At 39.9% G+C, this 144,179-nt stretch overlaps 1 non-coding gene and 1 pseudogene across 1 annotated transcript; both read left to right on the top strand.

The window, feature by feature from the left end:
* Positions 1 to 27,185: 27,185 nt before the first annotated feature.
* On the top strand, positions 27,186 to 119,759 carry LOC127490925 (large ribosomal subunit protein eL43-like; annotated as a pseudogene).
* LOC127491279 (U6 spliceosomal RNA) lies at positions 66,898 to 67,004 on the top strand. The gene has a single exon (XR_007919850.1). It is a non-coding gene; the product is annotated as a U6 spliceosomal RNA (small nuclear RNA).
* Positions 119,760 to 144,179: the final 24,420 nt, after the last annotated feature.

Here is a 144,179-nt window from a genome sequence, read left to right as displayed (position 1 = left end):
CCACATCCCTCTATCCCCACAGCCACAAACTTCTGATGTCTCAGTTCTGCATATTTGCTACATCTCCCATTACATAGCACTTGACGTAAAACACTTCCCTGGTCTAGAATACTCTCTTATGCATCCCCTGTTCAAGGAGTTAACTGCTGCAAATCTCTCAGATCTTGGTTCAAATAACACTTTTTGTCCACACAGTAGACTCATAGAATGATAAAACCCTAAACAGCACCCTGACCTCAGAATCAAGCCCTAAGGCATTCCGATCTGACAGAAAATACCATGAGAGCATTTCAGGCATGGAAAGCCAAGACAAAGTGGCAAAAATGGTTCTGCATGAAAGATCTCTGTGAGTGAGACCCCAGTGGAAAGAAGGGGCCATCAAAGAAGGATGTACTTTTCTCTGAAGGGAGGAGAGAACTTCCACTTTGCATATGGCCCTGTCTAAAAACCGACGGAGTTTGTGGACTCAAATAGCTTCCATAGCTTTGGCAGCTCATGTCAAGAGCCTTGGGTGATCACTGACATCATAAATAAGAGTGTCAGTTGTTAAATCAACAGCAGGAGGGGCTGGTGCTGAGGCTCACTTGGTTAATACTCTGCCTGAGGCGCCTGCATCCCATATGGGCGCTGGTTCTAGTCCTGGCTCTCCTCTTCCAATCCAGCTCTCTGCTGTGGCCTGGGAAAGCAGTAGAAGATGACCCAAATGCTTGGGCCCCTGGACCCTCATGGGAGACCAGGAAGAAGCACCTGGCTTCTGATTTCAGATTGGTGCAGTGCCAGCCGTAGCGGCCATTTGGGGGAGTGAACCAATGGAAGGAAGATTTTTCTCTCTGTCTCTCTCTCTCACTGTCTATAACTCTACCTGTCAAATAAAAAAAAATCAACATCAGGAGTCACTGTGCACTTGCTCCCCAAGTTGGACCTCTGTCCTTAATGAGTTGTACTATGAAAATTAACAGTAAAACTTATCTTCAAACTGTACTTTATACTTTGTGTGTCTGTGTGGGTGCAAATAGTTGAAATCTCTACTTAGTATAGAGTTGGTCTTCTGTATATAAAGTCAATTAAAAATGAATCTTAATGGAAAATAGAATGGGATAGAGAGTGGGAGGTAGGATGGGAGTGGGAGTGGAAGGGAGGGAATGGGGGAAGAAACACTACATCCCTAAAAGCTGTACATATGAAATCTGTATTCATTAAATAAAAACTTTCAGAAAAAAAAAAAAAACAAATAGCAGTGCTTTAAGGAACTCTTCACTGTCTTCACTGATTTGGACAAAAAGCTCTTGCTTAGTCTATTTCCTCAATGCCCACTGATTTCTCCTCCACTTTATTTGTCACTGTTCCTATCTTGTATTTGTAAGCTCTGTGACAGAAAGAATTGTGCCTGGTTTCACTCATGACTTTACATACCAATGCTTTTAATAGATGTGTAATAATAGTCATATTGTCAAAGTAAATGAAAATAGCGAACAGAATATACACTAGTGGCCCCAGGTAAGATTGCCTGATGCCACTCTCTTACACTGGCAATAGGATTGCATGAGGAACCATATACTTGAAGTAAGAGATCTTTGTCCTTGTCCACAACACCCTGTCAATATCTGCATGGGCCTTGGAGCCAGGAGATCTGGATCAGAACTCATACCCCACCACTACATTATAGGGTGAGTTATTTAACCACTTTAATCTCAGTCTTCTCATTTGTACAATAGGAATAATATTGACACTCACAGAGCTACATAACTATGAGGACTGAATAGTACTAAGTCTTCAATAAATGTAAGCTATTATTAAGATTATTAGTTTGCCTCTTTTTTTTTTCTCATTACTCTAAATCTGACAAGTGGTTTCACAGTTGGTCCTTCTGTAGCTAATGTTAATATTTAAAGTCAGTTTCCCTAGTAGGTATTTTCCAGTCCCTCTTTGCCAGTCTCCACACATACCTGGGAGCAATAGGATGCTTTAGGTGACTGTGCATGACCGTGTTTCGACTTGTTACGTGTTGCTCTTAAAATTCTCCAATATCTAAATTCTTAGAAACTTACCTTGTGATAGACACTCAGAACTGACCACAAAGAAAAATGTAGTGATCTGTATTTGATTCTTGCCACAGGCATTTGCTTTGAAAATGCAATTATCCTGACAACAAATCTAAAGGCACCTAAAAAAATGAAACAAATTTGTGTGTACTTCCTTGATATTATTCCAAAAACACTTATTTAAAGAAAACTGAAATTATGGAAAGATTTAAGAATCTTCTGTCTGGTCCCTCCTTTTGAGTTATCATATTCATGGGGTAAATTTAAAATCTGGCCTATCATCCCGCGGTCAAGGGCACCATGTTCTGTTCCCTGTGTTTTCTCTTTCATTCTGTGAAACATGCCCTCCATTGCTGTTATCGTGAGCTCTTTGTTTGGCAACTCTGATAGCCTCTCCCCTCCTCTTCGAACAGCTTTAGACTTGGAACTATTGGTGTTTGTATTTATTTTCACTTCAAACTGAAGGTGCTCTCCTAAGGAAACATTTCACAAACCACGCAAGCCGCAGAGTGTCACCCTTCAAATCAAGTGTGCGCAGGGCTGCTGCTGATTCCGAGATAGATTTTCTGCGATCACTGCGTCGCGCTTGGCTTGTTCAGTGGCAGGAATTACTTACGGTGGGCCTGCTATGTGCAAGGCATAGGTCACGGTAATCAAATTCTCCTTCACCCAGGGGTCTGGGAGCAGAAGCCAGAACACCCTGGTGACTGACCCTGAATAAAACAAGCCTGCCTACATGCATATCTTGAAGAATCTTCCACATCTACACCAATAAAGCAGCTAGAAAATCAATGTACCTTCAACACACCACTATAAAACAGCAAGCAAAAAGCTAAAATCCCAGTAAAAAATACAGTGGCTTTGAAGACTCAGTAAGGAGCTGTCAGAAGCAAGAATTGTTGCTATTAAAAAATTATGAGTAAAGCAGAGACATTAATTTTGCATGTCTTACATTACTGTGTTTATAATCTGTTATGTTTTAGATAAAGGTCGAGCAGAGATTGCTTATATTGTGTGTGCCGCTTAGTTTCAGTGTATTCCTCCAGGGGTGAAGAATAAGGAAAATAAATAAATAAGTATGCTTGTGCACAAGGAAAAAAGTCATTTGGTTGCCAAAGGGAAAATTTATCAGGTTGAAAGTTACTCTCTAGAGGTAGGTTGTGTGAAATCAAGGTTTGCTTTTTTCTCCTTCAAGACTTCTTTGATCTTTCACTGTGTCATTTGAGGAGAAGCTCAATGCCATGAAAAGTATCAAAACATAGAATCATTAAAAGCTATGAATTCTGAAATAGAACATAAGTAAAACATCAGAAATCCAAGTCTTTAAAAATTACCTAAAGTATCCAAAACTGAAGCAGTCCATTATATCATTAAAATTAAGATAAAGATTGCAAAACCCTCTTTCTGTATTCCTTTAAAGCAGAAGGATTTCGTATCCCAACTCCAGGGAATCTGTGGATGGATGATGGAATTCAAGGGATCTCTGAGTATCATGAATTTGATATAAAATTTTGAATGTGGGCTTATTCGCTTTCCACGGAGAGGTGAGTCTGCAACTTCATCATATTCTCAAAGACCTCAGATGTCCAAAAATAAAGATCCACTGCAATGGTAATCTCATTTCAATTTTTTAAATAAAAATATACATTTCATAAATAAAGTCATAAGTAATTACAAGAAAATTGAAACATTTCCTTTATTTGAAATGAAAATAAAGTTTCTGGCTTAATTTCTTTAAGCAAGATAGGAACAGTAAGAGATGTAGATCAGTTCTTTTTGTGAACAGGAAGTTAACTACAACTTAGGAAATTAATAGGGATCCTAAAATCTTTGAGTTTTTCCAAAAGCATATTTCATTCAATGCCTCCTGGCTCAATGACAATGCCCACTACACCTGTAACTTCTTGAAAATCATCTTATTCTTCCTTCTCTTTAATTAAGATACCAGGCAGAAACTCTGTTCATGTGCCCATGAGAGTCAACTCCTCAGATGTCGAATCTAAAAATCATCAAAGCAGCAAGGAAGGGAGAGAACAAATCCAGATTCCCCCTGATGGCCCCTGGTTGGTTAAAGGCCTCATGAAGTTACACGAGCTAGGAATTGCTGCAGCCTTGTTTGACAGTTGAGTCCTGACAGCTTTAGTCATCTTCCACATATGTTCCCTCTTCTTTATATCTACCATCTCCATCATAGACCAGGCTTCCTGAGTGGAAGAGAAATCTTCCACCAGGAGATGCTCATATCTTACCATCTTCTTAAAGCTATCCTTTCTGTAACAACCAGACTTATTATTCAAAAACCACAAATTTTTTTTTTTACCATTTATAGGCTTAAAATAATTTATTGGCAACAAATAACTTGCTTATTTAACAGGAATGCAAAATCCAGCTTGTTCTCCGTATTACCTTTCGCTGTTGATCTCTGCAATTTGGCTTTCCTGGTTTCTAGGTTTCTCAGATGCGCTAAGTTCAATGCCAACTCAAGGACTTTGTACATGTCTGCTTTCCTTGAAATGTTCTTACAACTATGTTAGCTCCAACATTGCCTGTTTTGCACATCAACATAATAAAATCACCATTTAATTCCCAGTAAATATTAAATGTGAACATAATGAATAGTTCTGAGCTCTATCTTGAAATTAGAGAGTATAAGAGCAAGAGAAATACAACAAAGAGAGATGGTGCAGAAAAACCCTTTACAGGCTACCTCCTTTGAATTTCCTATAGTCATTTTTATCTGTCATCAAAGCAGAACTAAAATCTTCATTAAGCTAGAAATCTGCTTATTTTACCATTAACAAAAGATTTTTAAAAAGCCCTTTTTGAAAATTTTTTTGGGGATATTATGTCAGAGTTACAACAGAAAGTATCATTTATTTCCAATCAACAGACTCACTGAAAAACTTTGGTTGTAGTCTGAAGTATGAACAAATGAAAGGAATGAACAAGGTAGGTAGGGGGTAAGACCAGAGAGCAGCACCAGCAGGAAATAATGACTGCCTCAGGACAAGGGAAGAGGGGAGGAAATAGTGACCCAAGGCCTTAGTAGGGGAGGATTGAGGAATCAGCCCTTTGCAAGCCCTTGGTCAAGGCAGGAGGGGTGAAGAGAATACTCTATGCCCGGCCCTTTTCCACTCTGATCTCCTGTGCTTGTTTCCACTGGTTGAATCCAATGAGAACCAGCTGGTGAGCCAGCAGGGGATGTGCTGTCCGCGGGAGTCAGCCTCTTGCTCCAACAGTACTGAGGGCCAGGAGCAGAGAACTGATCTGCAGCAGAGGGTGGGCACAGGGCAAGCTTCCTGACTATACCATGGGGCAAAGTAGCTCCATGAAGGAATGGAGACCTTTTATTCTCACGCCAAGCAAGGGGTGTTAAAAATATTGACAGTTCTGGATTCCTAGAGAAATGTGGCTGATGATATCTGTGTACAAATCAAATCTGGGTCACAAAGATGAGTTAGCCACACAGGAAAATTGTAAGAAAAATTCAAGTTCTTTAAAAGTGAAAAATCTTTGCAAAAAAAAAAAAAAAGACTTTTATTTCAGCTAAGAGAGATTGAAGAACACATTTAATGAGTAATAGAAAGCTACAGAAAATACAGCAAAGGCAGAAATATAAAGTTGTAGAATGAATCTAAGCACTGATAATGCCTGGGAGCCCTGTGGCGCAGCTGGATTAATGCCTTGGCCTGAAGCGCCGGCATTCCATATGGGCGCCAACCCAAGACCCAGCTGCTCGTCTTCTAATCCAGCTCTCTGCTATGGCCTGGGAAAGCAGTAGAAGATGGCCCAAGTCCTTGGGCCCTGCACCCACATGGGAGACCCGGAAGAAGCTCCTGATTCCTGGCTTCGGATTGGCGCAGCTCTGGCCATTGCGACCAATTGGGGAGTGAACCAACGGATGGAAGACCTCTCTCTCTGTCTCTACCTCTCCTCTCTCTGTGTAACTCTGGCTTTCAAATAAATAAATAAATCTTAAAAAAAAAAAAAAACCACTGATAATGCCTATTTGAACTCTGTGAGGCTGTTTCTGTGAAGGGCAGAACAAAAATCGCCCTCCCTGAAAAAGATATCCAAGTCCTGGTCTCTGGAACCTCTGAATATCTTAGGCTGCATGGCAAAAAGAACTGAGATGGAATTAAATTTGCTAATCAGCTGACATTAAAATAGGGAAATGACCCTGGATTCCCGGAGTGGGCTCAATGTAACATAAGGGCCCTTCAAAGTGGAAGATGAAAGACAACAGAATGAGGCTAAAAGTCATGTTCAAAAACTTCCTAAGATCTGTATTATGAGAACACTATGCATTGAGTGCAAAAAAATTTGCACTAAAATAAACACTCTTAATTCCATTTTGTGCAAATCGTTTAAAATACCCTTACATGTGAGAAGGACTTCAAAGCTGTCCTTCCTAGTTTGAAGACTGTAGAAGAGACTCATGAGTCAAAGTATGTGGGCCGCTTGGAGGCTGCAAAAGCTAAGGAAATATATTCTCTTCTGGAGGCTGTGGAAGGGAACGCCAGCTTGTGGGTACCGAGCTGCAGCCCACGGAGACCTGATTCAGACTTCTGACCTACATAACCGGAGGATCAGAAATCTCTGTAGTTTTCAGCCACTAAGTTTGTGACAACTTTAAATAGCAAAACCAGAAAACTAATACAGTCTCTTTGTGTGTGAGACAGGGGCTAATAATCTTGCTATTGGCAAAAAAGACTTAAAATATGACCGAGCTCCCACAAGAAACAAATACTTTCTGGATGAAATTTGAGTCTTTTTAAATAGGCCACTGATTCTTAAAGATCCCTCTTGTATAGAGAACTTCTCTGAATTATAAAAAAGTTGGTTGAAAATACTTTTCCACTATTTGTGGAGCACAATTGCTGGAAATCAATCAGTCAGCTAGAGAAAATCCTACTTTTAAAATTAACTGGTAGATTTATCATGATTTTATTTATTGCGTGTGACAAGAGGAACAACTGTGTATGTGTATGAAATATAACGTAAATCTCTAATGTGCTCTCTTAGGTAGGATAGGGTGGGCTATGGAAAAAAGTATCTTTTAAAATCTGGTATAGTCCAGGGCAGCTGCTCACAAAGGCAGTTGAGTTGCCTTTGGGTCTGTCCACGTAGGTTCCCTGGGCTCCTATGCCTTATCATTCTCCGTATCACATCAGTGGGAGGGGAAAGACCTTGGAGTAGCAGGTTGGGAGGTCTGTGGGCAAGGGTTGTAAGATGCACATTTCCTAGACTGTGGATTAAAACTCAGTCACACAGATACACCCCTCAACAAGAATACTTAGAAATGTTGGCCAGATGCAAGTGAGTCCACAACAAATTTGATGAATAGTTGGAGGCCATCAACTTAGGCATAATATAATGAAAGCAAAAGACCAGAGTCTCTATATAAAAATTATATCTTATTGATTCAATGCTGAGACCTCTTCAGTAATTACTTTAGATTCTCATATAGTATTACAGTAGTCAAGCCATTGCTTAACAATCAATTGCAGGTATAGACTGGTCAGTTTCCAGCTTCATGCCAGGACTCATCCCATAGTTGCCTGAGGATTAGCAGTGGTTATATGTGTCATTAACAGAGCCTGGCATATGATAAGCCTTTAGTTAGTGTTAGCTACAGTTGATTATCAAAGTTTTAGCAACAGTTATGTTTGGCATTATTTAATTTGTGATAACAGAAAATAGAAAAAATTAAACTGAGATCAAAAGGAATCTTTAGAAATGACTGATTAATAAGGATAAAGAGAAACTGTGCTAATAGCATCTGATTCATAATCAGGTTCATAATCAGGTGGAAAATAAGAGGTTAATCCAGCCTGAACCAGAAAGTTGTCTCCCCCAAGATTTTCTAAGTAAATCTTATAGGAAAAGTTCCCTTTCTTCTCTGGCCATGAAACCTTAAGGAGACGACCCATAATTGCTCTAACCATGACATTTTATAAAGCCGGAATCAACATTGTCAACATCCAGAAAAACAAAAATGAAGAAATGCTACAGTAGTGTGTTCAGTGCTAGCCTCTAGTAGCCCGATTTGATTTCTTTTCATTCTGGGAGGTACTTTGGTACCAGAAAATCAGATTTGCACATAAATTAGCTAAAGTTCAGTTTTTCTATGTGCAACAAAGATTGAAACTAATATAATATACATGCAAGTTTTTTGAGGTGCTGAGAAAATGCTCAAAAGACAAATGAAGAAACCTTAAAAAGCCTGTAAACATGGCATTCAAAGATAAGTATTTGGGTGCAAAAAACATTAAAAATCCATGCATATAAGAAGTGCATGGAAAATATGTATTACGAAAAAACTATGTAAGGATTTCAATTTTTTTGCACCAAAATAAGTTTATCTTTTAATTCCATTTTCTATTAACTTTTTTGAAATATGCACTACTACTAAAAAAATCTTTGCTACATAAAAATGAAAACCTACGCTCCTGAAAGGGGAAAATCCAAGACAAGGAAATAATTGTTATCTACAGAGAAGAGAATTACTTCTAAGAAAGGACTCAGAAAATTGAAAATCTCTTCAGGACAATTGTAAGCTGCTGGGTTGCTTATGAGTGTTCGGATACCTCTTGATTGTTCATGTTAATGATGTGGAGGCATTGCTTAGAAAAAATCTTAACTTTAGTCATTGGTTTCAATTCTAACTTTATGGGAGCTCACAATAAGCAGCAGAATTGATTTCATTTTCCCCTACTTCCCAATAGATCTCTGAAAACATTAATCAGCTACTGAAATGGCAAAGGACACAAAGCAGAAAATTAAAAAAGAATGGATAATCTGCAAACTGGAAAATCCATCCCAGGCAACTGAGTGATGATACCTTATGAACAGTGAATTATTTAGATCTCATGAAGTAGGGCTGGAAAGAAAAAAAAGAAAAATAAAAGTTGAGGCTAGTATTTTGGGCATAATTAGATAGTGGAACATGTAATTAAAATAACAGTGAAGAATATTCTAGAACATTCTCAAATGTTCACATTGGTGGCCTTCATAAGTGAAAATGTCACCACATTTTAGAACATTATGCACCTCTAGAGACTACAAATATGCGAATTTGTTGGCAGCATAAGGCTTCCTGAAGTTGACTCTAGGATAAGACTTCTTGCATTACTATAAATGTGACTTCTATTTGGAATGCAGAGCTGCATATCCACAAACAGAGTCATACAGGTGAGTGAAATATTCAGATCATTAGCTCTGGGCCCCATGAAGCCCAGGTCCAGGCACTCAAATCAAATTAGGTACATCTGTTCACTTATCTTCTCCTGTGATAACATTTAGTTGTATAAATTACAGTGACTCCCATCTTGCTGTTAATATATCAGAAACATATTCCAGTGTTTATTTTAGTTTTGAGCTATTCAAGGGAAGGGGGTCAATTAGTATTTATAGCAAGTTATTAAATTCTGAAATAAATAGACTCTATATTAAATTCTGAGTTAAAATAACTAACTGAACATGACTTTCAGATGTTTTTAACTAAATCAAGATTAGAAAAAAATACATGATATTACATATTTTTATCATCTAGACTGACCCTTGAGGTAGACCACCCACTTAAATTTTGGGGAAAAATTTATCACTAGGGGCCTTTTATTGGTGAAACTGTGAAACTTTATCCCCCATATTATCTTGAAAAAGGGAAATTACTTGCATGCAGATGCTTCAGGCCTAAGAAGTTATTTGTTCTGTTTGTAAATATAATGTAAATATAAATAAAATATCATTTAGGACCTAGCTGCTGGCTATTGTAGATTTGGTTGTCTCTAGGAGAAAGTGCTAATTTTCTTTTCTTTTTTTAAAGATTTATTTATTTGAAAGAGTTACAGGGAAGGAGAGGGAGAAGGGGTTGGGGAAGAGGAAGGGGAAGAGAGGGAGAGAGAGGGAGAGAGTAGATCTTCTATCCACAGATCTACTCCCCAAATGTCCAGGCCAGGACAGGCCAAAGTCAGGAGTTTGTTCTCGGTCTTCCACATGGCTGCAGGGGCACAAGCACTGGATCATTTTCCGCTGCTTTCCCAGTACAATAGCAGGGAGTTGGATCGGAAGTGGAGCAGCTGGAATACCGGAGCTGCATGCAATGGGCTTAATTTGCTACACTGTAGTGCCGGCCCCTGAAATCATTTTTTAAAGTGGCCCAGTGCTATAGATTGTTGCTTATTCTCAGAGCGGTGGCTGTGATACTTAGGCAACCATCTAAAGGGAATCTAAAGCTGAGATCATCATGTGTGGTGGGAACACTGGAGCGCACAGACCTCACTAAGCAGAACCTGAGAGAGCAACCTGACGCTCTGTTTGTGATGTTATCTTCCGTGGAGTGGATTGACAGAAGGCACAGTGGGCTGTTTTGTTTCGCTGAGTCACAGGACTGTGCCCTTGTGGGTGGAGTGTGTCATATTTCCTGCATGATTTTTCCCGACTACCAGTCATCCAGAGAAAGGTTAGACTGGGGACAGGAAGCGAGGGTAAGCCTTGGGGTGAAATGGTGTCTGAGAACAGCTTTTCTCTCTGGGGCATGTTGGCAATCTGGTCTAGGTTCCCAAAGTTCACAAAGGGGCTATGGTACTTCAGAACAAAAGTTGTAGTCAAGAGAATCCTGATCGGCCACTTGGCAAACAAGCTGCAGAACAAAAGTGATACTCAAGCTACTCAAAAGTGATATGGAGGGGTCGGCGCTGTGGCGCAGTGGGTTAACACCCTGGCCTGAAGCGCCGGCATCCCATATAGGCGCTGGTTCGAGATCCGGCTGCTCCACTTCCAATCCAGCTCTGTGCTATGGCCTGGGAAGGCAGTAGAAGATGGCCCAAGTCCTTGGGCCCCTGCACCTGCGTGGGAAATCCAGAAGAGGCTCCTGGCTCCTGGCTTCCGATCGGTGCAGCTCCGGCCATTGCGGCCAATTAGGAAGTGAACCACTAGATGGAAGACCTCTCTCTCTCTGCCTCTCCTCTCTCTGTGTAACTCAGACTTGCAAATAAATAAATAAATAAAGCTTTAAAGAAAAAGTGATATGGAGAAAGTAGGCAGGGAGTTAGAAGTAGGTGAGTGAGAATTTTTGCAGGTCTTCATTGTCATTTTATCCCTTAGCCTACCAGCCTAATATGCCTACTTTCCCAGGGTGCACCTGTGTCTCATCTGGAACAAAAAGGAGACGCCTTGATGGATGCATGGAAGTTAAACTCCATATGAAGACACCATAAAAATCCCAGAAAACTTCATGCTAGTATCCCACCAATTTGTTTATTCAATGAAGGCAGCACTCATGCCTCATAAAAGAGACTGATATTGGCCGGCGCCGTAGCTCAACAGGCTACTCCGCCTTGCGGCGCTGGCACACCGGGTTCCAGTCCCGGTCGGGGCGCCGGATTCTGTCCCGGTTGCCCCTCTTCCAGGCCAGCTCTCTGCTGTGGCCTGTAAGTGCAGTGCAGTGGAGGATGGCCCAAGTGCTTGGGCCCTGCACCCCATGGGAGACCAGAAGAAGCACCTGGATCCTGCCTTCGGATCAGTGCAGTGTGCCGGCCGCAGCGTGCCGCCTGCGGCGGCCATTGGAGGGTGAACCAATGGCGAAAGGAAGACCTTTCTCTCTGTCTCTCTCTCTCTCACTGTCCACTCTGCCTGTCAAAAAAAAAAAAAAAAAAAAAAAAAAAAAGACATATTGAGAAGAGGTTCTCTTTGCCATTCTCAACTTCCTCTCCCTCCCTCTCTCTCTCTCTCTCTCTGCTCACAGGCATCTTTGTGGCCCACTCATGATGGGTATCTCCCTGAGTGGGGTGGCCCACACTTGTGCGTGAACGCATGTTTTCTCTCTCTTTTAAATAAATCCTGCTTCGCTGTACACAATCTATGGATGCCTCCGCTTTAAATCATCATCTCTGTGGTGGGTAAGAATCTGAAATAAAGATGAAAACACCAAGAACATACCAAAAATATAGTCTCTGAATTAGAGCTGCCCAAGAAGTATGTGCTATCACTCAGCAATGAAAAAAGTATAGAAATGTAGAGTTAGACACCTTTAGAGCAAGGGCTAGTGTGTGATATGGTGGGTAAAGCCACCATCTGTGACACTAGCATCCTGTATGGTTGCTGGTTCATGTCCCTGCTGCTCCACTTCCACTCCAGCTCCCTGCTAAATGCCTAGGAAAAGTAGCAGCATATGGCCCAAGTGTTTGGGTCCCTGCCACTCATGGGAGATCCAGGTGACTCCTGCTCCTGGCTTCAGCTTGGCCTAGTCCAGTCCATTGAGGCCATCTGCGGAGTGAGCCAGCAGATGGAAGACCTCTCTTTCTGCCAACTCTTTCAAATAAATAAATAACTAGCTTGCTGATCCACAACACCTACCACCTAGTTATTTACTTTTATTATAGTTTAGAAAGGTTTTGGCCAATAGTAGATTGGAAATAAAAATAAAATGTTATTTTTTACAGAGTTTGAGAACACTTACTTTAAACTATTCATTGAAGTTTCTTATCTGGAAAATATCACAGATTTATTATAAATAATAAATGAGATGGTGTTTAGAAAGTGACTAGTCCAATACCTAGAGCCTAGCAGCTATTCAATATAAAGGAGCTAATTTTAACAAATTCATAGAAATTGTTAGTATTGGGCAGAAGTTAGGGTGAAGGTTACTGAAAGGGACCAGGATATACAAAAACATGAATTTATGCAAGAGCACATCAACATGGCTGAAAACTTTATTCTGTGGGTCCAAGCCTAATAATTAAAATACAAATACGGCCATACAGTGTCCTAGGATTTGAAGCCCTTTACATTTCAATATGTATGACTCTTGTATATGTCCTAATTTTAGTTCTGAAAATACTACCACTCTACATGTTGTTGGTGTTTGACATTCCCCTATCGGTGAGATTTCGAATGATGAAATACAACATTGGAATCTTTTTTTTTTTTCTATGCTGCTAAATATATCCAAATGCAAAACCAAACTTGTTCAGGTTATACAGGAAAGATTGAATGCATTTAATATTAAATGTTTTTAAGTACTCTATAATACTTTTTACATCAGCTATAGTCTTAATTAGAAGCACTCCTATATTAAAGACCCTTGCATGACCTCTGCTCGGAAGAACTTGGTTATTCATTTCATTAAATGAGAGTGTGCCCTTGAAAGTAATAAATCTATGTCTCCATAGATATCCATTAATTACTTTTCATTAATGGAATCATTCAGAATTACCAAGGTGTAAATGCTGACGCTCTCCTGTTTTAGAAAGGGGCTCAGTCACCCTCATTTTTCATTACTTATGTGCCACAACACACTTATGATGTAATTTGCATCTCCCACTTTGTAATTCAGACTTTCATCTCTTCAATACACACTATTCTCATCTCATTTTGAAGAAAAATTAAATGAGACTCTTGTTAATGGTTTGTGGTTTTCAGCTTTAATGTTAAAAAAGTACATTTTCTTTAAAGAAAATTCTAAGGACAGCACAAAGGCTCGACTGGTAATTGTTCGAGGTACAATCTCCCTTCGACAACGCTGATAGTTATGTTGTTTTTGTAGAACTGGCATTGTTTTAATGACAAAATGCCTACTGCAGCCTATAGGTGCCAAATCTTGTTGAAATGGACAATTGTTAAGATGGACCTAATCCTGAAAAGTCCTCAGCCCATGCACTGAATTAGTTATATTATTTTATTGGGGAAAAATTGTGATTTAGGGCCCGAGTGACTTGAATGAGGAATCAGAAGCATCCCCTCACCTGTATATCACATTTGGTAGGGAGATTTTGCAGGACACAAATTGCAAATTGTCTTCTGAACTAAACTGTATGAAAATTAAAGTTGCCAGATACATGCAAATCATCGTCCTCCTCCGGACAGGCACTGACCGACTTAGTGGGTAAGTCATGCTTTGATGATTATGGCAGTAATTTCCTTCCTAATTCAAAATGGAATTCAAACAGACATCATAAACAATGGCTTGTGCAGTGAACCTGCCAGCTCCCTGCTGCCCCGTAGCATTCACTGTTCTGCTTGAAGTAGGCCTCTTCTGCTCGGAGTTTTACATGGCCTGCTCCTTGTCAGCATTCTAGTTTCAGCCCCTAGTTCTTTTCAAAAAGGACTCTGCACCTTATCCAAACTAGCATAACCTATATGCTTCTACTTTAGTTTTAATTCCTGCCAATAGGTGATGATTACCTCATTCAGAAATTGATTACTTGTCTTTCTTATGTTTCCTCTAGATAGAAGATATGAGGGCACTTTAAAAAGTTGATAGAAAATGGAGTTAAAGATAAGCTTATTTTGGTATGAAAAATTTTGAAATTGAATGCACTCAGGAATGTATGAGAGCAGGGACTCTATTTGGGTATTGAATATCTCTAATCCCGGGATCAGCAAGTGTGCAATAAGTCTATGTGAATAAATGAAAGTAAGGGAAAAAGAGATGTGTGTTATTCCCCCTTTAAGAAAAAAAAATCATCTGTTGTTTTAGTGATTTACAAGAAAAACCATTGATTATAATGCTTTTTTATAGACCTTGTAGGAGTTCCAAGGCCATACCCTTTTCCCCGCAATTTTTGGAATGCATGTATACAGAGTCTTCAAAAAGTTCATGGAAGGGGCCAGCTTTGTGATGTGGTGGGTGAAGTCATTGCCTGTGATGCCAGCATCCCACGTGAGCACCAGTGTGAGTCCTGGTTGATTCACTTTCTATCCAGATCCCTGCTAACACACCTGGGAAAGCAGCAGAAGACAGCCCAAGCACATGGGCTACTGCCCCACCCGGGACACCTGGATGAAGCTCCTGGCTTCTTCAAGGCTCCTGGCAAGATGAAGTCCTGCCTAGCCCCAGACACTGGGGCCCCTTGTGGAGTGAACCAGTGGATAGAAGAACTCTCTCTCTCACTCTCCCTTTCTCTCTGTAACTCTGCCATTCAGATAAATAAATCTATTTTTTAAAAAAAGTTCTTGAAAAATGTGTATTATGAAAACTATGCATGAATTTCAAAATTTAACACCAAAATAAACTTATTTTTAGATTCACTGTTCCCAATAAACTTTTGAAGGACTTTGTATTCCTTTTCAAAAATTAGGTTGAAAAGGATTATTGTCAGAAAAAAAAGAAAGCTTTCTGTAAATGGAAAACAACAGTAGCCCACTAACCATAATACACAATAATATGATTCTTTCATCTGTTGTAATCTTCTAGTTGGGATTTTAAGCATAATGGTAACATTAATGCCAAGATATGGGACAATTTGGGGTACCATTTTTATTTTATGCACCTCTCTATATGGCATTCCTCTTCTCAGTAGTTACCATTTGTTCTCAGTCAAATCCTAGTATTCATCTTATTTAGCCTGTACTTAAATTTTATTGATCTTAAAAAAAAATCAATCTTCTATTATGTTTGTCAAACAGGTAGAGTGCTATTGCAATGGGCTTGGCAAATAAAGCAATTGATAATTATTTACTAAGGTACTTAATTTAACATCTTAAAGGGAAACTACAAATAAGATAATAAATCACCACTTGATCTCTATTAGTACTTCTGTTTGTTCTGAACATCCCAAAATCTGGGAGTAGATTCACATGTAAAAACAATAAAGGTAATCTTTTTAGAGAGAAAGGAGATACCTTTTAAAATATTTACAATTTTTTAATATGTCTCCAGAGTCTATGAGTTGGAAAACAAAATGAGTATAGGCTTTAAAAGCTATTATATTAGCCTAAGGAAACTGGCAGACAAACTGAGGTTAGCTACTTTCCTCAACATTTAAATATAGCCCTCCCAAAGCTGCTCTATTTAGGGTCCTGTCATTCTTATGCTTTTGGCTTATTTAGACACGGAAGCTGATATGATTTTAATGTTTAAGGATTTATAGTGCTTATTACTCCTAAATTCTGCAGAACAATACAGTGCAGGAAAGGATCGGCTGCACAGTCCTCACATTCCATAACCAGATTTTATGTTTTCCAGCACAGCGAAAAACTGCCCTTCTCCACCGGGAAATTAGGCAGAGGACATTTGCATGCATTTATTTTATGCACCTGTTAAACATCCATTATGGGCAGATTACTGTAATAGTCACTTGAATGCAGAGAGTTATGAAAAACAGATCACTGCAGACAGAGCTTAAAGTCAAAGGGCATGATGACATGTCTGTGAACCCTTTGATGACATATGCAGTGATTAGGGGAAAGGCCCTAAACCTTTCTCAGTGGAGAGAGAACTTTATGAGAATGTGGAGTTTCCATAAGAAAGTGATCTATATGGGCATAAAAGTGTCTGGCAGGATTAAATAAGTAGAATGGGGCAAGAGAATGCACAGGGGACCCATTGAAAAGCAACAATGAACTTTGTATAATGATATGCTGCCTATTATTAAGACACAGGCAGCATTAAACACAATTACTTCTAAGATGTGGCTACAAGTAACAGAGGCTAGAGTTATCATTGTTGCCCTCAGCCTGTTAAGTAAGACAAACTGTGCCCTGTGTGTAACTTTACCCAGAGGAGCTGGGGGAAATAAAGGCAAAGAGAGTCAATAAAATTTGTACCCTGACATTTAAAATCAAGCGTCCTCAGAGGATGGGAGAAGGCACAAACCCCTGGTGTCAGTACTGGTCCCGCTGTGATGTGTACCCATGAGGCTGTCCTGGTCATCTCCTAACAGTGGTGCTGCTTCCTGCCAGAGGCATATTATGACCATAAATCAGGCTGGAAGAGGCAAAGAGAAAGGTCTTTCATCTTTAGGTCACCCCCGAACAATACATCACACTAGTACTCTCCATATTGGCCATCCAATGGAGTCACCTAGAGAATTAGTTGAAAATCTGGATGGCTGAGCTCCACTCCAGAGTTTCTGAATTTATTTCATTACTCTGAGGTGGGACCCAGGACACTGGCTGATGCAAGTAGGGTGGTTGATTGCTATTCTAAGCAAAGAAATGAGACTGATCCACTCAGGTGAAGGTGTTAGGCCATGCCTTGATCTTTACAAAAATAATTTCAACTGAAACTATCAGAAAAAAATAGAAGAAACACTTCAAGACATTAAAATACACAAAAATGTGTGTGTGTGTGTGTGTGTGTGACCAAAAACATAGGCAAGAAAAGCACAACTAGACAGATGGGATTACATCAAATTAAGACTCTTCTGCACAGCAAAGGGATCTATAGAGTTAAAAGACAACCTACAAAATGGGAGAAAAGATTTGCAACTATTCATCAAACAAATGGTTCATATCCAGATGAACAGGAAGCTCAAATAATCTAACAGCAAGAAACAAATATTCTAATTTAAAAATGGGCAAGTCTGAATAGATATTTCTCAAAAGAAGATATGCAAATAGCCATCAGGTATATGAAAAAAGCTCAATGTCACTAAATCATCAGGAAAATGCAAATTAAAACCACAATGAGATACCATTTCATTCTAGTTAGAAAGGCTATGATTAAAAAAAAGTAACCAACGCTGGCAAGGATGAAGGATGCAGGGGAAGAACTCTTACACACTGTTGGGAATGTAAATTAGTACAACCATGGTGGAAACCCATATGGAGGCTCCTCAAACAGCTGAAACCAGAACTACCATACGATCCAGCAATTGTACTGCTGGGTATTTATCCAAAGAAAAGGAAATCATTATCTTAAAGAGATAAATGTTTACTCATATATAATATAGTGCTATTCACAATGACCAGGATATGGAATCAAATGAGATATCTATTAACAAATAAATGCATAAAAAAAGAGGTAGATGTACACAATGGGATATTATTTGGCCAGAAAAAAAAAGCATAGGATCCTGTCATTTGCAGCAACATGAATGGAACTGGAGGACTTTGAGTTAAGTGAAATAAGACAGGCACCAAAGAAAAATACTGCGTATTCTTACTCATCTGTAGAAGTGAAAAAGATCCATCACATAGGAACAGAGTCTAGGAGCTGGTGCTGCGGTGCAGCAGTTTAAGGCACTGCCTACAACGCTGGCATGCACTGGTTTGAGTCCTGGCTGCTCCACTTCCAATCCAGCTCCCTGCCAATGCACCTGGGAAAGCAGCAGAGCATGACCCAAGTGTTTAGGCCCCGGCACCCACATGGGAGACCCAGCTTCAGCCTGGCCCAGGCCTGGGTGTTTTGGACAATTGAGTAGTGAACCAGATAATGGAAAACTTCTCTCTCTCTGTAACTCTGCCTTTCAAATAAATAAACTTAAAAAAAAAAAAAAAGAAATAGTCTAGAAGAGAGATCACTGGGAATAGGGAAAAAAGTGAAAAATGGATACCAAAGTGGAGAGGGGAGAGTAATATTGTATTAATATTATACAGTACAACAGCGTAACAATAATGGACAATTAATTATACTCTTGCATTTCAAAATAACCAGATTTTGAAGGTTATCAAAACATAGAAATGATAATATTTGAGAACATAGAAATGCTAATTATTCTGAATTGATCATTGCATGTTGTATACATGTATTTAGTTATAATACTGTAAGCCATAAGTAAGTACAAATTCAATATTCAGTTAAAAATGAAACATTTTCAAGCTTGCATTTTATAACTTGTCCCTCTCCAGTGCTATTCTTGACATTTATTTGAATCTGTTTTCCATAAGTAAGAGTTTAGAGCACTGGTGGAAGACAAACTGGAATGTGTTTGTCATTCATACTGGACTTCACAATTTCTCCCCAAGTGAGAAATTCATCTTTAATTAATTAATTAATTTTTAGCAGTTTTTTTCTCTGGATGTTTATTTTTTTGACTAATTTATTTGAAAGGCAGAGTTACAGAGAGATAGAAGCAGAGGCAGAGGCAGAGAGACCTCCCATCTGCTGGTTCACTCCCCAAATGGCTGTAATGGCTGGAGCTGGGCTGGTCTGAAGCTAGAAGGCTGCAGCTTCTTCTGGGTCTCTCACACAGGTGATGATGAAGATGATGAAGATGGCACTTGGGCCATCTTCCACTGCTTTCCCAGGCCACAGCAGAGAGCTGGATCGGAAGTGGAGCTGCCGGGACTTAAAACTGCGCCCATATGGAATGTTGGCACTGCTGGTGGTGGCTTTACCTGTTATACCACTGTGCCGGCTCTAAGAGAAATTAATTTTTAAAAAAGATTTATTTAATAATTTGAAAGTCAAAGTTATACAGAGAGAGAAAGAGACACAGAGAGATCTTCCATTTGCTGCTGGTTCGCTCTACAGATAGCCACAATGACCAGGGCTGGGCCAGGCCAAAGACAGGAGCCAGAGCTTCTTCTAGGTCTCCCACATGAGCGGCAGGGTCAAACACTTGAGCCATCTTTCTCTGCTTTTCCCAGGCCATCAGCAGGGAGCTAAATCAGAACTGGAGGAGCTGGAACCCAAATTGATACCTATATGGATGCTAGCATTGCAGTTGGTGGATTAACTCACTACAGCATGACACCGGCCCCAAGAAATTCACTTTTGATTAAAGTTCTAGACTTGGAACAAAACAGGCCATGAATTATTTAATGTCAGAAAGTGAAAGAGTGCTTGAAAATCAATGTACAAGTATTGCAGGGGTTGCAAATTTTATTTTTTTTCCTTGCAATAACCAGCAAAAATAAAATCTTGTTATGCACATTTATTTTTGCCTATCAGAGAAAAAGAATGTCTATATTATCAAAAAGGACTTGGTGTTAAGTGTCTCAGAGTCGGTGGGGCTATCTAGATACAAGAAGTCTTCAGAGAAATCACAAATGAGAACCATAACATGAGTGAGGACATTCCAAGCACATTTGTCTGTAATCTTGACTAAATCCTTGGAAGGGAAAAACTGCAGCTAGGTTTTCAAGATGCCTAGTTTTCTGGATCTGGAAAGGATTAGTAGACAGGGGAATGAACATGAGCAATTGTAGGTAGTATTCTGTTGGAAACACCCAGAGTGCACTCTTGCCTGGCTGTCCACCATGGTCAGCCCTGCAGCTGTGTGCTATGTTGTCTCTTATTGCATCCTTTACTTGCAAATGTGGATCATTTAGTGTCACACACCCAAAATTTTGAGAATCAGTAGAAAGTCCTGATGCTAAGTCCTTATGTTTGCCTTGCTCTAGAGCTAAAAATCCCCAGGAATGCACATAAGGAGCAATTTCCTTTGAAGACAACGGCTTTGATTCCAGGATCTGCTGCTAAATTCTAAGTATTAGTTTCCTCAGATAGAAGATAAGGTTAATGAAAAAAGCCTTTCCATGCCTACCTCTTGAGTTTACTATGAGAAAGAATGCAATTTGCTTTAGAGAAATTTAGCATGTAAATTCCAGAGTACTGTAAGATGGGTGATATCAACATTATTAAGGCACCAACTTCGCAAACTTTTCTTTGAAGAGTTACCATGACAATAGTAATTAAGTCAGCAGTTACCTACTGCTGCTTATCAATTATCCCAAAACTTTACTGTGCTTATGAAGTCTAAGGAGTAAGTACACAGTGACTCCTGTTGTTGACTTAACAATTTGACACTATTGTTTATGGCGTCAGTAATCTCCCTAGGCTCTAGTCATGAGTTGCCAAGGCTATGGAAGCCTTTTGAGTTCGCCAGCTTCGATCTTATTCAGACAGGGTCATAGTCAAAGTGGAAGTTCTCTCCTCCCTTCAGAGAAAGGTACCTTCTTCTTTGATGGCCCCATTCTTTCCACTGGGATCTCACTCACAGAGATCTTTCATTTAGGTCTTCTTTTTGTTTCTTCCAGAGTGTCTTGGCTTTCCATGCTCTCATGGGCTCTTCAGCCATATCTGAATGCCTTAAGAGCTGATTCTGAGGCCAGAGTGCTGTTTAGGACATCTGCCATTCTATGAGTCTGCTGTGTATCCTGCTTCCCATGTTGGATCATTCTCTCCCTTTTTGATTCTATCAGTTAGTATTAGCAGACACTAGTCTTGTTTGTGTGATCCCTTTGACTCTTAGACCTATCAGTGTGATCAATTGTGAACTGAAATTGATCACTTGGACTAGTGAGATGGCATTGGTACATGCCACTTTGATGGGATTGTATTGGAATCCCCTGTCACGATTCTAACTCCACCATTTGGGGCAAGTCCGATTGAGCATGTCCCAAATTGTACATCTCCTCCCTCTCTTATTCCCACTCTTATATTTAACAGGGATCACTTTTCCGTTAAAATTTAAACACCTAAGAACAATTTTGTGTTAACTACAGAATAAAACCAATAGTACTAGAACAAAAAAAATACTAAAATGGATAAAGTATTACATTGTACATCAACAGTCAGGACAAGAGCTGATCAAGTCACTGTTTCTCATAGTGTCCATTTCACTTCAATAGGTTTCCTTTTTGGTGCTCAGTTAGTTGTCGCCGATCAGGGAGAACATATGATATTTGTCCCTTTGGGACTGGCTTAATTCACTCAGCATGTTTTCCAGATTCCTCCATTTTGTTGCAAATGACCAGATTTCATTGTTTTTTTACTGCTGTATAGTATTCTGTAGAGTACATGTCCCAAAATTTTTTTATCCAGTCTATTGTTGATGGGCATTTGGGTTGGTTCCAGGTCTTGGCTATTGTGAATTGAGCTGCAATAAACATTAAGGTGCAGACAGCTTTTTTACTTGCCAATTTAATTTCCTTTGGGTAAATTCCAAGGAGTGGGATGGCTGGATTGTATGGGAGGGTTATATTCAGGTTTCTGAGGAATCTCCAGACTGACTTCCATAGTGGCTTAATCAGTTTGCATTCCCACCAACAGTGGGTTAGTGTCCCTTTTTCCCCACATCCTCTCCAGCATCTCTTGTTGGTAGATTTCTGAATGTGAGCCATTCTCACCGGGGTGAGGTGAAACCTCATTGTGGTCTTGATTTGCATCTCCCTTATTGCTAGTGATCTTGAACATTTTTTCATGTGTCTATTGGCCATTTGGATTTCCTCTTTTGAAAAATGTCTATTGAGGTCCTTGGCCCATCTCTTAAGTGGGTTGTTTGTTTTGTTTTTGTGGAGTTTCTTGATCTCTTTGTAGATTCTGGTTATCAACCCTTTATCTGTTGCATAGTTTGCAAATATTTTTTCCCATTCTGTCGGTTGCCTCTTCACTCTCCTGACTGTTTCTTTTGCAGTACAGAAACTTCTCAATTTGATGCAATCCCAATAGCTGATTTTGGCTTTGACTGCCTGCGCCTCCAGGGCCTTTTCTAGGAAGTTTTTGCCGGTACCTATATCTTTCAGGGTTTCTCCAATGCTCTCTAATAATTTGATGGTGTCGGGTCCTAGATTTAGATCTTTAATCCATATTGAGTGGATTTTTCTGTGAAGTGTAAGGTAGGGGTCTTGCTTCATGCTTCTGCATGTGGAAATCCAATTTTCCCAGCACCATTTATTGAATAGACTGTCTTTACCCCAGGAATTGGTTTTGGATCCTTGATCAAATATAAGTTGGTTGTAGATGTTTGGATTGATTTCTGGTGTTTCTATTCGGTTCCATTGATCTATCCATCTGTTTCTGTACCAGTACCATGCTGTTTTGATAATAACTGCCCTGTAGTATGTCCTGAAATCTGGTACTGTGATGCCTCCGGCTTTGTTTTTGTTGTACAAGATTGCTTTAGCTATTTGAGGTCTCCTGTGTCTCCATATGAATTTCAGCATCATTTTTTCCAGATCTGAGAAGAAGGCCTTCGGTATTTTGATTGGTATTGCATTGAATTTATAAATTGCTTTTGGGAGAATGGACATTTTGATGATATTGATTCTTCCAATCCATGAGCATGGAAGATTTTTCCATTTTTTGGTATCCTCTTCTATTTCTTTAAGGTTTTGTAATTTTCATCGTAGAGATCTTTAATGTCCTTGGTTAAGTTTATTCCAAGGTATTTGATTGTTTTTGTGGCTATTGTGAATGGGATTGATCTTAGCAGTTCTTTCTCAGCCATGGCATTGCTTGTGTATACAAAGGCTGTTGATTTTTGTGCATTGATTTTATATCCTGCTACTTTGGCAAACTCTTCTATGAGTTCCAATAGTCTGTTATCTCAGAGTTCTTTGAGTCCCCTAAATAAAGAATCATATCATCTGGTCGGCGCCGCAGCTCACTAGGCTACTCTTCCACATGCAGTGCCAGCACACTGTGTTCTAGTCTCGGTTGGGACGCTGGATTCTTTCCCGGTTGCCCCTCTTCCAGGCCAGCTCTCTGCTGTGGCCCGGGAAGGCAGTGGAGGATGGCCCAAGTGCTTGGGCCCTACACCCCATGGGAGACCAGGAGAAGCACCTGGCTCCTGCCTTTGGATCAGCGCGGTGCACCGGTGACAGCGTGCCAGCCATTGGAGGGTGAACCAACGGCAAAGGGAAGACCTTTCTCTCTGTTTCTCTCTCTCGCTATCCACTCTGCCTGTCAAAAAAAAAAAAAAAAAAAAGAATCATATCATCTGCAAAGAGGGATAGCTTGAGTTCTTCCTTCCCAATTTGTATCCCTTTAATTTCTTTTTCTTGCCTAATAGCTCTGGCTAGAACTTCCAGTACTACATTGAATAGCAGTGGTGAGAGTGGTCATCCCTGTCTGGTACCAGATCTCAGTGGAAATGCTTCCAACTTTTCCCCATTCAATAGGATGTTGGCCATGGGTTTTTCATAAATTGCGTTGATTGTATTGAGGAATGTTCCTTCCATACCCAGTTTGCTTAGAGTTTTCATCATGAAATGGTGTTATATTTTATCAAATATTTTCTCTGAATCTATTGAGATAATCATATGGTTTTTCTTCTGCAGTCTGTTAATGTGGTGTATCACGTTGATTGTTTTGCGCACATTAAACCATCCCTGCATACCAGGGATAAATCCCACTTGGTCTGGGTGGATGATCTTTCTGATTGTCTATTTTCTGATCTTTAAATTCTCACTATTAAACTATCTGATGTGGGCTCTGACTTCCTGATTAATATTGACCGATAATGGTGGTAAAGTACGGCTCAAACATGGTCCCAAATCCTGCTTCAACCATGGCAGAAGATATTGATCTAATTATAATTATGTACAATGATTAGGTAGTCTAGGTTCTAGACTAAAATGTAAATATTATTATATACCTATCAAAAGATTGGGACAACCTCTATTGAGTCTCAGTGATCATGTCTATATGTAGTTTGGGGATGTTTAGGAGGGTAGAAAGAAGAGAAGAGTGAGAGACCATATCTAATAAGTCTAATTTACCTAAAGTGCGACCAAACAAATTGTAATAAGGGCTCACAAGAAGGAGAAAACATTTTAGCTTCAGGGATTGGGATGGGCACCAAGTTTCAAATAGGATTTTGACAGATGAGTAGATTTTGAAATTTTAAAGGTGGGAATAATGCTATTCAGAAATAAGGAGGAGCAGGTGCAAAAACTCAGCAATAATAGAGGAGATATTTACTTTTTGTGATGAAATGTCTAGTTTGATTGGAATACTAGAAGAAAAAAAAAAAAACAAATAGTAGGTTGGGCTCAAAGAATTAAATGGTGTGGGTGATATTTCAAGAATCCCAGTTCCTGTTCTTCACAGGCTCCTGGCTTATAATTAATACAGAAGTAACACTTCTGGTTTGTGTGCAACAATGTGATCCCAGGGACTTGGTTTACTGTCCCCACTGAAGTGCCCAACAACGTGTTTGGCACGGTAGGTGCTCCAGAAGCATTTGTTGAACAAGTTAACAATGCAGAGCCTTCATGTTACAGTTGACAATGACTGTAAAATTGATTCACTCATTCGTATAAAGAATAGGCACCTACTAGGTGAAGGATATTATTTAAATGTCTGTTCCAAACATTTCACAGAACAAAGCACAGCATTAGAGAACCATTTAACTATATTATCAAGATAACCTGCCAACACCTCTCCAAATGTGAACTATGGAATGCATGAGTCTTGTGAGACCTCGACAATTATTTACTACAACTCATTTTTAGCAGTCTGGGCTTGGGTTCAACAGGATTCAGCACTTATTTAGACCTTAAAAATTTCCATGTTAAAATGTGGCCCTTGACAGGGGTTAATGGATCTTCAACCAGAATGTCTTTCCAAACCTACACAGCTGCTCTGAGTAAACACACCAGAGCCCCTGTGCCAGGGTTCTGTGACCGGGCTCTGACACTAGCTGAGTTTGATATTCATTCTCTACGAATGCATCCACATGACAAAGCCCTATAGATGTCTGGTCATTTTCTTGGCTTGTGAAAGAGCAAGGACCCAAAAGGCAGTGCTTTGAAGAAATCCCCCTGGGGGAGAAACTTTTAATTAATTAAAATCTCAAATATACTCTAGAGCTCTGGAATGCCACTTCTTGGAGTTATTGTTATTTTTGCTCTGGTTTTTCTAAGGGTGGGAAGCCATTCTGTAGATACTGTAGCCTTGTAAATGTGGCCACAGGGAGATACTTACAAATACTGCCTTTGTGAGCATTCTTCCTGTGTTTTTATTCACGGACACTTGCTTCAGGCCTATCTATTTCTTGCAATGAGAGTTACTTTTGTCTTCTTTTGTTTATGGTTTGCTTCTTACAAGTGGCTACAAATCTCATAACTATGAACATAAATAGTGATTTGCATTCTATATTAGTGGAGGGTATGGCCATCTATCAAATGTTATTTTAGATAATTGAGTTTTTTTTTTTTTTAACAGGCAGAGTGGACAGTGAGAGAGAGAGACAGAGAAAGGTCTTCCTTTGCAGTTGGTTCACCCTCCAATGGCCACCGCGGCCGGCGCGCTGCGGCCAGCCCACCGCGCTGATCCGATGGCAGGAGCCAGGTACTTCTCCTGGTCTCCCATGGGGTGCAGGGCCCAAGCACTTGGGCCATCCTCCACTGCGCTCCCTGGCCACAGCAGAGAGCTGGCCTGGAAGAGGAGCAACCGGGACAGAATCCGGTGCCCCGACCGGGACTAGAACCCGGTGTGCCAGCACCGCAAGGCGGAGGATTAGCCTAGTGAGCCGCGGCGCCGGCAGATAATTGAGTTTTTATTTCTTTTATTTAACAGAAGTTTTCATCATAAGGGAATTTGATCATTGATTGCCCCTGACATTCTACAGCAAGAGAAGAAAATAATGTCACACCGATAACTGTATCTGTGAAGAAGGGGAGAAAGAGAGGTTGGATGGCAGCTGCTTATAGAACAATAGTTCTAGATGATAGCACTGGAAAAGCAAAGAATTGGGGCTTGCATTGTGGCACAGAGGGTTGAGCTGCCACCAGGGATGCTAGCACTCCCTGTAATCACCAGTTTGAGTCCCAGCTGGTCTGTTTCTGATCCAGCTCCCCACCAATGCACCTGAGAAAGCAGTAGAAGATGGCGCCAAGAACTTGAGCCCCAGCCACCTATTTGGGAGACCCAGATGGAGTTCCAGGCTCCTGGCTTCAGCTTGGCCTAACTCCAGTTATTGTGGCCATTGGGGAGAGAGCCAGCAGGTGGAAGATCTCTCTGTGTCTCTCCCTCTTCTCACTGTAACTTTTCCTTTCAAATAACTAATAAAATAAATCTTTAAACAAAAGAACAAAGAGTTTTTTTCTAAAAAAAAAAAAAAGAGTAAATACCATAGATGAAAACTGGTAGCAATGTAAGAGTCAAGTGAGAAGATAATTTTACTTTTTTCTCTTATCTAAAACCAAAGAACTTTGTTTGCCATTGGCAATGTTTGGCTTACCAAGTGAGGAAGACATTCGGAAGATGTGACGCTGAGTGCCAGTTCTGTGGGACTGAGCCCAAAGCTCAGACGATGCAAATCCAGGACAAAGACATGTTGGAAGAACACGATGATGACCACAAAGCCCGCCTTGTTATCTGTTACACACATGGTCCTAATGAACATTTTAAGCCTCTGAGATTTCTCTGAGCAAACTTCTTGACATGTTCTTATATAATTCCCACATCTACTTTTTGTTAAACTTCTTTTCATAAGTTGTGAGGATAAATAGGGACTTGCACATTAATGCCTATTCAAAATAATAGACAGCACAGTCGAACTGGATGGGATAGCTAGTTATACTGAGCCCTCTCAAAACTGCACAAAATCGGATTTATAAATAGGAGGAAAACTTGTACTTTCTCAAATTTTAAAATCTTAAAATCCACAACTGTAGGTATGATTATTTTATACCTTGATAAGCTGTTTTACTGTATGTGATTTTTATTTAAAATATTTTTTGGAGATGGACACTGTAACACAGCACGGTAAGCAGTTGGAATCCCATATGAGCACAAGTTCAAGTCCTGGCTGCGCTGCTTCTGATTCAGCTCCCTGCTAACATGCCTGGGAAAACAGAAAAAGATGGCTCAAATGCTTGGGAACCTGCCACCCATGTGGGTAATCCAGATGGAGGTCTGGGCTCCTGGCTTCGGCCTAACCCAGCCCCGGCCATTGTGGCCATTTGGGGAGTGAATCCTTTCTCTGTCATTATGGCTCTCAAGTAAATAAAATAAATCTTAATTTTTTTTCATTTTTATTTGAAAGGCAGAGAGATAGAGAAACAGACTGAAGAGACAGACAGACAGAGACCTTCCATCCTCTAGTTTACTCCCTAAATGCCTGAAACAGCCAGAGCTGGGCCAGGTCAAAGCTAAGAACCCAGGATTCCATCTGGGTCTTCCATGTAGGTGGCAGGGGTCCACGTACATGTGCCATCATCTGCTGCGTCCCGGGGTGCAGATTAGCAGAGAATTGGATCTGAGGCAGAGTCGCCAGGACTAAAGCCCAGTACTGCAACGTAGAATGACAAAATCACAGGTGGCAGCTTAACCTTCTGTGACACAATGCCTGCCCCATGTGTGTACTTTTCCAAACCACTTTTAGTGTTAATTTCTATAAGAAAACTGGTAAGAGATAAAAATATTGGATAAAGATTCAGAACCATCTTAAAAATCTCATTGTAGTCAGTCATAAAAAAATACAGCTTAATTTTGATACAGAATATATTGCCAGCTCTCTTTTTATATATTCATCCCTCATTCTGTTTGACCCATTGTGTTATCCATACTACATTTCTTTATTGTTTTTACATTGTGATAACTTTTTGGCAAACTTTCTGCTTGTTCATCATTTTGGAAAATGAAAGCAAAACAGAAAGTGCAAGAAAGTTTATTTTTAAAAAATCCCACTACCAAGAAAAAAAAAAACTACCATGAAAATAGAAGTGGGCGTTAGTTCTCATCTCTTTCTCTGTGTTTGGAGAAGAAAGATAAATATGACTATGAGAGTCCAACTCTGGGTTCCCTGGACACAGATGCTAAGATGAGGTTTGGGGTGCCAGATATTTATAAGTGATCAATACACATGAAGGTCAAAGGAAAGACATAGCATTGAGCACAGGAGGTCAGACTGTGAAACAAGCCCAGAAAAAAAAAATGGGAACAACCGAGCAAGGCATCCTGGGACATGTAATGCTCCTATGGAGCCTGGGGAGGGGCCTTCATACTCCCACTTGATCATGGAATGCAGGCTGGCCCAGAAAGGGTGGGGCCTGAGCAAGAATCTCTTTGCAGCTCTGGCTGTTCTTAAGAGGACCTGGCAGCCTTAGGCTGTCTACTGACCCCATCCCTTTCCAATAGGCAGCAAGTCCTTCCGTGGAGTGAACTGGGCAGTGTAACATCTGTGTGTGTGGAGTCTTTGTCAGTCTTTATTTGTAGAAATTTACCCAAGAAACCTATTCCTCCAGTCACATTAGCAAGTCAAGGAATTAAAACTTCTAATGGAAATAGCTTATGTAGTACCCAACAAAGTAAATTTAGAGTTGTTTGTGCATGTTTGATCTGGTTAAATTGCTTTTATAACTTCATTATCTTGTAGTTTTAGAAAATATTGCTATGGGATGAAAAAGGTTTTAAAGTGCTCATTTTAATTTTACTGGATAGGTAGAGAGAAGGAGGGAGCCAGGAAAAGGGTTTGACAGGCAGAGTTAGACAGTGAGAGAGAGAGACAGAGAGAAAGGTCGTCCTTTTCTGTTGGTTCACCCCCCAAATGGCCGCTATGGCCGGCGCACTGTGCTGATCCAAAGCCAGGAGCCAGGTGCTTCTTCATGGTCTCCCATGTAGGTGCAGGGCCCAAGCACCCGGGCCATCCTCCACTGCCTTTCCGGGCCACAGCAGAGAGCTGGACTGGAAGAGGAGCAACTGGGACAGAGCCAGTGCCCCAACCAGGACTAGAACCCAGGGTGCCGGCACTGTAGGCAGAGGATTAGCCTAGTGAGCCGCAGCGCCGGCCTGCTCCTTAATTCCTAATTGTTGAATGATAAAAGCTGAAGTAGTATTTTAATAGCTCCATTAAACAGGGAAAATGATAAAAATGTACTCCCAAAATTTTAATCTTATAAAAATTATCCGTAATATATAGCATTTCAGAGTTTATCACGCTAGCTTTGGTATAAGTACTGTAATTTGAACCGGTGACTACCAAAAAACCAGACCACCTTAGATGTGATCTTCCTCGAAAAAGGTGTGCTTTCAGATTATTATATGAAATTAGTAGCATCTAATCACTATAGAAACTCAATTTTTGCACATGACATTTCATGTTAATTATGGGGTAGCATTGGAAATTTTTAGAAAACTGTGAATAAATATGAATCAAATTTTTGATCTTTTATGTAAGAGTTCTGTAGATAGCTATGTGAAAGTTAAAATCTTAGGAAAAGAAAAAAAAAAACCCTAAAATCCTAGTCTTCCTGCTGATGTGTCATGTCCTTACACTGTTAGAAACTAGGAGGAAAGCCTGAAGAACATGTGTCCTGGTCTCTAAGATATGCTGACCTTGGCTTTAGGATTGATGAAATCAAAATTTGATATCCAGCACTGAGTAGTAACAAACATACTAGGTCCAATTTGTCTGTCACCCTCTTCAAATACTACTGCCCTCTTAGATTCCTCAAAATACTAAGGGAATTTGAGACCAGTCTGTCTCCTAGAATCCTAGTGAGTTCTATGAATACATTCTCAGAGCTGGATTAGAAACATTTGCACCTAGTTCAGATATCACATAAACTATTTCAGAATCCGTGCCCTCCCATCACCATGGCAACCAGGGGTATTTTCAGAGAAGTCAGTCCATCAATAATATCTTCTCAGCTAATTCTGAGACCGGGGATTTCAGAATCTGTGACAGCTGACACTAACCCACATGCACCAATATCTTCATGCCAACATATTGTTAGTCGAGATTTTGGTTCCATGCGTTAAAAATCCAACCTAAACCAGTTTATATTAAGGACAGGAAACTCATTGGCTCATGTGACTGGGAGGCCTAGAAGATAAGACTGCTTTAGGCACTGGTCAATGCATGTTTAAAGATGTCTGCATAAAACTATTCCGTTTCCTCAACCTTTCAGTTTTGCTTTCCTCTGTGATGACCTGAAGCACATAAAGACGTTGAATACCCCCCATATACTAACTGGCAGCTTTAGACTTACCTAAACCTACAGGTAGTAGTTCCAGGGAACAGAGATACCCTTTTTGCAAAACAAACTCCTGCAAAAATCCCACAGAAATCTCTGATTGGCCTGGTCTGGGTCACGTGTTCCCTAAGCCTGAAGGCCAGTCATCATCACCCTAACAGACTGGGCTAAGAATGAGGTAAGAATAATTTCACAAGGAAAATTAAGCATTGATGAAATGTTTGCAAATCAGGCATTCTGGTTATGTTGTTTCTCACAGACAGCAAAACATGAGAATCAAAATTACGCAAATTCCACATAGCAGCCAGAGGAGGGATAAACTTTCTAAGTGAAAAGAATGCAGGTTGAGTAATAGAGGGTTGAGCAGTATATAAGCCTGAACAATCACAAAGTGACAATAGTTTCTTGACTAAAAATTTGCTTGAACTTATCTCATCTAACAGTAAAGCCAAGACTAGATTTCAGGCAGACATAGTCCAGGGCTGAGACCCTGTGACTTGGATATAGATTCTCTACAGAGCTCTACTTTCCCTATAATGACTTAAAGAAACAATCCTTGAGCAGAAGTTCATTGCCTCTTATTGGTACAATTTGAAAGAATAATGCACCTTCCATGAACAATCACTAAACTAGATATATGTGGTACTTTGGTCAGACATGAGTTACATGCTCACTCTGGGAGCTTGCAGCTGGGGTCAGTTTTGCTCAAACTACATTGTGGCTGCAGACAATACAAAATAAAGTTCTGGTGCAATGCCAGAAAAGGCAGAAGAAAGATCTCCCTATAGGAGTAGTCTGTCTGTGTTTTGCAAACATCCATGATGTAGAGTCTTGAAAATGGCAGGAGAGGATGAGATGAAGCATTTAGATAGACTTTTAAAAATGTAGGTAACTCTTCAATTATCGAAGAACGTCTGAATCGCAATGAACAAAACACGCTTTCAACACAATTTACACTTAGAATCTTTGCTCCCTGTGGCTGCTCTGATGGAATCTATTTACATCTTGGACTTTCAGTCTCTCTCTATTTGAATATAAATTCAGCTATTGCAGCTTTGTAATCATTCCAAGGCTTCAGGTTTGCTGTCTCTCTTGGTATCTCAGATCATCACCTATTGGATGCTATGATTCATCCTAATCTTCCTGTATCATCTCCACCTGTCCCTTTATCTGTATTTCCATGACATCTCAGCACTCCAATTCTACAATTATTTTTAGGTCAGGTCTCCCTATCATCTCTCTCTTGCCTCCATCTACCTATAGGCAGTAGCAGCTCTTCCTCCTTCAGGAATTTACAATTTCTTCTATCTGTAAAGGCAGAAAGAACTTAACGTTTTTGAAATTTAAACAGGATTTTCCTTGGGAAAGAAGAAAGATGCACATTTTTCCATCACATAAAGTGCAGATGTGATGCAATGAAAATGGAAAATATTGGGGTTGGCATGATGGTACAGTGGGTTAAACAGCAGCTTTCAACACCGGCATCCCATATGAACGCTGCTTCAAATCCTGACTACTTTATTTCCAATCCAGCTGCCTGCTAATGAGCCTTGGAAAGCAGTAGAAGATGGCCCAAGTACTTGGGACCCTGTCACCCCTGTGGGAGACCCAGATGGAGTTCCATGTTCCTGGTTTCAGACTGGACCAGACCTAACCATTTGCAGGCATGTAGGGAGTAAACCAGTAGGTGGAAGATATATTCTGTGTGTGTGTGTGTGTGTGTGTGTCTTCCCCTCTCTCTGTAACTCTGCCTTTCAAATAAATAAATCTTTAAATACATTTTTAGACAAAAAGAAAATGAGAAATATTGAGGTAGAGAGAGGTTGAAAGTTCTAATGATAGAGCCCACATCTTCACAGATACACAGAGTTAGACACTCAAAGACATGGAGAAAAAGTTTGCAGAAGAAGCTGTGGAGAAAGTGGCAGGTCCATCCCTTGGATGAATGAATACATTGCTGAGCTGCTGAGGAATTCCAGTTGAGGTAGCATAAGGGAATACATTATGTTTTTCTTCTCTTGATGTTTGAAGGTATTTTAAATATTTGTTTGGTAGGTAGGTTTGTGCCTAAATTTCATTACTCTTAAAATCAGCAACATGGATCACTTGCCTTCTAGGTTAGTATCAGTAATGAATTCAGCCTAAAAATAAGTTTATGATCTTCAAATACCTTTGATCAAAAGTTGGATAGGCAAACCAGAAGACCTTTAATTAGAGACTTTTACCACAATTGTTTTAAGGTCCTGTAGGTTTAATCCTTCATCAGTGATTCTTCAATCCTTGTGTTCCTAAGAGTCACTTAGGGCATTTTTAAAAATGCAAAGTGGTAAACTTTGGCCTTAGAGATTCTGACTCAGTAGGTCATGTTAGAGGTCCTGGATGTGTGATATTAAAAGAACTGTATGCTTCTGTGATAGTTTATCCCTAGGCCAGGTTTTAGACACACAACTCGATTCCAGGGGACAAGTCCAGTACAGTCACTCTGTGCGAGAGCTGACCTACTGTGTCATCCTTTCCACTAACTTTATCCCGACAGTGAAAGCTCCAATGTACCTTTCTTCCACTTCACACTATTGTATATTTAGTCACCTTGCAGGGTAGGATATGGTCCTCGGTAATTTACAAAGCTGTCCAAATGGCAAATGGTATTTACAAAGGAATCAAAAGGACAACGAGCAAAGCTAAAACCCCGAGGCATCACATTTTAATGGTTGGATGACAGGAGGTCTCTGCAAACTGCATTTGTAACTACAATATAATAGGGAAATTTGTGGGAAGCATTATCCAAATTCCCACAGAAGAATTTCTTAGATATGATAAAGTAATAGTAGAAATAATGGCACATTTTACATACAAGAGCTTATTAAGATATATGTGACTCTTGGCCGGTGCCACAGCTCACTTGGCTAATCCTCCACCTGTGGCGCCAGCACCCCAGGTTCTAGCCCTGGTTGGGGTGCCAGTTCTGTCCCGGTTGCTCTTCTTCCAGTCCAGCTCTCTGCTGTGGCCTGGGATGGCAGAGGAGGATGGCCCAAGTGCTTGGGCCCTGCACCCACATGGGAGACCATGAAGAAGCACCTGGCTCCTGGCTTTGGATCAGTGCAGCGCGCCAGCCGTAGCGGCCATTTGCATCAACAGAAGGAAGACCTTTCTCTCTGTCTCTCTCTCACTGTCTAACTCTGCCTGTCAAAATAAAATAAAATAAAATAAAAAGATATATGTGACTCTCATAATACAAAACCAAGGACTCTGAGCTATAATTGAACAATGTAAGAGTGCAAAAGGTACAACGGTGATGCAACATTTGCTGTGAACTTAAGAATAGTAACTCAAATCACCTGTCTGATGTCTGTAGCAGAAAGCAATGTAGCCGGGATCAGGGGAACTTTAATATCCTAGTTTGTGAGCACAGAAGCACCAGTAGAAAGCTGTGCATGCTCCCTGCAATGAGAAAGTAGCAGAAATTAGATTCCATGTTTAGGGAAGGTAAGAGATACAATCTGATTTATTTTTAAGGGATGAACAAGATTCATTCCCCATCATTTCTGAGTATGTGCAGACTCTTCTGGATTGTTCCTCTTTGGTATATTTGAAATCCCAAGTGAAGACAGAAGGTTGAGTTGGGTAGATACATGAGATAAGGTCACGTTAGGGGACAGAGGTAAGGAGATGCAGACATGATGGAAATAAAAGAAACATATTATTATACAGTTTCTCCCAGTTAAAACAGAGAAAACTCAACAGGAACTCCTCTTTTCATTCATTAATTCAATTCATTTAACAACTTTAGTGAGCTACTGTTACATACTGAGGTTCACTAAACTTTTGTTTTTTTGTAAGATGACCCCTCCTCCCCTTCATACTTTATGAATGAGAAAAACCAAATAAGGTAATCACAAAATTCCATTACTCTTAATATCAATATTAAGGGAAGGAGATTGTAAAGAGAAGCAGAGAATCATCTTACTGAGAAGTACTCACAACTCCATAAAGCTTATAGAGTACTAAAGAGTTTAATAAATGTGAAGACGTATAAAAACTAGATGGTATAAGGATATCTATTTTTAGAAAATAATTGCATAATTATTGATACAAATAATATTTATATTAATAATACAAATCCATGTCATTGTTCAAAAGGATGTATATTTCCAGCAGCCCTTAAATGTTTTATAAGGTTTGTATGGACAATAAGAAGGTAAGATATGATTAAAAATGTTGAAAATGGGAAGTAACAGGAAGTAACAATCTTAGTACTTAACTTCAATATATAATAAAGTATATTAAAAATTATACAAGGAAATAGGCATTTATCCTAGCTGCTAAGAGGATGGCATCTCACATGGGAGTACTTGGGTTTGATTCCCAGCTCTGGATTTTGACCAGCTGTCTGCTAATGCAGACATTGGAAGGCAATACTGATGGGTCAAGTAATCAGATCCTTAACACCCACATGGGAGACCTGGGTTGTGTTCCCAGCTGTGAACTTCGGTCCCAGCTTCTCTCTCCCGCTCTCTCTCCCTTTCAAATAAATAAATAATTTTAAACATCAAAATAAATGAAACAGGGCATTGTTGATACAAAGAGAGACTTTAAACAGAAAAATTCTAGAAGGAAATTGCCTTATATATAAGAACTAAATCTATAATAATAGAAATCCCACAAATTAGAATATTTCAATAAGTGTTTTACAAAATGTTTTGGGAAAAGGTAATTTAAATCAACCCACAACATATGTACCAATGTAAATTCCAGGGGAATTAATAGGAACCATCATGTATCATTATCATCTATAACTACTACCTAGTTTGACAGAGAAAACCGCAAATTAACAGAGGTTATGTGATTTTGATGCAGCAACTTTGCTTTCCCCAATAAGGATACTACCTTATCTTATGTTGAAATTTTAATTTAAGGAAAGATTATTTAAGAGCACAACAAAATAAATCCTTTCAGTGGTTTGGGGATTCTGAAATTAAACATATGTGTGTGTTAATGGGTGGATTTCATGAAATGAATGAAATACAAAAAAAAAAAAACATGCTTTCCAATAAATATTCAAGAAATCTTGCATCACAGTACAGATTGTAGATCATCATACTTGGCTCATGACCTTCCTATCAGCCCTTCATTTAATATTCTTATGTAGTAATGCACAGTGACTCATTTACTTATTACGTGTTAAAAAAATTGTGGTCAGCAAGATTGTGACTTGAGCTATCTCTAAATATTTTGTGTCAGAGAGAGATTTTTCTTTATTTAATTGAACAAAAACATGTTGACTTGGTCATCCAAAGGTATTCTGGGGACTCTATTTTTATCCCTATCTCACCATGACTGGAGTCCGGAAAACATCTTTTAAATAAGCTTATAAAAAAAAAAAAAAAGACAAGCTGATTTGGATCATGGGAAGATACCAGGAAAACGGGGGAGCAACTGCATTCCTGGGACATAGTCAATTGAAATAATCTACAGAAAGAAGAGAGACTCAATGGAATAGCAAGACATGTACAGACACACAGCAGCTCACGGAACACACTGGTGACTCAGGCAGCTGGTGGCTGGCAGGGAGGCCATCTTCCAAGAGTGAGGTGAAAGGAGTCTGAAGAAACCTGTGCTCCACTGGTGATCGTGTCTGGGGAACAGACTTGAAGTCCCCACTGACTTCGAGTCCAGGTGGGTGAGCTGGCAGCATGCAGGGTGCCCACTTAACTCTATGAATGGAGGGTACATTGATTTTCTCCTTTGCTCTCATCAAGGCACCTGACAAGCGTGGGAAGTGCCATCTTTCTAGAATAAGGTGAGTATATTCTGCCCTGGAGAGTTAGCAGGGGGCAGGGTGCACACTTGTCACATTGTTCCCCTTCCCTCCTCCCACCAAAGTACCAGACTCAGGGACAGGGCGGATCTCTCTTTGGATGCAGAGCTCATAGGACAGGGAGTGGGTCCCCTGCACCTTGTGAATGGAGGAATCTTGTGACTGTGTGATAGGCTGAGATAATGATGTACAGTGTGGCTAAGTCTTTGGGCGATTACTGAGCCTGACTCCAGAAGGTCAGAATTGCAGAATACTAGAAATGGACAATGTAGAGGGCTCCATGCTCACACTATAGAATGCATAGATTCTTTTGAAGTTCATGTGCCTAAGTGAGCAAGGGTGCTGACACAAAGAGGTCCACCTTGGCACAGAGAAGGGCAGAGGCAGATATCATGCAAGCCAGGAAGTTCATCCCTTCTCTCCTGCTGTCTACAGAGGAGTGCTATCAGGCATAATCTGAGTGTTACCCTGGACTTTTGCCCCACCCACAAACGCTGGTCAGGGCTTCCTTGCCTCACCTGGTACACAGCTCAGGATATCCCTGAAGCAGAATTCTACTATGCCTAGAGGCACATTCCAAAGAACAAAGACAGCAGGGTAGATATCAACAGATATCTCCAGATGTTTTAAAAAGCATAGAAATAAAAGAAATATGAACAAGGAAAACAATAGGATGCCTCCAAAAGAACACAACAATACTTCAGTATTTTACTGTGAAGATGAGGAGATTGATGAAATGCCTGAAAAATTTTAAGAGAATGATTATAGGATTACTCAAAAACACAGATTGTAAGATTACTCAGAAACATAAAGAAGCAATTATATGAGTTAAGGAAATCTGTGAACAATATGGGTAAAAAAGACATGGATGAGAAATTCTTCCAGGAAATAAATACTAAAAGAAATCAAACTGAAATATTAGAACTGAATAATTCAATATGTCAAATATAAAATACAGGGAAAAGCATTAAGACAGACTTGATGAGGAAAAAAGAAAGAATATCACAGCTGGAAAACAAAGTTTTTGAAATAACTCAGTAAAAAATTAGAAAAGGGAAAACAGTGTTCAGGATCTATGGGATATCATCAAACAACAAAATACACAACTCTTAGGCATTTCTGAAGGATTAGGAGAGCAGAATGACTTAGAAAACTTATTCAGTGAAATAAAAGCAGAAAATGTCCCTAATTTGGACAAAGATATGGAAATTGAAGTACAGGAAGCTCATAGAACCCCAAATAGACATAATCTGAGGAGATCTTCTCCATGGCATATTATATTTAAATTTTCAAAAGTAAAACACAAAGAAAAAACACTGCAGTGTGTAAAAGAGGAACACTGAAGTGCCTTTAAAGGAACTCCAAGTAGACTGACAGCAGATACCCTACAGAGAGATAAGGTCCAAGTCCTTAAAGAAAACAAAACTGTCAAACCAGAGTACTGTACCCAGTGAAACTCTCATTTATAGATGAAGGTGAAGTAAAGACTTTCCAAAACAAACAAACAAAACTGAAAGACTTTGTCATCATCCAGCCAGTCTTACTACACACAAACATCGAGAAATATAACCAGTATAATGAAAGAATGTGAGGGCAGAAAATCACCTAATAGTACAAAGGAGATCAAAAACAAATAATAGTAATATTTACAGAAAAATGGCAAGACCAAGACTTTACTTATCAATAGTAACCTTGAATGTAAATGGACTAAACCCTACAACTAAAAGATACAGACTGGCTGAGTGAATGAAAAAACAAGACTCATCTATATACTGCCTCAAGAAACATACCTCTTCAACAAAAATATACCCAGACTGAAAGTGTAAAGATAGAAAAATGTATTCCATGCCAGTGGAAATAAAAAATGAGCAGGAGTAGCTATATTAATATGAGTCAAAATATACTTTACGATGAAAACTGTTAAAAGAGACAAAGAAAGTTATTGTGTAATGATTAAGGGATCAAGTCAACAGGAAGATGTGACTATAGTAAATATAAATGCACCCAATGCTAGAGGACCTAGTTACTTAAAACAAACTTTAATGGATCTAAAGGGAAACATAACCTCCAATACAATAATAATGGGAGACTTCGACACCAAAGTTTCATCAATGAACAGATCAATTAGACAAAAAAATCAACAAAGAAACAACAGAGCTAATATATTCTATCAAGCAAATGGATCTAATTATATCTACAGAACTTTTCATCTCAGAGCCACAAAATACATTTTCATCAGTGCATGGACCTTTTTCTAGGATAGACCATATGCTAGGCTACAACACAAGTCTAAATGAATTGAATTTTGAAATGATACCACATATCTTGTATAGAAATTAATGACCTAAGAAACACTAGAAAACATGCAAATGCATGAAGATTTAAAAACATGCTCCTAAAGGAACAGTGGGTTGTAGAAGAAATCAAGAGAAATAAAAAAGTCCTCCCCAAAATTAAAGATGACAACACAACATATCAAAAACTTATGGAATACAGCAAAAGCAGTGTTAGAGGAAGGTTTTTGGCAATTAATGCCTACATCAAGAAATTGGAAAGACATCAAATAAATTATTTAACAATGTATCTCAAGGATCTAGAAAAGCAAGAACAAACCAAACCCAAAATTAGTATGATGAAAGAAATAATAAAAATTGAAATAAAAAACCAGAAGATGAATGAATTGAAGACCTGTTTAAAAAAAATTGATAGATTATTGGCCCAACTAACTGAAAAAAGAGGGAGGAAAGAAGACTTAATTAACAAAATCAGAGATGAAAGAGGAAATGTTACAACTGATGCTACTGAAATAAAAGAATAGGAATTGTTACAGATTTATATGAATGAATTGGAAAATCTAGAAGAAAGGGATAGATTTCTGGACACATACAATTAACAAAAATTGATGCATGAAGACAAAGAAAACTAAATAGACTAACAACCAAGACAGATATTGAATCAGTAATAAAGACCTGTACAAAAAAGAAAATCTCAGGACTGATGTTTTCTCTGCTGATTTTTTTTAAAGATTTATTTATTTATTTATTTATTTGAAAGGCAGGGTGGCAGATAGGCAGAGGCAGAGAGAAAGAGAAGTCTTCCATCTGCTGGTTCGCTCCTCAAATGGTTACAATGGCTGCAGCTGGGCTGATCTGAAGCCAGGAGCCAGCCACTTCTTCCAGGTCTTCCAAGTGGATGCAGAGGCCCAAGGATTTGGGCCATATTCCACAGCTTTCCCAGGCCATAGCAGAGAGCTGGATCAGAAGTAGAGCAGCTAGGACTCAAACCAGTGTCCATATAGGATGCCGGCACTGCAGGCGGCAGCTTTATCTGCTGTGCCACAACTCTGGCACCTCACTGCTAATTTTTATGAAGCTTTTAAAGAATTAATCCCAATTCTTCTTAAACTATTCAAAACAAGTGAAAGGGAGGGAATCCTCTCAAATGCCTTCTGTGCAGCCAGCAACACCTTATTTCCAAATCCAGGAAAAGATACAACAAAGAAAGAGAAGTATAGACCAATATCCCTTATGAACATTGATGCAAAGATCTTCAACAAGATACTAGTTAACCAAATCCAACAACACGTCAAAAAGGTCATCCATCCATACAATTTATCCCAGGGATGCAGGGATGGTTCAACATATGCAAATCAATAAACATAATACATCAAATTAACAAACCGATGAATTAAAAACCACATGATTGCCTCAATATATGCAGAGAAAGGATTTGATAAAACACAACATCCTTTAATGATAAAAAAGAAATAAAACCTTAAGCAAGTTGGGTATAGAAGGAACACAATGAAGGCATTATATCACAAACCCATAGCCAGCATCATGTTGAAAGGTGAAAAGCTGAAAGCATTTCCACTAAGATCTGGAACCAGACAGGGACGCTCGCTTTCATCACTGCTATTTGATATAGTTCTGAACATTTCAGTCGGAACCATTAGGCAAGAAAAAGAAATCAAAAGATTCAAGTTGGAAAACATGAAGTCAGATTATCCCTGTTTGCAGATGACATGATCCTGTTTATAGGGGAACACTTAAGAGAGTTTGGAATTTGCTGGTTATCAAATGAACACAAAAATTCAATAGCATGTGTATACACAATCTGTGCTATGGCTGAGAAAGAACTTGTAAGATCAGCCCCAGTCACAATAGCTACAAAATATATACATACCTTGGAATAAATTTAACCAAGGATGTGAAAGATATCTATGATGAAAATTAAAAAAATAAGGAATGAAATAGAAGATACAAAAAAAATGTAAAAGCTTTCCATGCTTGTGGATTGGAAAATTTAATATCATCAAATGTCCAGACTGTGCAAAGCTATTTACAGATTCCATGTGAACACAATCAAATGCCAAGGACATTTTTTTTTATTTTTAAGATTTATTTATTTATTTGAAAGTCAGAGTTACACAGAGAGAGAAGGAGGCAGAAAGAGAAAGAGAAGTCTTCCATCTGCTGGTTCACTCCCTAAATGGCCACAACAGCTGGAGCTGGGCTGATCCAAAGGCAGAAGCCAGGAGTTTCTTCCAGGTCTCCCACGAGGATACAAGGGCCCAAGGACTTGGGCCATCTTTCACTGCTTTCCCAGGCCATAGCAAAGAGCTTTATCAGAAGTGGAGCAGTCAGGACTCAAACTGGTGCCCATATGGGATGCCAGCACTGCAGGCAGTGGCTTTACCTGCTACACCACAGCACTGGCCCCAAGGACTTTCTTTACAGCTCTAGCAAATGCTAAAATTCATATGGAAATACAAGAGACCTCAAACTTTAAACAACCAAAACAAAGCCAGAAGCATCACAATACTGATTTCAAGAAATACTAAAGGGTAGTTATAATGAAAACAGGCTGATGTGGCACAAATATAGATGTGTAGACCAATGGAAATGAATAGTAACTTCAGAAATTAATCCATGTCTCTACAACCACCAAACTTTGACAAATCAATCCCTGGAGAAAAGACAGTCTCATCAATAAATAGTGCTGGGAAAATTGGGTCTCCACATGCAGAAGTATGAAATGAGACGCCTACCTTACACTTTACACAAAAATCAACACTGGCCGGCGCTGCGGCTCAACAGGCTAATCCTCCGCCTAGCTGCGCCGGCACACCAGGTTCTTATCCCGGTCAAGGCGCCGGATTCTGTCCCGGTTGCCCCTCTTCCAGGCCAGCTCTCTGCTGTGGCCAGGGAGTGCAGTGGAGGATGGCCCAAGTGCTTGTGCCCTGCACCCCATGGGAGACCAGGAGAAGCACCTGGCTCCTGCCTTCGGATCAGTGTGGTGCGCTGGCCGCAGCGCGCTGGCCGCGGCGGCCATTGGAGGATGAAGCAACGGCAAAAGGAAGACCTTTCTCTCTGTCTCTCTCTCTCACTGTCCACTCTGCCTGTCCAAAAAAAAAAAAAAAAAAAAAAAATCAACTCTAAATGGATCAAGGATCTAAACCTATGACCTGATACACCAAATTACCAGAGGAGAACACTGGTGAAACTCTACAAGACATTAGCATAGGCAAAGGCTTCTAGAAAATACCCCAAAAGCACAGGCAATAAGAGTAACAATAGACAAACGGGACTACATCAAGCTAAGCAACTTCCACACTGCAAAGGAAACACTCAACAAAGTGAAGAAGAAACTGACAGAATGGGAGAAAATATTTGCAAACTAGAGAACTGATAAAGGGTTACTATCCAGGATATATAAAGAACTCAAGAAACTCAAGAAGAACAAAACAATCAATCCAATTCAGGAATGGGTAAAGGACATGAACAGGCATTTTTCAAAAGATGAAATACAAATGGCCAACAGACACATGAAAAAATGCTCAGGATCACCAGCCATCAGGGAAATGGAAATGAAAACCACAATGAGGTTTCACCTTACCTCAGTTAGAATGGCTAACATCTGAAGATCAAAAATAATAAACACTGATGAGGATGTGGGGATAAAGGTACCCTAATCCACTGTTGCTGGTAATGTAAACTGGTACATAATTATGGAAGAAGTATGGATATTCATCAGAAATCTGAATATAGATCTACCATATGACCTGGCCAACCCACTGCTGGGAATTTATCTGAACAAAATGAAATGAGAACACAAAAGAGTTATATATGCCCCATGTTTACTGCAGCTCAATTCACAATAGCTAAGATGTGGAATCAACCCAGGTGTCCACCAACTGAAGATTGGATAAAGAAAATATGTCATATATTTACACAATGGAATGCTACTCAACCATAGAAAAGAATGAAATCCTGTGCTTTGCAACAAAACGGATGTAACTGGAAGCTATTTATGCTTTGTGAAATAAGCCAGTCCCAAAAAGACAAATATGATTTTTCTCTAATATGTGGTAGTTAGTATAGAATACAAAAAAGTATAAGAATGAAACTGTTATCTTATGATTTGATTGTTGTTCTCATCCTTTGTGTACACGCTTGTGGAACATTGGCCTTTCTACTTTTTACTTGTTGAACATCATGATTAGTTGCCATAAGCCTGTGATTATAAAGTAAATTCAAATTATGTTATTGTAAATATTAAAGGAAAAAAGAAAGGAAGGAAGGTGGAAAGTGAGGTGTATTGATGGAAGTGGGGGAAGGAGGGGAGCATGGTTATCTTCTTAGAATATGAAATCTATTTTTTCTATTAATAAAAACTTAAAAATGGAAAAATTAAAAGAGACAAAAATGCTTAAACTAATTTATATTGTTTTAATTTGTCCATATTGGTAGGAATTTTTTAAAATAAAAAACATTAAAAATTTGGACAAAAGTATTTATACTTCATTTTATGGGCTGAGTATGTATGTGTATATGTGTGTTTGAGAATGTGTACCTTTCTCTGATGTAGAACAGAGAATTGATGATAACTAGGGTGACTTGAAAGAACTTTACCTTCCTTCCACATTTACACAAAATCCTTTTCTATATTTTTAGAGTATTTATTCATTTATTTGAGAGGCAGAGTGAAAGAAAGAGAGGGAGAGACACAGAGAGATCTTCTTTCTGTCTAGTATTCACTCCTCAAATGATCAAAACAGCCAGGGATTCCATCTGGGTCTCCCACATGGATGGCAGGAACCCAACTTCTTGAGATATAATCTGCTGCTTTCCAGGAACATTGCCAGGAACCTGGATCAGAAGCACAGATGGGACTTGATCCCAGGCACTCAGATATGGGGATGTAGATGTCCCAAGTGGTGGCTTAACCTGCTGCACTGTAACACCTGCCACTACATTTTTTATATACATGATAAACAATTTGTCAATCTCATGAGAAATGCAAGCAAACACAGCCTCACACTGTATCTCACCTCTTTCTCTGACTAGATAGCTGACCCTAAAGCTCAAAAATATCACATAAGTAAGAATCTTCAAGATGGACCTGTGTTGTGGCATAGCAGATAATGCTACCACCTGTGACGCTGGAAAAATATATGGGAAGTAATTTGTATCATGGTTGCTTCACTTCTGATTCAACTCCCTGCTACTGGCCTGGGGAAAACAGCAGAAGATGGCCCAATGCCTGGGCCCCTGCCACACACGTGGGAGACCGGAAAGAAGCTCCTTGCTCCTGATTTCAGGCTGTCCCAGCCCTGGCCATTGTGGCCAACTGGGGAGTGAACCAGCAGATGGAAGATCTTACTCTATCTCTCCGTTTCTCTCTGTAAATTTGAGTTTGAAATAAATAAATCTTAAAAAAGAGACAGAGAATTCTAGAGCTGCCACTGCCAGAGGGGCCAAGGATTTCTGGAGATTCTTCTTGCCAAGAACTATTGCTTCTTTCAACTTTTTTCTGCATACAAGTTAGACTTTAGCCCCCTAGGTATCCAATTTTTAAAATTAATACACATTTTCATACATTCCTTAGCATAGCCCTGACTGTTAATGAACAACTTAATACATTATCCCTCTTAGTAGTTTTTTTTGTCTGTTCTACTTAATATGACTGGTTTAATTCTGTAATTAATACACAGTTATTCTTAAGTGTTGAAAATTAACTGAAATGTGATCCCTGTTAAACATAAGAGTGGGAATAAGAGAGGGAAGAGATGTATAATTTGGGACATGCTCAAGCTGACTTGCCCCAAATGGTAGAGTTAGAAACATACCAGGGGATTCCAATTCAATCCCATCAAGGTGGCATGTACCAATGCCATCTCACTAGTACAAGTGATCAATTTCAGTTCACAGTTGATCATAATGAAAGGACTAAGAGTCAAAGGGAGCACATAAACAAGTCTAGTACCTGCTAACACTAACCGATAGAATAAATAAAGGGGAGAGTGATCCAACATGGGAAGTGAGATACTCAGCAGACTCATAGAATGGCAGATGTTCTAAATAGCACTCTGGCCTCAGAATCAGCCCTAAAGGCATTCGGATCTGGCTGAAAAGCCCATGAGAGTATTTCAGGCATGGAAAGCCAAGACACCCTGGCAAAAGATCTCTGTGAGTGAGATCCCAGTGGAAAGAACAGGTCTTCAAAGAAGGAGGTACCTTTCTCTGAAGGGAGAAGAGAACCTCCACTTTGGCTATGACCTTGTCTAAACAAGATAAGAATCGGAGAACTCAGAGGGCTTCCATAGCCTTGGAAACTCATGACTGGAGCATAGGGAGATTACTGATGCCATAGACAGGAGTGTCAATTGGTAAAGTCAACAACAGGAGTCACTGTGCACTTACTCCTCATGTAGGATCTCTCTCCTTAATGTGCTGTGCATTGAGATTTAATGCTATAACGAGTACTCAAACAATATATTTCACTTTGTGTTTCTATGGGGGTGCAAACTGTTGAAATCTTTACTTAATGCATACTAAACTGATCCTCTGGAAAAAAAAAAAAAAAAAAAAAAAGAAATTATCAACTCCCAACTTGACTCTCACTGGGATTAAACATGACAATAGGTCTGATCTGATTTCATCATCATTTAAAAAAAATCATCTATTATTTTTCACTTTATGTTTCTGTGTGGGAGCAAACTGTTGAAATCCTTACTTAATGTATACTAAGCTGATCTTCTGTATATAAAGAGAATCGAAAATGAATCTTGATGTGAATGGAAGGGGAGAGGGAGTGGGAAAGGGGAGGGTTGTGGGTGGGAGGGACAGTATGGGGGGGAAGCCATTGTAATCCATAAGTCGTACTTTGGAAATTTATATTCATTAAATAAAAGTTAAAAAAATAATAAATAAATAAATAAAGCTCTAAAAAAATTAATACACATTTTCATACATTCCTTAGGTATAGTTCCAAGAAGACAATGATATTTCCCTCCCTCCCCGTTCCTCCCAATCATTCTCCCTTCCTTCCTTCTCACATTTCATCAGTTCTTGCAAAGACATCACTCTATATTCATGGGCATAATGTACCAGTAACCATAATATCCAACAAGTAAAAATTAGAAAGGCTACTATTCCATAGGAGTATAAACAAGAGCTAAAAATGAGTCATATCACAAAACATCCATTTCATTCCAATACATTTTTGTATTCTTTTTTTAAACTTTTATTTAGTAAATATAAATTTTCAATATTAACTGCCACATACAATAATAAACACATGATTTGGTATTTTTGAGACTGGTGTAAGATAGGGGTCCTGTTTCACACCATGCATGTGGAGATCCCTTTTCCCCAGCACCATTTGTTGAAGAGACTGCCCTTTTCTAGGGAGTTATTTTAGCCTGTTTGTCAAAGATTAGTTGGTTGTAGATTCATGGATTAGTTTCTGGGGTGTCTATTCTGTTCCATTGGTCTACATGTCTATTTTTGTGCCAGTGTCAGACTGTTTTGATTACAACTACCCTGTAGTATATCTTGAAATTTGGTATTATGATGCCTCTGGCTTTGTTTTTGAGGTTTAAGATTGGTTTAGCTATTTGATATCTCTTGTGTTTCCATATGAATTTCTGTATCATTTTTTCTAGATCTGAGAGAAATGTCATTGGTATTTTGATTACAATCACATTGAATCTGTACATTTCTCTGGATATTATGAACATTGACTATATTAATTCTTGCAATCCATGAATGTGGAAGAATTTTCCATTTTTTATGCCTTCACTGTTTAATATTTCGTAGTTTTCATTGCAGAGATCTTTAACAAGCCTTGTTACATTTACTCCAAGACATTTAATTTTTTGTACCTACTGTGAATGGGACCGATCTTACAGGTTCTATCTCAGCCATGGCATTGTCTATGTTTACAAATGCTATTGATTTTTGTGTGCAGATTTTATATCCTTCAACTTTACCAAACTCTCTTATCAGTTCCAATAATCTCTTAGTGGGCTCTTTTGGATTCCCCTTATATAGGATCATGTCTTCTAGAGAGATAATTTGACTTCCTCCTTTCCAATTTGTATCTTTTGATTTATTTTTCTTGTCTAATTTCTCAGGGGTCCATTTTTGTATGGGTATCATTACTCTCCCAAACATCTGTTGTGGGAGAATTAAAATTAGGTCTAACTCTGAAAGAATGGTGAAATGAGTAACTATTGATTTTAAAATGCAGTGAGGCTTCTCACTGCTTGAGATCCCACAAAACTTCAAGAAACATTCATAATGCCACAAAAATGAAAGAATACCCTTCAATTAATCATGCTGTCTATGGATTTCATTTAGCAAATACTCAGGACTTACTAATGGATGGCATTGTTCTACACACTAGGGATGCATCATTGCGTTCGTCATCACCATCCAGGTCTACCAGGACCTTCGCAGGGAGGGAGTTAAGTCTAAACACTGATATATTTATTGATGCTTTATGCTCTAAGTCCAAGGAATAGTTTTTCTAAGGCTGTTCTGCAACCTGTGACCCTTTGATATCTTGTACCGCCAGACATCACTACCACCTCTTATTCTTATTCTCTCTGTTCCTCTCCACTCTTTCCTTCTCCTCTTTCTATACCAAAATCCCTCTCCACTTTTCTCTTCCTCCAGTAGTTTCTTCTGAAAACTGAAGCCCAGGAAGCAGGCTGTCTGTAAATAACTTCTGCTTTTTGTTCTGTAACATAGATTTCCTCTCTGGGAAACTGACATAAACGTATAGCTTGGGAGAAAGTGTACGAGTGAAAGGGCATGGAGACAGAAGAAAACACAAGTTTATTTGTCAATCAAAATCAGGAGGGAATTGTGGTGAGCGTCTAGAGAGCTTTTGCTTTCCCAAAGCCTGTTCACCTTTGGTTTCCTCGTTATTTTTTTACAAGCTCAGTCTGCCCCTTTGTAAAATTGAGTATAAGTTTATTTTTGGAGCAAGTCAAAGGATTTAAGGTCAGATTATGAACCTTATCTGGGTTCTAACACTTTTGTGATTCTGGGTCTTATTTCTATTATCTGATCCAAAGTGAAAAGGGATAAACCAGAAACATTCTGGCCTTTTATGTGTCTATTTTTCCTACCAAAGTTTCCTATTTCCATTGTTCCTTATTAATTCTGTATAAACTGGATGGATTTAATACTGACATTTTGAGCTTTAAGCAATTAAATGTAGACAGTAACATTTATAGCTACTGTAAAAGAAAAATCATATCTACTTCACCTATGTAGGAAAAGGATGTTCAGCCACTGAGATAAAGAAGTTCAAGTGATCCTATGTAATTTCAAGAATGCATTATACTTGGGCATTTTATGATATCTTCTGCTCTTTCAGACTCACAACTAAATTTGAGGCTTTTGAGACCAACATTTATCAAAAAACTGATACAAAAGGGAATATAATTTGATCTTGGGATGCTATACAAATAATAGTGAGGATAAACAAGGGGCATAAACTATAATTTGCATAATTTTCTAATCATCTTTATAGTAGGCTTCATAGAACACAGCAGTTAACTTGATTTTGTACAGCCTTGGCATGTCTATACTTGAGGGTGACTGTTAATTACTTCAGTGTGAAACCATTAACACTCTTCTATTTCTCTTTTTCCTAATTTATGGTTCAGAAGGAAGCTTGCGAATGGGATAGACCCTGATAAACAGTGTATTCCTGCCCTTTTTACAGTGCCTGCCTTCGTTGACTCCAAATAGTTCTTTTTCTCATCACATACTATGCCTTGCACAATCCCCTTCCTGAAATCCTTGGTAGGAATCCAATTCTCATTTCAACTACTAGACACTGCAAGAGTACTAGACACTGACAACAAAACACACATGACTTAATAGATGCTGGCTAAGAGATTGGTAATTTTGAAAATATATTACTCTCAGAGATAAATGGTTAAGAGGTCTCCTTTAAAGTTTCTATGGAAATTTTTATTTGCCCTGGGATTATTTATACAGTAATCATTTACATGTAGCTGATTAGTGGCATAGAAAGACAATCCCTAAATCCATGTCTGCCATGGTGATCTCTCAGGTAGGAAAAGCTGGGGCAATGTGACTGATTTGGTTCTACACATTATACAGCTCTCCAGGTAAGAAATAGCAGCACTATTACCACCAGGAGGTTATTGTTGAGTGTATTTATTTTTGCAAGTATTTGTTTCTTAAGTGTTATGTTTTAGTAACACTTCTTGAAATTTCTGAGATTTGTAAGCAATCTAATATTTACTGAACCCCTTATGTGCCAGGCTTTCTTCCTCAGACCTTTTGTACAAAGGAACAAAAAGGAAAGTAGGAGATAAACAATTTGGGACGTGCTCAATCTGACTTGCCCCAAACGGTAGAGTTAGAAACGCACCAGGGGATTCCAATTCAGTCCCATCAGGTGGCATGTACCAATGCCATCCCACTAGTCCAAGTGATCAATTTCAGTTCACAATTGATCACACTGATAGGTCCAAGAGTCAAAGGGATCACACAAACAAGACTAGTGTCTGCTAATACTAACTGATAGAATTAAAAAGGAGAGATCAATCCAACATGGGAAGCAGGATACACAGCAGACTCATAGAGTGGCAGATGCCCTAAACAGCACTCTGGCCTCAGAATCAGCCCTTAAGGCATTTGGGTCCAGCTAAAAAAACCCATGAGAGTATTTCAGGCATGGAAAGCCAAGACACTCTGGAAAAAAAAAATGACCTAAATGAAAGATCTCTGTGAGTGAGATCCTAGTGGAAAGAATGGGCCATCAAAGAAGGAGGTACCTTTCTCTGAAGAGAGGAGAGAACTTCCACTTCGACTATGGCCTTGTCTAAATAAGATTGGAGTTGGCAAACTCAAAATACTTCCATAGCCTTGGCAACTCATGACAAGAGCCTAGGGTGATTACTGACACCATAAACAAGAGTGTCAATTTACTAAGTCAACAACAGGAGTCACTGTGCACTTACTCCTCATGTAGGATCTCTGTCCTTAATGTGTTGTACAATGTGAATTAACGCTATAACTAGTACTCAAACCGTATTTTACACTTTGTGTTTCTGTGTGGGTGCAAACTGTTGAAATCTCTACTTAATTTATATTAAATTGATCTTCTGTATATAAATATAATTGAAATTGAATTGATGCGAATGAAATGGGAGAGGGAGTGGGAGATGGGAGGGTTGTTGGTGGGAGGGAAGTTATGGGGGGAAAGGCCACTATAATCCATAAACTGTACTTTGGAATTTTACATTTATTAAATAAAAGTTTAAAAAAAAGGAAAGTAGGGAAGTAGGAAACAAGAGGTATAGACATAATTAAATGTATCCAGTACAATGAACTTAAAATCTTAAGGTATTTTCATAAGGCACCAATTAGAAAAAATCTGCATAACTTGAGGTTCACTCTGTGAAGTTATTTATAATTTTGGAAATTTATTTTTAATCCAAGAGCCTAAGTTTCACACAAGAGCATGAAATATTACTTTGCATGTTTTAGCACATTAATCAGCCTCAATGTCAAAATGACCTAGAATGAATGAATGGATAGAATATAAATGTAATGACCAGACTCTGCTTTTAAAAAAAAGACACCCACTAAAGAATCCAATTATTTACACAATTTGAAATGTATGATGTAAGCTTTTTACACTTAAAACATAAAAAAGTAATGTTTCCTGTGATACCAATCAAAATACCAAAGACATTCTTCTCAGATCTGGAAAAAATGATGCTGAATTCACATGGAGGCACAGGAGACCTCAAATAGCTAAAGCAATCTTGTACCACAAAAACAAAGATGGAGGCATCACAATACCAGATTTTAGGAGATACTACAATGTCGCTCCCCCCCTTCGCGGAGGAACGACACTAAACCCTGCCTAGGTTTCATATCCGAGTCACGGCACCATTATGCCTCCTAGGCTGCCTATCCGAGTCACGGCACTATTATGTCGCTCCCCCTCTTCGCGGAGGAACGACACTAAACCCTGCCTAGGCTTCACATCCGAGTCACAGCACCATTATGTCGCTCCCCCTCTTCGTGGAGGAATGACACAGGACCCTGCGCTGTTCTTTTGTCTGCTCGGCCCTCCCCGGGTTTGCTGCTGGTTCTTCCCGGGTTGGCTACCGACCCTTCCACCTCCGTGGAAGGGCGGTTCCCCCTGCCACATTCCCCAATTCCGCAGGGGAGTGGCACACCGCCGGCCGGCTCTCTCGGGGGCTGCTCAGGTGTTCCTTCAGATAGATGTTCCCCTTAGATGTTCCTGGTGCATGTTGTCTCTCTCCTCCTTTATAGTCCTCTCCACCAATCCCAACTCTGCTACCCACATGCTGAGTACACTGCTCTCCTCCAATCAGGAGCAGGTCCTGCAGTTTATTGGTTGAACTGGAGGCAGCTGTGTAGAAGCTGTTTTCTCCTCTCCCAGCGCCATATTGTGGGAGAGCAGATGCATAGAATAAGTCTTAATTCCAGTAACAGTCTAGTCCGAGTTGCTCCCAGTTGCTCCCCACACTACAGGGAAGTTATAATCAATACAGCATGGTACTGGTACAGAAACAGATGGATAGATCAATGGAACAGAATAGAAACATCAGAAATCAACCCAAACATCTACAGCCAACTTATATTTGATCAAGGATCTAAAACCAATTCCTGGAGCAAGGATAGTCTATTCAATAATTGGTGCTGGGAAAACTGGATTTCCACATGCAGAAGCATGAAGCAAGACCTCTACCTTACACTTCACAGAAAAATCCACTCAATATGGATTAAAGATCTAAATCTAGGACCCGACACCATCAAATTACATTATACCATCAAAGAACATTAGAGAAACCCTGCAAGATATAGACACAGGCAGGACTTCTTGGAAAAGATCCCAGAGGCACAGGCAGTCAAAGCCAAAATCAGCTATTGGGATTGCATCAAATTGAGAAGTTTCTGTACTGCAAAAGAAACAGTCAGGAAAGTGAAGGGGCAACCAACAGAATGGGAAAAAATATTTGCAAACTATGCAACAGATAAAGGTTTTAATAACCAGAATCTACAAAGAGATCAAGAAACTCCACAACAACAAAACAAACAACCCACTTAAGAGATGGGCCAAGGACCTCAACAGACATTTTTCAAAAGAGGAAATCCAAATGGCCAACAGACACATGAAAAAATGTTCAGGATTACTAGCAATCAGGGAAATGCAAATCAAAACCACAATGAGGTTTCACCTCACCCCGGTTAGAATGGCTCACATACAGAGATCTACCAACAACAGATGCTGGCGAGGATGTAGGGAAAAAGGGACACTAACCCACTGTTGGTGGGAATGCACACTGGTACAGCCACTACGGAAGTCAGTTTGGAGATTGCTCAGAAACCTGAATATAACCCTACCATTCAACCCAGCCATACCACTCCTTGGAATTTACCCAAAGGAAATTGAATTGGCAAGTAAAAGAGCTGTCTGCACCTTAATGTTTATTGCAGGTCAATTCACAATAGCTAAGACCTGGAATCAACCTAGATGCTCATCAATAGAAGACTGGATAAAGAAATTATGGGACACGTACTCTATAGAATACTATTCGGTTGACTTACCTCAAACGGTAGAGTTAGAAACATACCAGGGGATTCCAATTCAATCCCATCAAGGTGGCATGTACCAATGCCATCTCACTAATCCCAGTGATCAATTTCTGTTCACAATTGATCATAATGATAGGACTAAGAACCAAAGGGATCACATAAACAAGAATAGTGTCTGCAAATACTAGCTGATAGAATCAAAAAGGGAGAGAATGATCCAACATGGGAAGTGAGATACACAGCAGACTCATAGAATGGCAGATGTCCTAAACAGCACTCTGGCCTCAGAATCAGCCCTTAAGGCTTGCGGATCTGGCTGAAATGACCGTGAGACTATTTCAGGCATGGAAAGCCAAGACACTCTGGAAAAAAAAATACCTAAATGAAAGATCTCCGCGAGTGAGATCCCAGTGGAAAGAACGGGTCATCAAAGAAGGAAGTACCTTTCTCTTAAAGGAGGAGAGAACTTCCACTTTGACCATGGCCTTGTCTAAATATGATCAGAGTCGGTGAACTCAGGGGGCTTCCATAGCCTTGGCAGCTCATAACAAGAGCCTAGGGTGATTACTGATGCCATAAAGAAGAGTGTCAATTTGTTAAGTCAACAACAGGAGTCACTGTGCACTTACTCCTCATGTAGGATCTCTGTCCTTAGTGTGCTGTATATTGAGATTTAATACTATAACTAGTACTCAAACAGTATTTTTCACTTTATGTTTCTGTGTGGGAGCAAACTGTTGAAATCTTTACTTAATATATGCTAAACTGATCTTCTGTATATAAAGAGAATTGAAAATGAATCTTGATGTGAATGGAAGGGGAGAGGGAGTGGGAAAGGGGAGGGTTGCGGGTGGGAGGGACGTTATGGGGGGGGGGAGCCATTGTAATCCATAAGCTATATTTTGGAAATTTATATTCATTAAATAAAAGTTAAAAAAAAAAAAGAGACTCTCAGGTGAACAACGGAAAAAAATAAGAATACTATACAGCAGTAAAAAAAAACAATGAAATTTGGTCATTTGCAACAAAATGGAGGAATCTGGAAAACATCATGCTGAGTGATGTAAGCCAGTCCCAAAGGGACAAATGACATATTTTCTCCCTGATCAGTGACAACTAAGCGAGCACCAAAAAGGAAACCTGTTGAAGTGAAATTGACACTATGAGAGACAATGACTTGATCAGCCTTTGTCCTGACTGTCGAGGAACAACTTAATACTTTATCCCTTTTAGTATTTTTTTTGTTCTACTTAATACTATTGGTTGAACTCTTTAACACAATTATTCTTAGGTGTTTAAATTTAACTGATAAGTGATCCCTGTTAAATATAAGAGAAGGAGGAGATTTATAGTACGGCACATGCTCAATCGGACTTGCCCCAAATGGTAGAGTTAGAATCCCATCAAGGTAGAATGTACCAATGCCATCTCACTAATCCAAGTGATCAGTTTCAGTTCACAATTTACCATAATGATAGGATTAAGTGTCAAAGGAATCACATAAACAAGACTAGTGTCTGCTAATACTAACTGATGGAATTAAAAAGGAGAGAATGATCCAACATGAGAAGTGGGATACACAGCAGACTCATAGAGTGGCAGATGTCCTAAACAGCACTCTGGCCTCAGAATCAGCCCTTAAGGCATTTGGGTCCAGCTAAAAAAACCCATGAGAGTATTTCAGGCATGGAAAGCCAAGACACTCTGGAAAAAAAAAAATGACCTAAATGAAAGATCTCTGTGAGTGAGATCCTAGTGGAAAGAATGGGCCATCAATGAAGGAGGTACCTTTCTCTGAAGGGAGGAGAGAACTTCCACTTCGACTATGGCCTTGTCTAAATAAGATTGGAGTTGGCAAACTCAAAATACTTCCATAGCCTTGGCAACTCATGACAAGAGCCTAGGGTGATTACTGACACCATAAACAAGAGTGTCAATTTACTAAGTCAACAACAGGAGTCACTGTGCACTTACTCCTCATGTAGGATCTCTGTCCTTAATGTGTTGTACAATGTGAATTAACGCTATAACTAGTACTCAAACCGTATTTTACACTTTGTGTTTCCGTGTGGGTGCAAACTGTTGAAATCTCTACTTAATTTATATTAAATTGATCTTCTGTATATAAATATAATTGAAAATGAATCGATGCGAATGAAATGGGAGAGGGAATGGGAGATGGGAGGGATGTGGGTGGGAGGGAAGTTTTTTGGGGGAAAAAGCCACTATAATCCAAAAGCTGTACTTTGGAAATTTATATTTATTAAATAAAAGTTTAAAAAAAAGTAAGGTTTCCTCTTATTCCTAAAATAATAAAACTATGTAGTATTTTCATTCTATGTACCTGTGATTATGCTAATATGTGTACCAATGGTCCCTTTTCTCTTACATCTTAAATATACAGTCTCTTTTACTTTCCAAGGAATAATAGGAAGTGTTGAATACATGAATATTATCACACAGTCCTGGCGTCTGGTTTGGGGCTGCCTAACCTCAAATTTCATGCTTTTACCTCAAGTGTCTTATAGTTTTGATATGAATATGGAATTGAGAACAGAAATGAAAGAATGATATTTCAGAAAAAGCATCTAAAGCCTTGTGCCTGTGACACTAAGGTTGAACAAGTTCAAGGAAAGGGAGTAGTTAGGAACAGGTCAGCTCCCCAAACCTGGGCAAAAACCTGCAACCAAATAAAGAGAATTGAAGGCACTAAGAGAAAGTAACTTTAAGGGACAGGACATTGATTTGACTTGTAAGTTGATAAGGTATGTAAAACATCAAAATCAATTTCAAAAATATTTATTGAGCACTTACCATGTACTAGGAGAGAGGTATGTGCCAGTGATACAGCAATGAGTCTCCTTTGGGGAAAAAACAGATACTATGTTGGCTGGGAATGTTTGGGTTGTAAGTGCTGGAATACCTGATGGTATTCCAACCAAACTGGCTCAAACCAAAAATAGATGGTATTGAGATCTTAACTGAAATAGTTGACATGTTTAAGCGGACTGATTTCAAGTGTGATCACTAAATGTCACCAAATATATGCCTACATCCAACCCCCAGCTCTTTCAGATTTACATTTCCTTCTACTTTTCCTTCAAGTGAGAGACTGAGAGAAATCATTTAACCTCATGAGAAGATCAGAGTTCTAGAATTCAGTTTCACTGGATCTGATTTGTTTGGCTTGGGATGGAATGCATGCATTGAATAAGCCCGTGTAGGCAGATGCTCTACTCCTAGAGCCTACTGGTGGGTGGAGTTAGCACATGAAGGAGGTTCAGACTTGACATACCAAAACTGGGATCCTACTGTTGCAAGAAGTGGGACTGCACCTTAGGGAATGAAAATAAATGTTGAATTTTGAAGAACAATGGAATTAGAAGGAGCAAATAAGGGAAAAGGAAAAGTTACAGAAATATTAAAAATTAAAAAAAGATGGTTTGGGAATGGTAAGGACTAGTGATTGGTAAATTCTGCACTGGGAGCATGTAAGAAACAGCTAAGAGGCAAAGGTAAGGCTGAATAAGTGGATTTCAATACGTCAGATTACTGATTCTGAAGAAATACTAAAACATTAAATCTATTAATGATTCTGTAATAGGTCTATGGATTTTAAAATAAATATTAAAATTAAGGTCACTTTATGGTAAAGATCATCATTTTGGACTTCATCTATTGTGGTTCACTGAAGTTTTTCAAACAGTGCTGTAAGACAGGAATTGGCTTACATTTCTGTAGAATACCACTTAGTAAACATACTAGGTGTTGCAGGCCATATTGTCTCCACTATTCAACTCTGCCATTGTAGTGCAAAAGTAGTCACAGACAATACATACATAAATAAGCATGACTATATCCCAATAAACTCTATATATGAATGCCGAAATTTAAATTTCTTGTATTTTTTCATTTCATAGAATATTCTTTGTTGTTAACCACTGAAAAAATTTAAAGACCATTCTTAACTTGTAGGCTAGAAAAGAAAAACAGAGGATGGGCCAGATTTGGCCTGTATGCATTATAGTATTCTAATCCCTGTTACAAAATGATTAGGTCATCCTTCGAGAAGATTACACAGAGTGAAAGTGAAGGAATCATTTGGATGAAGTGAGGGAGGCAGCAAGGAACTATTAGGATTCCACTGTACTAATCTAGGATGAAGCAGGTTCTTTTTAGGTAAGGAATTGAGATTCTTTTCTAAAGATTGATTTATTTGAAAGGCAGACTTACAGAGAGAGAGAGAGAGGGAGAGAGAGAGAGAGACATATCCATCCACTGGCTCACTCCCCAAATGGCCACAAGCATTTGAACTTGGCCAGGCTGAAACCAGGAGCCAGGAACTACATTCAGGCCTCCCAAATGAGTGGCAGAGGCCCAAGGGCTGGGGCCATCTTCCACTGATTTCTTGGGCGCATTAGCAGGAAGCTGGGTAAGAAACAGAATAGCTGGGACTCAAATGTGTACTCCAATGTGAGTGCCAGCATCAACATGCAAGGCTTAGTCTACTGCCAGGCCCAAAGAATTGAAATTCTTCACTGAAAAAGGAAAACTGAACTTCATGGCAAGATACTTTTGGATCCAGGAAATTATGTCCACCAAATAATTTACCTGTAGTGATTAGACAGAAGGCTGGATAAGGCTGGCGATTCAAGCAAATAGAGGAGTAATGCAACCCTAGAGCGTGGAATGTATTCCCTGGGAATTCAGGAATGCAGTTGGGGCAGTGGATTGGTTCTGAGGTGGAAACACAGGAGTTTCTAGAACCTTAGAGTGAGGAATGAGTAGGGTCAATGATTGAGCGTGGTATCCAAGGAATCGATGTTGTTAGGGGGGGATTGCTTTCAACTATTCTTAGTTGAATAATTGACCATCTTACTGTTGACCATTATGGATGGTTTTAGTTTCACTTGTGCTGCTATAATAAAATACCTTGTTATGAAATAATTTATAAATAATACAAATCTATTTCTCACATTTCTGGAAGCTGAGAAGCCCAAGATTAAGGCACCAGTAGGTGCATTGCCAGATGAAGATTAGAACTGTGTGTCCTCATATGGCAGAATATGAAAAGACAAAAGAGCCAAACACTGTGTGAAACCTCTTAAATAAAGGTTTTAATTCAATTCATCATGGGTCCTCCTAAAAACGTACCTCTCATTAATCACTTCCTATAAACTTGCCTCAAACTACTCATACTACTGCCTTTTAAATTAAAATTTAACATGATTTTTTGAGGGGACATAAACATTCAAACCTAGCATGTACTAAAGTTGAACAGTTATAATCTCTTCTAGTAGATTTAGGGATTGCCATTTGAAAACAGACTTGAGTTGGATTTTCAGCCTCCTGTATGGGTAGGTCTTGACCCAGATTAAATTTTAGGAAATGTGATTTTTTTTTCCCCTTGAATGCTACTGTTTTGACAGAATGCATACCAGTAACCAATAAAATGTTTAACTTCTTACAAAAAATGGTTTAATCTGGAGTTTGCTCTACATCTCTGCCTTGGTTGGAACATAGCAGAGGGTAAGAAGATTCTATCCATAACAAATTCCAACTACAGATAGCAGCAGAAAGCAGTCCTGCCTTCTTAGAAATGTAGTCACTGCACATGAAGTGAGAAAGTGAAAATGCCTTGATATAAACATGACACATCCCGGGAAAACAACATCCAAGCATTGGTGCTTCAGCCTTTGAAATGGAACGGAATCCGCCCACGTGAAGAGTAGTCTGTAATGGACGCATTCAGATATGAAGCACCGCAGAGTCAATGCACAATGACTGTAGAATTTCTTTGTAAGGTAATTTGTCATGTGGAAAAGAATTTATAGACACAATGCAGGAGGACTCTCTGTAGTGCATTTGGAATCTTTCTTCTATTTGTAGTATTCATGACATTAAAGTTAAATTCAATAGACTTTATGTGAATAAATTCTTTCTGAGACATTTTTCAAAGGGTCTATTCAATGAAGTATTGCTAATAGCCTCTTTATCATCCATCTAGGGCATAGATGAAGCACCATCGAGAGTAAAACGGCTTGCTCAAGGCTACCCTATTCATGTAAGCATAGGAGAACAAATGGAACTCTCATGATTCCCAACTGAGCTCTCATCCTTATCACTATTATTGTCCCTCTCTGTTTTTTCTCCCACAGTTTATGCTCACATATCCACCTTCGTTATTTGGGGTAATTTTAGATGACAAAAAGAAAAAATACTTTTTTAATATATTTATTTTCCCTGTAACTGCAATTTTTAATCCCTTCATTATTTTATTTGAAAACAAGTATTGAATGCTGTTAAATAACAGACATTGCTCCAGGTGTTTAGGAAACAAAGGTAAATAAGTAAGACAAAATCAGTCTAAGGCAATGGTTCTCATAGAACGGTTAAGGAGCCGCATTATTAGAATCAGCCTAAAACTTATTAGAAACATAAACTGTCGGGCCCCTAACTTCACCCAATTATTGGCATTCCATCAATTCTTCCAGGTAATTTTGAGCAAGACTTAGATCTGAGAATCACTGATCAAAAGACTGAACCACAATTAGTGTTCTAAATCATTGTATATAGTGAATAAGAGTTATGTATAAATTCCTGTTGGAGCAGACCAGAAGAGCCTAATTATTTAGACACTTAGTACAGAAAATAAATGCTAACCTAAAATGCACATATATCTTTGGCAACCCTCTTTTGCATAAAGCCTTTTATTGCTCCCTGTTGCATTTAGGATAAAGTCCAAGATCTCGAACATAATTATTAGAAGGTTTTTTCCTTTCCACTCCATCAACATTGGCAGCCATTATGGGAGTGAACCAGTGAGTGGAAGATTCTCTCTCTCTCTCTCTCTCCCTCTCTCTCTCTCTCTTTCTCTCTCTCTCTCTCTCCCCCTCTCCTTCCCCTCTTCCTCCCCCTCCCCCTCTCCCTATCTTCCTTTCCCTCTCTGTCTCTCACTTTTACTCCACTTTTTAAGTAAATAAATAAATAAACCTTTTTAGAAAATTATTTGGGATGTGGGCATTCCAAGTGGCATCTTTATTGTTCTGCCAAATGCTACACACACACACACACACAGAGAGAGAGAGAGAGAGAGAGAGAGTACACAATAGAAGGATGCATCATGAAGAGTTAGAAACGAGTTTCCAGGGGTACACATTTGGTAAGCCAGGAACATGGCATCCCAAGTTGACAGAATGCCTGGTTCCAGTGCTGGCTCTAGTCATGGCTCCACTTTCAGTTAAGCTTCCTTCCAATGACCACCCTAGAAGGCAGCAGATGATGTCCCAAGTACGTGGGTTCCTGGAACCCTTGTGGAAGATCTGAATTGAGTTTCAGGTTCCTGGCTTTGGCCTGAAACAGCCCTGGCTATTGTAGGCATCTGGGGAGTGTACCAGTGGATGGAAAACCTATATTTGTCCCTTTGTCTTTGCCTCTCTTTCTCTGCTTTTCAAGTAAAATGAAATTAAATTTTAAAACAGAACTAGAAAAATTTTAAAGCTGATATTTGAAGGGTCTAAAAGGGAAATTTGTGCTAACAGAGCAGAAAATTTCTCTGTAGAAATGGAATTATGTGGACAAAAATCTGGAGGCCGAAGTTTGCATCCATAGTTCATGTGAATAAAAGGCAAGGTTGTGTGAGAGGTGTTGAGTTTCTGAGTCAGGCTGTCTCCTAAGAAAAATGAGTAATTGGTGAAAAGATTTAAGTTTAAAAAAAAAGTATGCATTGAATTTCACAAAATTTTATTTGGTTGTAGCTTGGAAAATCAAATGGATAAAATGAATACTTAACACAGGAAGATCCTATACAGGTTGTGTCCCTGATGGTAACCTAAAATAGAGGCACCAGTACTAAGAGAAGTGAGTAGACAGAAAAACATATTTAAAAGGAGGAAGAATTGACAGAACTTTGTGATAGATTGTAGGTGGGGGAACATTCCAGGGAGCAATAAGAGGTAACATCCTGGCTTCTAACACTAATAATTTTTACCTGGGAACCCAGAATCTGAGTGCTTTTTTTTTTTAAGAGAAAGATAGTGACTTATGGTTTTGACAGGTTGAAATCATAAAGCTGGTAGAACATCTTGGAGTAGATTTGGGCTCTTATGGTCAAAAAGAGATTTATAGATATCTTAAAGAAGATAACTATCAGGAATGAGATGTCTACCCTTTAAAAGTGTTTTTGGATAAACCTAAAGTATTATTATAGGTTAGCTCATTTTTAGTTTACTGTTAAACCTGAATGTTAAAATTCCCTGGCAACCATTAAAATATTAAATACATAGCTTGATATTATCATTTGTAGCTACTTTAACTGAGTTTCAAATGGCATAATTCCAGCCACTAAGATTACCTTAGGCCCCATTATCCATTATTGTGCTTCCCGTGGTTTCAGTTATCCATCGTCAACTGTCACATGAAGATATTAAATGGAAAATTCCAGAATAGTTTATAAGTTTGATGTGAGTAGTATAATGAAAGCTTATGCAGTCCTGCTCCATTTTACCCAGAATGTCAAGCATCCCTTTGTCTATTTCATCCATATTGGATATGTTACCTGCCCATTAGTCACTTACTGGCTCTGGGTGACCGAGGATATACCATGCGATTGTAGTGCTTGTGTTCAGGTAACACTTATTTTACTTAATGATGATCCCAAAGCATAAGAATAGAGATTCTGGCAATTTGGATATACCAAAGAGAAGCCATAAAGTGCCTCCTTTAGAAGAAGGTAAAAGTTCTCAACAAGGAAAAATATCATGGGCTGAGGTTGGTAAGATTTATGATAACAGCAAATATATCTCTGAAATTTAGACGGAAAAAGCTCTTCTTGTGCCTAATTTAAAAATAAAACTTTATCATACATACAGATAAATATGAAAAATGTAATAGAAAGGGTTTGTTACTTAGTATTCAGTTTCAGGCGTAAGCTGGTGGTCTAGGAATGTATGCCCTTGAGGGAAGGGAAGGTACTTTTGTACAGGTACAGTAAAAAATCTATCAAGATGACCACAATAAAAATAGAGTAGTTTGGTTACCCCTAATAAAAAAGGGTTAAATAATAAAAAATAAACCTAATAAAAAAAGCCAGGGTATATGGAGGAAATGTTCTCTTCAGCATGCATGATTGTCTGATGGTAACTGTCACACCACAGTCAGAATCACTACCTTGCACAAATGCCACCACAAACGTAGGCGAAAAGTACTTTTGCAAGTACATCTGCCCAGTAAGTAGGGGTTCAACCTCAGACTGGCCGTCACCCTCGTTACTGAACTTTGTATTAAGGATGATATCTCAACATATCTTATGTAATCTTCCTCATGTTGCCTTTAAAAACTTTCCTTCAATCCAACAGTTTTTTTTTTTTTTTCTTTAACAGGAAGAGTGGACAGTGAGAGAGAGAGACAGAGAGAAAGGTCTTCCTTTGCCACTGGTTCACCCTCTAATGGCCGCGGCGGCCGGCGCTGCGGTGGGTGCACCGCACTGATCCGGAGGCAGGAGCCAGGTACTTCTCCTGGTCTCCCATGGGGTGCAGGGTCCAATCACTTGGGCCATCCTCCACTGCACTCCCTGGCCACAGCAGAGAGCTGGCCTGGAAGAGGGGCAACCAGGACAGAATCCAGCACCCCGACCGGGACTAGAACCCGGTGTGCCTGCGCCCCAAGGCGGAGGATTAGCCTAGTGAGCCGCGACGCCGGCCATCAATCCAACAGTTTGAATTAACTCAGAGTTTATTATGGCACACTTATTCCAATGCAATTCTCGGCTAGTCCCAGTAAACAGCATTATTTTTTGGACAATATCTCTAATTGTTATTTAGATGAATAGTTCTAGCAAGTTCAGAGAGAAATACACAAATAATGTTTTTTTTAAAGATTTATTTATTTATTTGAAAGGCAGAGCCACAGAGAGGCAGAGACAGAGAACGAGGTCCTCCATCCGCTGGTTCACTCCCCAAATGGCTGTAATGGCTGGAGCTGGGCCGATCTGAAGCCAGGAGTCTCCTCTGGGTCTCCTACATGAGTGCAGGGGCCCAAGGACTTGGGTTGTCTTCTACTGCTTTCCTAGACCATAGCATAGAGCTGGACCGGAAGTGGGACAGCTGGGACTTGAACTGGTGCCCATATGGGATGCTGGCACTGCAGGTGGCAGCTTTACTTGCTACGTCACAGCGCCAGCCCCACAAATAGTCTAATATTTCAGAATTCCTGGCTTCAAATCATATCACTGGAGATCATTGGTATAAATCATGCAATATCTTAATTCTAGAAGACTACTTTTCATGTTTTCGTTACTTGAAACATACTATTAGGGAATGATATTCTCACAATAAGAAGTATGCTCACATCTTAGATGCTAATTTTCTGTTTTCTTCTGCTTACTTTCACAAAGCCTTGCTTCCAGTTGGATCCATCCTCTCTCTCTTCAGCATATTACGTTAAGCAAAACAGTGAAGAAGCAGCCCATCACCATCAATGGGAAATATCATTGAGTCATCAGTCACATTGCAATTGACTTTGGTCAGCATTTGTTATATTAGCCTTTTTCTTTTATTAACTGGCTGACAATAAATGCTACTTTTAAATGCTGCAGTTGATTCTTTATTTTGTATCACTTGAATACAAGCGTACTGTCCTAGGTGTGGGTCAAGCCTTCGCCAGCTGGTAGGGATGAATCTGCACACTCCACTAGGCACTCAGGTGTCCATGGCCATGGACTAAGCCCCCCTGGAGAACACATCAGCATGTGTGATATCAAACAGTGAAACACGGATGCCTCAAGTAATCTCAGTCATAAGTACAATAAGTCTGGTGAAAATGATTTGACTCAAATCCCTGAACAAACTCTGTGCCACAGATAAATTCAATTGAAGCATGTGCTTTTCAGGTCCCAAATAAAAATTCATTGACACTACAGTAAAAAATAATACTCGAGGGACTTTCATGTTCTTCGGGCAGAGTCATTTAGATAAAAGCAACTCAAAGTGAAAAGCATAGCATCGAGAAAACACTATTGAATCTGACATCTATCTGGGTTTCATCAGAATCTTTCAAAGTCCTTTTTCATTGCTACATCAACCTGATACTCAGAAATGCAGCAGAGAAACAAGTAATATAATCACAGAGAATATTCTGAGGGCTATTAACAAAGCCGCTCAGGCACAGCAGCTGAAGAGAAACAGCTGTGGGTGCTGAAGCCCTTAATAAATTAACCCTCCCTTTGCTATTTACGTGTACTCTCTGCCTGTCATTATCCCTGTTGTGTCTGTCATTCGCACCTGGTATGAGGCTCGTATGGAGCAATCACATATCATTTCCATGCAGTCAAGAGCCATTGCATTGTAGATTCATTATTTCTAAATGCTGTCTTCCTTTGAGCTTAAAGAAAATTTGGGCACATAATTAGAGAACTTACTATGCTGAAATTTATTTACTTAAGATAAGCATAACTTTACATTTTCTTGAGTCTACGATTTTTTGCCTTAGTGATGCTTAATTAATCCTGCTCACTATCAAATATAGTTATGATTTAGGATGTCACTCAAGTGACTGCCTCTGCTTCAAACGAAAGCTGTCAATCACCTTAAATATATTTACTTTTCTCCATCATAATCTTAAGTTTCTTGAGGGAAAAAAAGGAAATTCTTCTGCTCTTTCGTCAAATCGTCTCCTCTAACAAGGCATTTACCTGGTCAAAGAGTTCCAAAGCTCTTTGGACCATGTGGAAGCTTTCAGCTCCACCACATGTAATTATATTTTCTTTTGTTTTTGTTTATCATTGGCAAATGCCTGTTGCTGCTGCGAATGTCTGATTGTTTCCCTGAAGGCCCTGATCTCCACCTAAATTTGTATTTGATCCAAAGTTCAAACAAATACAGAGGGAGAAGACCATCACCAAAGTCAGCAAGTCCATATAACAGACGGGAAATATTAACTCCTGCTATCCTCTCACAACACATGTTTATACCCTGGAACAATGCAAAAGACTTATTTTAGCATAAGCTTAAAGTAAGAACATCTGTTATTTAAACAAAGTGACCTGAGGACTGCATTATCTAGAAATAAATCTACACAAATCCCAATGTATGATTATAAATGTTTTGCCCATGTGTGTAACTATGGAAAACTGAAGTTAAGGCAAGGGTGGAAGCTTTGGATTTGTGCAGTTGAAATCCTTTCTAAAACAAATGAATATGCAGGACCTTATATATTTCTTAGACTCCCTTGTAGTAGGTTTATTGATATCATTTGCATTGCATCAAAGAGATGCTCTCTTATGCAAAACTTTGAGTCAGAATTGCTTTTATGGGAGCCACCTGAAGGCAGGAATCGTAGAAGAGGCAACTGATGCTGGACCCAATAGTTATGGGGAAGCTTCCCAGTTTAGAAGATACTGTACGACATTCCTACTCCTTTTGTTTGAGGAAACTTCCTGTTGAAAATGGGAACTTAGCCACTCTCAGTAACGTGGGAGACAGCGATTGAAGGCAATTTAGTGAAAACCAAGAATACTGTCTCACGTTCGTTACTACTGAGTCATATTTGTATTTGTTAAATACTGCATATCTCCCTACTCATTTACTGGAAGCAAATGGGGACATTTGATGGACTATTTATAATTCTACACATTGATGGATTATGGCTTAAAAACTAGGTTGGTTGCCTCTCTTTGTTGAGTGTTTCCTTTTTAATACAGAAGATTCTTGGATTGATGTAATCCCATTTGTTTATTTTTTGCTGTTATTTCATCTTCTTCTGGGGATTTTTCAAAGAAGTCTTTGCCTATGCCAGTGTCTTGCAGAGTTTCCCCAATGTTTTCCTCTAGTAATTTGATGGTATTGGGTTGCAGATTTATATCCTTGTAAGTGTGTGGATTTATTTCTGGTGTTTCTATTCTGTTCTATTGGTCTACATGTCTATTTTTGTGGCAGTACTAGGATGTTTTCATTAAAACTACCCTGCATTATGTCTTGAAATCTAGTAGGGTTATGCCTCTGGCTTTGCTTTTATTGTTTATGTCTTCTTTGGATATTCAGGGTCTCTTGTGTTTCTATATGAATTTTAGCATCATTTATCTAGCTCCGAGAATATCATTACTATTTTTGATAGGGATCACATTGAATCTGTAAATTGCTTTGAGTAGTATGGGCAATTTTGATGATATTAATTCTTTCAATCCACGAACATGGAAGATTCTTTCATTTTTTGTGTGTCTTTTATTTCTTTAATATTTTGTAAATTTCATTGTAGATATCTTTAACCTCCTTGGCCAAATTTATTCCAAGGTATTTAATTTTTTGTAGCTATTGTGAATGGTACTGACCTTACAAGTTATTTCTCAGCCATGGCATTATTTGTATATACAAAGGCTATTGATTTTTATTTGTTGATTTTATAACCTGCAAATTTTCCAAGCTTTCTTATGAGTTCCAATAGTCTCTTCATGGATTATTTGAGTTTCCCTATATAGGGAATCATGTTGTTGGCAAACAAGGATAATTTGACTTCTTCCTTTCCAATTTGTATCTTTCTGATTTCTTTTTCTTGACTAATTGTTTTCATTAAAGCTTCCAGAACTACACTTAATAGCAATAGTGAAAGTGGATGACCTCATCTGGTTTTGGATCAGAGTGGAAATACTTCTAGCTTTTCCCCATTCAATATGATGTCAGCTGTGGGTATTTCACATATTGCCTTCAATGTGTTAAGAGAAAATATTTGCAAACAATGCAACTAATAAAGGTTTAATATCTAGAATCTATTACGAGCTCAAGAAACTGAAAACAAAACAAACAACACAGTTAAGAAACAGAAACGACTTGAACATGCATTTTTCAAAGGATGAAATTCAAATGATCAACAGACATATGAAAAAAAATGCTCAGGATCACTAGCCATCAGGGAACTGAAAATAAAAAGCACAATGAGGTTTCATTTCAGCCCAGTTAGAATGGTTATCATACAGAAATCAAGAAACAATAATGCTAGCCAGGTTGTTGGCCAGGATGTAGACAAAAAGATACCTTAATACACTGTTAGTGGGAATGCAAACTAGTCTAGCCCTTGTGGAAGACAGTATGGAGATTCTTCAGATAGCTAAAAATAGATCTACCTTATAACCGAGCCATCCAACTCCTGGACAGTTACCCTCCAAAAATGAAATCAGCCTATGAAAGAATTATCTGTACCCCCATATTTATTACAGCTCAATTCACAATAGTGAAGATATGTAATCAACTCTGATGCTCATTAACCAATAAGTGGATAAAGAAAGTGTGATATATATACATGATGGAATATTACTCAGCCATAAAAAGAATGAAATGTTATTTTTACAACAAAATGGATGCTACTAGAAACCATTATACTTAGTGAAGAAAGCCAGTCTCCAAAAGACAAATACTATGTTTTCCCCGATCTGTGGTAACTAATAGAGTACCAAAAATGTGATGTATAGGAATGAAATTCACATTTTGAGATTCAATGATTGTTTACAGCCCTTGTCTCTACTGTTGAGGGACAGTGTTTGTTTCTTTTTATTATTTGTTGAATTCTTTATTTAGTGAAGGGCTAAGCTTATGGTTATAAAATAACCTAAAAGTATGTTATAAAAATTAAAAGTAAGACATGGAGGAAGAGGGAGCAGAGGGTAGGAAGTATCACAGTGCTCCTAAATCTGCACATATTAAGTACATGAAATTTGGTCACCTATATAAATAAAAAAAAATTTAATTAAAAAATAAATAAAACTTTGCTCTCTTTAGCAGCACATATACTAAAATTGGAATGATACAGAGAAGATTAGCCTGGCCCCTGCACAAGGGTGATATGTAAATTCATGAAGCATTCCATATTTTTAATGCAGCATTTCAACATTAGAATATGAAGATGAAGAGGTTGATGAAATGCCAGAAATGGAATTCAAAAAAGTAATCATAGGATTACTCAAAAGAAGTCAAAAGTAAAAATCAAAAGCTAAAGAATACCATACATGACAAGAATGAAAATTTTTCCCATGAAACTGAGAATTTAAAGTGAAAACAAAAGGAAATATTAGAAATGAAGAACTCAATAGATCGAATAAAAAATGCAGTATAAAGCTTTAACAGCAGTCTTGGCAAGGCAGAAGAAAGAATATCCAAACTGAAAAATAAGCCTTTGGAAATCCTACAGTCAGTCAAAAATAAAAAAAGAAGAAAATAGAAAACTTTAAAAAATCAATGTTGGAGATTTATGGGATACTATCAAATGACCCAACATATGGGTCTTTGGAGTTTCTGAAGATGTGGAAAGAGAGAAAGAACTAGAAGGCATATTTAGTGAAATAATCACAGAAAACTTCCCCAACTTGGAGAAAGAATGGGTTGGCCAAGTGGAGGAAGTACATAGAACTCCTAACAGACATGTCCAGAAAAGATCTTCACCACGGCAAATGGTAGTCAAACTCTCCTCAGTAAAACATAAAGAAAAGATTCTAAAATATGGATTAGAGAAATACCAGATTACTTTCAGAATATCTCCAATTATACTCACAGCTGACTTCTCATCAGAAACCCTATAGCTAGAAGGGAATGGCAAGATATAGTCCAAGTCTTAAAAGAAAAAAACTGTCAATCCAGAATACTGTACCCTGAAAAGCTCTCATTTATAAAGGAATGTGAAATAAAGACTTCTATAACAAACAAAGATTGGAAGAATTTGTCACCATTTGTCCAACCTTACCCAAGATGCTTAAGAATGTGCCACACACTAAAACATAGAAAGATAGCAATCATTATGAAAGAGAGAGAAGGCAGAAAATCTCTCAGTAGTACAAAAGCAATTCAAAGTAAACAATAGCAATATTTATGGAAAAATGGCAGGGCTATGTCATTACTTATCAATAGTCACCTTGAATGTAAATGGCCTCAACTCTGCAGTTAAAAGATACAGACTGACTGAATGGATTGAAACACAAGCCCCATCTATTTGCTGCCTTCCAGATACATATCTCACCAACAAAGAATCATGCAGACTGAAAGTGAAAGGATGAGCTCTCTGCTATGGACTGGGAAAGCAGTAGAAAATGGCCCAAGTCCTTGGGCCCTTGCATCCTCATGGGAGACCCAGAAGAAGTTCCTGGATCCTGGCTTTAGATCAACACAACTCTGGCCATTGAGGCCAACTGGGGAGTGAACCAGCAGATTGAAGGCACCCCCTCTTTCTCTCTCTGTCTCTCTTCTCTCTGTGTAACTCTGACCTTCAAGTAAATAAATAAATCTTCAATTAAAAAATGTGTACGTGGCTGTGAATATAGTTGGACACGTTTACCGAAAAAAAAAAAAAAAAGTGAAAGCATGGAAAAAAATATTCCATGATAGCAGAAACCAAAAAAGAGCTGGTGTTGCCATCCTAATATCAGACAAAATAGACTTTAACATAAAACTGTTAAGAGAGAGGAAGAAGGGCACTATAATGATTAAGGGAGCAATTCAACAGGGAGATGTGACTATAATAAATTTCTATGCACCAAATTTCAAGGTACCTGGCTATTTAAAAGAACTACTAATATATCAAAAGGGAGACATAACTCCAATACAATAGTAATGGGGGACATCAATACCCCACTTTCAGCGATAGACATATCAATGAGACAGAAAATCAGCAAGGAAATAACAGAGTTCATTGGCACTGTAGAACAAATGGACCTAATGGTTACAGAGTTTCATCCCACAGTGGCATAGAACTTTCTCAAGGATAGACCAAGTGCTAGGCTATAAATCAAGTCTCAGCAAATTAAAAAAATGAAATATCATGCATGTTCTCAGATCACAATGGAATAAAGCTGGATTTCAGCAACTCAAGGATCTCTAGATCATATGGTAACACATGGAGTATGAACAACACACTTCTGAATGAATAGTGGGTCATAGAAGAAATCAAAAGAGAAATGAAAAAATCTCTAGAAACAAATGAAACTGACAATACATCATATCAAAATTTATGGGATACAACACAAACAGTGTTAAGAGGAAAGTTTATAATAATCTGTGCCTACATGAAGAAATTGGAAAGGTACCAAAAAATGAGCTATCAATACATCTCAAGGACTTAGAAAAACAACATAGTAAACCCAAAATTAATAAGAGAAAACAAATAATTAAAATTAGAGAGTAAACAAAATTAGAACAAAAAATACAGGAAATCAGTGAAATGGGGAGCTAATTTTTTTTGACAGGCAGAGTGGACAGTGAGAGAGAGAGAGACAGAGAGAAAGGTCTTCCAATTGCCGTTGGTTCACCCTCCAATGGCCACAGCCGCCAGCGCGCTGTGGCCAGCACACCGCGCTGATCCAATGGCAGAGCCAGGTGCTTCTCCTGGTCTCCCATGGGGTGCAGGGCCCAAGCACTTGGGCCATCCTCCACTGCGCTCCCTGGCCACAGCAGAGAGCTGACCTGGAAGAGGGGCAACCGGGACAGAATCCGGCGCCCCGACCGGGACTAGAACCCGGTGTGCCGGTGCCGCAAGGCAGAGGATTAGCCTATTGAGCCAAGGCGCCGGCCCAGGGAGCTAATTTTTTGAAAAAATAAATAAAATTTATATACCATTGGTACAACTAACCAAAAGAAAGAGGGAGAAGACCCAAATCAATAAAATCAGATGAAAAAGTAAATGTAACAACAGATACTACAAAAATAAAAAGAATCATCATAAATTACAACAAAGAGCTATATACCAACAAAATATAAAACCTACAAGAAATGAACAGATTCCTAGGCACATACAATCTACTGAAATTGGGTCATGAAGACATAGAAAACCTAAACACACCAATAGCCAAGATGGAAATCAAATCAGTAAAAAAGAACATTCCAAGAAAGAAAAGCCAAGGACCAGATGGCTTCTTCTGAATTCTACCAGACATTTAAAGAAGAATTAATGGCTGGTGCTGTGGCTCACTGGGCTAATCCTCCGCCTGTGGTGCTGGCACACCGGGTTCTAGTCCCAGTTGGGGCGTCTGATTCTGTCCCAATTGCTCCTCTTCCAGCCCAGCTCTCTGCTGTGGCCCAAGAAGGCAGTGGAGGATGGCCCAAGTGCTTGGGCCCTGCACCCTCATGGGAGACCAGGAGGAAGCACCTGGCTCCTGGCTTCGGATCAGTGCAGCACACCAACTGCAGCACGCCAGCCGTAGCGACCATTTAGGGGGTGAACCAATGGAAAAGGAAGATCTTTCTCTCTCTCTCTCTCTCTCACTGTCTAACTCTGCCTGTCAAAAAAAAAAAAAAGACATTTAAAGAAGAATTAATTCTAATTCTTCTCAAGCTATTCAGAACAATTGAAAGGGATGGAAACATCTCAAATTTCTTATATTAAGCCAGCATTACCTTAATTTCTAAGCCAGAAAAAGATGCAACAGAGAAAGAGACCTATAGACCAATATCCCTCATGCAAAAATCCTCAACAAAATACAAGCCAATCGAATCCAACAACAGATCAGAAAGATGTTTCACCAGGACTAAATGGGATTTATCTCTGGTATGCAGGGATGGCTCAACATTTGCAAATCAAGCAATGTGATACATCATATTAGCAAACTAAAGAAAAAAAAACAAATGAGTATCTCAGTAGATGCAGAGAAAGCCATTTGATAAAACACAGCATGCATTCATGGTGAAAACTCTAAAAAACTGTGTATAGAATGAACATTCCTCAACACAATCAAGGCAATTTATGACAAATGCACGGTTAACATCCTATCAAATGTGGAAAAGTGGGAAGCATTCCCCCTAAGATCCAGAATAGGACAAGGATGCCAACTCTCATCATTGCTATTTAATATAGTACTAGAAGTTTTAGCCAGAGCCATTAGGCAAGAAAAAGAAATCAAAGGCATAAAAACTGGAGAGGAGGAAATCAAACTATTCCTATTTGCAGATGACTTGATCCTTTATACAGGGAATCCAAAAAACTCTACTGAGAGACTATTGGAACTTATAAAATTAATTTGGTAAAGTGGCAGGATATAAAATCAACACAGAAAAACCAATAGCCTTTGCATATACAGGCAAGGTCATGGCTGAGAAAGAACTTTGAAAATAGGTCCTATTCATGATAGATCCAAAAAGAATCAAATCCCTTGGAATAAATTTAACCAAGGATGTCAAAGATCTCTTTGAAGAAAATTACAAAACACTAAAGCAAGAAATAGAAATATGTAAAAAATGGAAAAATCTTCCATGTCCATATATCAGAAGAATCAATATCATCAATATATCCATACTACCAAAAGTGATTTAAAGATTAAATGTGATCTCTATCAAAATACCAATGGCATTATTTGCAGATCTAGAAAAAATGATGCTAAAATTTATATGGAAACACATGAGACTCTGAATAGCTAAAACAATCTTATACAACAAAAACAAAGCTGTAAGCATGACAATATCTGATTTCAAGACATACTACAGGGAAGTTATAATCATAACAGCCTGGTACTGCCACAAAAACTGACTTCTAGACCAATGGGATAGCATAGAAACTCCAGAAATTAATCCATATATGCACAACAAACTTATTTTTGACAAGGGAGCTAAAATCAATCCCTGGAGTGAGGACAGTCTCTAACAAATGATGCTGGGGAAACTGGATCTCAATGTGTGTAAGTATGAAATTAGACACTTACCATACACCTTTCACAAAAATCCACTCAAAATATTATCAAAGACCTAAATCTATGACCTGATACCATCAAATCATTAGAGAACAATGGGGAAACTCTGTAAGACATTGATATAGGCAACGACTTCTTGGAAAATACCCAAGAAGCACAGGCTATCAAAGCCCAAACTGACAAATGGATTACATCAAGCAGAGAAGCTTCTGCAATGCAAAAGAAACACTTAGGGAGAAAACATTTTCTAACTATGCAACTGATAAAGGGTTAACATCCAGAATCTATAAAGAGCTCAAGAAATTCAACAACAACAAAACAGACAATCCAATTAATAAAGGGACAAAGGACTTAAACAGGCATTTTCAACAGAGGAAATTTAAATTACCAACAGACACTTGAAAAAATGCTCAGGATCACTAGCCACCAGGCAAATAAATGCAAATCAAAACCACAATGAGGGCTCACCTCACTCCAGTTAAAATGGTCCACATACAGAAATCAACAAATGACAAACACTGGCAAGGATGTGGGGGAAAAGGTACCCCAATCTGCTGTTGGTGGGAATAGAAACTGATAAAGTTGCTGTGGAAGATGGTATGGAGAAACCTCAGAGATCTGAATGTAGACCTACCATATGATCCAGCCATCCCACTCCTGAGAATTTACTCAGACCAAAAGAAATCAGTATATGAAAGAGTTATCTGTACCTCTATGTTTATTGCAACTAAGATATGTAATCAACCCAGATGTCCACCAATTGGTGACTGGATAAAGAAATTATGGTATGTATGTATGTATGTGTGTATATATATATATATGGATAAAGAAATCATGGTGTGTGTATATATATATATATATGCACACACACACACTATAGAGTACTACTCAGGTATAAAAATAAAAAAGGAAGTACTGTCATTTGCAACAAAATGGTCACAACTGGAAACCATGCTATTTAGCTAAATAAGTCAGTCCCCAAAAGACAGATATCCTATGTTTTCCCTGATCAGAAGTAACAAGTAGAGCACCTGAAATATAACATATTGAAGTGACATAGACATTTTGAGAATCAGTGATGGGTTATAGCCTTTGTCTCTTTTGTTAAGGAACAATATTTTGTCTTGGTTTGTTTTCTCATCATGTTTGTTGAACTCTTTTACTTAAGATAATGTTAACTATGTGATCATTAAGTGTACTTCAAAAATATCATTATAAAAATTAATAGTGGGAATCTGAAAGAAAGGGGGAGGAAGGGTTGTAGCGTGAGTGGGAGGGAGCGTGGGGGGAAAGTGCCACTATGTTCCTATAATGGTATAAAGGAAGTATATGAATCTTGTATAACTTATATAAAGTATGTAATAAAAATAAATAAAACAATGTTTTAAAAGTTTAATAAACAATTATTCTGTGTATTTATTTTGAGAATAAAAGTACATAGTACCATTAAAAACTAGGTTGTTATATTGTGCCTGTGCTGTGCTTATTCTTCTATGTTCTCTTATTCTGAACAGAAAACAAGGCCTGGTTTGTAATTAGGGTGACAAACCACTTAATTTTCCAAGGATTTCTCATATTTTAAAACTTAAAGCCCACTTTTCATTTATAACCACCATCTTCAAGTGACTTTCCAAAATAATGAACACGAAGAGAGAATTATGTGTTTAAATATGTGTTTTCCAGGCCATTGGCCAAATACATGTGAATCTACAAGAAAATTGACATTGTAGATATCAAGGAAATGCATACTATTCAAAAATGAGCATCCCATCTATGTTACTTTGGCAAAACCACAAGAGTCTACAGTGTATTCAGGTGCTATTGACCATGTTGCAAACAAACAAGTTCAGGGTGAGAGAACTGGTGTGTATATTGACCATACAGAGCACTCTATGAGCTGAAACAGCTTCCTCAAACATGTGAGGAAAACAATCAGAGAAAGAAGGAAACCAAAAAGAGAGGTAGGTGGGCTCAACTGAAGCACCAGCGTGCTGCATCTAAAGAAGCTTACTTTGTGAGAACCACTGAAAGGAGCTGGAGCTGCTGAATCCATTCCATGTGAATTCAGGGCATGATGAGAGTAAAAATAATAGAAGACTTCTGGACTGTGAAAAAATAAAACAAAATACCTGTATCACATCCTAGGAAACTTTTTAGTTCCAGACAAATAGGGTTGTTTGGTCACACTATGTGCACCCTCTCTTCTCAGCCTATGTTCCCCCTCTTACCTGCACAAATAGTTTTTATACTTTAGACATCCACTCCTATTGACTTTTCTCTAGCTACTGGTCTTTTCACAGAGCCAACACCTGTCAACTTTGTCTTCTAATAAGCCATATTCATGTGGGCAGTGATTTGCTCTTTATTTCTTCTCACAGAGGACTAAACAGCCCAGCCCAGCCCAGCCTTGAGTGCCTGGTTTTCCCTTGGGGCACAAATGAAACCAAACAGCACCCAAAACAGAATTAACTGAGGACAAGCATAGTACATACTTCTGGTATCATGGCAACCAATGCTGGCTGTTTTGAAGCTCCTTATTAGTGCAAAAATGATTTTGCATACATCTACTTGCGAACAAGGCTAGAAACTCCCAGCTTCTCATAAGCCTGATTTTCTTATAGAATATTTCCCCTGTTTAGAAGCCTTTATGATTCAAAGGGATTTGCAGATAGAACACAAATAATATGAAATTACTTCCAAAGCCTTTCTAAATGGCTGAGAGAGCCCCTTCATCCTGAGCTAAACAATCTTAGATTATTTCTTATTCCTTTTGAGATGGGCCTCGGTATCTTAATTTTTATCCTAGGTTCTTGCCCCCACAGATAAGAAATCAAAATAGAGCCATCAATATATAGTGCTGAAGTGATAGCAAGATTTATTTGACAGACAGAGGAGGAGAACAGATATCTGATGTGGCATAGGCATGCAGTTAGATGGGTCTGCTGAGCTGGAAGTACGTGCAAGCCACCCCTCACTGTATGTAATGCTACCCTCCTATTGTAAACCCAACACCCCCTTTTCTGAGATGCATCACCTTCATCGGGGAACTATGGGGGGAGATGCCATGAAAATATGGATATTGAACTCCATGTGGAGTTGTTATATATTCCCAGGTAGTTTCATGCCTGGAGAGGCACCACCCACAAATTTCATAAAGGAGGCCAGCAACTGGGAGGTGTTTTTCCTCTGCAGACCACAGCTGGAGGTGCTGCTTGGTGCTCGCTATTTCCCTTCCCCCAGCCCTCCTTCTTTCAGGCTGTCTTCTGTCCCACCGCCCACTCGCGATGGGTATTTTCCTGTGTGGTGCGACCCATGATCATGTGTGTTTCTATATTCACTCTCTTGCATTTTGAATATAATTGGTTATCATGTTGCATACCTATTACATGTCTGCACTTACCATGCTTATCTGTGTGCAATACAGGAGCCTGGAGTGAAATTAATATACCTCATCCCATACCCATCATATTGATGAGCCAGCCAGGCATTTGACAAAGCTAGACTATGACCCCCGGAAGCACAGTGGGTGAGTTTCAACTCTGTCTTAGCTACACATGGGGTTTGTGGCTGCTTCCAGAATCTCTCTCTGCCTTTCACTGTCTCTGAGTTATGGAAAGGTCTTTTAACATGAAAACCTGCTTGCCTTTGTTCTTAATGCTAATAGCTGCAGGACAACAGCATCAGTAGGCTGTTAATATTAAGGGAGTTCTACCCCATTGGCCCAACTAACTAAAAAAAGAAGAGAAAAGACCCAAATCAATAAAATCAGAGATGAAAAAGGAAACGTAACAACAGACACCACAGAAATAAAAAGAATCATCAGAAATTACTACAAGGACCTGTATGCCAGCAAACAGGAAAACCTATCAGAAATGGATAGATTCCTGGACACATGCAATCTACCAAAATTGAACCATGAAGACATTGAAAACCTAAATAGACCCATAACTGAAACAGAAATTGAAACAGTAATAAAGGCCCTCCCAACAAAGAAAAGCCCAGGACCAGATGGATTCACTGTTGAATTCTACCAGACATTTAAAGAAGAACTAATCCCATTTCTTCTCAAACTATTCAGAACAATCGAAAAAGAGGGAATCCTCCCAAATTCTTTCTATGAAGCCAGCATCACCTTAATCCCTAAGCCAGAGAAAGATGCAGCACTGAAAGAAAATTACAGACCAATATCCCTGATGAACATAGACGCAAAAATCCTCAATAAAATTCTGGCCAATAGAATACAACAACACATCAGGAAAATCATCCACCCAGACCAAGTGGGATTCATCCCTGGTATGCAGGGATGGTTCAACATTCGCAAATCAATCAATGTGATTCACCACATTAACAGACTGCAGAAGAAAAACCATATGATTATCTCAATTGATGCAGAGAAAGCATTTGATAAAATTCAACACCCTTTCATGATGAAAACTCTAAGCAAATTGGGTATAGAAGGAACATTCCTCAATATAATCAAAGCAATTTATAAAAAACCCACAGCCAACATCCTATTGAATGGGGAAAAGTTGGAAGCATTTCCACTGAAATCTGGCACCAGGCAGGGATGCCCACTCTCACCACTGCTATTTAACATAGTTCTGGAAGTTTTAGCCAGAGCCATCAGACAAGAAAAAGAAATCAAAGGAATACAAATTAAGAAGGAAGAAGTCAAACTATCCCTCTTTGCAGACGACATGATTCTGTACTTAGAGGATCCAAAGAACTCTACTAAGAGACTATTGGAACTCATAGAGGAGTTTGGCAAAGTGGCAGGATATAAAATCAATGCACAAAAATCAACAGCCTTTGTATACACAAGCAATGCCATGACTGAGAAAGAACTGCTAAGATCAATCCCATTCACAATAGCTACAAAAACAATCAAATACCTTGGAATAAACTTAACCAAGGACGTTCAAGATCTCTACGATGAAAATTACAAAACCTTAAAGAAAGAAATAGAAGAGGATACCAAAAAATGGAAAAATCTTCCATGCTCATGGATTGGAAGAATCAACATCATCAAAATGTCCATTCTCCCAAAAGCAATTTATAGATTCAATGCAATCCCAATCAAGATACCAAAGACATTCTTCGCAGATCTAGAAAAAATGATGCTGAAATTCATATGGAGGCACAAGAGACCTCGAATAGCTAAAGCAATCTTGTACAACAAAAACAAAGCCGGAGGCATCACAATACCAGACTTCAGGACATACTACAGGGCAGTTGTAATCAAAACAGCATGGTACTGGTACAGAAACAGATGGATAGACCAATGGAACAGAATTGAAACACCAGAAATCAACCCAAACATCTACAGCCAACTTATATTTGATCAAGGATCTAAAACTAATTCCTGGAGCAAGGACAGTCTATTCAATAAATGGTGCTGGGAAAACTGGATTTCCACGTGCAGAAGCATGAAGCAAGACCCCTACCTTACACCTTACACAAAAATCCACTCAACGTGGATTAAAGACCTAAATCTACGTCCTGACACCATGAAGTTATCAGAGAACATTGGAGAAACCCTTCAAGATATTGGCACAGGCAAAGAATTTCTGGAAAAGACCCAGGAGGCACAGACAGTCAAAGCCAAAATCAACTATTGGGATTGCATCAAATTGAGAAGTTTCTGTACTGCAAAAGAAACAGTCAGGAGAGTGAAGAGACAACCGACAGAATGGGAAAAAATATTTGCAAACTATGCAACAGATAAAGGGTTAATAACCAGAATCTACAAAGAGATCAAGAAACTCCACAAAAACAAAACCAACAACCCACTTAAGAGATGGGCCAAGGACTTCAATAGACATTTTTCAAAAGAGGAAATCCAAATGGCCAACAGGCACATGAAAAAATGTTCAAGGTCACTAGCAATCAGGGAAATGCAAATCAAAACCACAATGAGGTTTCACCTCACCCCGGTTAGAGTGGCTCACATACAGAAATCTACCAACAACAGATGCTGGCGAGGATGTGGGGAAAAAGGGACACTAACCCACTGTTGGTGGGAATGCAAACTGGTCAAGCCACTATGGAAATCAGTCTGGAGATTCCTCAGAAACCTGAATATAACCCTACCGTTCGACCCAGCCATCCCACTCCTTGGAATTTACCCAAAGGAGATTAAATTGATAAACAAAAAAGCGGTCTGCACCCTAATGTTTATTGCAGCCCAATTCACAATAGCCAAGACCTGGAACCAACCTAAATGCCCATCAACGGTAGACTGGATAAAGAAATTATGGGATATGTATTCTTTAGAGTACTATACCGCAGTAAGAAACAACGAAATCCAGTCATTTGCAACAAAATGGAGGAATCTGGAACACATCATGCTGAGTGAAGTAAGCCAGTCCCAAAGGGACAAATACCATATGTTCTCCCTGATCGGTGACAACTGACTGAACACCAAAGGGGAAACCTCCTGAAGTGAAGTGGACACTATGGGAAATGGTGACTTGATCAGCATAGCCCTGACTGCTGATGGACAACTTAATACATTATCCCTCATAGTATTTTTTTTTTGTCTGTTCTACTTGATATGACTGGTTTAATTCTGTAATTATCACACAGTTATTCTTGAGTGTTGAAAATTAACTGAAGTGTGATCCCTGTTGAACGTAAGAGTGGGAATAAGAGAGGGAAGAGATGTGTAATTTGGGGCATGCTCGGGCCGACTTGCCCCAATTGGTAGAGTTGGAAACATACCAGGGGATTCCAATTCAATCCCATCAAGGTGCCATGTGCCAATGCCATCTCGCTATTCCAGGTGATCAATTTCAGTTCACAATTGATCATAATGAAAGGACTGAGAGTCAAGGGGAGCACATGGGCAAGTCTAGTATCTGCTGACACCAACCGATAGAATGGATAAAGGGGAGAGTGGTCCAGCATGGGAAGTGAGATGCTCAGCAGACTCATAGAATGGCGGATGTCCTAAATAGCACTCTGGCCTCAGAATCAGCCCTGAAGGCACTCGGATCTGGCTGAAAAGCCCATGAGAGTATTTCAGGCATGGAAAGCCAAGACACTCTGGCAAAAAGATCTCTGTGAGTGAGATCCCAGTGGAAAGAACAGGTCTTCAAAGAGGGAGGTGCCTTTCTCTGAAGGGAGGAGAGAACCTCCACTTTGACTATGACCGTGTCTAAACAAGATAAGAGTCGGAGAACTCAGGGGGCTTCCATAGCCTTGGAAACTCATAACTGGTGCATAGGGAGATTACTGATGCCATAAACAGGAGTGTCAATTTGTGAAGTCAACGGCAGGAGTCACTGTGCACTTACTCCTCATGTAGGATCTCTGTCCTTAACGTGCTGTACACTGAGGCTTAATGCTATAACGAGTACTCAAACAGTATATTTCACTTTGTGTTTCTATGGGGGTGCAAACGATTGAAATCTTTACTTAATGTACACTAAACTGATCTTCTGTAAAGAAAAAAAAAATTATCAATTCCCAACTTGACTCTCACTGGGATTAAACATGACAATAGGTCTGAAAAAAAAAAATATTAAGGGAGTTCTGACAGAAAAGCAGGAAGAGAACAGGCCAGCTCTTGGCCATCTGCTGATAATTCATGAGTGGCTACAATTTGGTCGCGATGTGTTCCTGGAGTTAATCTGCATTGTGAAACAGGTCAGTTTCTAGCACTGAGCTCTTGCAGAAGGATTCTATATAGCTGATCAATTTTGTTTTAGGTTCTGACTCAAATCAGACTTGTGACTTCCAATTGACCCTTTTGTCTACTGGGAGGGAAGAAGTGGTCAAATTGCTTTTGTTGCTTAGTTACCACCAGGAGGCAGAATCTCCAACTAGGTGGAGGTCTGACATCTGCCTGTGGAAATTAAGACTTTCACTTTGCCAGAAGATATACGTGTACCCAGCCCCATTATGGAGCCCTCCATTCCCAGTCATGCACTACCTGCCATGCTAGTTGTGCTGTAGCTTTTCAGCTCAATGCAGGCACCAATCTTGAGCATAGTCTCCAGGCATGGGGTTCAATGCCTCCTAGGGTCAAACGTCCTAGGTGCAATAGCGAAAGCACCCAAAAATATTCATGGCACTGGAGTTCAGGGTTCAAACCAAGCTCTAAAAGCTGTCTTCAGCTTCAAACACACTTTTGAAGGCTGTTGTCACCCTGTGGCATAGACTCCAGGTGTGAGGTTCAATGTTCCTTCGAGGTTGAAAGCCCCAGCAGAGCTGAGCCACCTCACAAAAATATTTGGTACACTCTGGAATAGCTCTGAGTAGAGTATCTCATGCACAAATCAAGCTTCCACTGATGTACTAGAACCTTAGTGATGGCAGGACTCTAGATATCTTAGATGCAATTATTTATATAATTATGTTATGATTATTATATTATTTATAACATGTATAAAATTTGGGGCATTGTGTAATGGTAACAGCACAGATCTAAATCAACCTGAAGAGAGCCCCAAAGTAGGCTGAAACAGTGAGCCCCACTTTGTGGCCCATAAAGATCTTGGAATGACAAATTTCATCTCATTCAAGGGATTCAAGTCACATATCGAAGAATAACCGGGCTGTTGGAAAGCCAGTCGTACTTATGTCTTCCCAGGTTGTAGAGAGAATTTTCAGCCATGGGTGACTCTGTATTCACCCTTATGGACTCACTTCCAAGGATATAGTTTAAAAAACTTGCCATAGTATCTTAAATTCCCATAAGCCTGATGGTAAAAATAGTATCTCAGTTACTTAATGGTGCATACAGGGCTAAAGAGGAAAGGGTACTCCTGCACATGAAGCAGTACAGACAACAGGCTCATATAATGTCAATGGCTGCAACTGGCACCCAGCGACCTCAGAATCAATGCAGGTGGCACTATGGTCTGTCCAAAAAGCCAACAAGAGAGTGCTTCAGGTGTGGAAAGCTGAGACAATGGCATAGGAGGTGTCCCGCCATGAAGGACCTCCCATGGTCTACACCCCCAATGCAAGACAAGTAGTCTTTAAAAGATGGAATGTCCCCTCCTCCAACTTGTACTTTGTTCCTGGCCTTGTCTGAAATCTCCTGGGGCTTGAGAATTCAGGAGGCTTCCACATCTTAGACAACACTTATCAAGAGCCCTGGATGATTACTGACATCATAGGTGAGAGTATTAATTTGCTTAATTGACAGCAGGAGTCAGTGTGTGCTAACATCCCACACAGGACCCCTATTTTCAAAAAGCTATAGAATTATGGAAATTGATGGTAAATCTCACTCCCAAAGATTTACTTTGCCTTTAGTTTGTCAAATAAAGGATATTCTTATCTCATACTACTTTTTGGTGATGGTTAAATGACTAACTCCTTTACTTGACAGAGATTTGCTCTCATCCCTGGGCTCTTCTCTCAGGTTAATTACTCATAAGCGTAAGTCACTTACAATCATGTCAGGGAACACGGAGGCAGCCCACAGCTGGATGATCTTCCTACTGAAATAAAAGAGTAGATCTTAAGCCTGGGATCAGGGAATATCTGGATGAGCCACGCATGTTGAGCCTATCAGAGTCCTCTTACAAGATAAGACTACATTTCCTCATCAGCATCAGTAGCAGGTGCATTCTAGTAGGCTTGACCTACAAGATGAATCTCTAAAAATTCCAGGTACCCAGTATTTTACTGATGACAGTAGTTTTATGAATGAAGAAGTTAGGTAGGTAATGCAGCCTTACAACTAGGAGAAGGTTAGAGTCAATATTCACATAGACTCCAAATGGGCTTTCCTTGCATAACATGCACATACAGCAAAGAGTCTTAGAGAGAAAGAGTCCTATTGACTGCAAAGAATCAGCCCATCAAATACGAGAATGAGATAGGAACTTTCCTTCAAGCAGCGCTGGAGACTCTAGAAGTGGCTGCCAAACACCACAAGGGACACCAGAAGGAAGGTAACAATCAGCCAAGGAAATGCACTAGGAGATAAGGAGAAAAAGCAGCTGCTGCACAGGAGATTTTAATAACAGCTCAATACCTTAATTTAGCAAGGGGTTACTAAAACTCCTCAAGACACTGAGTCAGATAGAACGGGCTCTGCAATGAGGTTACACTAAAGGTGCCAATGAGTGGTGGACTTTAAATCATAAGACCATGCTTCCCGTGTCCTCTCAGTGGGAAACTATGAAGGAAATGCAGGAATCTTCCCATTTAGGAAGAGGAATTTTAATACAATAGTTTCTTGATTATTTGGAAGGAAAGGATTATATACTGTCATAAGGAAGTATCTCAGTGCTAACACTTTTGTTTAGAAAACAACCCTACCTGGTCACATCAGGTTATGGCCTAATTCACTCCTGTACAAAGGAGAGGAACATATCCAGGTGAAGACTGGCTAATATACTACACTAACATGCCCTCAACAAATAATTGCAAGTATCTACAAGTTTTTTTTAAAACTTTCACATGATGGATAGGAGCTTTTCCTACCCACACTGAAAAGCTATGAGAGGTGTTTAAAGATCTGTTCAGGGAAACAATCCCTTGCTTAGACCTTCCAAAGTCACTCCAAAGTGACAAAGGACCCTCTAGTGTTTCTAAGTAACCAAGGAGATAACCATTGCTCTTGGGATCTCTTATTACCTCCATGCCTATTGGAGGTAATAACGTGTGATCATCAATCATCAAATAAATTGAAAAAATCTAATCATAATCTTAAAAGAATTCTGGCTAAATTTTGCCAGGAGACCTCAGAATCATGGCCTAAATTACTGCCGATTGCCCTTCTCAGGATGAGAATGGCCCCTAAGCCTGCTTTAAAACTTAGTTTATTTAAAATGCTATAAGGAAGAACATTCCTCATTTGATTCAGAAACTCAAAATCAGAAAAAGCATATTATCAATCTAGGTCAGCCTCAAAAGGTTCTGATGGTGTATAGTAACAAAATTTTCCGAATGCCAGGTCCCAAAAGTCACAAACAGCCTATCTCCCAAGGAGACCTGTTTTTAGTAAAGACTTTGAGAGAGGGCTCTCCTTCTGTCCAATTATCATCTAAATGGAAAAGGCCCTACCAGTTGCTACTTAACACTCCTACTGTAGTTAAATTAAAGGGCATTCCAAGTTTGATACATTTGTCAAGGATTAAAATTTTACCTCTTGAGGCTTTACAGGTACACACAGAAGATAAATCTGCCTACTCTGTGAACCAGCTGAAGACCTCAAATATCTCTCAAAAAGCTAAAAGATAAATAAACATGTTTTACCTACCGATTTTCCTGGTTCTCTCAGGAAGCTGCTAGTGGAAGGAAGGCTCCCTAGTGAGTTTTTCTATTGAAACAGTAGGAGATTCTGCTATCTCATGAAGCATTTTTTATTTTTTTGAGAAAAACTGTCTATTGCCTGGGGCAATCTAGCCCACATTTCAGGCCAGCTTTTACAGCAAGTACTTAAGTCTATGGATGCTCTAGCTGAGGTAGTTGGACAACCAACTAGCTTTTATATACTAACATAACAAGAAGGAGTATGTACAGTTATTAATGGAATCTGTCACATTTACTCTAATAGCAGTATATACACATTAAAAATATTGAGCCAGTGCCGTGGCTCAACAGGCTAATCCTCTGCCTTGCGGCGCCGGCACACCGGGTTCTAGTCCCGGTCAGGGTGCTGGATTCTGTCCCGGTTGCCCCTCTTCCAGGCCAGCTCTCTGCTGTGGCCCGGGAGTGCAGTGGAGGATGGCCCAAGTCCTTGGGCTCTGCACCCCATGGGAGACCAGGAGAAGCACCTGGCTCCTGCCTTCGGATCAGCGCGGCGCGCTGGCCACGGCAGCCATTGGAGGGTGAACCAACAGCAAAGAGGAAGACCTTTCTCTCTGTCTCTCTCTCTATCACTGTCCACTCTGCCTGTCAAAAAAAAAAATTATACCCAGGCTAGATGTTTTATATTCTGAGTAGAGAGAGTCTATTACCTCACACTATTTTGGAAACAATAGAATATATTTTTTTCTCTCCTAAGAGGAATCCCTCATGTCATTTATCTTTTTCCAATTATGCTTATCCTGACTGATAAATTTATGTTTTGGAGTTCTACAGCTTCTTAAGTAATGATGAGCATGTGGGGGTCACAACCATTGGCAGTAACAGGTGAAAATCCTCCAACCCATGAGACAGATCCATTTTAGTACCCAGGATAGGCAGGAGTCATAATCCTGATCAGCAGGAAGTAGATACAAAAGATAAAACAGCATCTCTCAGCACCACCTTAGGATTAAGGGTCAGAAATCTCAGAGTGAGGAATGATGTGCAACAGGCAGGCAGTTTGATATGTCTGCTGAGCTGGAAGTACGTACAAGCCACTCTCTCCCTATGTAATTCTATCCTCTACTTGTCAATCAAAACTCCCCATTTCCTAGGTTGCACTGGGAACTAAGAGGGGATGCAATAAAAATATGGATACTGAGGTCCATGTGGAATTTGTAGAGGTTCCATTTAATTCCAAGGTGGCTTCATGCATGGAGAAGCATCAACCTCATAAAAGAGGATGGCAACTTGGGGGCACTGCTCTGTTGCAGACCACAGCTGGAGGTGTTACTCTCGTGTGCTATCTCCCCTACCCCACTCCTCCTCCTTTCAGGCAATCTTCTGGCCCACTACACAGTCATGATGGTGATTGCTCTGTGTGGGGCAACCCATATTCATGGGTGTCTGTGTCTTCACTATCTCACCTTTTCAATAAAATTTGGTATCACTTAGCATGCTTCTCTGGGTGCAAGACAAGAGCCTGCAGCAAAATTAATATATCCCATACCCATATCACATCCATGCATGAATGTGAGCCACCCTGTACTGAGAGATCCCCATCATGAATGAACCAGAGAGCTGCTTGTCAGTAGGGAAAGATGATGGAGATGGAGATGGAGATGATGGAGATGGAGATGGAGATGGAGATGGAGATGGAGATGGAGATGGAGATGGAGATGATGGAGATGATGGAGATGATGGAGATGATGGAGATGATGGAGATGATGGAGATGGAGATGGAGATGATGGAGATGATGGAGATGGAGGAGATGGAGATGATGGAGATGATGGAGATGGAGATGGAGATGATGGAGATGATGGAGATGATGGAGATGGAGGACATGATGAGATAGAAACCAAGAATTCCCAAGCACGGGGCAAAAGAGGAACCCCCTACCTATTATCAATTTTTATGAGGTAGTGGGTGGTGCCTTAGCTGAATAAACAAGCAGGGTGGAATCTTAGCATGTGTGAAGCTTCTTGGGATTTCTATGACATCTCCACATGGAAATCTCATTGATTTAGCTTCCACATGGAAATCTCATTAATCTAAAAATAAAAACACATTATCATTTCTTAACCTCTGCTCATCTTGTTGCCAGCATTAAAATACCCTCTTTGTTTTTTGCTGATACCTGCACTTCAGCTGAGGTCATTAGCTTCTCCAGTAGATAATACTTTGGTAGCTGATAATGTCTTGAGGGGTTTTGCTTAGATTCCATGTCTGGGCAGGGGAATTCAAAGTCCAAAGCAGAAAGTAACCATCCTCGTAAGTAGACTCCAAGCACTGAATTCCAGTCAGCATCATAAACATTTCCTAAGGAATATGGCATTGCCGACCAACCTGGGAACTAAGACATGAGCAACCATGTAACTGAGCCAGATAGCCACTGGAGCTCCAACCAACACATAATTGCCTGACAAAAGACCAACATGCAACTGCTCTGTCCTTTGTGCCCATTATTCCTAAATTCCCCTTCCTTGTGGTCTCCTTAAAACACCCCAAATGCCCTCATTTAGCAGAGTGATAGTTTTTGAGACTTGGAGGACTGCTACCCTCTCACCTGTTGACATTGAACTTTCTCTTCCTTTACCCTGAACACTGTGCTTTGCGTTTCATTTGGCACTGGGAACAAGGACCGAGCTCTCAGTTATGGTGTTATGATCATCATTGCTACTGCTATCACGAAGATTCTCTCAATCAATATATTTCCACTGTTATGTCAATATCATTAGTGAGTTAGATGAATCAGAATAAACCTGACACTACATTGAGTACTTGGCAATAATTATCTCTCTGAATATCACAGTCCAATAAATGACTATTTTTATGTTTAATTGAGGCATAATATCTTAAATAACTGTACATATTTACAAAAAAATAAGCAGTGAGTATTGTGTAAGCCTGGGTCTTTTTGGCTTTAAAACTCACATGCCTAAAAAACTTTCCAATTCTGTTCTTACCAGGGAAATCTTCTTTCATAATTTCAACTTTCATTTAAATCCTTTCTGAATGGCCCTTATTAGCTATATCATTCATATGAGGCCACTTCAAGTTTTTTTGTGTGTGTGAAAAATGGAAATAAAAGGTACTGTGCATTTTCCACAAACTTTATGAAGTACTCTCCCATACATAGTAAAGATGTCACTGGTTAAAATTATCCCTGGGCTTCTCAAAATTGAACAGCCAATTCACCAGAGGGAATAGGTTTATATAAGGGGCCACTTGGGGGAGGGGTGGAACCTTCAGTCCCCAAAGTGCTCTTCCCAATTTGCAGGTTAGCACAATGACTTTTTTTTAAAGATATTATTTATTTATTTGACAGGTAGAATTACAGACAGTGAGAAAGAGAGACAGAGACAGAGAAAAAGGTCTTTCTTTCATTGGTTCACTCCCCAGATGGCTGCAACGGCTGGAGCTGTGCGGATCCAAAGCCAGGAGCCAGGTGCCTCTTCCCAGTCTTCCCATTTGGGTGCAGAGGCCCAAGCACTTGAACCATTTTCTACTGCTTTCCCAGGCCATAGCAGAGAGCTGAATTGGAAGAGGGGCAGTTGGGACTAGAATGGGCACCCAGATGGGATGCCAGCGCAGCAGGTGGAGGATTAAGGAATCACACCAAGGAGCCCAGGAGCCCAGCTGGTCCCAGCACCACGACTTTTAAAGAAAAACAAAGGGGAGTTGGGGAAGGTTGCCAAACAGGTTTCTAGGATTAGCACTTAAATGGAGACTTCTTTGGTATGAAACTTGGCTGGACACGGTTGGTGATCATAAAATTATCTTCCTTATCTGGGGTCTGCTGGTCTAGCCACTCTTCTGCATCAGATCCTGGAATTCTTAGGCCCAGATCCTGATAAACATTCTGATCTGCCACAAGATTAGCAGCTTTCTCCTGTTCATTAGAATGTGAAAAGTAACTTTAGGCGGGATTTCCGGCAAGATGGCGGAATAGGAAGGGAGCACACTGATAGTCTGGGGAGAGATAGTTTAATAAAAGTGGAGATACTGCAGGTTCAAGGAAGAGTAGGGGAGGAAACAGCAGAAGAAACTCTTCCGGAACGCGTGACTCACAGCGGACCTGCGTGGAGAGCGTGGGAGCCCACAGTTCGGGACATCAGCGGCAGACTCAACACACCAGCGCTGGAACGCGAGGTGAGCCGAACCTCAATAGCCCGAGACACCGGCAGGCAAGCGGAGAGAGGAGACTAGAGGGAACGACCCCCGGTGGGGGGAGGTTCACAAGGCTAACTGGAAGAGAGAGAGAGAGAGAAAAAAAAAAAAAAAACGGTGACTAATATGGACACGGGTTTCTCTCTCTCCGCTCACCTCTCAAGGGCGAGCAAGACAAAGAGCAGGCGCCATCTTGGACATACGTCATAAGCAGAGCGACCTCAGGTCTGCACTGGCCCTGAGCCTAGCAGAAAAACCTGACTCTGGGCGGGGCAAATTAACAGGAGATTAGGACCTAGTAAATTTGTGGTGCTACTGAACTGAGACTGTGAAAAAAGAGACGGTGGGGGAGAGAACTCACGGAATTCACGTGAGCACTCTCCAGAGACGCTACAATTCTGTAACTTTGGCAACCCAGTGGGAGGCTGAAGGAGAATTTGAGCCCACTCTGAGGGCCGAACAGATTCCCTGTGGGGATCTTGGGAAAGAGCTTCCGATCTCTGGCTCCTGTGGGTATATCATTTGCCTGCTAACTACCTCCAACTTCGTTCAGCTGTGCAGAATTACTTCCCTTTTGAATCAAAAAAAAAAAAAAAAGAAAGAGAGAGAGAGAGATTTACCACGCCTAACCTGGGAGTATCACCTTTGGCACACCAAACAGAGCTCTCAGGCCACACCCATCTCCAGCCCTAAGGCTCCATCAAAAACAGATAGTCCACTTAATCTAGAGTCATAGTATAACAAGAAAAAGCACCACAGTGAAGAAACCAAATATCTCCAATATGCCAAATAACAAACGCAAAAACCGAGGTAATAAAAACAAGGAAGTCACCATGACGCCCTCAAATGAAAAAGACACCCCAATTCAAGATTATGAAGATGATGACATAGAAGAAATGCAAGAAGCAGATCTCAAAAAATTGATAAGAACATTAAGAAGTTCTCAAAAACAAATTCTTGAACTACACAAATCCTTAATGGACAAGATAGAAAATCTCTCTCGTGAAAATGAAATATTAAGGAGGAATCAAAATGAAACGAAACAACTAGTACAACAGGAAACTGTGATAGTGACTGAAGTGAAGAATTCAATAGATCAAATGAAAAACACAATAGAGAGCCTTACAAACAGAATGGGTGAAGCAGAAGAGAGAATATCGGACTTAGAAGACAGAGAACAGGAAAGGATACAGTCAGACCAAAGAAAAGAAGAGGAAATTAGGAATCTAAAACATATTGTCGGGAATCTTCAGGATACTATTAAAAAACCCAACATTCGGGTTCTAGGAGTTCCTGAAGGCATGGAGAGGGAGAAAGGATTACAAGGCCTTTTTAGTGAGATATTAGCAGAAAATTTCCCAGGTTTGGAGAAGGACAGAGAAATCCTAGTACAGGAAGCTCACAGAACCCCTAATAAACACGACCAAAAGAGATCCTCACCACGACACGTTGTAATTAAACTCTCCACAGTGAAACATAAAGAAAAGATCCTAAAATGTGCAAGAGAGAAACGTCAGATTACTCTCAGAGGATCTCCAATCAGACTCACAGCTGACTTCTCATCAGAAACTCTAAAAGCTAGGAGGGAATGGCGAGATATAGCCCAGGTACTAAGAGAGAAAAACTGCCAGCCCAGAATATTATATCCTGCAAAGCTATCATTTGTGAATGAAGGTGAAATAAAGACTTTTCATTGCAAACAGAAATTGAAAGAATTTGTTGCCACTCGTCCAGCCCTGCAAAAGATGCTTAAAGATGTGTTACACACAGAAACACAGAAGCACGGTCATCAATATGAAAGAAGGTAAAGGAAGGAAACCAAGGAAGGAAACCTCACAGCAAAAGATCACAGGGAATTCAAAGCATATATTAGAACTTATCTTTGGCAAATGGCAGGGCAAAGTTACCACTTATCATTAGTCACTTTGAACGTGAATGGCCTGAACTGTCCAGTTAAAAGACACCGATTGGCTGATTGGGTTAAGGAACAAAACCCATCTATTTGCTGCTTACAAGAAACACATCTTTCCAACAAAGATCCATACAGACTGAAAGTGAAAGGCTGGAAAAAGATATACCATGCCAACAGAAATGAAAAAAGAGCGGGCGTAGCCATCTTAATATCGGACAACATAAACTTTACCACAAAAACTGTTAAGAGAGACAAAGAGGGACACTATATCATGATTAAGGGATCAATTCAACAGGAAGATATAACAATTATCAATGTATATGCACCTAACTACAGGGCACCAGTTTATCTAAAAGATTTATTAACGGACTTAAAGGGAGACTTAGACCCCAGTACAGTAGTACTGGGGGACTTCAATACTCCACTCTCAGAAATAGACAGATCATCCGGTCAGAAGATCAACAAGGATACAATAGATTTAAATGACACTATAGCCCAAATGGATCTAACAGATATATACAGAACTTTCAATCCTACAGCTAAAGATTTTACATTCTTCTCAGCAGTACATGGAAGCTTCTCTAGGATTGACCACATACTAGGCCATAAAGCAAGTCTCAGCAAATTCAAAAGAATTAGAATCATACCATGCAGCTTCTCAGACCATAAAGGAATGAAGTTGGAAATTAGCAACTCAGGAGTCCCTAGAGCATACGCAAACACATGGAGATTGAACAACATGCTCCTGAATGAACAATGGGTCATAGAAGAAATCAAAAGAGAAATCAAAAACTTTCTGGAAGTAAATGAGGATAACAGCACAACATACCAAAACTTATGGGACGCAGCAAAAGCAGTGTTAAGAGGAAAGTTTATATCAATAGGTGCCTACATCAAGAAATTGGAAAGACACCAAATAGATGAGCTTTCAATTCACCTAAAGGATCTAGAAAACCTACAGCAAATCAGACCCAAATCTAGTAGGAGAAGAGAAATAATTAAAATCAGAGAAGAAATCAACAGGATTGAATCAAGAAAAACATTACAAAAAATCAGCCAAACGAAGAGCTGGTTTTTTGAAAAAATAAACAAAATTGACACCCCATTGGCCCAACTAACTAAAAAAAGAAGAGAAAAGACCCAAATCAATAAAATCAGAGATGAAAAAGGAAACGTAACAACAGACACCACAGAAATAAAAAGAATCATCAGAAATTTCTACAAGGACTTGTATGCCAGCAAACAGGGAAACCTATCAGAAATGGATAGATTCCTGGACACATGCAACCTACCTAAATTGAACCAGGAAGACATCGAAAACCTAAACAGACCCATAACTGAGACAGAAATTGAAACAGTAATAAAGGCCCTCCCAACAAAGAAAAGCCCAGGACCAGATGGATTCACTGCTGAATTCTACCAGACGTTTAAAGAAGAACTAACTCCAATTCTTCTCAAACTATTCAGAACAATCGAAGAAGAGGGAGTCCTCCCAAATTCTTTCTATGAAGCCAGCATCACCTTAATTCCTAAGCCAGAGAAAGATGCAGCACTGAAAGAGAATTACAGACCAATATCCCTGATGAACATAGATGCAAAAATCCTCAATAAAATTCTCGCCAATAGAATGCAACAACACATCAAAAAGATCATCCACCCAGACCAAGTGGGATTTATCCCTGGTATGCAGGGATGGTTTAATGTGCGCAAGACAATCAATGTGATACACCACATTAACAGACTGCAGAAGAAAAACCATATGATTATCTCAATAGATGCCGAGAAAGCATTTGATAAAATACAACACCCGTTCATGATGAAAACTCTAAGCAAACTGGGTTTGGAAGGAACATTCCTCAATACAATCAAAGCAATCTATGAAAAACCCACAGCCAACATCCTATTGAATGGGGAAAAGTTGGAAGCATTTCCACTGAGATCTGGAACCAGACAGGGATGCCCACTCTCACCACTGCTATTCAATATAGTTCTGGAGGTTCTAGCCAGAGCTATTAGGCAAGAAAAAGAAATTAAAGGGATACAAATTGGGAAGGAAGAACTCAAACTATCCCTCTTTGCAGATGACATGATTCTGTATTTAGGGGACCCAAAGAACTCTACTAAGAGACTATTGGAACTCATAGAAGAGTTTGGCAAAGTAGCAGGGTATAAAATCAGTGCACAAAAATCAACAGCCTTTGTATACACAGACAATGCCATGGCTGAGGAAGAACTTCTAAGATCAATCCCATTCACAATAGCTACAAAAACAATCAAATACCTTGGAATAAACTTAACCAAAGACGTTAAAGATCTCTACGATGAAAATTACAAAACCTTAAAGAAAGAAATAGAAGAGGATACCAAAAAATGGAAAAATCTTCCATGCTCATGGATTGGAAGAATCAATATCATCAAAATGTCCATTCTCCCAAAAGCAATTTACAGATTCAATGCAATACCAATCAAGATACCGAAGACCTTCTTCTCAGATCTGGAAAAAATGGTGCTGAAATTCATATGGAGGCACAAGAGACCTCGAATAGCTAAAGCAATCTTGTACAACAAAAACAAAGCCGGAGGCATCACAATACCAGATTTCAGGACATACTACAGGGCAGTTGTAATTAAAACAGCATGGTACTGGTACAGAAACAGATGGATAGACCAATGGAACAGAATTGAAACACCAGAAATCAACCCAAACATCTACAGCCAACTTATATTTGATCAAGGATCTAAAACCAATTCCTGGAGCAAGGACAGTCTATTCAATAAATGGTGCTGGGAAAATTGGATTTCCATGTGCAGAAGCATGAAGCAAGACCCCTACCTTACACCTTACACAAAAATCCACTCAACATGGATTAAAGACCTAAATCTACGACCTGACACCATCAAGTTACTAGAGAACATTGGAGAAACCCTTCAAGATATTGGCACAGGCAAAGAATTTCTGGAAAAGACCCGGGAGGCACAGGCAGTCAAAGCCAAAATCAACTATTGGGATTGCATCAAATTGAGAAGTTTCTGTACTGCAAAAGAAACAGTCAGGAGAGTGAAAAGACAACCGACAGAATGGGAAAAAATATTTGCAAACTATGCAACAGATAAAGGGTTAATAACCAGAATCTACAAAGAGATCAAGAAACTCCACAAAAACAAAACCAACAACCCACTTAAGAGATGGGCCAAGGACCTCAATAGACATTTTTCAAAAGAGGAAATCCAAATGGCCAACAGGCACATGAAAAAATGTTCAAGGTCATTAGCAATCAGGGAAATGCAAATCAAAACCACAATGAGGTTTCACCTCACCCCGGTTAGAATGGCTCACATGCAGAAATCTACCAACAACAGATGCTGGCGAGGATGTGGGGAAAAAGGGACACTAACCCACTGTTGGTGGGAATGCAAACTGGTCAAGCCACTATGGAAGTCAGTCTGGAGATTCCTCAGAAACCTGAAGATAACCCTACCATTCGACCCAGCCATCCCACTCCTTGGAATTTACCCAAAGGAATTTAAATTGGCAAACAAAAAAGAGGTCTGCACCCTAATGTTTATTGCAGCTCAATTCACAATAGCTAAGACCTGGAACCAACCTAAATGCCCATCAACGGTAGACTGGATAAAGAAATTATGGGATATGTACTCTTTAGAATACTATACTGCAGTAAGAAACAACGAAATCCAGTCATTTGCAACAAAATGGAGGAATCTGGAACACATCATGCTGAGTGAAATAAGCCAGTCCCAAAGGGACAAATACCATATGTTCTCCCTGATCGGTGACAACTGACTGAACACCAAGAGGGAAACCTGTTGGAGTGAGGTGGACACTATGGGAAACGGTGGCTTGATCAGCATAGCCCTGACTGTTAATGAACAACTTAATACATTATCCCTCTTAGTAGTTTTTTTTATCTGTTCTACTTAATATGACTGGTTTAGATCTGTAATTGATGCACAGTTATTCTTAAGTGTTGAAAATTAACTGAAATGTGATCCCTGTTGAACATGGTGGTGGGAATGGGAGAGGGAAGAGATGTATAATTTGGGACATGCTCAGGCTGACTTGCCCCAAGTGGTGGAGTTGGAAGCATACCAGGGGATTCCAATTCAATCCCATCGAGGTGGCATGTACCAATGCCATCTCACTGTTCCAGGTGATCAGTTTCAGTTCACAGTTGGTCATGGTGGAGGGACTGGGAGTCAAAGGGAGCACATAGACAAGTCTAGTACCTGCTAACGCTAACTGATGGAGTAAATAAAGGGGAGAGTGATCCAACATGGGAAGTGAGATACTCAGCAGACTCAAAGAATGGCAGATGTCCTAAATAGCACTCTGGCCTCAGAATCAGCCCTAAAGGCATTCGGAGCTGGCTGAAAAGCTCATGAGAGTATTTCAGGCATGGAAAGCCAAGACACTCTGGCAAAAGATCTCTGCGAGTGAGATCCCAGTGGAAAGAACAGGTCTTCAAAGAGGGAGGTGCCTTTCTCTGAAGGGAGGAGAGAACCTCCACTCTGACTATGACCTTGTCTAAACAAGATAAGAGTCGGAGAACTCAGAGGGCTTCCATAGCCTTGGAAACTCATGACTGGAGCATAGGGAGATTACTGATGCCATAGACAGGAGTGTCAATTGGTAAAGTCAACAACAGGAGTCACTGTGCACTTACTCCTCATGTAGGATCTCTGTCCTTAATGTGCTGTGCATTGAGATTTAATGCTATAACGAGTACTCAACCAATATATTTCACTTTGTGTTTCTATGGGGGTGCAAACTGTTGAAATCCTTACTTAATGCATACTAAACTGATCCTCTGTAAAAAAAAAAAAAAAAAAAAAAAAAAAAAAAAAAAAAAAAAAGAAATTATTAATTCCCAACTTGACTCTCACTGGGATTAAACATGACAATAGGTCTGCTCTGATTTCATCATCATTTAAAAAAAATCATCTATTATTTTTCACTTTATGTTTCTGTGTGGGAGCAAACTGTTGAAATCCATACTTAATGTATACTAAGCTGATCTTCTGTATATTAAGATAATCGAAAATGAATCTTGATGTGAATGGAAGGGGAGAGGGAGTGGGAAAGGGGAGGGTTGTGGGTGGGAGGGACGGTATGGGGGGGAAGCCATTGTAATCCATAAGTCGTACTTTGGAAATTTATATGCATTAAATAAAAGTTTAAAAAAAAAAAGAATGTGAAAAGTAAAGGAAGATGTACTTTGTGGCAGCTTGCAAGACTAGAATGGGAAAGGGTATTCAGTATAGTTACAAGAATATGCTGCAGGGCCAGCGCTGTGGCATAGCGGGTAAAGCCAATACCTGCAGTGCCGGCATCCCATGTGGGCTCCAGTTCAAGTCCCTGCAGCTCCACTTCCAATAGCTCTCTACTATGGTGTGGGAAAGCAGTAGAACATGGCCCAAGTCCTTGGGCCCCTGTACCTGTGTGGGAGAGCTGGAAGAAGCTCCTGGTTCCTGGCTTTGGATTGGCACATTTCAGCCATCTGGGGAGTGAACCAGAGAATGGAAGACCTCTCTCTCTCTGCCTCTGTCTCTCCGTAACTCTTTCAAATAAATAAATAAATCTGTAAAAAATGTTGCTTAATACTATTACTTTACTAAGTGTCATACACATATATTTTTGATATCGGAAAATGGATCCCTAAAAATTATATAAAAATGTGGCCTTTAAAGTTCTCCAGAAGTGCCATCTGGGATGCCACATATGCTACTGGAATTTGGGATGCCATACGATATCACCATATGCTTACTAATAAATCCCCAATATTAATAACCCTGAGAGCATTCTTGCCTAATATTTAGAGAAGAATTCTAAATACCGGCATCAATAAATGAGGCAGCATGGTATATTTTAGGCTTTTATTTAGTGTGAAAGATGCATAGGAGAGTGAGAGCTTTATCTAAAAGAGAGGGGTAAATCTGGGTTCATACCAAGCACCAGGAACCATCTGTGGAGGAGCATCTAGGCCTGGAAGCCTAGGGTGGGTGGCCCGAAGGCCACATGCCCTGGAGGCACAGGGCTACAGCAAGCCCCCTCCTGGCAAGAAGCCAGGGCAAAGAAGAGTCCTAGGCTTTTAACCCACTTCCAAAGGGGAGTAGTTAATTAACCTGAATGGCTGGTGGGCACTCAGGTGTGGCCAGGTAGGGGCATGAGGTCACACAGGGGCGTGGTGAAGGCATGGTCTTCCAGCTCATAAACCCAATCGATTTTAACCTTTATGCCTGCCTACTTCATTTTGACTTATTAAAATAGTAGTAAGTTTATTTCCTTATTTCTGTGTCAAAGATAAGCATATACTCATAGTTAAAGCTATGAATCTCTCTCTCTCTCTCTCTCTCTTTTTTTTTTTAAGTGGGAGGTAAAATAGCAAGGTTTATTAGGGAAGGGACATCCATAAGGATGGATGGGCACCTCTCCAGACAGGGCCTGAGAGGGTGCCCAGTCGCTTGGACTGGGGGGGGGGAGGAGCAAGGTTACACGGTTGGGTGCAGAGATTACATCTGGCCAGACCAGGCGGGTGATTCAGCATAGAGGCAGAGTGCTGAGCGCGCAGTCCGGTTGAGGCTGGGGTTTTTAAGGAGATGGGTCTTGCTTCCCCACCTCTGCTCCTCTTGGAACAAAGGGCTTTTTGAATGTAAATAGAAAAACTTATCTGTTGAAGGACTTTATGGATGCAAATGTTATCAGACAGGAGGAAGGGTAGGCAGGATCCCCTAGAGAATTGGGATCCAGAGCAGGGTGTTTGAAATGCAGATACTGGACTGCACCTGGGAGATTGTGGAAGATTGTCAGGCAGAAGGGGTGGGGACCTCCACCTGGCAGGTTATCAGGTAGAAGGGGGCAGGGCAGGGCAGGATGTGAATACTGGGCTGCCCCTGAAACACCATCGGGATGACCTTGAGATGCAGCATATGCTGGACATAGATGTCTTATCTTTAGGCCTTTATGTCACATACACATAAGCTCATAACTGATTTCCTACCTAACATTCCCCCCTCAAGAGGCAATACCCAAAATTCTTCTTTGGGATTATGGATGGAGTTCTGTTTTCTGTAACTTCTTCAAAGCTGGCATGTGGGCGTCGAGGGGGATTTGGGTATTTCCTTTTGCTATCTGTCTTATGGTGTGCAACAGTGGCCTTGGAAAGACTGTCCTGCTCAGTCCAGAGGGCTGCTCAGGTCATCCAGTGGAATGGGCTGGAAGCCTTGTCTGATGACCATTTGGAGTTCGACAGATTTTAGTCTGTTAAAACGAACAAGGGCATTAAAAACACTTGGTGCAAAGAGAAGCATCAAGATTACAGAAGTTATTGGGCCAAGGAGAGGAAATAGCCAGGATTTCCATGACCAGATGTCAGGCCAGAAATCCCAGCCCTGCTTGGCCTGGTCCTGGAGCTGTTTGGTTTTGTCCAGGAAAAGTACGAATTTGGATTTGTACCTGTCTAGTCTGATTGACTCAGAGACAACATTCTTCCTGGAACATGACACAGATACCTCCTGGAGCAGCAGTTAGCATGTCCAATATTTCTTTCTTTCATAACCTTTTGTGACTTCCGCACACCTTCTTCAACTTACTTGAAACATTCCATCATTTCCATTCCAGTCTAGAGTAAACTAGCCATCAGGATTCTTACAAACCATGTCCTTTCCTTATTTAAAAAGCTCTTTCCTTTTTAACCCTTCTTACCAACAACACTCTTTCCTTCTAAACCTTTCTTACCAAGCACACATTTCTATACTTGTGATATTTTCCATGGAGCCTGGTTGGCTCTTTCTACCTTACCGGAAGACTGAGGTGTCCATGCAGAATGAAGATGCCTTACAAATCCCTTGTGTGATCTAGAGCTCTGGTTAAGGCAATCAGTTCTGCTAATTGAGCAAAAGTTTCTGGGGGCAGAGCATGCTTCAGTAACGTGCCATGCTGTAACTGTTGCATACCCTGAGAAGCAGGTCCTGTCTGACAAAACTGTTTCTGTCTGTGAACCAAACCTCATCTGCATTAGTCAGGGGGCTGTCTCTTGGGTCCCTTCTGCTGGCATAGATCAAGTCTATAGTCTCAGTACTGGAGTGGAGGGGACCACTTTCCCCTGGAACTGGCATTAAAGTAGCCGGGTTTAGAGTAGAGCAATGTCTTATTTTTACCTGAGAGTTTTTTAGAAGGAGGACCTGATATTTTAGTATTTTATTATCTGTGAGCCAGTGAGAGCCCTTTTGCTCTAATAAAGAATTTATTTGATGTGGGGTATAAAGGGTGATATCTTGTCCCACTGTAATTCTAGATACCTCCTCTGTCAGCAAGGCAGCTGCTGCCATTGTCTTTATGCAGTGAGGCCATCCTTGTGCAACCATGTCTAAGGTTTTAGAAAAGTAGCCCACAGGTTGCCTAACAGGTCCTGGAGCCTGAGTTAACCCTCCTAAGGTGACTCCCTGCCTCCAAGTGATATACAGCTGGGAGGGTGTCTCTGAGTTTGGCAGTCCTAGCACAGGGGCTTTAGTCATAGCATCCTTTAGCTGAGCAAAGGCTGTGGTTTGCTCTTTCCCCCAAAGGAGGGGGCTCTGCTTTGGCTGCCTGTAGAGAGCCTGGTTTAGGAACTGTGCTGTTTCCCTGTATCTAGGAACCTGATAGAGAAAATCGGGACTGCCTGAAGTTTGCAGAAGTAGGAATTTGCTGCATGGCCCGTATCCTCTCTGGGGCAGGTTTTCTCTCCCCAGGGGTGAGGGTAAGGGTTAAATAATTAACACTCTAATGGACTAGCAATGCTAGTCCATCCCCGCCCCCGGATACCCAGTAGGTAGTTTTGCTAGGAAGTTAAGCCAATGTACAAGACTAGAGTCTTGGGGTGGGAAAGGAGACAGACTAACAAATCATTCACATTTAACCATCTACATTATGGATTATTGTGCACCCCCCTCAGAGATAGGCCCTTTAAGTCCTCAGTGAGGACCTGTCCAAATAGGTGCAGGACTATTTGAGTTAGCTGTTACTGAAAGCACTGTTTTTAGGAACTGGCAGGGAGGGCTTTCTAAGCTTAATACTATTGGATAGACTTTTAAGGCCTGGCTGGGTGTGTGAGGCCCAGACCTATCCATGGGATGCTGGAAGAGAATTTGAAGAGATGTGAATCTCCTTTAAGGGAGGCACCCAGTTGACTTGCATTACATGGCTGGACTAGAAGGAGAGCTGAATAGGAGGCTGATAGAAATAGGTAACTTGCATTTCACTGACCCTAGGCCATCCCCTCAATAGCAGTGGCTGGAGCTGGAAGCTGGGCAGAGGCTGGGCAGAGCCAAAGGCTTTTTAGCTAGGAACCACAGGGTCTGCGGTTCTGAATCAGGAGTCCTTCAACACCCAGGGCAGTTCCGTGTCCAGTGGCCTTGCTCTTGGCAGAGCTGACAGAAGGCAGTTGCTGTCACAACAGCTGCTTGCCCAATGCCCTGGCTCCTTATATCAGAAACAGGTGCCATTTGGGGTGCACTGGCCTTGCTGGGTCTCCTTGACAGCATATCACCATGCAGAACAGTCATTGATTGGCCTGTTGCCTATCCTCTGCTGCTAGCTTGCTCCTCATTCTCCTGGTCTCTAATAAAGTAGACCAAGGAGGCAGCCTCTATGATGCCAGTCAAGGGGGTGCTCAACCCAACCCTGATTTTTGGAGATCTTTTTAATATCAGGGTGAGCTAGAAAAACTATGGTCATGGGCAAATTCTGACACTTAGTATTTTCCTGCGAGTTAAGACCGTGCCCGTGAGGAGAACTATGACCTTTTAGGTAAGATCAACTGTGGTGACCTGCTTGCATACTTTGAGGTCATCAGTGCAATTTCCTATCTATCCCTCAGTTTGGTTAAAAGGGGAGTTCTGCCCATTTACCGCGTACACTGAAAAATCGATCTAGCTGTCACATTATTTCATAGTTTAACCTCTTATTCTGGCTATGCTGTTTGGTCCTCTATACTGTGGCCAGGCATTATTACAGAAAAGGTCAGTCATCCCTTACATAAGGTCTGGGGATCAAACCGTACATCACAGTGGAGAGTCCTGCAGAACGGTAGTAACTTTCCTTCTGGAAGAGAAAAGAGGAGAAGTGAGGCAGCGAGTTGGATCTCTAGCCTGACTTCCTGGGCTTTCAGATTTAACTGGCAGTTTAACCAGTGCTTACTGCGTAGCCTGACTTAGAGGAGAAATTGTGGCAGAGGTCTCTGTCATCCTTTGGCTTTCGGATAATCACCGTGTAGCCAGTGGGTTATGGGCCTGGGTTTCCGGGTTTAACTAGTCTTACCGTGTAACCCGTAAGTTTAGGTTTTGGGCTTCTGGGCTTTCACCATGTAACCTGTGGACACTAGAGTTTTCATGGGCTCCTGGAACCCAGTTCTCTAGCATCTGCCGCATAATCATCTCCAATCGTCTCTAAGTCTGTTTTGGAATACTTTCTCCCTTTTGGCTAGACCTCCTGTTTGATCCACATTTGAACTAGCAATGCCTGGTTATTCAGCATTAGCTGGATGGAGACTTTGTCAGTCCCTCTTTAAAGAATCTGGCTTCTGAGCCAGAGACTGGAGCAGCTAGAAAGAAACATGTTTATAACTGAAGTTTAGCATCATTTCACACCTTGGCACCACTTTTAATCTAAACAGCCTGAGTGGTTATTATCTCTGCAAGATGAGAGATGTATCTTTTGACATCTCCAGGGGCCCTCTGGAGATACCAAAAGTCCAGAGAATTTAGAACTTTGATTTTCAGAAAGTCTGTTAAAGGTGCCAAGATAATTTAGAGTATCTGGTCAAAATAGAATTCCTTAACATCCTGAAATGATAGCCATTCATTTAGGGTGATTTTAACACTTTTAGACCAGATCTAATCATAATGATATTTAACAATGCTTTTCATCAATCTGAACTTAACAGAGACAGTAGAGTACACAATAGATTACTTTGGCAAAACATAAATTCTATGTCTCTTGTTGTTGAATAAACCAGAAATAAAAAACCTTGCACATAAGAGTTCACATAATTCAGAACTATTTAACAGAGTCAAAAATAGCTTACAGGACCTAACTCTAGAAACGGCAGAGTAACCAATTAAGCAGACACTGTTAAAATAGATGTTACAGTTTTTGCAAAAACAGATCCCAAGATTTATGATTTTGACCATTTCCAGATATTTACTAACATCAATGCACATTTTTTTAAAAATCCCATTGTTGTAACAGGAGATCAGATCAGGAGGTCAGTGTAATTTTGGCATTAGCACTCAACTTAAAGAAATCTCTGTAAGTAATACTTTAAAATCGTAAACATTTTAAAACTTTCCATGACTTGCTCACACCTTCTGAAACTTTACACTCGTAGTTACTTTTACATAGTCTTAAATTCTCATGTATGGACAACCTATGAGAATACATGCTAACAAACTCAAACAGTCTCTCTTATCGAATTTAAGATGTGGAAAGTACACATAATACATTTTCCCCAAGTTTTACTTAGCACTGATGCCTAGATGACTTAAGGCACTGAGTTATTAATGAATACCACACCATTATCTTAATTAAAAATCAAAATTACATTTCCATGCTTTTAAGTAACATAAGGATAACACCTCCTGGACAGCAAACACTAGTGCATGTTTACAACTTTGAAAAGATCTTCATCATTAAGAGAAACAAGTTTAAAGCATATCAAAGACATGTAAAACTGAGCAAGTGAGCCACTGAGTGGACCTAAGGCCATTTGCATTAATTCAATTCTCTGAACCAATCTGTATTGGCTTACTTTAGTTAACAACATAAAGGCTTGTATACACAGAATTTACTCTCATTTTCATAAGACCACTCTAGCTGGAAAGCAAAAACATGAATAAGACTGAGGTCTGACACGATTTACAACATTTTAATACATTTCACATAATCTGAATGGACTCAAACAGCTGTTACTTTAACAAATTTAGAGTCTCGTCCTTTGAGAGTTCCAGGGATCCGACTGGAAGCCCAAAGTTGGAAGACTCGATTTAGAATTTAAGCTGTCACAGAGTCAAACAGTTTAGCCAACAATTAGTACATTTCTGATCAGTTGGGTAATCACTCAAACATTAAAACAAATAATGTAAACAACTCTGCGTTGCAGTTTTCCCAATCAAGACCATAAAGGCAATAGAAAAAAACGCGAAACCTTCAAGACAGGTGAACGCTCTCAGATAAGTCAGAGACAGCAGCACAGAAAAGAACTAGTCATCAGCATATGAGCCCATTGCTTAGGTTTCCATTAACTGCAAAGAGAAAAACCCATCAGGTTGGAAAGGGTTAATGGCTTAAGGTTCTGGCTCCCCTAGGTAAGGCCAGCAGTAGTACTGAATTGGAAATTCCTCCAGGAGAGGAAAAAAGGCAGCCCTGGAGGGGGCGCTCTCCCTAGAGATATCTGGCTATGCCTGCCTGGGTGCAGCAGGCCACTTGGACTGGAATAGAGTGCATAGAAAAGCTGTGGTCCCCCATTTACAGGGAAGACTGCACACACCAGGCCTAGCAGGACTGGCCATGGGGTTGGGTAGGTGCGCCATTTCACCAAGAGTTCTGGGAACCTCCTATAATTCAACCAAAGCCAGATCAATCAGGACTACTGCAAACACTCAGTCAATTAAAACAGATAGTTAACTTTAGCTCGTTTCCAGATTCAGTCCTCAGGCAATCAAAGCTTAGCAACAGTAATAGTTCGCAAAAACTTTAAGATGTACCAGAGCTACCATAAGCTGCAAAGATGGAAAACTTTCTACCAGGTTGGAAAGGGTTAACAGGCAACAGCTTTTTCCCCTTTCTTAGGTGCAGAGACCTGTGGAATTTCCCTCTCCCTTTCTCCAGGCCAGCAGTATAAGAATGGAGATGAGGAGAGCAGAGCGAAGAGTGGGGGAGGGAGATGGAAAGCAACAGAGGACAAGATGTGAGTGACTGCCCTCACCTTCCCCTACGAATCTCAGCTGGAGGAGAGCACAGGGAAAGGCCCTGATGTCTGGGGGCTGAGTGGGGTTCGAAATCTCCTATCGCTCAAGATTGCCCACTACCTAGTTGTCCGAGTTTACCTGGAGGGCCAATATTAGCCTCCACCGAAGCTAGGCCCTGCTCGCGTAGCAATAGGCAGCGTGACCAGGCATCCCTCCAAGAGAGAGACCTGGTCCTCCAGTCACAGTCTGGCCGCCGGGAAGCCAAAGCAAGCTCAGGGGGTCTCTAGGCTCTCAGCCAACTGCCCTTCCTAATCGCCCTCCCTTACAATCCCTCTGGAGTTATGGCCATAGCTAAGCCATGGCGGGGGGGGGGGGGGGGAATCCACATTCTCGGAGAGCTGTGAGGTGCCAGACACTCAACGGTCACTTCCACAGATCCTGTCCCACTTGAGGGAAGGAATACTGACCTCTGATGTCTTCTCAAAGTCCCTTCGTGGTTGCCAAAAATGTTACCAGAGAAATTGCAGGGTTCTTGTCTTCGTGCAAGAAAGAATTCAGGCGTGAGACAGAGAGTAGTGGGAGGTAAAATAGCAAGGTTTATTAGGGAAGGGACATCCGTAAGGACAGATGGGCACCTCTCCAGACAGAGCCTGAGAGGGTGCCCAGTCGCTAGGACTGGGGGTGGGGGGAAGGAGCAAGGTTACATGGTTGGGTGCAGAGATTACACCTGGCCAGACCAGGCGGGCGACTCAGCATACAGGAAGAGGGCTGAGCACTGAATATCTCTTAGATTGATCTAATCATTGCATTTCACTGGTTCCCTTAACATAGTAACCAAATTATTTCTATCTTTGGTGTTTTAAAAATACATATACTTAAAATTTCCATTTATTCATTTATTTTAGAGACAAAGAGACAGACTGAAATCTCCCATCCACTGGTTTACTCCCCAAATGCCTACCATAGCTGGGGCTGGGCCAGGCCAAAACCAGGAGCCAGAAACCCCATCAGATCTTCCATATTGGTGGCATGGAATTCAACTACTTGGGCCATCACCTGCTGCCTTCCAGAGAGCACGTTAGCAGAAGGCTGGAATAGAGAGTGGAGACAGAACTTGAACCCAGGTACTCCAGCATGGGATGGAGGCATCATAACAGCATGGCCAAACATACATCCCCTTTGTTATCTTTTGAATTCAGATGAGATATTATAAATAAAAATACCTGTGATCCACCGTATTTAGTATATAAATTTTGTAGGTTTCATGAAACATTTATAACTGATAAAATACAATTATGGAGGGCCCAGCGCCATGGCTCATTGGTTAATCCTCCACCTGCGGCACCAGCATCCCATATGGGCACCGGGTTCTAGTCCCAGTTGCTCCTCTTCCAGTCCAGCTCTCTGCTGTGGCCCGGGAAGGCAGTGGAGGATGGCCCAGGTGCTTGGGTCCCTGAACCCAAATAGGAGACCAGGAAGAAGCACCTGGATCCTGGCTTTGGATCAGCATAGCACCAGCCGTAGCGGCCATTTGGGGGGTGACCCAATGGAAGGAAGACCTTTCTCTCTCTCTCCCCTCTCTCTCTGACTGTCTGTAACTCTACCTGTCAAATAAATAAAAATAAAAAATACAATTATGGAATAATGTTTTAATCAATCTTGTGAATAATATAAATTTCAAAGCATGACAACATAATGTCAGGAATATAAGACCTCTTTCATGATACTATTCATAATTATCTCTTGATAAAAGTTTGAAATTATCTGTTTTCATTTTTGAAGCATGGGAAAGCATTAAATACATTTAACCTTCCCTTTGTATTTAAGTCTGATTTTTGGAGCATGATGTCCTTCGCAATGCTTCTGTAGTCCCACTTCTTCCCTGCTGTTGCATGTTTAACTAAGGGGCCACGTCCCTTGTGCATTTCCCTTCTCCAGACACAAGACGCTAGTATGGCCATCCTCAGATCAACTATACCATTGCCCCTTAGCAAATGACTCAAAGTTCTTCCACCAATTGCCTTTCCTTATACTGACTCTGTTAAAAATGTACTGATTGCCTCTATGCACTGAACTACCTAATTTCTAGGCATGTGGAGCTAACATTCTAGAAAGGGAGATAGGGGAGTGAGAATCACATAACATGAAGGGAGAACTATTGTTTTACTTACTAGGCACCATAGGAACAGAACAATGGGACAAAATGCTTTTAAAAGGAACAGCGAAACATATTGATATTTTTAAAAAATGCATTGGCTCCAAGATACGAAAAGACAACTGCAAGATTAAAATAAATATTCACTTAAGTACCTACATAATTAACATGTATCACTGCAGTATGCCAATGATATGTTCATGGTGTTTCTGACTAGTAACTGGCCTTGGTGTAAATCCTGATGTTGTAGAGCCATTTTTACTTTTTGCTAAAACGTGAATAATCATAACATTGACCTTATGGGAAGTTTGTGACAAATGTATATAAAGTGTTCTAACTGTACCTGTCAATGAGTGCTCCAGAAAGTTAGTCACAATTAAATTCTGTCAACTTCTCAAATGTGGATGTATTTTATTGTCTGATAGAGAGCAATATCTGTTAAAATTGTCCAGGGTCTTGATGGATCTTAAAATGTCTCTGGGTGATTGCAGGGGTACGTGTGTTTTTGGTAGATGGAAGCTGGGATATGGGTTCTGCTTAGGGAGGCTAGAAGAGGAATGAAAGGGAAAGAGAAGGTTGAGCAGAGTCTGAATGTTCATAACACTCATGAGATTCCTTGTTTCAAGATCAGAGAACTAAAGTTAGGGATAGGGCACTAAATGAACTACAGCTTTGCTTATTTTTCAATGGGACAAATTGCCTTTCTATCATACTTTGGATCTATGCCTGCTAAGCTTTTTGCTCTGCTTTTCTTAACTTTTTCTCAGGCCATTTTTCTATTGTTTTTTCCTTAGGCACTTCTTCATTAATTTCTCTTGGATCCTTTCCAAGAATGTAAGATAATAGCAAAAAGTTTTTTTTTTTTTAAAAAAAAAGCTGGTTAATTGCTTAAACTATTTTTAATCACAATTGTTTTTACATAAACAACTCAGTAAAATGAATTGCAAATCTTGTAGAATGAAACCATGTCAAGTGCGGCACATGCTCACTTGGACTTACCCCCAATGGTAGAGTTCAAAACCTGCCAGGGGATTCCAATACAATTTCATCAAGGTGGCATGTACCAATGCCATCTCACTAGTCCAAGTGATCAGTTTCAGTTCATAATTGATCAAGATAGGATTAAGTGTCAAAGGGATCACATAAACAAGACTAGTGCCTGCTAATACTAACTGATATAATTAAAAAGGAGAGAATGATCCAACATGGGAAGCAGGACACACAGCAGACTCAGAATGGCAGATGTCCTAAATAGCACTCTGGCCTCAGAATCAGCCCTTAGGGCATTTCGATCTGGCTAAAAAGCCCATGAGAGTATTTCAGGCATGGAAAGCAAAATCACTCTGGCAAATAAATAAATAAAAAATACCTAAATGAAAGATCTCTGTGAGATCCCAGTGGAAAGAACGGGGTCATCAAAGAAGGAGGTACCTTTCTCTGAAGGGAGGTGAGAACTTCCACTTTGACTATGGCCTTGTCTAAATAAGATCAGAGTTTGAGAACTCAAGAGACGTCCATTGCCTTGGCAGCTCATGACAAGAGCCTCAGGTGATTACTGACATCATAAATAAGAGTTTCAATTGTTAAATTAATAATGGGAGTTACTGTGCACCTACTCCCCATGTAGGACCTCTGTCCTTAATGTGTTGTGCTATGTGAATTAACAGTAAAACTACTATTCAAACAGTACTCTATACTTTGTCTGTGTGGGTGCAGTCTGTTGAAATCTTTACTTAGTATATATTAAGTTGATCTTATGTATATAAAGATAATTGAAAGTGAATCTTGATGTGAATGGGATGGGAGCAGGAGCGGTAGATGGGATGGTTGCAGGTAGGAGGGAGGTTATGGGGGGAAAAAGCCACTATAATCCAAAAGTTGTACTTTGGAAATTTATATTTATTAAATATCCCGGCATCCCCTATCAGAGTGCCAGTTCAACTTCTGGCTGCTCTGCTTCTGATATGGCTTCCTGCTAATGCACTCCGGAAGGTGTGATGGCCAAAGTCCTCGGGTCCATGCTACCCACAAGGGGACTAAAGGGGGGCCCTGACTCCTGGCCTCCTGGATTCAGCTTGGCCCATCCCTTGCTGTTGAGGCCATTTGGGGAGTGAACCAACACGTGGAAAATCAGTCTGTCTTGCTCTACATTTCAAATAAATAAATAAATATTTTTAAAAAGAAAAATTCATAGTGAAAACGTCATACTAATACCTGTTTAATATTATCATATGAGATATAATAAAGGTTTACAAATAGAGGTTTTTGAGTCAAACAATATTAATTTCTATTCAGTTCTATTCAATTCAGGTTCTGTCTCTAAATTCCCCTTTATCTCTGGATGTAAATTTCCCCATTTATAAAATTTATAGTGCCTGCTGCACAGTTTAATATAAAAACTGAAGGAGAAAACTTGTGAAATATTAAGTAGCATTCTTTAAAAAAGAGATTTTTGTTTTATTTATTTCAAAGGCAGAATTACAAAGAGAGGAAGAGACAGATCTTCTATCTACTGGTTCACTCCTCAAATAGCTGCAATGGCTAGGGCTGAGCCAGACCAAAGCCAGTAGCCAGGAGTTTCTTCTGGGTCCCCCTTGGGAGTTCAAGGGCTCAAGTACTTGGGCCATCTACCTCTGGTTTCCAAGGAGAACTAGCAGGCAGCAGCCCAGACTTGAACCAGCACTCATATGGGATGCTGGCATCATAGGCAGCAGTTTAACCCACTATGCCATAATGTGACCCCTGAATAGTATTCTTGAAACACATTCAATCAAGAAATATTCATGGCTTGCTTCCTTTCTTTCTAAAGGAGATTCTGACTACGCATTAGCATCAAGTATATTTAATTTGTTTCAAAGTTGGTTATAGACAAAGAGACAGGAAGAAACTGTGATCCACTGTGACCACCAATCACTCTTCCCCCAGATATCATCAAGATGACAATGTGGTGCTAATGAGTGCACCTTACAACTCTGAGGCTTCACCAGAAACCACAGTACAATACACTTGGGTGACTGCTTTTCATATTCCACAGGCATAGGTAGTGCCTCCTTTGCGTCTCCTCCTAACTCCCATTGGGATTCCTACCTTCCTTTGGGCACTAATCAAATGTTGGGGAAAGTCCTGAACATAGATAATTTTTCTGCTGGAAAGGAATGCTTCCATTAGCAGAATCCTCTCCATTTTCTCTCCCTGCTCTTTTCCCAGTGGGAACTGGGACAAAGAACTGAGCATGGACAACCTCAGGTCCTACTTTTCCTTTTGGGAGCCATCTACTTGTAGGGAGCATAAATTCTGCTTTGTTCTTCCAAGCACCAAGATTTTTAGAAATAGACAAAAAGGAGAGGCCAAAATTGCCTTGGCTTTTCAGTGTCTTTGTGCTTCTATATTAACTTTAGGATTGTTTACTTCTTTTCTGCAAATAATGCCATCGAGATTTTGAAACAGGTTGTAATGAATCTGTATATCACTTTTAGTAGTGTGAACATTTTAACGAGTGTTCCAATCCAGGGACACAAGGATATCTTCCCATTTATTTGTGTTTTCTTTAATTTCCTACACCATTGTGGTAAAATTATCAGGGTACAACTTTTTCATGTCTTCGGTCATTTCTTCCAAAGTATTTTATTCTTTTTGTTCCTTTTGCGATTGGTTAAGTGTGTTCCTAAGTGTCTTATCCTTCCTGTTGCCATTGTGAATAGGATTTCTTAAATTTTCAGTTTATTTATTGTTGGTATATAAATTACAGCTGAGTTTTGTATGTGATTTTGTATCCTAGAACTTTGCTGAATTTATTACATTATTTTCTGGAAAATGCAGTGTTTTCCACATGAAGGTACTTCAAAATATTATGAAAGTACATAAAATGAAAAAATATACATGGTTTCCAATTTTTTTCAATAAATAAAATTTTTCTTTTAATTCTATTTTTCCACAAATGCTTTGATATATCCTTATATCTGATAATTTTGTCTGCATACATAATTTTATTTCTTCTATTCAAGTATGATACCCTGCATTTCTTTTTCTTGTTTAATTTCTCCAGTTAAGACTTCCAGTACCACATTGAATAGAACAGTAAGAGGGAGTGGGCTCACTATTGCAATGATGTAAGTTCCTTTTATAGCTATTTTGGTAGTTTTTAAAATATTCATGAATTGATGCGGTATTTTATCAAAGTTTTTTCTGTGCATATTGAGATAATCTTGTGTGTGTGTGTGTGTGTGTGTGTGCCTTTCATTCCATTAGGGTGATATTTCCCATTGATGATTTGTGTTTGTTTGTTTTTTTTATACTTTTTTTTTGACAGGCAGAGTGGACAGTGAGAGAGAGAGACAGAGAGAAAGGTCTTCCTTTGCCGTTGGTTCACCCTCCAATGGCTGCCACGGCTGGCACGCTGCAGCCGGCGCACCACGCTGACCCGAAGGCAGGAGCCAGGTACTTATCCTGCTCTCCCATGTGGGTGCAGGGCCCAAGCACTTGGGCCATCCTCCACTGCACTCCCTGGCCACAGCAGAGAGCTGGCCTGGAAGAGGGGCAACCAGGACAGAATCTGGCGCCCCGACCGGGACTAGAACCCCGTGTGCCAGCGCTGCAAGGTGGAGGATTAGGCTAGTGAGCCACGGCGCCGGCCCGATTTGTGTTTGTTAAACAGTCCTTGCATCCCAAGGATAAGTCCTACTTAATCATGGTGTATGGTCATTGTTAATGTCCTGTTGAATTTGTTTTGTTAATAGTTTATTGAAAATTTTTCCATTCATGTTCATTAGGAATATTGGCCTAAAGCTTTCTTTTCTTGTGACACCTTTGTCTGGCTGTGGTATTAGAGGTATGTATTAGTTATATGCTGACCTTATGAAATAAGATTGGAAGTATTTCCTCTTTTTTATTTTTTGGAAGATCTTAAGGATTGGTATTAATTCTTTGAACATGGTAGAATGGTAGAATTCACCTGTGAAGTCATCTGTTCCTGGGCTTTTCTTTGCTATGAGGCCTAGATTGGTGATTCATTCTCCTTAGTTGTCATTAGTTTGTTCCGTCTTTTTATTTCTTCTTGATTCAGATTTGGTATATTTTGAGGAAATTATCCATTTCTCCTAGGTAATGGAATTTACTGTCATATAGCCCTTTCAATATCTGAGGTAACTGATCTAACCTTTTCTTCATTTCTTATTTATTTGAATATTCATTTAAATTTATTCAAATTTTTTATTAGTTTAGCTAAAGGTTTGGCAATTTTGTTTATGGTTACCAAGATTTTTTTCTATTCTCGGTTTCATTTTTATATGCTCTAATCTTCATTATTTTCTTCCTTTTTCTAACTTTGTTTTACTCCACTCTTCTTTCCCTGATTCCTAAGTTGTAAAGTTGTAACATCAGTTTAAAAAAAGCTTCAGTTTTTTTGTAAGTACTTATTGCTTATACATTTTTTTAACTACTGCTTTGCTGTATCCCAAGAGTTCTGGAATAGTATGTTTTCATTTTTGTTGAGATATTTTTAAAGCGTATTTTTTATTTCTTCTTCGATCTAATGGTTATTCAAGAATATGTTGTTTATTTTCCATGTACTTGTGAATTTTCCCACTTTTTTACTATTGTTGAGTTCCAATGTCATTTCATATAATCAGAAAGGATACTTCTCAAATTATGTGGTGTTGGGTTGGATTCATATTTAATGATTGCATCCTTTTTGGTTATGTATGTTTTAAATCTATACTTTAAGTTTTATTGATCTAAAGAATTAAGTTACACATACAGGAACAATTGGTGTTCATACTAGTACATATATATGTATATCATACATACATAAATATGTGAAAACAGCGGCTTCTCTTAGAGACATGTTATCTCTCGTGTTAAAGCAGAGAAATAACTTGATTAGATGAGTAAAGTAGCTAAGGGTCTTTTGCCTGGCACATGCTACTTCTAGGAATTAATTTTTCTCAGAAATCAAGAAATTAGAGTATCTTGAAAATGATCAGCCCTTGTCCTGACTGTTGATGTACAATGTAATACTTTATCCATTTTAGTATTTTTTTATTTTGTTTTGTTCTAGTACTATTGGTTGAACTCTGTAATTAACACACAGTTATTATTAGGTGTTTAAATTTTAACTCAAAAGTGATCCCTGTTAAATATAAGAGTGGGAATAAGAGAGGGAGGAGGTGTACAATTTGGGACATGCTCAATCAGACTTGCCCCAAATGGTGGAGTTAGAATCGTGCCAGGGGATTCCAATACAATCCCATCAAGGTGGCATGTACCAATGCCATATCACTAGTCCAAGTGATCAATTTCAGTTCACAATTGATCATACTGATAGGTCTAAGAGTCAAAGGGATCACACAAACAAGACTAGTATCTGCTAATACTAACTGATAGAATCAAAAAGGGAGAGAATGATCCATCATGGGAAGCAGGATACACAGCAGACTCATAGAATGGCAGATGTCCTAAACAGCACTCTGGCCTCAGAATCAGCCCTTAAGGCATTCGGATATGGCTAAAGAGCCCATGAGAGTATTTCAGGCATGGAAAGACAAGACACTCTGGCAAAACAAACAAACAAACAAACAAAAAACAAAAAAAAAACAACAAAAAAAAAACAAAACAAAAACAAACAAACCTAAATGAAAGATCTGTGTGAGTGAGATCCCAGTGGAAAGAACGGGCCATCAAAGAAGGAGGTACCTTTCCCTGAAGGGAGGAGAGAACTTCCACTAACTTCCACTTTGACTATGACTGTGTCGGAATAAGATCGAAGTCGGCGAACTCAAAAGGCACTGGGCAGGAAAGGTCAAGGTCTGGCCTTAGACAGATGTTGATCTTATGGAGAATTCCTCCTGGGTAAGAATATTCAATTTATAGACATGAAAGTGGTTAAGATTTGTTTGAAAAAAATAGTGGTGTTAGTAGGTCCAGAGATTACTCATTTCCTATTTCTTATTATGAATGATCCTCACTGTACTAAGTTTATCAAAAATTGTTAAATAAATGTCAATCCAAAAAGCAAAATAAAAATGAAAAGGAGATCTGAGATCCTGTAAATGATGCTAGTTTCACATTGGTTAGAGAAAGAAAACATCCATTTAAGCAGCAGACTCAACTTCCTGCAAAGAATTGGGAGGTGGCTGAGGTAGAAAAATTTGTACAAGAGAAATGCTATTTGTGGTCAGGACATTAAAAATCTGAGAAAAATTCATCTCTTGTGAGCACACAGCAGAGATGTAGTCTACCCCAGATTCCCAGAGGCATAAACTACAGAAGCCTCAAGTAAATTTTTAAATTTTGAATCCATTGTGGGAGACTTTTCTGCTGAAATAAATGTGTAGACAAGGAGGAAACATTCCCAGTATCCAGGTTTCCTTGGTTTAAGCATCTCCAAAGCAAGGATTACCAAAGTGTTGTGCACAAGACTGAGTGGCTCACTAGGCTAATCCTCCACCTGTGGCGCTGGCACGGGGCGCCAGATTCTGTCCTGGTTGCTCCTCTTCCAGTCCAGCTCTCTGCTGTGGCCAGGGAGGGCAGTGGAGGATGGCCCAAGTGCTTGGGCCCTGCACCCCATGGGAGACCAGGAGAAGCACCTGGCTCCTGCCTTCGGATCAGCGTGGTGCACTGGCCGCAGTGCACAGGCCGCTGCGGCCATTGAGGGGTGAACCAATGGAAAAGGAAGACCTTTCTCTCTGTCTCTCTCTCACTGTCCACTCTGCCTGTCAAAAAAAATATTGAAATACAACATATAGTAGAGACTATGTCACTATGAACATAGTTCACACAAAAGGCAGAATTGGAGCGCCAGAAATGCTAAAATCAATGAGTAAATGTAAATTAAGATATCTGAGTATTAAAGATGGGGAAATGATGCTTCAATTTATGATCCAATAAGTGGGGCTACCACTACTATGCTTTGTAAAAGGCAATGATTAAAATATGGTCCCTGAGAAAACCAAGTTCATGGTCGGATCTTCCTGCCAGTTGTGGTGTCACCGTAGTGTCAAAGCTAGCCTCCTGATGTGAAATTTTTCCAAATACTTTTAAGGACCTAATTCTTAGAATTTGGACAGCTGACTTTAGACTAGCTAGTACCTTAATGAGGCTGGCATCCAAAAGGTCTCTGTCTCTGCTCCTTGTCCCACAAGTGATTGGGTTTCTGTGGTGGTTTTGATAACAATTAAGAATGGGTTTGGGAGAACTGCATAAAGCCTGGACCTTCGCTTATTTCTAATGAGTCCAGAATTATTGAACTATTCCGTCTCCTATTAGCCTTTGGATCTTCCTTTCTGCACTGAAGGGCTTCTTCAGTTCTAGGGAGAGAGTACAATCACGTGCTGTTAAAACAAACAACCCCCAGAGAACCATACTGGCTGAAACAGAGTGAAAAAGATGTTGGGGAAGATGAATGCTTGGCTTTATTGAAATTTCAATTCCTAAGTACAAGTGAGTTTGCTTTTAAATTTTAATTCCTTTTAAATTTAACTTGCAGATTTCATACCTTTAATTCTTTGGAAATTTGTTTACAAGGAAAGACAATATTTGAGTTCTGAGTTTGTGTCTTTAGACTATAATTTTCAGCAGGATTTAATCTCTGCAATTTAACTTTCCCCAGGAAATTCATAATAGGAGAGGTTTATATTGAATTCAGGTCATCTCGGTATTGTCAGCAATTTTATTGTATGCTGTCTTTTTATTGCATTGTTGGATTTTTGATTCGTTGATTGGAAAGCATAGTTTAACATAACGTGGGACAAACTATTGAGCTAAGAATTCATTTCCTTTCATAGAGAAGGAATGTCCTTAGTTACTGAATTAATCTATTGTTCTGACAGATCTCATAAGTTCAAAGGGCCAAATGTACCCTGGCTGCAGGCACTCCTGCCTCACTCTCAATGGTGCAGTGGTGTCCTTACAACTGATGGGTGACAACAGTCACTTGAACTTCAAAACAGCCTTTGTTTTTATCAGTTCCTCCCCTGGAAATAGCCACACACCTTCAAGATGTGATTCATCACAGACTCAAGCCTCAGTACTTACTCTGTACTCACTCCTTAAATACACTGTACTTACTCCTCGCCTCATACATCCATCTATGAGGAGGCACATCCATTTCTGCAACACGTGCAGCAAGAACACTTCAGACTGTTGGTCACTCTTCCACAATAGGGTGGACTGACTTGGCAAACTGGATAATTTGAGAACAGGATCTATAGCTCATGTTCTTCTTGAATCTCTTCTCTTCTTGAATTTTTTTTAATGTAAAGAGAACAATTTCATGCATTTCATAGATAAAATTCTAAGCAGATAACCATACTTCTCTCCCTCCCTTTCTCCATCAATCCCCCTTCTTCCTTCCTTTTCTTATTTTTTACAGTAGCATAATTTATAGTCACAGGTTTAATGCACCACTAACTACAATATTCAACAACAACAACAACAAAAAAAAGAGGAAGACCACTGTTCCACAGGAATATAGACAAGGGCTATAAACAATAATCAAATCATAAGGTATCAGCTTCACTCTTAGACATTTTTAAATCTCATCTTAGGAGCTCAGTGTTCATATATCTTCTCCTGCACAGGTTAAGTTTTTTGGAGTCAGTCCCTTACAACACCCACAAACCCTACACAGGTGCATTGCATTGTCCTAGAACTGCCAATGACCAAGTAGCTAAAATTTCAAACTGTGGTGTTCCAGGTATGGAAGAACACTGTTGCAACACACATCATATCCTGCAACGTCACATTTATCAGTAAGAAAAACTGGCTAGGTATTGAGCAGAAACAACATGGTATGACCACAACAGTTGTTAAACTAACAAAGTTTCTGTATATGCTTTATAAATAGTGTGTTGGTAACCACAGTGAGTTAGGATTGTCTTTAATAATATAAATAAAATTATAAGCTAAATAATTCAAACGATAGGTCATGCTGCTCTCCTAGTGGTATCTGAAAGTTTCTTGCTGCCAGTTCAGTTGAAGTCAGTACAGACATGGTAGCTGTGTTGCAAAGCTTTGTGAAGTACTCTATGGCGATCTCTGTTGCCTTCATGTTAGTGGCTACTGCTTCTAAGTAGTCTAATTTTTACTTGGGTTTTATTGTTAGTGTGTTGCAATTTGTGTATAAATTTAAAGTGTCTAGCATTTTGATATATTGGAATTCAACAATTTTTACTAAAATAACTTAAGTGAATACATGAATTTAAGAGACTCCACAAAGTTTAAATTTAATGTGAAATTTGCATTTTATAAATCTAAATTCTCTAAATCTATAAGAGAATCAAGGAGAAATGATATTAATATTAAATGACCACTGAAACTATAATCTAAATTAAAAATACAGATTGTCTGAACATTTATCAAAAGAACATACACAAATAGCCATTAAGTATAGGAAAAAAAGTTTACCATCTGTGGGGAGCAACTCGGACTAGACTAAGTTACTGGAATTAAGACTTATTCTATGCATCTGCTCTCCCACAATATGGCGCTGAGAAGGGAGAAACAGCTTCTACACAGCTGCCTCCAGTTCAACCAATAAACTGTAGGACCTGCTCCTGATTGGAGGAGAGCAGCGTACTCGGCGTGTGGGTAGCAGAGTTGGGATTGGTGGAAGAGGACTATAAAGGAGGAGAGAGACAACATGCACCAGGAACATCTATCTGAAGGAACACCTGTGCAGCCCCCGAGAGAGCCGGCCGGCGGTGTGCCGCTCCCCCGCGGAAGTGAGGAAGGTGGCAGGGGGAACCGCCCTTCCACGGAGGTGGAAGGGACGGTAGCCAACCCGGGAAGAACCAGGAGCAAACCCGGGGAGGGCCGAGCAGACAAAAGAACAGTGCAGGGTCCTGTGTCGTTCCTCCACGAAGACGGGGAGCGACAACCATCACTAATCATCAAGGAAATGCAGATCAATACCACAATGAGGTATCACCTCATCCCAGTTAGAATGTTTGTAATCAAATATCATATGTTTCTCTGATATATGGTAGTTAATATAAAATACAAAAAAACATATAGGAACAAAACAGAGATCTTGTGATTTGATTGTTGTTTTTAAGCTTTTTTTTTATACTCCTGTGGAATTGTGGTTTTTAGACTTTTTAATTTTTGAATATTACAGTTGTGCATTAAGCCTTTGATTATAAACTCAAATTATATATTTGCAAAAATTAAAGAAAAAGAAAGGAAGGAAGAGGAGGGATTGAAGGAGGGGACTGTGTGACAGAGGAGGAGGGAAGGCATTATGGTTATCGTCTTAGAACTGTGCCTATGAAATCTATTCTTTGTTAGTAAAAATCCTTAAAAAATGTAAAAACTGATAAACAGCAAGGATGTGGAGACAGGAAAATTTTTACACACTGTTGGTGAGAATGTAAATTAGTAAAGCCATTGTAGAAAATGGTATGGAAGTTCCTCAAAAATTTAAAATATAACTACCATATAACCCAGTAGTCCTTTTATTGGGCATATATCCCAAAGAAATGAAATTATATATTAAAGAGATAATTGTACATTCCTGTTTATTATAGCAACATTCATGATAAATAAGCTATGGCATCCATAGTGGTATCCATCAACAGCAGAAAGGATTTTTAAAATGTCACACACCAAATAGCATTTTCAGATTGATAATTAGGTCTCTTAGTAGCTCACATTGTGGATTATATTTCAACATGAATTTTGGTGGAACCATTCATACTATTGCACCTTTGCAGTTGAGTTGACAGATACTTCACTTCCAGCATCCCTCAAATTTAGCACTCACGAGCAATTCCTAAATCTCCCACGCTGGAGGCAGTGTTTTGAATTTTTTTCCTCTGGAAGTTGAGGATGTAAAGAAGTGAGAATTGCACAGGATGAGCTCTGTCCTGATGGCACCAGTGGCGGAAACCCCATCCAACTCTCAGAAACAGTGGTGGCAGAAGTTCTGTAAGGAGCAGCGGAGTGCAGCTCTTGTGTTGTCACTGTGAGCAGCACGGTAAAACGTGGCACTGTACCCAGTTAAAGGGTGGAGGCTCATGGCTTCCTCATGAGGCTAATACTGCGCTACACTGTTGGTCCTGGGTTTGGAATCTGGTTTTCAGTTTTCCTGGTGAATGTGTGAAACACTCAATACCCTTTATTGAATTTGTTTTCTGATCAAATTACCTAGTGTTCCTATTCTTTTCAAAATGCTTACACTAACCTAACAATTTGATCACATTTTCCACTCTCCAGCTTCCAAATCTGGTGTTTTTTTTTTTGTTTTTTTTGTTTTGTTTTTTTTTTTTTTTTGGTGCTGTTCTTGTTTTGGCCTGGTATGCACGCTTCATCAAACCTACCTGTTAAAGATGTCTTTCACCATAATATCTCTCATTTCCTCAAAAAGTGAGCTTTGCTTTTCTACACTGGCCCCTCTTCTTTTTATAAAAATGTTTTGTACTCACCACACTTTACCTTAAAATAGAATTACGTGTTGTGTATTATATTATCCTTAGAATCTATTACCTAATGTCAAATGTCTTTAAGGGCATTGTAGTGAGTTCAATGGAACTGCCTAGAGATAAGTCCATGTGCTAATCCTTGAAAACAATGAATGTGAACTTATTTGGGGGGGAAAAAGTTTATGAGGTAATTATGTTGAGTATCTCATGACACTGTACCCCATTTAATTTGCCCCTGCATTGAATTACTCTCTCATCCTGAGACCGGAACTTGGAGTAAACAAGCATGGGACTCCCATTCCCATCCCCCACAGCACCAGCACCCCCAACCAGGAGGTCGTACATGCAGTGAACACAAAGCCTTCACCCCACAACTGGAACTGGAAGATCCCCTGCCTTTACTCCTTCAGGGAACCCCAGAATTGAGTCCCCGACTGCCTTTCTGTGTCTTGGTTGGGGGCTATATAACAACTCCAACTGGTTTGGGGGTTGTTCATGACAAAAGCTTGCAGCTGTACCTTGTCTTTTATAGCTTGGGAGACTCTAAAATATGTGTTGGGTTCCTAACACCGTTTCCATTGTGCTGCTGCCATGTCCCCAATCCCCCAACTCCAGTGCTGCAATGTGAACCTCTCAGCATCCTTCAGTGCTCCACGAAGTAAGGTCCAGCTGTGTCCTCAATAATCCTAAGACTTGTCAAGCTTCCCTTTTTGAGATGGGCAATTGCTCTTACACTGTTGCACATTCTACCTCACTCTGACTAATGAATAAACACAGTACTATGAGCACTCCAAGTATCTTAGGTTTTTGAGATTATCAAAACCTCTTATCATTCAAAAAATCCTGGCTTATATAATAGGAAGACTTGCTTTTAACACTATTGGCTTATATCACAGATTTCTTAAGAAGTCTAATTTGAATCAGGGAGATAAACAATACTTTTTTCTCTGTGGTAGTTTTTTTTGGCCCTGAAGCATTCATAGGCCAAGCTATTGGGCTGCCTGGATGGTGGGAGAAGGCTAATTGATATAAGCACTCATAAGGAAAAAAACTAAAGTTAGCTTATATTAAAATATTAACCACAGTACTTTGTAGAAAGATCATAGAAAGAAGGCTATGTGAATGACTTCTCTCTTTAACGTATTTTTATTTTTCAACTATGTATAAAATTATTCTGGAAATCAACCCCTAGTAAGACTGCTCTTACAAATCACTGAAATGCAACAAGAACTAGCTTATTTACAAAAAAGAGAAGAAGGGAGGGGACAATGGAGAAAGAGAGACAAAGACAGATTAATTATAAAGTCACTTTCCTATCTCGGTTTATCCAAGGACAAAAATGGTCTTCAGAGGTGACTGAAACCAGACATGTTCATACCATCAGATTACCGGTATGCCAGAAGCCTACCAGCTCAGCAGTGTCAATTGTTAAATTCAGAAATCTGTGAGCTTGTTACCAAACACGTTTTATATTTTACTATTAGCTATGCTCTTAATATGATTTACCACATTTATTATATTTTTGCATAGGCAATACTGTATAATGGTGTGCTACTGGGAACTCTTTCCCACCTCTGTGCAGGGACATCATATTTTTTTTTTTTTTTTTGACAGGCAGAGTGGACAGTGAGAGAGAGACAGAGAGAGAAAGGTCTTCCTTTGCCGCTGGTTCACCCTCCAATGGCCGCCGCTGCAGCCGGCGCACCGCGCTGATCCTGGCAGGAGCCAGGAGCCAGGTGCTTTTCCTGGTCTCCCCTGGGGTGCAGGGCCCAAGCACCTGGGCCATCCTCCACTGCACTCCCTGGCCATAGCAGAGAGCTGGCCTGGAAGAGGGGCAACCGGGACAGAATCCGGCGCCCCAACCGGGACTAGAACCCGGTGTGCCGGCGCCGCAAGGTGGAGGATTAGCCTAGTGAGCCACGGCGCCGGCTGGGACATCATATTAACTGTTAGATATGGTAGAAGAATTGATACCCTCAACACTGGCAAATGCTACCATCAGGCTGTTATGAAAATCTGGTCCTTGTCAATGGTGTGGAATCAGAATAATGGACAACTTTGGAGAATAAAGGACAGAGAAAGTGTAACAATCTACCAGTGCACGAGGAGGACAGAGAATAGTGTCTGAAGAACTGCCGGCCTCCTGATGGAGGGAGGTTCAGGGTTTTTAAGGAGTTCGGAAGGCAAAGCTGTACTTGGGAAGGCAGGACTGACGGATTGTCAGGAACAGGAGTAAACAGCTAGTCACAAAAACTGGCTGTGGGTCTGATAACAGGGTGTTTCATAAATCATGAATGGCAGCGCAGTTTCTGGAGAAACTTGCTGAAGGGGAACTGATGGCTTGATCTGTTTTTTTTTTTTTAAATGATTATTTTATTTTAAATTTAATTAGCTTCTAACAGATTCAATGTGATTTGCAGATACAGTTCTAAGAACATTATAATATTCCCTTTCTCCCGACCTTTTTCCTTCTCCCTTTCTAATTTTTGAGATAATATATTTTAAATGTTTAATACTTCAAATAAGTTTAACCAAATATAAAAAGCACCACATATACTTGATAAATAAATAAAAATAAATAAATAAGCATCAAATATGCTTAATACTTCACCAAATAAGAAGTTTAACAAGTAAAAAGCAAAAAATCCTAGTTAGGTGGGCATATAGGCAGTGAGTAGAACACCACAGGGTGTTTTGTACGGGCAAGTAGCTACAAAACGTTATCGAGGTTTTTTGATAAGAGGATCTAGTGTTCCCTGCGCATGGACCTAGTGGCGGTGATGTGACTGAATTCACCAACAAGGTAGGAATCGTAGGTGAACACCAGACCCACTATGGCATCCCCCTCTGGAAAATGGTGAAAAACTCGAAATCAGCCAGCACACCAAGTACCCTTGCTCCTGCTGTGGTAAAACCAAGAGGAAGAGATGAGGTATAGGAACCTGGAGCTGTGGCTTCTGCATGGCAACGGTAGCTGGTGGTGCCTGAACACGCAGCACTCCCGCCGTCACAGTACCGTCTGCAGTCAGAAGACTGAAGGAACTGACAGACCAGTGCAGGCGCCGTCATCTGAGACATCCCCGGCCTAGAATGGGCTAATTTATGTAACAAAATTGCTTGGGTTTATCGTGTTAATTAGATAGTATTTGCATTGTGTTGATGCTGAAATGGGTTATCATAATCCAATCTTTTCAGTAGTCAGCTGATAGGCTAATGGCATAAGACCATAAAAGCCTTATTAGGTTAGATGTTTGTCTTAGGCTTTATCGTTCTATTCCTGCCACTTGGTCTTTTTTGAGATATATTGGCATAGATTATATCTAAAGTTTGGTTTTAAAATCAGTAATATATAATTTAACTCTTCTAAAGGTGTAAGATATAAACTGCTGAAATCTTTACTTGATATATACTAAACTGATCTTCTGTATATAAAGATGATTGAAAATGAATTTTTTTTTTTGACAGGCAGAGTGGACAGTGAGAGAGACAGAAAGGTCTTCCTTTGCCTTTGGTTCACCCTCCAATGGCCGCCGCGGCCTGCGCGCTGCAGCCGACGCACCGCGCTGATCCAATGGCAGGGCCCAAGGACTTAGGCCATCCTCCACTGCACTCCCTGGCCACAGCAGAGAGCTGGCCTGGAAGAGGGGCAACCGGGACAGAATCCAGCACTCCGACCAGGACTAGAACCCGGTGTGCCAGCGCCGCAAGGCGGAGGATTAGCCTAGTGAGCCAAGGCGCCAGCTGAAAATGAATATTGATGTGAATGGGATGGGAGAGGGAGCAGGAGATGGGAGGGTTGCAGGTGGGAGGGAAGTTATGGGGGGGAGGGGAAGCCACTGTAATCCAAAAGTTGTACTTTGGAAATTTATATTTATTAAATAAAAGTTAAAAGAATATATACTAAGCATATAAATATATTATTTCCCCTAAAAAAGAAAAGAAAATGCCAGTTTTTCATTAACCATAATGAGGACTATTCACCCCAAAATCTATGAATCTGTGGAAGGTTTACTGTGCATTTACTAACCCATATCCCATTATACCCTGTAACAAGACCTATTTCTTTTAAGCTGCAGAAGTGATTAAAAATTTTTCAGCTTACCACTGTTAAGGACTCTCTATATTCCTCCTTTTGCCCCTTTTTTTAAGATTTACTTTATTTATTTGAGAGACAGAGTTACAGAGAGAGGCAGAGACAGAGAGATAGAGAGAGGGGTCTTCCATCCCAAATGGCCACCATGGGCGTAGCTGAGCCAATCCAAAGCCAGGAGCTTCTTCTGGGTCTCCCACGTGGGTGCAGGAGCCCAGGCTAAGTACATGGCCATCTTTCACTGCTTTCCCAAGGCCATAGCAAAGAGCTGGCTTAGAAGAGCAGTCAGGACTTGAACCGGTGCCCAAATGGGATCCCAGTGCTGCAAGCTAGGGCTTTAACACACTGTGCCACAGTGCTGGACTCCTTTTACCTTTTTATGCCTGTACCTCATTATAGTTCCTAACACCTAGCTGTTGATGTTTTTACTCACAAGTCAATAAAAATGGACACTAAGAAGTTTTAGGATTTGCAGTTTACAATAAAGACACCTGAAGACAATAGTACAACAATACTGCTTGTGCTTAACAAGATTATGGAGTGAGAAAAGAGGAAATTCCTGGAATAGGGATGCTTCCTAGATAATCCCCAAATTACCCATTATATGCTATAGTCACATACCCGGTCTTAAATTTTCTTTTGAAAAAGTCTCCCAAGAAAAATCTTGGAATATCTCCAATCAGTTGCTCCCTCTCTAGCTTCTTCCTACTGTTCTTGATACAAGTCAAGGGCTTTTTTTTTTTCTTCCTTTCTTTTTTTTTTTGCTAGACACAAATTGCTAGCATCATGCTTTCCTCTGAAATGGGATTTTAACACAAATTTAAGTGCACAAGTTGTCTTTCAACCTTCCCATAACAGGTCAGTACAACAGAAGACTCTTTTTGAAAGTAAGTTAAACTCTTGCTAACCCCAGAAAGTTCAAAGAAACTATTTTCCTAAACTCTCATAACTCTACTTAATTTTTTAAAAACTGTATTATATAAAACATAAATGGTTCTTTTTCAAAATTATTTCAAAGACTAGAGACTCTCCTGAGCTTTCTTTTTCGCCAAGATGATAGTAAAATGCTTACTCTATGTAATGATGCAACGAAGTCCCTCTACAAAAGTGATGGATTATTCCAATTACATGAAAACCTGGAAATACTCTCTTTGCTTGATATGGGAAAAGCAACCCCTACAAGAATTCCTTGTTGGATTCTGTCATATGAGAAGGAAATCCCAGAGCTTACATTTTTCTCCTTTTTAAATTTTTAAGAATCAGCTGCCTCTCTTAGAAATCCTTTGGCAATTGATGATTCAAAATAAATATTGCTCTTCTGATTGACTTTCATCCTAAAGCCACTTCCTGTTAAGAGTTTTTAAAAACAGATCTATAAATGAAATACCTGCTAAAAATTCACAGAAGTTTACAGTTAAAGCTAAAGGGTTTTCTGATTGTGCTTCTAATAATTCTCCATATACTTGATTTTAAAATCAAAGAAACTATGAAAAAATTGAGAATAGACCATTTTATGAGTATAAAAATTTTCATTTTAATTTCCAAAATAAAATTCCTTGCATTTCTGTCAATATGGTCCTAGATCGTGTCTAATATCTACATTATCAGGTACTACATAGTCAGATAATTAGGCCACAGTTCTTTCCCCTATTGCCTTCCAAATATTTCTGCACAGTTAATTTATCTGAAAGAGCAGATTTATGGTTTCTAAGAGAACTATAATTAAACCCAGGACAGAGAATGTGCATTTCTGGTGCCATAAATCATGGTGCTGTAGGGGACTTATTTTTTGGTAGAGTAAGTGAATGAATCAAATTCAAATACCCTTCTTGAGATTGCTTTACACTTACATTACCATGTATTTGTAACCTTTGAGCATATTTGTTTCCATGGTAGTTTAAATTCAGTTTATCTTCACATGAAGAAAAATATGGACAACATGGAATAACTAAATTTGGTTTGTCATGTTGTGTTATTTAATGTGTATTTTCTCAAATACTTCTTTAAAGTTGATAGTCAGACCACGGGCTTAATTAAATGTGTTACAAAAATTTTTCTTTTTGAAAAATATGTCATGGACTGTGCTGTATACTACTGTTGCATAACACTAGGAGAGGCATCAAGTCTGCTTGCTCTATTTTTAGACAAGTGAAGATTAATCAGTGAATTCAAGGAATGTCAGTCAAATCTACTTATCATAATGTTTCCCAGCAACATTTTACCTAATAATTTTAGAACTCACAAATGATATTTGGCAAGACCTTTATTTCACTAGTTATAACAGTACGCTGTCTTTCCTAAGTTTACTGTGTCCTCTGAATTACTGTTCTACCATGAAGAATTTTCCCACATTAACTATTTTGTTACCCTGACATACAGTTTGCATATAGCAGATGGGGGTGGAGGGATATGTAAAAGCAGTTTGGATTTTAAAAAATAGGGCAAACTGGATGTGGTTCATTAATTGTGACATCTACTAACATGAGCTCTTAATAGGGGAAATGGCAAGAACAGTAGATAAGAATTTGTTTTATTACTACCTCACACAATTTGTTTTATAAATTTAAAATTAATTTTTAAAGAAAGAGGACAAAAAACAAAGGGTGAATTTTTGATTTATGTCCTTTATTAATTTTCAGAATAAATAGTTGGTGTCCTAGCAAATCAATGAGGCTTTTTTGTTCAGTTCCATGAGAAATTCATGGATTTTTATGTATTTAATCTGTTTTATACAGTGAAGTCACTGTTCTTTTTGGTTCTCAAGTTTTCTATTCAAACAGTGAGAACTACTGTACATTGTCTAAGGTATTTTGGCATGACCCCAACATTCTTTATTCCCTGTTAGATTCTGAATCAGGTTTAAAAGGATCCCAAGATCCTCTTAGTGGGAAATGATATTTAGAGACCAAAATCTGGACACTAGAGTGGCTCATGTATAGCAGGTTATTATTGTTGCTAGGTTTATTCAATACAGATAGTAAGGAAATCAGCTGTTTCCATTATTGATATGATAAAATCACATGATTTTTACTTAATCTTACTGATTTTGTATTTCTCGTATTTTACAAATCTTCTTGAAGACACTAACACAATTGTTTTTTGCTTTATCTGCTGATATATACTAATTTTAATATAACAATACAAATATCATAGCTGTAATAAATACATTTTCCCTCCCCTTTTCACACTTTAAGTAACAAAAGCTAACTACTAATCTTGCAACTCATCAGAATATTTGTTCAAATAGGTGAATAATGCTTGCCTAAGAGGTTCAGGAGTCAACGGCAAGGAAATGGCCAGAACGGCAGATCTCATACATTAGATAAGGAAGAAATGTACAACTGGCAGCTACAGCCATGCTTCCTATCACAGAAATCACCACCTAATATTGTTGCCAGGCTGACCATCAGAATGGGCCTTGGAAACCTGCATAACAATCCATCAGCTAGAGTCATTATCTTCCCCAACCTCCCTCAACTACCTTGTCTTCTCTAAAAGTCTTCCTGCTACCTTGCAATTTGGGAAGAACACACTTGGGACTAAAGAAGTCCACATTCCCATAGGATGGTAAATAAACCTGTTTGCATCAACTCTAGTCTCTGGTCCAAAAGAGAGCAGCCCAAACCTAATTTTAACTGGTAAAAATATTATTTAAAAATACCATTAATATGAAATATTTAATGATTTTTTTGTTCCAAGGATAAATTCTGCTAGGAATGAACAAATTACTACATTTAAACATCATTTGAAAAAATTATTCTCAATGATCATTCCTTTCTTATTTTGGGGTGGTCAATACTGCAAACCCCCACTTTGTAAATTGAAGTTAAGATTATTTCTTACGGGGGCCGGCGCTATGGCGCAGTGGGTTACCACTGTGGCCTGAGCGCCGGCATCCTATATGGGCATCAATTCGAGACCCGGCTGCTCCACTTCCCATCCAGCTCTCTGCTATGGCCTGGGAAAGCAGTGGAAGATGGCCCAAGTCCTTAGGCCCGTGCACCCATGTGGGAGACCTGGAAGAAGCTCCTGGCTTTGGATCACCATAGCTCTGGCTATTGTGCCCAATTGGGGAGTGAACCATCAGATGGAAGACACCTCTCTCTCTCTCTCTGCCTCTCCTCTGTCTGTGTAACTCTGACTTTCAAATAAATAAATAAATTTTTGAAAAAAAAAGACTATTTCTTACTTTTCTCTCATTTCTTCAAATATTTATCTCAGCTGAAATTCTAACAGCTATACTTTCAAATTTTCAAGTGATTAGTATGTATAATTACCTCTACAAATATAAATACTACAAATATAAATCATTTTTTCTGTGTCCACAGGTTGACTGACTTTAAATGTTGGAAATCACCAACATTTACATTGTGATAGTTGTGGTAAATATTGTTTGTATCTGGGCCAAATTTTTGTCTTTTCTTTAAAAAAATTTATTAATTTGAAAGGCAAAGTGAGAGAGAGAGAGAAAAAAAAATCTTCCATCTTCTGGTTTACTCCCCAAATGGCCTCAAAACCCAGGGTTGGGCCAGGCCAAAGCCGAGAGCTTCTCCCAGGTCTCCCAAATGGGTGTAAGATCCCAAGCACTTGGACCATCTTCTGCTACTTTCCCAGGCACATTAGCATGGAGCTGGATTGGAAGTGGAGCAGCCAGGACTTGAACCAGGGCCCATATGGGATTGGCATCGCAGGTGGCAGCTTAACCCATTATGCCACAACATGGCACAAAATTTGCAGTTTTAATATTGCAACTTCCCTCGGCTGATCAAAGTGGTATTTTTCTAGAGTGAAAAGAGAATTTTGTTTCTTTAGTTTCATGAAAATCACTAGGATTATTTCATAGTTAATTTGCTATATATTTTATCATAACTTTATCAAAGCAATTTTCTTGGTTTAATTTTTCCCCTGGAGTTTCTAATTGTCTTTCATTTTTCTTAAACAATAAGGCTTAATTATATATTAACTCATTTTTAAATATTTCAAATTTATTATTTTCATGAGCAACTTTCATACAGAGACTCCCATTTTCTTTTTTTTAAGGATTTTTTAAAACTTTTATTTAATAAATATAAATTTCCAAAGTACAGCTTTTGGATTACAGTGGCTTTTTCCCCCTATAACCTCCCTCCCACCTGCAACCCTCCCATCTCCCGCTCCTTCTCCCATCCCATTCTCCATCAGGATTCATTTTCAATTATCTTTATATACAGAAGATCAATTTAGTGTATACTAAGTAAAAATTTCAACAGTTTGCACCTACACAGACACACAAAGTGTAAAGTACTGTTTGAGTACTAGTTATAGCATTAATTCACATAGTACAACACATTAACCCCATTCTCTGCTGTAGTATGCAAGTTGCTCTCCAACTTTGTCCATACCTGTCATTCTCCTCTGCACTGATCCTCAATTTTGCTTCCCTAATTCCGGCATCTTGCATTTATTCTATTTCTGGGCTAAAGTAAGGGAATATTTAGAGTGTATACTGAATATAGATTAAGTACTCCTTCCCATCTATGCAGCTACCTGCTCTCCCTGTGTGCCTCAGTCATTGACCTTACTTCTTTTTTTTTTTTTTTTTTTTTTTTTTTTTTTTTTTGACAGGCAGAGTGGACAGTGAGAGAGAGAGACAGAGAGAAAGGTCTTCCTTTGCCGTTGGTTCACCCTCCAATGGACACCGCGGCCGGCCGGTGCACCGCGCTGATCCGATGGCAGGAGCCAGGAGCCAGGTGCTTTTCCTGGTCTCCCATGGGGTGCAGGGCCCAAGCACCTGGGCCATCCTCCACTGCACTCCCTGGCCACAGCAGAGGGCTGGCCTGGAAGAGGGGCAACCGGGACAGAATCCGGCGCCCCGACCGGGACTAGGACCTGGTGTGCCGGCGCCGCTAGGCGGAGGATTAGCCTAGTGAGCCGCGGCGCCGGCCGACCTTACTTCTTATAGCTAGCAACCATAGCAATGGCTCAGACCATCCCCACAGCCAGAGTCAGGTTTCAGCTGCAGTTGCTATGACAACTACAATTTGAGGGGGCCAAGCATGGTACCAGGCAACAAGAACCTGACCAAGTGCAAGTACCACGGTTGTACTGGACCTCCAGGATATCCAGAACCTGCCCAGAGGTGCAAAGTAGAAGGGCTGTGATACAGGATGGCCTTGAACAATGGAACAACTGGGCCAGGAAGAAACTATCAGACTAATTTTTCTCTTATGCCCCCGAATGGACTTAGCAGTTCTCTGAAGACCTCCTTGAAGCCAAGAAACCAGTCGTATAGGCTCAAAAGTAGAAAATTGATTGTAAAATTACGAGACTCCAGAAGGAAACTAGGCAAACCTCTGCAATTAGTTTGCCATTCTAAACAGCATGTTGATGTCACAACTCCAGAAGACACGAGTATCTCACTGGACAAGGATTAAAACAAATGTATTCATTTGGGCCAGGGCAAGAGTAACTTTCACTCACTCATTTATTCAAAAATACATATTTGTGATGGGATTAAAAAGTTAAAGATACATTCTTTTGGGGCAGACATTCGGCCTAATGGTTAAGATGCTCAAATCCCACACTGGGGCCGGCGCCGCGGCTCACTAGGCTAATCCTCCACCTGCGGCGCCCACACACCGGGTTCTAGTCCCGGTCAGGGCGCCGGATTCTGTCCCGGTTGCCCCTCTTCCAGGCCAGCTCTCTGCTGTGGCCAGGGAGTGCAGTGGAGGATGGCCCAAGTACTTGGGCCCCGCACCCCATGGGAGACCAGGATAAGTACCTGGCTCCTGCCTTCAGATCAGCACGGTGTGCCGGCCGTGGCGGCCATTGGAGGGTGAACCAACGGTAAAGGAAGACCTTTCTCTCTGTCTCTCTCACTGTCCACTCTGCCTGTCAAAAAAAAAAAAAATGTATTCTCACCCCTGAAGAGATTATTTCTGATGAAAATACATATATTTTTGACTATGCTGGTAATTTCTGTTATGATATACATTTATTGCACTTTAATTTTTGCCAAAACTCTTCCCAGAGCCTTTGTTCTATTCTTGTTTAAGAGCTAAGAGCTGCATACCCCACAAGCTGACCTTTAAAGCTGGGAACAAAGTCATCATCTCCTTTTCTTTAGCTCGCTGTGTTGTTTAAACTTCTCTCTCTCTCTCTCTGCCATGGCTGAGAAATGGTTGTTCATAACAAAGGCTGGAAATGACGCCAAAGGGAAAGTAACATTTTTCAGTTGATCTTTTCTCTCAGTTTATTAACCTATCGCAATCATTTTCTCATGTAATTCTTGAAACTCAGGAGGTAAACAGAGCGGGTGTTGTTTCTCTTCATCATGCAGAAGAGGAAATTGAGGCCCACAGAAAACAACTTTCTGGCTCAGGGGTACTACAGGCAAAATCAGGCAAGAGTCCCAGTTGCATTTCGTGGACCATTATTTTTTTCCAGTGACATTTTAATAGAGCTACAATGCCCAAGCAAGAGATAGAAACACAAGACAGTAATCTCATTGTGCCTCTGTGCTCGACTGTGCCTGTGGTCTCAGCTTTGCTCTGTTCCATAAAAATATCAGGCCGGCGCCGCGGCTCACTAGGCTAATCCTCCGCCTTGCGGCGCCGGCACACCGGGTTCTAGTCCCGGTCGGGGCGCCGGATTCTGTCCCGGTTGCCCCTCTTCCAGGCCAGCTCTCTGCTGTGGCCAGGGAGTGCAGTGGAGGATGGCCCAAGTGCTTGGTCCCTGCACCCCATGGGAGACCAGGAGAAGCACCTGGCTCCTGCCTTTGGATCAGCGCGGTGTGCAGGCAGCAGTGCGCCAGCCGTGGCGGCCATTGGAGGGTGAACCAACAGCAAAGGAAGACCTTTCTCTCTGTCTCTCACTGTCCACTCTGCCTGTCAAAAAAAAAAATATATATCAGCTTCAAAATGTCCTGAATGAAAGGGAGAGTGAAAAAGCTAGACTCAGAAGCAGGAATGAGGTAGCTCCTGGGATCCAGCGGCTCAGTCATCTTACAGCTGCTATTCTGACCACTTTCTACCCCATCTAGCAGTCCTCACCTTGGCTCCCGCGTTCTCTGCTTTGGGCTGTGTAGGTCACCTGTTGGGCTGTTGCCATGTGTTGCCAGATCTCTTCCCATTCATTAGAGCCCACAGATTGTTGTCTCACCCCTCACCCCGCATAGAGTAGATATTTAATGAAAAGGTATTGGGTCAGCCCACAAATGAGTAGAAGTATATTCCTCAAACCACTTCAGATTTGTTTATGAAATGTGAGTTCTGCCATTTCTTTTTCCCCCTTGACTGCTTCTTTAATGTCTTAGCTCTTGTCCTGATGCGTTTGGATTCCTAGAAGCAGAGCAGCAGTTGGGGGATTTGGGGTTATAAGCAAAAGAAATAGATTCTACTGTGCTAAGCAAAAAGATTTTTTAAAATAACACAATAAATGTGAATAAAGAGACAATTCCAAAACAGAAGGGAAAGGGAAAGAACCAGTTTCCCTAGGGACAGGAACGAGGAGCTCCAGGGCGCCAGAGCATCGAGTTTAACAGGCAGGCTTGTCGGCGTGCTACTGCCACCAGTATTCAGCCTCATCGCTTGTCTCGTCCTAAGTCATTGGGTTCCCCATTCAACGTGCCAGAGAGCAAATCTAGCATTTGTTCTCATACTCAAACTCTAGCTGGAGTAATAGTCCTCCACTCTAAAGAATTCCCCAAGAAACATTTAGAGCACTATGCTAAAAATAACAGGAAATGGATTGCTATCACCCAAATTATGGGAAATATGGGCAAGATAAATTAACTGGAATTAGGAAATCTGGATTCAAATTTCAGTGCTTCTATTATTTAACTATATGACCTCAACATGCTATTTGATATTTCCAGTTTGATTTCCTCAACTAGAAAATAAGAAGGGGGCTGATGCTATGACATAGGAGGTAAAGCCGCTGCCTGCAGTGCCAGCATCCCATATGGCACTGGTTCAAGACCCACCTGCTCCACTTCAATCCAGCTCCCTGCTAATGTACCTGAGAAGGCAGTGGAAGGTGGTCCAAATCCTTGGGCACCTGCACCCACATGAGAGACACCAAAGATTCTTCTGGCTTCTGGCTTTATTGTGGCCATTTGGGGAGTGCACTAGCTGATGGAAGATCTCTCTCTCTTCCTCTGCCCCCTCCCTCTAGAGTGTGTATGTGTGTGTGTGTGTATGTGTGTAACTCTGCCATCCAAATAAAATATTTAAAAATTCAAAAAAAATTTAGAAAGTGGCAGTGGAAGATAACTAATGCTTTGATTGCTTTTGTTTGTTGCAAAATGTTGTTCTAACTTCAGGGTGTTCTCCCCAAAAAAAGTCAAGTCCATGCCCAGAAACAGATGTACATCTTAGTGGTCTGATAGACCTGAATCATTTCCTCTGTTTCTATTTGGAACCCTCTTTTCTGGATTAATAGACATCATGTCAACTCATTTGCAATGTTCTTTTTTCTCATCCCAGCTCACCATTCTGTGCTGACCCCAACATATTTCCTTAGTTCTGGCCTTTCTTTTTCTCTAAATTTTTTTTAAACTTTTATTTAATGAATATAAATTTCCAAAGTACAGCTTATGGATTACAATGGCTTCCCCCCCATAACGTCCCTCCCACCCGCAACCCTCCCCTTTCCCACTCCCTCTCCCCTTCCATTCACATCAAGATTCATTTTCGTTTCTCTTTATATACAGAAGATCAGTTTAGCATACATTAAGTAAAGATTTCAACAGTTTGCTCCCACACAGAAACATAAAGTGAAAAATACTGTTTGAGTACTAGTTATAGCATTGAATCTCAATGTACGGCACACTAAGGACAGAGATCCTACATGAGGAGTAAGTGCACAGTGACTCCTGTTGTTGACTTAACAATTTGACACTCTTGTTTATGGCATCAGTAATCAACCTAGGCTCTTGTCATGAGCTGCCAAGGCTATGGAAGCCCCCTGGGTTCACTGACTCTGATCATTTTTAGACAAGGCCATGGTCAAAGTGGAAGTTCTCTCCTCCCTTCAGAGAAAGGTACCTCCTTCTTTGAAGACCTGTTCTTTCCACTGGGATCTCACTCACAGAGATCTTTCATTTAGGTTTTTTTTTTTTTTCCCCAGAGTGTCTTGGCTTTCCATGTCTGAAATACTCTCATGGGCTTTTCAGCCGGATCCGCATGACTTAAGGGCCGATTCTGAGGCCAGAGTGCTGTTTAGGACATCTGCCATTCTATGGGTCTGCTGTGTATCTCACTTCCCATGTTGGATCGTTCTCTCCCTTTTTTATTCTATCAGCTAGTATTTGCAGACACTAGTCTTGTTTATGTGAACCCTTTGGTTCTTAGTCCTATCATTATGATCAATTGTGAACAGAAATTGATCACTGGGACTAGTGAGATGGCATTGGTACAGGCCACCTTGATGGGATTGAATTGGAATCCCCTGGTATGTTTCTAACTCTACCGTTTGAGGTAAGTCAGCTGAAGCATGTCCCGAATTGCACATCTCTTCCCCCTCTTATTCCCACTCTTATATTTAACAGTGATCACTTTTCAGTTAAGTTTCAGCACTTAAGAAGAATTGTGTATTGATTACAATATTCGTCCAAAAGTATTAAGTAGAACAAACAAAATACTAAGAGGGATAACATATCAAGTTGCTCATCAACAGTCAGGGTGAGGGCTGATCTAAATTTTTTAAAGATTTATTTATTTATTTGAAAGGCAGTGTTACAGAGAGGCAGAGAAAGAGAGAGAGAGAGGGAGAGAGAGAGAGAGAAAGAGAGAGAAAGAAAGCAAGACAGATAGATTTTCCATTCTCTGGTGCTCTCCCCAAATGGCCTCAATGGCCCCAGGCATGGTCAGGCTGAAGCCAAGAGCTTCCTCTGGGTCTCTCACTTGGGTAGCACAGGCCCAAGCACTTGGGCCATCCTCTGCTGCTTTCCCAGGCACATTAGCAGGGAGCTGGACAAGAAGTGAGGCAACCAGGGGACTTGAACTGGAGCCAGTATGTCATAGCACCAAGCCCTGTCCTGGTCTGTTTAATTCATTTCTTCTGATGTTTGTGTGTGTGTGTGTGTGTGCATGTGTGTATGTGTGTGTGTGTATCTGGATGCTTCCCTGTAAGCATTTTTAATCTAAAATCAGGAATAAAGGTGCTCTATGTTCTTATTATTATTATTTCTCTACTTGTCTTCCTAGATTTTCATTAAAACTCCCTCATTAAGAAAATATCATTTCAGACTAACCAGATTTTAAGAAACTAGTATCATTTAAGATTAATCAGATTTGGGATGTGAATTTTGTCAGGACATGGCTGTGGTTGAATAATCTAAGGTAATTTGGGGATTGCTAATCATAGTAAATTCTTTCTTATAAGAAAATTTTAATCATTATATAATGGGACTTTTCTTTGTAAGTGTTTTAATTTTTCAGACTTGGTAATTTTCCAAGAAATGAAGAATTGTTTTAAGTTTTACCTATTCCTTGCCCCATCACTTTGATGTATTATTGTGGTTTGTTAGTAATATTAAAATCTTATTATTTCTTATTAGCATTTTATTATAATTAGTTGGACTATCAAGAATTGTCAACGCCTAGGAGATGAGCACTTGTGTCTACATAGTCAGCTGCACTCCTTTGTATGTTTGGTTAATTTATCATTTTAGGACACTCTGTTGAATTCTCCTTTTACTTGGTCATTGTGTGTGACCACTGAAGCTGATTAGCTGTAGACACACTTTGAATCTGATAAATTATATGTGCTGATTAGACTTCCATTTTTCGCTTCTGAATCTGAGATGAACTTGGTTAGCTTATGCACTCTGTGTTGATTAAAGAAAGTACATCCCATGGGGCCAGCGCTGTGGCGCAGTGGGTTAATGCCCTGGCCTGAAGTACCGGCATCCCATATGGGTGCTGGTTCGAGACCTGGCTGCTCCACTTCCTGCCCAGCTCTTAGCTATGGCCTGGGAAAACAGTAGGAGATGTCCCAAGTCCTTGGGCCCCTGCACCAACGTGGGAGACCCGGAAGAAGCTCCTGGCTCCTGGCTTTGGATCGTCACAGCTCTGGCCATTGCGGCCATTTGGGGGGTGAACCATCAGATGGAAGACACCTCTCTCTCTCTCTCTGCCTCTCCTCTGTCTGTGTAACTCTGACTTTCAAATAAACAAATAAATCTTTAAAAAAAAATAGAAAGTACATACCTAACTTTAACGACATATACTTAATTAATACTTTTATATATTAACATATATAAACAACTCTTTATATGTTCTATTCAATAAATTCTAAGTATATTCTATTATTTTTATTCTTCTTGTGTATTATGACACTTTTTGATATTAACATACAAAGTTTCTTATATTTTCTTGAGTATTATCAGGAACATAGAATTTCTTACATTGAATCTGCTTAGTTAAACAGTGTAACTGCCATAATAATTATCATCAATTTTAAAGATCAAATTATATACATGGGCTAATAAGGATTCCTATAATTTGTCTTTGTTTATTTCTGTAATTTTGTTGACATTAAAAATATCCTTGTGTTTAGTAACAACCACTTTCAAGTTCAGTTGATTCATTTATAAAAAAGAAATTGATGCTTGACATCCATACCAATTTTGTTTTCTACCCTGGAATTTGGACTTGTTACCTTTCAAGGAGTCCTCATTTTGTGATCTACAAACACACATTTATAATAGTTATAACATTGGAATGTGTATCAAGAATTTAGTTTTTCCTACTCATCATGACACATGGTTGCACCAATACGCACACACACACAACACATGAATATGGACAAATATATATGGTAAAGCATATACATAAGAAATTAGGGCTGGCACTGGGGCAAAGAGAGTTAAGCTACCGCCTATAATGCCGACATCCCATGTGGACACCAGTTCTAATTCTAGTTTTTTGACTTCCCATCCAAATCCCTGTTAAGACACTTAGGATAGCAGTAGAAGATGGTCCAAGTGCTTGGGCTCCTGTACCCCCATGGGAGACCTGGATAAAGCTCCTGACTCCTGGCTTCAGCCTGGCCCAGTTCTGGCTTTTGAGGCCATTTGGAGAGTGAGCCAGCCAATGGAAGCTCGCTCGCTCTCTCTCTCTCTCTCTTTCTCTCTCTCATTCTCTCTCTAACTCTGCCTTTCAAATAAAATCTTTTTAATAAATATTCGAAGAGAAATAATATACATAAAAGCATAAGCTCAAAAATGTAAATTTTTAAACATCCAGACATGGAAGACTCTAGGTAAAGTTGGTGACAAAGTTTGTTTTGTTTTATCCCATAAAACCAGGAACAGGAACTAGGATAGCAAAATGTTCCATTTGAAGAACATCTACCACTAAACTGACACTAGGTTAACTTGAAATATGAGGTGAGTACTAACCACTGCCACCAAGCAACGCCGCGTGGTTTCACAAATACTGTAAGACAAGGCAGAGGACAAAGAAGGTTCTGACGTTCTTGAAAGCCGCAGAATACTACATCACCAGTAAGTGCTCGCTGGTAAACTTATCAGGAAAACTTAAAGACAAGAATGGGACCTGGGTAGGAATTTTGTAGACCTTATTTCACAGTGAGAGCTAAAGAGTCGTGGTAATCTTAGAATTCAAGAATAAACCAGGAAGAACAAAAGAGGGAAGTAATAAACGGGTAATGCCTCCAAAGAAGTATGAAGTAAAAAGTAAAAAACAATGAAGGAATAAGATGTTAAAAGCATTTGAGAGACAGTGACAGTTCTAAATGCCAGGCAAAGAAGAATCAACATATTCATAAAAAGAGATCCTGGGAACAAAACCTAAAGCAATAGGTGAGAGCAATGCTGGAAAATACAAATCAAAATATTTTTTCTGAAACAAATGATGGCTTGAACCTACATGTTAAAAGGGTCACCGTATTCTCATTTATGAAACAGCTAATTCTATTTGGAGCTTATTTCTTATAATAATTTGCCAAATGCAGTTAACAGGACTAACTATAAACATTTTCTCTTTCAACTTCTTCCCCTAAAGCCTCAGTCATAATAGGTGAATTAACTCTCCCCATACTTTCCTGGGGAGAATTTTACCAGATGTTTAGCTAATGAATTATAGGAATCCGCACCCTACAGCCTTGGATAAAAGTGTTCTCACTGACTCCCACAGAAACCACACATTCCTTATTACTGCTACTAATATTGTGCTCATACGTATCAGGATAGATTAGGTTGCACTATTGCTATTGACATCCCATCATCTCAGTAGTTTCAATGACAAGAATTTTATCTCATGTTCTGTCCCTGTTGGAAGCTGGATGAAGGCTGTGTTTCATGGCTTTTAAATTCTAGAACCCAGACCACCATCTAGGTCACTGGCAACAGACTTGAAAAGAAGAAAGAAAGTTAAGAGAGCCTTGGACTAACAATTCACCATTTAAAAAACAAACAAACATGTATTTATTTATTTGAAAGTCAGAGTTACACAGACAGAGGGAGAGAAAGAGAGAGATCTTCCACCAGTTGGTTCACTCCCTGAATACTTGCAATGGCTGGGTCTGGGCTAAGTGGAAGCCAGGAGCTTCTTCCAGGTCTCACATGTGGATCAGGGGCCCAGGCACTCAGGCCATCTTTCACTGCTTTCCCAGGCACATTAGCTGGGAACCGGATGGGAAGCAGAGCAGCCAGGACTCAAACCCCACACATATATGGGATGCTGGCACAGCAGGTGGCGGTTTTACCCCCAGACCACAGTACTGGCCCCCAACAATTCACCATTATAATTTGAAATTGGCTCATCTTCTTAATAACTCACTCACAAGAACTAGTAACATGGCCCAGTCTAAACACTAAGGATCAAGACTGTCATGAGGGATAAAACAGAAGTATTTATCAAATATCACCAATAACTTTCCACACAAATAGGAACAAATGTTATTTTAAATCTTGTTTTTATTACTTAACAACTTTTTAGGATTCTTCCTATCAGCATATGGTTACTTCATGTTCCACAGCGACATAGTAATCCACTATGCAGCTGTACTGTTACTACTCTAGGTAAATAGTCAGAATGTTTTTGCAATACATATTATTAGATTGAATATCTTTGTACAAAAGCCTGTTCGCATAATTGGGATTCTCTTTAGGATATGAGAAAACCCTAGTTCCTGACATCACTTACAAGTAGGTTTCCATGTTGTTTGAAGTTAACCTGGCACTCAGGCCATGAAGTCCTCCTATTGGACATACATAATCTCACAAAACACCAGCACCATCCAATGTCATCCAAAGGCCATAATCCAATCATTTAAAGTAAGACCACTTCATAATTTTGTCTAAGCACACAAAAAAAGAAAGGTTGCTATACAAGCAACAACAAACACCTCCCTCTCCTGCTTAATAAAGTTGATTGTGTCTTTATTCTGTTCTTTATTCTGGTCTGTCCTCCATCTAGATAGACTGAGATACCCAATCAGAGAAGTGTCTCCACTTTGACAAAACCTAATCCACAACCAAGTCTATCTTCGTTGAACTCTCCTCCGAATCATTCAAGATGCCAAAAGCCAAAAATCCCCAAAGATAGGTAGCAATGACACCTACTTAAAGAGACAAATCAGAGTTCTGTAGTAAGTAATAATTACAACTAGTACCTTTATAGGTGTTTTCCTAACACTCCTTCACTGGCAAAAATTGACAGACACTTGAAATCAAAGTGTGTGTTTTGAGTATTTTGAGAGTTATTATCTTTCAAAGAGATTTATAATCCTATACATGGTATATGAACATGCCTGTTTTCCCCATACTTTTTTTTAAAGATTTACTTGAAAAGGAGAGTTACAGAGAAGGGAGAAGACAGAGAAAAAGATCTTCCATCTGCTGGTTGCTGGTTCACTCCTCAGATGGCTATAATGGCCGAAACTGGGCCAGACTGAAGCCAGGAGTCACAAGTTTCTTCCAGGTCTCCCACTTCGGTGCAGGGGCCCAAGCACTTGGGCCGACTTCCACTGCTTTCCTAGGCCATCAGCAGGGAGCGCGATCAGAAGTGGAGCAGCTAGGTCTCAAACTGGTGCCCATATGGGAAGCCAGCATCGCAGGCAGCAGCTTTACCCACTATGCCACAACACTGGTCCCCATTTCCCCATACTTTTACCAATGCTACATAACACTAAACATTCTGACATATTTGTTAACATGACGTGGATAAAATGATGTCTCATTCAGATACACATTTATTTTTTGTTTCAACTTTTATTTAATAAATATAAATTTCCAAAATACAACTTTTGAACTATAGCGGCTTTTCCCCCCATAATCTCCCTCCCACCTGCAACCATCCAATCTCCCACTCCCTCTCCCTCTCCCATCCCATTCTTCATCAGGATTCATTTTCAATTATCTTTATATACAGAAGATCAACTTAGTATATACTAAGTAAAGACTTCAACAGACTGCACCCACACAGAAACACAAAGTATAGAGTACTGTTTGAGTAACAGTGTTACCATTAATTCGCATAGTACAACACATTAAGGACAGAGATCTTACGTAGGGAGTAGGTACACAGTAACTCCCATTGTTGATTTAACAATTGACACTCTTGTTTATGTCAGTAATCACCAGATACACATTACTTTTTTTTATTTGACAGGCAGAGTTAGACAGTGAAAGAGAGAGAAAGAGAGAGAAAGAGAGAGAGAGAGAGAGAGAGAGAGAGAGAGAGAGAAAGGTACTCCTTCTGTTGGTTCACCCCCCAAATGCTCGCCACGGCAGGTACGCTGCGCTGATCCGAAGCCAGGAGCCAGGTGCCTCCTCCTGGTCTCCCACGCGGGTGCAGGGGCCTAAACCCCTGGGCCATCCTCCACTGCCCTCCCCGGCCACAGCAGAGAGCTGGGCTGGAAGGGGAGCAACTGGGACTAGAACCCGGCACCCATATGGGATGCCAGAACTGCAGGTGGAGGATTAACCTAGTGAGCCATAGCCCCGGCCCCCAGATACACATTTCTTAAATTACTACCGGACCGAGCATCTTTTCAAAGCACTTTTCCTGTTAATAACTTATACTCAGTTTCCTATGGATTTATCTTTTAGTTTGTATTAACTAATCATTAAGGACGCTATGTAGTGTGCATTTCATATCAGTTGCAAATATATCACCAGGTAGTTCTCTTATTTTTAATAAAATTATGTTTTGTAAACATGTAGAATTTTAAAGTTTTATATTGTCAAATTAATTTAGCTTTACCTATGTCTTCTAAGTCTTGTATTTAAACTAGGAATAAAATAAAAAGTCTTGCTATTTTAGTACTTTTAGTACTTTTATAGTGGATAATATCTGTTCTTGTACTTTATGCCCCTACAGTAATTACCTTTGATTCTCACATCTTCCTTATTGAAACTTTCAAATTTGTTGGTATTATTTTCGTTTTCTTTTTAAAGACTTATTTATTTGAAACACAGAATGTATGTGGAAGAGAGAGAGAGAGAGAGAGAGAGAGAGAGAGAGAGAGAGAGGTGGGTTGGGGAAGAGAGTCCATCTGCTAGTTCATTCCCCAACTGGTTGCAAAAGCAAGTCCTGGCCAGGCCAAAACACATAGAATGCAAGCTCCTGTCTACTGGTTCGTTCCCAAAATGTCCACAACAGCCTGGGCTGGGGGCCAGAGCTAGGAGCTGAGAACTCAATCCAAGTCTCCTACATGGGTGGCAGGGTCCCAAGTATTTGATGCATCATAGCTACTTCCCAAGGCTGCAATAGCAGGAAGCCAGAAATTGAGCCAATATGAGTATCCCACCTGGAGACTTAGGCAGTAGATGAAACACCTGTGCTAGTGTTTACTTTTCATTTCTCTTTTTAAATGTTTATTTATTATTTACTTGAAAGACAGTTACAGAGAGGCAGAAGTGGAGAGAGAGAGAGAGAGGTCTTCCATCCACTAATTCATTCCCCAGATGGCTGCAATGGCCAGAGCTGAGCTGATCCAAAGCCAGGAGCCTCCTCCAGGTCTCCCACGTGGGTGCAGGGGCCCAGGGATTTGGGCCATCTTCCACTGCTTTCCCAGGCCATAGCAGAGGGCTGGATCAGAAGTGGAGCAGCTGGGATTCGAACTGGCATCCATATGGGATGCCGGCACTGCAGACAGCATCTTTACCCGCTACATCACAGCACCAGCCCCTTCAGTTTCTTTAACAGCTTTTCAGTAACCTTGTAGACAACGATTTCTTGTGGCTCTGAGTTCTTTTTCTTTCCTCTAAGCAATAATCTCTAAGGAAATATTGTGAACCTACCTACCTCATTTTCTGTAGTATGTTATTGCTTGAGATTTTCCAAAGGAGTCTCTGAAACTAGTTTACATTAAAAGGGAATTGTATCCCCTGGTCATGGTGGTGAAGGGTAGGCCCTATAACCTTGGATATTACTATATATAAGGAAATTCACTTTTATACCTTTAAGAAGGGAGATTTACTCTCTCTTCTGCAAGTCCTAAAGAACTTCTTTCTTCTGCTAGTACATGTAGCGTGAAGTTGTAAAGCACAGAACATGGCTATGAACTTTCAAATTCAATAGAAAAGCCTGAATCTGCTGGGTGCTACTATAAGAAACCAATAGATAAAGAAGAAATCTTGGAAGTCCAAGAGAAGAAATGGAGAGAAATGGCATTGGATCATTTGAATTGCTAAATCCAGCCCTGCCTAAGTCTAGACATACATCTGGACATTTCTTTCAATAAGACAGTAAATCTCTCTCCCTTTGAAAAGACAATAGGCTCAGTGGGTGCCAAGGCTCACTAGGGTAATCCTCCACCTGTGGCGCCAGCACCCTGGGTTCTAGTCCCGGTTGGGGCGCTGGATTCTGTCCCAGTTGCTCCTTTTCCAGGCCAGCTCTCTGCTGTAGCCTGGGAGTGCAGTGGAGGATGGCCCAAGTGCTTGGGCCCTGCACCCCATGGGAGACCAGAAGCACCTGGTTCCTGGCTTTGGATCGGCCACAACCTGCCGGCCTTAGCAGCCGCTTGGGGGGTGAACCAACGGCAAAAGGAAAACCTTTCTCTTTCTCTCTCTCTCTCTCTCTCACTGTCTAACTCTGCCTGTCAAAAAAAAAAAAAAAAAAAAAAAAAGATAATAGGCTTTGAGTTTTCTGTCAATTGCAACTAAAAGATTCCTGACAAGTTTTTATGTCTGTAATCTTCTGATGTTTCTAACAGTCTGTCTCTTAATTTCATTTTACTCTGTCCAGTGTTACACCTGAGCAGGCTATGGGTTGATTCTGGCTCATAGCTGCATTTTCCCCCTTTGGCTCTCAATAGAATGAGCTTGCAGAACACATCTTTCCCTTTTATTTGAATTACTTACCAACACTTATAAATGTAAAAGAATTCTTATAAATATGCTGATTTATCAACAACAACGTGTCCAGTGACGCACTAGAACTAAATAGCTATTGTTATGTCAAAAAGAGTGATTACTAGCTGATTTTCCAGAGTTCCCCTACCTCTGTTATCTTATGCTGGGCACATGACCCTTGTCTATTCTTCTACCTGTTCTCCTTGTGCTTTTAACTTTGTGATTCCTGATCTATAGTGTAGCAGGCAATGGGGTTAAAGAAGGTGTCCAGGTTTGTTTCAAGGTGGAACAGGAAAACATCGACCCCTTAAGGATATCTTTACAACTGTAGCCTGTCTCATCTTTTCTCCAAGGATTCAGTGAATTGCCATTCCTACAGAGATTTCCTAATAAAAAAATTAATCGAAAAATTAAGAATTACTTTCCCCAAAACTGTGAAATGCAAAGGCAGTTAAAATAAGAAGGCTTAAAGTAATTTTCTTCTGCTTAATTTGATACATTATATATGCAAAAAACCTTATCTCATAATTGAATGCTACTTTAATGAGCATGCTAATGGTGGCATAAAGCTTTTTAAATTTAAAAAGATCTAAAAATATCAGCCCATTCTTATCTCTAACACATTCTACTTTATATAAATCCAGCTTGACTAAGTCTAAATGACACTCAGTGGCACACTTGATTTCTTTGTAATCGCGAGATGTTATCAGCCTTTCCAAGCAAGAGAATAAAATTGGTGCCAGGCTGGTGACATGTCAGAGAGGATTGTTTCCCTTTCAAAGTCAAAGGGGACAGAGGTGTTTTCAAATAGAGTTCGAGTTCTAACCTGGAGGGGTCCAGGTACCGGGAAGCCTAGTGGATTACAACTGGCAGCTAGAAAGAGTTTCCATGCAGAAAACACCTTTGGTTTTCAAAACAAACAAACAAACAAACAAAAAAACTGTACAACATTTATAACATTGATTACAGTATAACACAGGGATTTGAATAGTATTTTGTTTACTAAGTTTTGCCAACACACACTACTATCAAATGTTAAAATTCACATTAATATTCTATAAGTACTTTATAAATGCCATACATGTATATTTTTAAGAAGCAAGATGTATTTATTCACTAAGCTGACATTCTAGTTAAGGATCTAGAGAGTCTATTTGGTATTCAAAATACTTTTGTTGGTAAGTTTGAATAATGTTGAGTGGGAACAATAAATTCAAAGAGAAAAAGCAAATGCTACTGAATCATAATGATAACAACCCATCCTGAGTACATATTATGTAGCAGACATGGTATTGAAGACTCTAGATATGAAGAAATAGTCTTTACAACCCATTCTTATTATTACCATTTTATTTGCACAAAGATGATGGAAGGATCTGAAATGTTCTGTTGAAAAAGCAGGTGAGCTCTGCATCAGGCATCCTAGCCCATAGTACAATAGCAAGACACCTATAAGGAGAACGCCAATAGGAGATATAATTATGCACTAGATTATTCCATAGTATGCTACTTCCTTTAGCATTTTCTGTTGGTTATCCTTTTAGTCAAACAGTAAGCAAATATTTCCTGCTAGTGAGCCTCACTCACATATGCTGCAGGAAAGGCTTGCCCAGAGAAGCATGACCTGTGTTTCAACCAACAGTGGCACCCTTTTTCAGGAGCCCTTGGAAGAATGCACTCTACAGTACCACTTTATTTTTCTTTGGGGAAAAATAAAGCCAAAATGAGAATAAGACAATGAAGTCAATGCTGCAGCCCCTGAAGTCATCCCAACAGAGGCAAAATTCTCTCTGTGGCATTCGAGGGGAGCTGAGTCACAGGGTCAGCCCATGGTTCAGTAACCCCTCCTCTTTAATTTAGAGACAAATTTTGAGTTGAGAAATACGGGAGTTTGGAATTTATTTTTAATCAAGAAAATCACAAGGGTCCTTTGGTAAGGAAACTTCCTTTTAGAAGATAAGAACTTCAAATAGATTTGGAGAAATAAACTACATCAATACAAAAAAAAGCAAAGCTTTTATTAAACCGGGAAAGTCATACTGTGAGCCACTTGGAAGGATGCCAGAGGAGAAGTTCTTAGGGGAGTTAAAGACGACACCCTTTGCTTAGTTTTCAAGCAGATGTTACATGTAAAAGGGGAATAAGAAGTTGAAATGGTAAGATTGCTGTTAGGGAGTTTTGAATTGAAGACAAATGGGAGTGGTAAAGCTAGGTAGAAATATTGAAGCAAAACCGATAAAAAGTGATACAAGGGCTCTGAAAACAAACTGTCTGAAAATATCTTCATGTTGGAAATACAGGAGAGTGACATCATCAAGACAGGAAAGCGGGCCTTGCCGGTGCTCACCCTCATCCGCAGAAACACCATTGTGAACAACGATCTGCGTGTGGAGTCGCGTCTCAAGAGCTCTGGCATCCGGATGAGAGATTAGAGCACCTGGACACAGGACGGAAATAAGTAAACCGTGTTGAACAGCATTGGAGAAGAGGTTCACACTACCTGCTTCACTCTACATTCGAGCCTAGGCAGCGTATCAGGGAGACTCTGCTTGGCAGAAGCATCAGGAAATGAGTATTTGACTACACCATGGACTCCAGTACGAGGACCCCTCCAGTGAAATCCAACGCCTGTAGCTTTAGGATTATGACTGTATTCGTAGTCTCAGGATTCAGGCCTCTCCAAGTACAAGGCTGGCTCCATAGCTCTGTAATTCAGGGCTACTCCAGCACCTGGCCAGCTGTTACGACCTGAGTCTTCAGGTCCATGGGATCTGGCCTCCAAATCTCCAATTAATTGCAAACCAACCTTGCAAAATTGTCCCTGTATATACAGGCTTCAGGCCAGAAACATGGCCCTAGGTACTAGGCTAGCCCCTTCAGGTATAGGTTCAAGAATAGTCCCCATCTATGTAAGTTCCACCCAGTCCCAAGCAGGCCAAAGTTGTGGTTCTGTTCCAGCAGATCCAGAGTCTAGCCTTGCCATGAACCCAGGCACAGGGAGGACTCCAGAGGTACTCCAGGCTCCAAGCATCACCCTAGAGATCCAGAGTTCTGAGAGGTTCTGTAGGCCCAGGTGTCTGCTCCAGTCACCTGCTGACCCTGACATCTAGCTCTCCTGCTTGTGAACTCAAGCAGCAAGCCTGCCCATGGCTTTCACAACATGTTGTGCTCGGAATCTCTGGAGTGGCTGAACAGTAAAGGATTTTCCCTGCCATAGCCAGTCTGTACAGATTGAAATAGGTGTCTACTTCAAATGTACAGATACCAAAGCATGGCCATAAGGATTAAAAATAATCAGAAAAATGTGACCCCACAAAAGGAACAAAATAAAGCACAGTGACTGAATCTAAAGAGATGGAGGGGGCCAGCACTAGGGCACAGCAGGTAAAGCTGCTGCCTGCAGTGCCGGCATCCCATATGTGTGCCGGTTTGAGTCCCGGCTGCTCCGCTTCAGATCCAGCTCTCTGCTATGGCCTGGGAAAGCAGAGGAAGATGGCCCAAGTCCTTGGGCCCCTGCACCCATGTATGAGACCTGGAAGAGGCTCCTGGCTCCTGGCTTTGTATCAGCACAGCTCCAGCTATTGCAGCTATTTGGGGAGTGAACCAGTAGATGGAAGACCATTCTCTCTCTCTGCCTCTCCTTCTCTTTCTGTGTAACTCTTTCAAATAAATATTTTTTTAAAAATAAAGAGATGGAAATTTACGAAGTACTTGACCAAAAAAATTCAAAATAATCTCATTTAAAAAACTCTGTAAGCCATGGGAGACCAGGAAGAAGCACCTGGCTCCTGGCTTCGGATCAGCGCAGTTCTGGCCGTGGTGGCAATTTGGGGAGTGAATCAATGGAAGGAAGACCTTTCTCCCTGTCTCTCTCTCTCACTGCCTGTAACTCTACATGTCAGATAAAAAAAAAAACTCTGTAAGCTACAACTGACACAGATAGAAAATGAAATAAAATTAGGAAAAGAATCTGAGAAATGAGAAGGCCAAAGATACAGAAATGATACAAAAGAACAAAATAAAAAAAAAAAAAACTCTGAAGCTAAAAATAGAATGACTCAATTGCAAGATTCAATAAAGAGCTTCATCAACAGACCTGATTAAGCAGATGAAAGACTCTGTG

This window comes from Oryctolagus cuniculus, chromosome 11 (assembly GCF_964237555.1).
Source record: "Oryctolagus cuniculus chromosome 11, mOryCun1.1, whole genome shotgun sequence".
In the NCBI taxonomy this organism is placed as follows: domain Eukaryota; kingdom Metazoa; phylum Chordata; class Mammalia; order Lagomorpha; family Leporidae; genus Oryctolagus; species Oryctolagus cuniculus.
This window is presented reverse-complemented; position numbering and strand designations above follow the sequence as displayed.